The 144179-nt window shown below is 42.4% G+C and overlaps 1 protein-coding gene across 3 annotated transcripts; it reads left to right on the top strand.

Annotated features, from left to right (window-relative positions):
• The first annotated feature begins 4775 nt into the window (after nt 1–4775).
• Nucleotides 4776–72668, top strand: LOC115167409 (cadherin-11). Of its 3 annotated transcripts, none has more exons than XM_029721813.1 (13): nt 4776–5009; nt 5114–5271; nt 49549–50070; nt 52315–52609; nt 53307–53426; nt 59090–59257; nt 63153–63340; nt 66307–66560; nt 66966–67102; nt 67710–67831; nt 68011–68128; nt 70347–70598; nt 70999–72668. In XM_029721813.1, the coding sequence occupies exons 3-13, from the start codon at nt 49831–49833 to the stop codon at nt 71493–71495; spliced, it is 2391 nt and encodes a 796-aa protein (XP_029577673.1). In that variant the 5' UTR covers nt 4776–5009; nt 5114–5271; nt 49549–49830; the 3' UTR covers nt 71496–72668. The 3 variants fall into 3 exon arrangements, with proteins under 3 accessions (XP_029577673.1, XP_029577674.1, XP_029577672.1); XM_029721814.1 differs by having other exon boundaries at nt 4776–4889; XM_029721812.1 differs by having other exon boundaries at nt 4776–5271.
• Nucleotides 72669–144179: the final 71511 nt, after the last annotated feature.

Consider the following 144179-nt stretch of genomic DNA (forward strand, 5'->3'; position numbering starts at 1 on the left):
ATACTAATCTGAGTCTTTGCTTCATATGCCAGGTAAATATACGCATGCAGAAAATATATTTGTTCCTATGAAAGCCCATTCCTGCCACCAATGGGGGCTCAGAGCTATTCCTGATTTGGTAGGCTAACCTAACCAGGTAAAACTCTGGATCCTAGTTGTAGGGTATGACATAGTAATAAAAGAGCTGTAAAACTGTTTTATGTGGGCTATGATGGCTACTGTTCCGGATTTTCTGGAAACCAGATTTGCCGTGGCAAAAAAGACAGAGATTTCTTGATCAGTGATGAATGGCTTTGTCTGCTGTAGCCTACAATCTTCATGTTGTACACAAAGGACATGATCGACATATTCCACCTACTGCGTTCCATTCCTCAGTAGGTCATTAAGCGTAAGCTTGATTTCATGTACTTTTTTCAGGAGGCGAGTAAGGCTACATGCATCTTTTTAGATGTTGTAAACAAAAGAGTTACACTAAAGTGTACAAAACGTTAGGAACACCTGCTCTTTCCATGATATAGACTGACCAGGTGAATCCAGGTGAAATGTATGATCCCTTATTGATGTCACTTGCTAAATCCACTTCAATCAGTGTAGATGAAGGGGAGGAGTCAGGTTAAAGAAGGATTTTTCAGCCTTGAGATAATTGAGACATGGATTGTGTACGTGTGTCATTCAGAGGGTGAATGGGCAAGACAAGACATATTTTAGTGCCTTTGAACGGGTATGGCAGTAGGTGACAGGCGCACCGGTTTGAGTGTGTCAAGGACTGCAAAGCTGCTTGGTTTTTCATGCTCAACCGTTTCCCGTGTGTATCAAGAATGGTTCACCACCCAAAGGACATCCAGCCAACTTCACACAACTGTGGGAAGCATTGGAGTCAACTTTGGCCAGCATCCCTGTGGAATTCCTTCAATACATTGTAGAGTCCATGCCCCAACGAATTGAGGCTGTTCTGAGGGCAAAAGGGGGGTGCAACTCAATATTACCAAGGTGTTCCTAATGTTTTGTACACTCAGTATACATGCAGCTATCTAGGCAGCATTTAATACACAAGCAAGACACAGACACACAGTCTAATTAGTGATTCAATGTTATTTTTTCCATCATCATTGCAAACATTGGCTAAGCAGGAGGCAGACAGGCAGTCAACGTAATAGTGTTCTTTTTCAGCAACTCTGGCTAGCAGATATATGGAAATATGAGGCAGAGATAGGCTACATCATCATGGTTCAGAAGAGGGGGAGTAAAGAGGAAAACGTAACTGGAGGGGCAGTGTGAACAGCATCTACGTAGAAAACATGTGTGTGCCACAGGAAAGAAAGACAGAGGATAAGTTCATAAGAGTTACCAGTCTCAGAAATTGCAGCCCAAATAAATGCTTCACAGAGTTCAAGTAACAGACACATCTCAACATCAACTGTTCAGAGGAGACTGCATGAATCAGGCCTTGCTGCATTTACATGACCCTTTACTCAACACTTTGTTGAAGCACCTTTGGCAATGATTACAGCCTCTTGGATATGATGCTTACAAGCTTGGCTCTCCTGTATTTGGGGAGTTTCTCCCATTCTTCTCTGCAGATCCTCTCAAGCTCTGTCAGGTTGGATGGGGAGCGTTGCTGCACAGCTATTTTCAGGTCTCTCCAGAGATGTTAAATCGGGTTCAAGTCAGGGCTCTGGCTGGGTCACTCAAGGACATTCAGCGACATGTCCCAATACCACTCCTGCTTTGTCTTGGCTGTGTGCTTAGGATTGTTGTCCTGTTGGAAGGTGAACATTCGTCCCACTGTGAGGTTCTGAGCACTCTAGAGCAGGTTTTCATCAAGGATCTCTCACTTTGCTCCTTTCATCTTTCCCTCGATCCTGACAAGTCTCCCAGTCCCTGTCGCTTAAAAACATCCCCACAGCATGATGCTGCCACCACCATGCTTCACCGTAGGTATGGTGCCACGTTTTGTCCAGACATGATGCTTGGCATTCAGGCCAAAGAGTTCAATCTTGGTTTCATCAGATGAGAGAATCTTGTTTCTCATGGTCTGAGAGTCCTTTAGGTGCCTTTTAGCAAACTCCAAGCGGGCTGTCATGTGCCTTTTACTGAGGACTGGCTTCCATCTGGCCACTCTACTATAAAGGCCTGATTGTTGGATAGCTGCAGAGATGGTTGTCCATCTGGAAGGTTCTCCCATCCCCACAGACTATTTCTGGAGCTCATGCAACTTGCATGGTCTTGCACCCACTGTGAAATTTGGTGGAGGATCGGTGAAGATCTGGGGGTGCTTCAGCAAGACTGGAATAGGGCAGATTCGTCTTTGTGAAGGACGCATGAATCAAGCCACGTACAAGGTTGTCCTGGAAGAAAACTTGCTTCCTTCTGCTCTGACAATGTTCCCCAACTCTGAGGATTGTTTTTTCCAGCAGGACAATGCTGGGGCAGATCTAGCAGGGCATACATATGACAAACTGACTTGTTGGAAATGTGGCATCCTGTGACGGTGCCACGTTGGAAGTCACTGAGTATTAATATGTATTTTTTTTTCAGGGGGTGCTGCACAACCCACACCACCTCTACATACCGTGGCTATACCAGTAGCTATTTGCAACAGCAATACTATTAAAGTCATTTTAACCACTTTCAGTCATAGGCCTATTGTGGTTGGAGATATGCATAGCTTCATTCACCTTGTTTCGGTGTTTGTTTGATTTCCCCTTCATGTTAGTAGGCCTAGTCCTAGCTAATTAGCCTAGACCTTGGCCAACTTTCAGACAAGCATTCGGTTTTTGAAACATAGTCAGCACTTAGTTTACATGGTTCGCTAACGATTATACATTTTCCAGTAATTAAAAGTAATATATTACTCACTTTAGTAAAGTTTATTGTTACAATGTTTCCCGCGCGTCCGACGTTGACTTCCTGGTCCTAGGCGGAGGGGACGTTCCGGATTGGGTGCCCAATGCCCATTCATGCCCAGTTTGGAGGTACCAATGCCACAGGGGTTCAATTTCTCCCTGTTTGTTATTCTGAGAATATGAATGTATGAGCTCTTCATTATTTCTGCTTTGAGGTATGCACAATTTGTTCTATGCTGACTCATCTAGGAATGTCATGCCATGGTTATGGGTGTAATAGGCCTACGATGATGTACATCGTGTCACTATTTCAAAATGGTCTTTTTTTTTTTTTAATCTCATCTTGAACTCTGCATTGTTGGAAAAGGACCCAGCATTCCACTGTTAGTTTACACCTGTTTTTATCTCATCTTGAACTCTGCATTGTTGGAAAAGGACCCAGCATTCCACTGTTAGTTTACACCTGTTTTTATCTCATCTTGAACTCTGCATTGTTGGAAAAGGACCCAGCATTCCACTGTTAGTTTACACCTGTTTTTATCTCATCTTGAACTCTGCATTGTTGGAAAAGGACCCAGCATTCCACTGTTAGTTTACACCTGTTTTTATCTCATCTTGAACTCTGCATTGTTGGAAAAGGACCCAGCATTCCACTGTTAGTTTACACCTGTTTTTATCTCATCTTGAACTCTGCATTGTTGGAAAAGGACCCAGCATTCCACTGTTAGTTTACACCTGTTTTTATCTCATCTTGAACTCTGCATTGTTGGAAAAGGACCCAGCATTCCAATGTTAGTTTACACCTGTTTTAATCTCATCTTGAACTCTGCATTGTTGGAAAAGGACCCAGCATTCCACTGTTAGTTTACACCTGTTTTAATCTCATCTTGAACTCTGCATTGTTGGAAAAGGACCCAGCATTCCACTGTTAGTTTACACCTGTTTTTATCTCATCTTGAACTCTGCATTGTTGGAAAAGGACCCAGCGTTCCACTGTTAGTTTACACCTGTTTTTATCTCATCTTGAACTCTGCATTGTTGGAAAAGGACCCAGCATTCCACTGTTAGTTTACACCTGTTTTAATCTCATCTTGAACTCTGCATTGTTGGAAAAGGACCCAGCATTCCACTGTTAGTTTACACCTGTTGTCTACGAAGCATGTGACAAATACAATTTGATTTGATTTGATTTTAGAGCGATAACGTCCCCTCTCTGGAGAAGTGAGTTGGTATGACCAAATCCAGGTACAAGGGTTGCCAACTGATAGCCTATTTATGACAGTCTGTTTCAGGCCGTAGGTGTAGAGTTAGGAGGTGGACTGCTAAATGTTTTTTATATTTCCTGGATGCATTTGTGTATATTCTATTCGACTGCTAAACACCGATCACCTGGCTTTAAATACAATCTGAAAGACTTGTCCAGCACCTACATGCCACCCCCCTTGGCCGTGAGACACCATGTTAGCGTACTTTACCACAGCTCTCAATGTTGCTATGCAGTTACAAAGCTAATACTAAAATGGTATGCAATTACAGGTTTATTACCTAATAGCAATGTAATATTATGTGTTACCATAAGCTACAGCTATAGGTTTATGTTTTTCATTAAAAAAAAAAGTATTTCCCTACAGCCTAATTAAACAGTCAACCATTGCAACATAGGCCTACAGTAGGCTGTTAAGGTCAGTAGGGGTAATAATGAAGGGAAGCTAACCTGTAATTGGAAGCAAAACTGTTTTGTCATGAAATTGGATACATTGTAACTATATCACTTTACTCATGGGAAGTTTTTATTTTCATGTGATGTACATTTATTTTGAAGATGATTTTTGTCTACATCTCCCTTGAGTGCTCTCGGTTCCCAGTGAGGGCTTTACTTCCACCCGCCTGTTTTGATTGGACGAAGATTTCTTAACCTAGTGTAACCATTCGCGCTGTTCTCTTGCACTGTCTGGGTCTGGGAACGTGCGACAGATGAGAAACTGCTTCCATCTGGTATCGCAGGGAAAGGGAAAAGGGGGTGATTCTACTTAGGCGCCCTCGGTAAGACATCCTGTTTGCATTGCTACTAAGATCTGCGAGCTTCGTTTCGTTTCACTAGAAAGCTGGAGAGGACGTGCGCTCCTAAACGGCTGCACCGGATTGATCGTTGGGGATGCTACGGTTTTAATCCTTAACTCATTCTCATTTTCTCATGATACTATACTCGCCCTAGGCGTCTAGTTCCACTGTCTTCTCAACCGGTCCACGGTATTTCTCTTATCCAGCGGAACGCACAGGAGGAGAGGCGCTTGGACCAGGAGTGATAACGCAAGGACGGGTCGAGTTGGATGTTCATAGCCATAAAGAAGTGGTCATAGTCTGGAGCTGCTAATGGGACAAGCAGTGGATTGACACCGTTGAGTCTGGTTTTACTCCAAGCAAGGTAAGGGATTTAGCCCATAGTTGTTGTCCTATCAATTTATTTTAGTACAGTTGTGTTGCGCAATTTCTGGAGTCATTTGAACTGGAAAATGTGATAGTCCTGCGATTGGACCGAAATTGCTTTTCCAAATGATAAAACCTACCCCTCAGAAGCGACATGTTTGATACATTTAATACGCAATCTGAGTGGACTGTGTCCATTGTATGTCCAGCACTTTAAATGTAGTAAATTAGGGCTATAGGCGACTTATTTTGGGGGGTATTTTGATTCTCATCAGGACCGTAAACATAGCCTATATCGAATTATCTCACGTCGTTCACTTTTTCATATATCCTCCGTTTCTAATCGGAAGCCTGGCGGTCCAAATTACACCTTGAGTATTCACGGCTTGTTTGACACACCGGTTGGCAATAGTACATATTTGAGCCCATCAATTCATTTTCAGGTTTTAGTGACGAATAGTCTACACGGGAACTTTCTCTGCAAGTGTAGGCTATACGGGGATACATTTCCTTGAAAGAGTTTGTAGTTAAATAGCTAACTGAACTGAATGGGATGGATAGCCAAATAATATATATATTGTATTCATTGTAATGCGGACGATATTCCACTTTCTCTCCGTCCTGCATTCATATTACGGTTTTTGTTTTTCGTAATTTATTATATTATCTTAAAGTCAGTTTAATTTCTTCAATTGTGTATGTTTTGTATGTATTGCCATTTGATAGCTGTCGTTTGAATCTTTTTGTTTAGCCTACTTCTGAGTCACAGTTTTATAGTGATAACAGGTTGGTGTATAATTTACAACTGAATACAAACTGAATGGGACAAAACATATTTGTCCCCTTGTTGCGTCTCTAACCAAGGCGATATAGCCTGGTGCACATTTTTGTTGCATTGATCATGGACATCTTATTAGGCTAAACTACTCAGCAATTCATGTGAAATGTGAATTTCAGAATTCACAGGCATTCTAACATGTTTTCAATAGGTTTTATTCATAGGGAGAAGGAAGCCTAAAGAAAACGGCGTGCGTAGTTGGTCCATTGCATTGACTGTATGTATTCACATAACCCTCAGTATTCAGGTCCACAGCTCATGATTGCTGCTTGCAAGAAGAAAATAATCTCCCCTCCACCCGCTACCCCTCTAAACCCCCACCGCACTGTTGCTCAGCGAAATGTCTGCTCTGCTTCCCTTCATGTGCTCTTGTGGGAACCATTCATATAATAATTTAACGTTCTCCTTATTGAACATGCTTTTACTGATATTATTGGCCTGTGTTACGCCCTAACACGATATTGAAAAGAAATAATGCACATCAAAGCGTTTATCATTTAATTGATTGTATTTAATGGTGATTTTACCCCTCAAAAATCATTCCCGCTTCTTAATTTGATGAAACAATCATTCGTGAATTAAAAATGAAAGTGTAATAATGCTTGATGGTGAAATCTTTTGAGCAGCATAACCAGAAGTGAATGACACATCAGAGAAGGCTTAGCTCCAGTCACAGCTCAGAGGCATTGGTGTGTGACATGACTGCTGAAATAAGTTGAGATATACATATATCAAAGAATTGCATAGATTGTTTCATAGCTTATTCCATAGCCTATTTCAAATTCACTCAAACGTTTTAAAATCAGTTTTGAACAACAACAAAAAACAACAAACATTTCAGAATCATAGTTAGCTTACCTGTTAACTGAAAGATCAGTTTAGTTTCTGACTGACCAGACTTAAATAGTTGAATGACAAAACTGAATAGACCTCTATAACTACAGTTACAGGCAACAGTCTTACAACCCCCCAGAGGAAGAAAATACATGTATTCAAGGAATCAATAGAGGGTGCTGTTGTTCTGTGGACAGCTGGCCCAGTTTGCTTACCTCGGCACTAGTCTCTGAGGGACACTCAAAAAGATGGAACGCCACCTCCAGTGTTGCCCATGGTCCCAGGGGACGGAGAATTCAATCTAACAGAGGCTCTGGCTAATGCTGTGGCACTTTGTCAGGATTAACATCTTTCTAGTCAGTGGCTTCTGTTACCTTCGGTGTCACGTTACCACCTTGGACTTCTGGGGAGGGGAGAAAAATGAGGCACCGGTTTCCTGCTCTGCTCCACGCTGTGCTATTCCAATTCCACATTACTGTGAGTCGATAGAGGAAGAGACTCCATCATTTTCAACAAATAAAGGCATTTGTTATTTTGACTGCCAGCCAGAGCTTTTCAAGGAGTTATTTTTCTACTAAAAGGAAAGACACAAAAGTGTGCCTTTTTAAAATGTAGACTAAATGCACATCCGTCAGCTAAATAGAAATAAACAGCTCGCAGTTTGCTGATTTTGAGCTGAAAAAATATCTGAATATTCTCATTGGCAGTAAAGCAAGAAGTCCTTGTTTGGCCATGTGTCCTTTAGTATGGATTCTAATCATAAGGGAGTCTACAAATGACTTGACATAACAATATTACAACTTTTAAACACACAGTACCTGGATAATTATTAGTGGATGCCACCTAGACCTTGGTCCCCCTGGGGGTGCATGGCAGCCTAATTAAGACATCAAGTTATCTGAACATGTGACACTTCTTCTTAACCCTGCTTACATGTTACTGTTCGATAGTATGCTAATATGGGACATCTGTGTCTCTCCATCAGCAGCTAGTAGGGTGACAGATTGGATTGAATCATTATCCTCATGTTGTGGGACAAATGCTTGGGTACCCTAGATTAGGGTACCCCACCATTTCACAATCCAAGACAGTAGATATTCCGTGTCTACTGTTTGGTTACCACTAGGCTCCTTTTCATTCCCTGTGCGTTTCTGTTGTTTACGTGTCATTCAGGTCATGTGACAGACATTAAGGTCAGGCGAGGTGGCTTTTAGGCAGTCCCATGATATTCCCACGCCGTCTATCTCACAAGCAATGGGACATGAAAGGAAGGTATTACGGCGCTGCTGGTTGAACATTAGCCGTGGCCTTTTTTTTAGATGGATATTTACGGTGACTTTGAGGATGAATGAAGATAGTAACAGTCAGGAAGTAGAATAACCAGCAAGTCACATTTAATGAAGCATTCTGGACAAAAATAATATTGAATAGTGGTGTTTATATCTATTTTCATTCACTAATTACTGCAGAGAGTGGGTGGACAATTTAGAGATTTAATGAATAGTTACAGAATTATGCAGTACTAATATTGCTTGACACTGGTAAAAGTAGGACCATGGCTCAGTTTATTCAAAGCTGTCCTTATTGTTGCACTCCACTTATTGCTGGGTAAATCACTATGTGGGTGCACAGAACACTGTCACTTACCCTCAAGCATCATTGATAATGATTTCATGTTCAAGCAATAGAAACAACGAGTTATTTCTACTTATGTACATACTTGTTGTGTTGCTGAATAAGACAATCATAACACATGTAGGAATGTCCAAGTAAAATACATGCTTATTCTTCAGTCTGAAAACAACAACTTTATCCAAGAAAAACAGGAACACTTGGTCTGGTAGACTTGACCCTGAGTGTGTTAAGATACTACAAGACCAGAACACCATGTTCCTTCCATGCCACCTTTAGTGTACAACGTTGTAATCTGAAAGGACTCTTCGTGAAGGCCATATGAAGTATTTATTTTCTCTCTTCACCCGTAAGTGCAAGGCTATGTGTGAGTCAATGTCTATTTCAAGGGTGTCAACATGGAGGCCATATAATCCCCTTCTCCTTGGGGTACCTTTTCATGACAGTAATTTACGTAGAAATATGTGTTGCTTTCTAACATTATATTTGAATGTAATACTTCTGATTAACATACTGTAGGGGTTCTAATACTCTCTAGAGCTTGTGTATAGAAGGGCAGTTTTGAGAAGGGAATATGTCAGAACCTTATTGCTGGTGATCAACTCTGAAGCTGTGCACAAGCTGTGTGTATGATACTGCATGAGCATCAGCATCTATGTGAGTGCGGATATGTAGACACATGCTCAAACTGTGTCCATATGCGTGTCAAAAGCACAAGCTTAACATACTGAAGGCCAACATGCCAAATGCTGCATGAAGCTTAACTGATTATGGGGTTGATTTAGGTAGGGCCTCATTTACAGTGTTGCAGTCTGAATTATCCACTCATTAAAACAGACCTCTCAGGAACATTCTAATGCCTTTATTAACCTTCCTTCAACTGTTTCCTGGAGGGGATATGTTGGCTGAACTGGATTTGAGGTCTGGCAGCAGCATGCATAGTCTTTCTCTGATGTCAAATTCACACTTTGATCAAATGACGCATTATCCCATTGCTTTTCTGTAAGCTTGATGCTTGTCGTGATGTTCTAACAAATTTCCCCTCGTAACTTTTGCGTGTACACATTTTTGGATCACATGCACTTGGGAAAAGGGGGTTGAAGTCACACAAAGTTAAACAATTCCGTAACTTTTGAGAATGGCAAGTTTTGTACTGTACATTTGCTCTGAGTACATTTTGTGAACTGAAAACTACCTCTGAGGAAGCACAGTTCCCGCTCAGCCCAGTCAAAACTGTTCGCTGCTCTGGCACCCCTATGGTGGAACAAGCTCCCTCACGACGCCAGGACAGTGGAGTCAATCACCACCTTCCGGAGACACCTAAAACCCCACCTCTTTAAGGAATACCTAGGATAGGATAAAGTAATCCTTCTAACCCCCCCCCCCCCTTAAAAGATATAGATGTACTATTGTAAAGTGGTTGTTCTACTGGATATCATAAGGTGAATGCACCAATTTGTAAGTCACTCTGGATAAGAGCGTCTGCTAAATGACTTAAATGTAAATGTAAATGAAAGCTTTTTGTCATGAGAGAGTTTGGCTGAATTTCACCCTGACTTTCAAAAAACTAAAAACAGACTTTCCGATTACATTTACATTCTAGTCATTTAGAAGACTCTTTTATCCAGAGAGACTTACAGTTAGCGCATTCATCTTAAGATAGCTAGGTGAGGATATGATAGATATAGTATAGATATAGACATACAGTATTGAAGACAGTATCTATCTATAACATCCTATCGGTTGGCAGGCTAAGGCTACTAACGTATAACTCCATTGCAATCAGCTTTTGCTCCACAACATATCAGCATTCTTTTAACATTCTTTGAAGCTGCAGCCATCTTCCCTCTTTCATTTGAATGTGCATTTCTGACAGGCTCTTTGTTGCACAAGAATGAGCGTGCTCATGGAGGTACTGTAATGGGATATACAGTGCTTTTGGAAAGTATTCAGACCCCTTGACTTTTTATACATTTTGTTACGTTACAGCCTTATTCTAAAATTGATTAAATCGTTTTTTCCCTCTCATGAATCTACACACAATACCCCATAATGACAAAGCAAAAACAGGTTTTAAAAAAGAAAAATAAATATTCAGACCCTTTACTCAGCACTTTGTTGAAGCACCTTTGGCAGCGATTACAGCCTCGAGTCTTCTTGGGTATGACACTACAAGCTTGGCACACCTGTATTTGGGGAGTTTCTCCCATTCTTCTCTGCAGATCCTCTCAAGCTCTATCAGGTTGGATGGGGAGCGTCGCTGCACAGCTGTTTTCAGGTCTATCCAGAGATGTTCGATCAGATTCAAGTCTGTGCTCTGGCTGGGCCACTCAAGGACATTCAGAGACTTGTCCCGAAGCCACTCCTGCATTGTCTTGGCTATGTGCTTGGCATTCAATCCAAAGAATTCAATCTTGGTTTCATCAGACCAGAGAATCTTGTTTATCATGGTCTGAGAGTCCTTTAGGTGCCATTTAGCAAACTCCAATCAGGCTGTCATTTGCCTTTTACTGAGGAGTGGCTTCCGTCTGGCCACTCTACCATAAAGGCCTGATTGGTGTAGTGCTGCAGAGATTGGTGTAGTGTAGTACTGCAGAGTCCTCCCATCTCCACAGAGGACCTCTGGAGCTCTATCAGGGTGACCATCGGGTTCTTGGTCACCTCCCTGACCAAGGCCCTTCTCCCCCGATTACTCAGTTTTGGAGGGCGGCCAGCTCTAGGAAGAGTATTGGTGGTTCCAAACTTCTTCTATTTAAGAATGATGGAGGCCACTGTGTTCCTGGGGACCTTCAATGTTTTGTACTTTTCCCCAGATCTGTGCCTCAACCCAATCCTGTCTCAGAGCTCTACGGACAATTCCTTCAACCTCATGGCTTGGTATTTGCTCTTACGTGCACTGTCAATTGTGGGACCTTATATAGACAGGTGCCTTTCCAAATCTTGTCCAATCAATTGAATTTACAATAGGTGGACTCCAATCAAGTTGTAGAAACATATCAAGGATGATCAATGGAAACAGGATGCACCTGAGCTCAATTTCGAGTTTCATAGCAGGGTCTGAATACTTATGTAAATAAGGTAATTCTGTATTCTAATTGTTTATGTGCAGAAAAATCTAAAAACCTGTTTTCGCTTTGTCGTGATGGGGTATTGTGTGCAGATTGATTAGGAAAACATTTAATTTAATACATTTTAGAGAGAGGGAGTCTGAATACTTTCCGAATGCACTGTATGTACATCTGTACCACAGCTGAAGTCCCTACAGCTATTTTTTGTCTTTCAAGAAACAGACAATAGACATTGACAATATTCTCTGATATAAACTCAGCAAAAAAAGAATCGTCCTCTCACTGTCAACTGTGTTAATTTTCAGCACACTTAACATGTGTAAATATTTGTATGAACATAACAAGATTCAACAACTGAGACATAAACTGAACATGTTCCACAGACATGTGACTAACAGAAATAAAATAATGTGTCCCTGAATAAAGGGGGGGGGGGGGGTCAAAAGTAACAGTCAGTATCTGTTGTGGCCACCAGCTGCATTAAGTACTCCAGTGCATCTCCTCCACATGGACTGCACCAGATTTGCCAGTTCTTGCTGTGAGATGTTACCCCACTCTTCCACCAAGGCACCTGCAAGTTCCCAGACATTTCTGGGGGGGAATGGCTCCTTCCCTCACGCACCGATCCAACAGGTCCCTGACGTGCTCAATCGGATTGAGATTTGGTCTCTTCGTTGGCCATGGCAGAACACTGACATTCTTGTCTTGCAGGAAATCACGCACAGAACGAGCAGTATGGCTGGTGGCATTGTCATGCTGGAGGGTTTTGTCAGGATGAGCCTGCAGGAAGGGTACCACATGAATGAGGATGATGTCTTCCCTGTAATACACAGCGTTGAGATTGCCTGCAATGACAACAAGCTCAGTCCGATGATGCTGTGACACACCGCCCAAGACCATGACGGACCCTCCGCCTCCAAATCAATCCAGCTCCAGAGTACAGGCCTCGGTGTAATGCTCATTCCTTCGACGATAAATGCGAATATGACCATCACCTCTGGTGAGACAAAACCGCGACTCGTCAGTGAAGAGCACTTTTTCCCAGTCCTGTCTGGTCCAGCGACGGTGGGTTTGTGCCCATAACCGACGTTGTTGCTGGTGATGTCTGGTGAGGACCTGCCTTACAACAGGCCTACAAGCCCTCACTCCAGCCTCTCTCAGCCTATTGTGGACAGGCTGAGCACTGATGTAGGGATTGTGCGTTCCTGGTGTAACTCGGGCAGTTGTTGTTGCCATCCTGTACCTGTCTCGCAGGTGTGATGTTCGGATGTACCGATCCTGTGCAGGTGTTGTTAGACGTGGTCTGCCACTGCGAGGACGATCAGCTGTCCGTCCTGTCTCCCTGTAGCGCTGTCTTAGGCTTCTCACAGTACGGACATTGCAATTTATTGCCCTGGCCACATCTGCAGTCCTCATGCCTCCTTGTAGCATGCCTAAGGCACATTCACGCAGATGAGCAGGGACCCTGGGCATCTTTCTTTTGGTGTTTTTCAGAGTCAGTAGAAAGGCCTCTTTAGTGTCCTAAGTTTTCATAACTGTGACCTTAATTGCCTACCATCTGTCAGCTGTTAGTGTCTTAACGACTATTCTACAGGTGCATGTTCATTCATTGTTTGTGGTTCATTGAACAAGCATGGGAAACAGTGACCCTTTACAATGAAGATTTGTAAAGATATTTGGATTTTTTCGAATTATCTTTGAAAGACAGGGTCCTGAAAAAGTGACGTTTCTTTTTTTGCTGAGTTTATTATGCTTGCATTCCACCGCTAACCCTTGAATAAAAGTTCAAATATATGAATGTATGCAATAAGTCCTGTATTTTCTGTGCAAACTTGATTCCTAAATTCATTTTTTCATGGCATAATCGAAAGAAACTGCTTTGATAAGAGCTATGGCCAAGCTGACCTTTAAAAATAAAACACAGTCCATAAGGGATTTGGCTTCAATATACTGTATGTATGGTAATGTGGCTGAGTTCTCTCCCAGGCCTTAGGAGACCTTCTTAGCCCTACTTTCCTGAGAACAGAGGTGCATATATTTTCCATTTCAAATACGAAAAAAGTTTATATGGTGTTTGTTGGATATTGTCTTTGTTTCTTTTTCACTGACAACTGACAGTCACTGCATGGTGCTTTTCTTCACTGTTGCTCCAAGGCGTTAGCAGATGTGTCATGATTATTTCTGATAGGACTTTGCACTTGACATCTAATGCCATTGTACTGTAGGTTAAATAAGCAAGAGCACTGAGGGGAGCAATGGAAGGGGCACATAAATGAGCTTGCTGAACAATACTGCTTTTGACCTTTGTAATAAGATACTATTACACAGAGGATTATGGTCTTGGTTTACTATGGAAATGCTGACAGCTAAACATATACAGAAAAACACTGTTGCGTTGACCTAAGACCGAAGTATAAATGTAGACCCCTGGTTGAAAACAATAATCTTAAGCTTATCGGAGGTGCACCTTGTAATCAACCTCAACACTTACTTTCCTTTTTAGCCTTCTAAGGGGTGGAGGAGGAATCGATTAGCAATGACAGGCTCCATTACACCCACTCTACATCTGCAATAACCCTAATTGTTGGTTGCCCCCACACCAACCCAGTCAACAACAGAAAGCACCTAAACAAAAAGAGCACAAGGGAAAGTGTTTCTGTTTAAAGGAACCACTAAGACAGAACACACAGGCACTAAATGTGCAGCCCATCCTCCTCCTTGCTCTAATGCTAAGATAACATCTTTTTGATTTATAAATCACCTGTAGTCTGCAATCAGAGTGCTAAGTGCACCGGGTTCATTCATTATTTGCTGGCATATGGTGCGCATTTGCATAATCAGCTAATGCTTACTCTAGCTCTCTTCCTTTTATCCTTTGCTGTGCCTATTGGCAGTGTGAGATTCAGGGCAATTCAACTTCCCAGAGATGTGCACTCTTCGTTAAATAGTCTAATTATACGTCTTAGAGGATTCTGAAAGAAAGAGTGAAAGCGAACTGAGAATCACAACCTGCTTGCTGTTCAAATTTTTGTTGATGTGTAGCTATTTGAAAGTTGTGTCTGTAGATGTGAAAAGAGCCCGTGTTTTAATCACGGATGCATATTCCATCTTTGAATGTGTATCAGTTGCTTCAGCAGCCTGTGAAATTAGCTGAATTTAGCAAAGTAACAGAGAATGGCAGGTGGAAATAACAGTGTTTCACAGTGTCTGGTTCTTTTGCATCCGTTTGTATGTAATTTGGAATGAGATGCAAAGAGCAAACTACTTGCTGGCTTATATTTGGAAAAGTCCTCCCATACTATCTGAAGACACTTTGAAAAGGGTCTTATTTCCACCCACTTTTTGGGCTACTCCATGGGAGGTAGCTAGGATTGATAATGTGTTTTTCTAGGGAAAGCAGGGTTTTGATAGTAACATTGGAAACGCAATACAACATATGAAATTGATTGGAAGCTTGATAGATCATGACTGTAAGAGGCAACACATATTTCAATAGGCCTTTTCATTTTCACTGTCCTTATTTTCTGCATTGTGTCAGTTTATTAGGTACACCCATCATACTGGGTCGGACCCCCCTTTGCCTCCAGAACAGGCATTCTACAAGGTGTCGGGAAACGTTCCGTAGGGATGTTGGTCCATGCTGACGTGATGGCATCCCACAGTTGCAGCAAATTGGATGGCGGTACATTCATGCTGTTAACAGCCCCTTCTATCTCATCTTAAAGATGCTCTACTGGGTTGAGGTCTGGGTCCTGCGCTGGCCACTCAAGTAAACTGAACTCACTGTCATGTTCCAGGCTATGTTTTTCCACTCCTCAATTGTCCAGTGTTGGTGATCGCGTGCCCACTGGAGCCGCTTCTTCTTGTTTTAAAGCTGATAGGAGTGGAACCCGGTGTGGTCGTCTGCTGCAATTTTCCATCCGTGATAAGGTCCTACGAATTGTGCGTTCCGAGATGCCCTTCTGCACACCACTGTTGTACTGCGCTGTTATTTGTCTGTTTGTAGCCCGCTTGCACGATTCTTTCCATTCTTCTTCGACCTCTCTCATCAACGAGCTGTTTTCGCCCACAGGACTGCCGCTTATTGGATAATTTTTGTTTGTCGCACCATTCTCTGCGATCCATTTTTGTGAACGGGATGATGTGTCTAATAAACTCTCCGGTGAGTGTATATTGTGGATGTGCTGCTTGTAATAAAGTGAAGGCCAAGAGCTGTGTCCGGCTTCTTCCCCACTCAGATTAGGACTGTAAATGTCACACTGTCTGTAATAAAGGATTGTGAAACTTATCCCATTCTATCTCAGGCTGCCTGGCCCTCCTTAGTGTTGTCCACCTGCTACCTCACTACCTCTACCTCTCCGAAAACTTCAGTCAGAATTATAGGGATTTCTTTATAACTGTTACTTTAAAACTTTTCTTCTCAGAATAATTTTAAGTATTGAGATTATATTGTAGGTAATTGAAAGCAGTTTGTCAATCTTTCCATGGCCTTTGTTTCTTGGGAGTTTTACAGCAGGACAGAAATTGTTACTACATGGGTTAAGTGGCTGATGTGGGTGGCCCAGAGGTAGGTAGCCATTAAAGGGATACTTTGGGATTTTGGTCCTCTACTTCCCCAGAGTCAGATGAACACCCGGATAGCATTTTTATGTCTCTGCATCCAGTACGGAGGAAGTTAGAGGTAGTTTCGCGAGTCATTGCTAACTAGCATTAGCACAATGACTGGAAGTGTATAGTCTCTACTAGCATGCTTGGAGTTACCGTAGACTTCCAGTCATTGCGCTAACACTTGTTAGCAACTTCCTTCAAATTGCACGCAGAAACACAAAATGGTATCCATGAGTTCATCTTACTCTGGGGAAGTACAGTACCAGTCAAAAATTTGGACACACCTACTCATTCAAGGATTTTTCTTTATTTTTACTATTTTCTACATTGTAGAAAAGTAGTGAAGTCATCAAAACTATGAAATAACACATATGGAATCATGTAGTAACCAAAAAAGTGTTTAACAATTCTAATTATATTTTAGATTGTTGATTCTTCAAAGAAGCCACCCTTTGCCTTCGTGACTGCTTTGCACACTCTTGGAATTCTCTCAACCAGCTTCACCTGGAATGCTTTTCCAACAGTCTTGAAGGAGTTCCCACATATGCTGAGCACTTGTTGGCTGCTTTTCCTGCTTTTTCTTCAGTCTTAATCTCAGGCCTCCCTTCCTCTCTGAGCTCAGCCGCAACTCTATCAGCCTGTTCTGTCTGAGCTGAGGCTTCTTCACTTGGTATTATCCCTCATCAGTCTGTTAGCACCCTGTCAGTCAGCCAGGCTCTCCTCTCAGCACCTTTCACAAAGAAATACTGGATTTAATGTGTCTGTGTGATGTAGGCCTGTCTTCCTTGGGGAATCCAAGATCACTTTGAGATAGGCCAAACACAAGCTACACCAGACCAGGTGTCATCTTATCAGTCACAGCTGGAGGACAGTAAGACAAAACAGAGCCCTAAGGCCTCCATGCTATAACTGGGATATATGTGGTCATAAAAGCTTTGGTAATGTATACTAACACTGTCCTATCTTTAGACAATTCCATGGAGAGTGAGTAATCAGGGTTTGCTCCCAGTTGTCTCAATCCTTTGGAAATCAGCTCTACAAGTTGAAATCAGCTCTACAAGTTGGCTCTAACCAGAGGCCAATTAAGAATTGTCTGGAGAATGTAATATAGTTTTATTGATATAAAAAACGCTGAAGTAAACCTTGGACTGGCTGCATATGATCTTTGATTTCCAAGAGTGAGCATATATTTCAGAGGAGAGGGAGTTGGTGAGACAAAGGTTTTTGAATTCATTGGAAAGTTAGCACACGTGTAAGGGGAAGTGCAGTCAGCACATACTGTAGAAGCTGTTAGGGCATCATACGCCTTAACATACTGGGGGGAAACAAGGAGACCAGATGCTGCACTCATAGTCTGTTGACTCATTGAAAACCTTTATGTGGTCTTTGGCATTCACAGCTTTGTTCCAGCGATCTTCCGAGCTTCAGAATTACCATGGAAGGAAATCTGTCTCATATGAATTATGAAACTAAAATACCCCCCGCGGATAATCATCAGTAGTTTGTTTACTTCTTGTGGAAGAGGGATGCAGGCTATGTACTGTGGTATAATGTGGACTTTGCTTCCATCCTGGATGCATTAAAATTGTATAGGTATGCAAATGATTTTCTCCCGTTTCTCATTTTAGATTTTATTTGTCATTATAATAAGAAATGGAGTGTCATTGATTACATTTGTTTATTTCATTTTGCACATCTACAGTTCGAATTCCCTCCAGGGGAAATCGTATGGGAATCAATAGGTTAGGGGGAGAGGCTGTATTCATGTGAATCCCATTGCGATGGAACATCTGGTGGCCCACTCAAATGGTTTCTCTGCTTTTGACGTGCAGATTCTAACCACATAAAACCAGTCAAACACAGTGACACACAAATGCTAGAGAAAAAAACCTTACCACCACATGTTTTCAAACTGATGCATGGCACTTTTTAATCAACTTGTTGTTTTGCACTCAGTCATGTGGTCATGAAGGCGGTTGTATTTCTTTTTTAACCATTAAGATCAGTGCATCTGTGAATAATTGATTTAGTTCTGCTTATAGTATCTTTGCTAATGGGGAATTATTTGGTCACAAAGGCATACATTTGTAAATGAGGCTGATAAACTTTTGGTGCAGAAAAAGTGTTTTGTCTGACACAGGAATTCTCTTGTCCACTGTTTAGGTTGTCAAGTGTTCAGGGAAGGCAGGATGTGTACCAGGGCCACAATGGCCCTTTCATACAGGCGTCTCAGATGCTGGGATATTCAGTCCTGCGTCTTTTCAAAGTGCCCTAATCTCTTTATCAGCTCGCGACAATGGATTGAGCACCCCCTCTTTCTTCTCCTGAGCCAGACCCCTTTATTCAGGACACTGGAAAGGGGAATAGTCAATACTGACCACACTCTTCCCCTGGACAGCAGCAGACTCAGCACTGTCAGAAAGAGTTTGAAGTATGTTGTCACTTTCCATTTGACTCCATGGGTAATATGGCAGACAATGCTAAAACCAAAATAGGGAAAAAAGAGAGAAAAGAAAGAAAAAAGTTGGCATCTATTATGTGTTGTTCGCTTGGGTTGTTTCAAACTGTCAGGGTAGCTTTGCATCAGTGCACCCATTCACCACTCTGGAATTGGCACCTATTAGACCCCACCAGCTCCTCCACTGTGTCTGCAGGGAAGCCATTTTGATTTCTGTCCCAGAGCTGTTTGTCAGCCTCCAATGAGATGGCTTTTCCTTGACTGGAAGCCCCTCTGGGTCATTTCTCATTCTGTGTGTTTGGAAAGTGCATTAAAGTATTTTAGGCCCCACTGATTGGTATGAGGCCAAGTTTCAGCTAATTTCCTACCTCTGTTAACTCCCTCATATCTAGGGATTTCTTTATAACTGTTACTTTAAAACTTTTCTTCTGAGAATAATTTAAAGTCTTGAGATTATATTGTAGGCAATTGAAAGCAGTTTGGCAATCTTTCCAAGGCCTTTGTTTCTTGGGATGAGTTTTACAGCAGGGCAGAAATTATTACTACATGGGTTAAGTGGCTGACATTGTGGGTGGCCCAGGGGTAGCTTCCCATTAAAGGGATACTTTGGGATTTTGGCCGTCTACTTCCCCAGAGTCAGATGAACTCCTGGATACCAGTTTTATGTCTCTGCATCCAGTATGAAGGAAGTTAGAGGTAGTTTCATGTGCCAATGCTAACAATCATTAGCACAATGACTGAACATCTATGGTCTCTGCTATCATGCTAGCAGTTACCATAGACTTCCAGTCATTGCGCTAACACTAGTTAGCAACTTCCTTCAAACTTCACGCAGAAACATAAAACATAAGCAAAGTTTGGACACACCTACTCATTCATTTTCTTTATTTGTACTATTTTCTACATTGTAGAATAATAGTGAAGACATCAGAACTATGAAATAACACATAGTAACCAACAAATATCTTTAACCAATCAAAATATATAGCCACCCTTTGCCGTTGATGATAGCTTTGCACACTCTTGGCATTCTCTCAACCAGCTTCACCGGGAATGCTTCCAACAGTCTTGAATGAGTCCCCACATATGCTGAGCACTTGTCATCTTCTTTTCCTTCACTCTGCGGTCCAACTCTTCCCAAACCATCCCAATTGGGTTGAGGTCTGGTGATTGTGGAGGCCAGGTCATCTGATGCAGCACTCCATCACTCTCGTTCTTGGTCAAATAGCCCTTACACAGCCTGTGTGTGTTGGGTCATTATCCTGTTGAAAAACAAATGATAGTCCCACTAAGCGCAAACCAGATGGGATGGCATATTGCTGCAGAATGCTGTGGTAGCCATGCTGGTTAATTTTGCCTGAATTCTAAATAAATCACTGACAGTGTCACCAGCAAAGCACCCCCACACCATCACACGTCCTCCTCCATGCTTCACGGTGGGAACCACACATGCAGAGATCATCCGTTCACCTACTCAGCGTCTCACAAAGACACGGCTGTTGGAACCAAAAATCTAAAATTTGGACTCATCAGACTAAGGACATATTTCCACCGGCCTAATGTCCATTGCTCATGTTTCTTCGCGCAAACATGTCTCTTCTTCTTATTGGTGTCCTTTAGTAGTGGTTTCTTTGTAGCAATTTGACCATGAAGGCCTGATTCACTCAGTCTCCTCTGAAAAGGTGATGTTGAGATGTGTCAGTTACTTGAACTCTGTGAAGCATTCTTTTGGGCTGCAATTTCTGAGGCTGGTAACTCTAATGAACTTATCCTCTGCAGCAGAGGTAACTCTGGTTCTTCCTTTCTTGTGGCGGTCCTCATGAGAGCCAGTTTCATCATAGTGCTTGATGGTTTTTGAAATTTTGCGTATTGACTGACCGTGTTTTAAAGTAATGATGGACTGTCATTTCTCTTTGCTTATTTGAGCTGTTCTTGCAATAATATGGACTTGGTATTTTACCAAATAGGGCTGTCTTCTGTATACCACCCCTACCTTGTCACAACACAACTGATTGGCTCAAACACATTAAGAAGGAAATAAATTCCACAAATGAACTTTTAACAAGGCACACCTGTTAGTGTGCAAAGTTAGTTAGTGTGTTATTTCATAGTTTTGATGTCTTCACTATTATTCTACAATGTAGAAAATAGTAAAAATAAAGAAAAACCCTGGAATGAGTACGTGTGTCCAAACTTTTGACCGGTACTGTAGATAAAGGGCTTCATTGCCAAAACCCTGAAATATCCCTTTAAGGAAATCAGTTTTTTCCCTTTATAATTGAGGCAGTTGAGCATGAGCAGCACAACCAGTGAAGGACCAGGAATGTCATGGCCTGCTCAATGGAAACGGCTGTGGGCTGAAAGATGCCTGTCACTCCCGCAAGGACATTGGGGCTGTAAACTCCAGGAGGGCTGTCATTAACATGACACTCAGATGGGTGTAGTAAACGAGGACCTGATCGTAATGGAGGGCAGGAGTGGGAGATGGGAAGGCATGTCTCCTGCTGTGCCTTCTACCAGAACACCAGGCCCCTTACCATACCATAACCCTGTCACCCCCGACACTCCCACCAATACACACAAGAGAGTAAACAAGCCCCAGCTTCTATTTTCTGTCATGTAAAATGGTAGTCTTTTCATCTGCTGCCCAAAAGGCTCGTTCCCGTTAGTACTTAGCCCTCCCTTCCCAGCAATCAAACCATTCACCTTTTATTTATTTGACACTGGGAGGAAACCTACTTTACTTTTGAAGGCCAGATGCATTATTGCAGGCCTGGCAGCTGCTTCCATTTGAACTACTCTCCTTAGTTACAGCAGAGCTCTGGTTTATTCAATGGCTTCCTAGGTGATGACTATACGATACACTGTAAACTTAAGAATCTAAAATCTAAAATATATTTGGATTTGTTTAATACTTTTTTGGTTACTACATGATTCCATATGTGTTATTTCATAGTTTTTATGTCTTCACTATTATTCTACACTGTAGAAAATAGTAAAACCCAAGAAAAACCCTTGAATGAGTAGGTGTGTCCAAACTTTTGACTGGTTCTGTATGTTTTAAATAGGATAGATTGGCTATATGGGCTATGGTATCTAATGTGATAGTCTGCCCATAACCAGTCTGAGTAGGCCTATAACTCCATTCCTATTCTATTCATAGTTTAGAGAAATTAATTGAATAGGAAACAAGCTATTATCAGGCTGATTAATACTATCCATGTCTGTTGAAGTTGGAAAAATCCACCCGCACTTGGTCCCGCCCGCCCCACCTGCTCAGCCAGTCAGGAGCTGCTACTGCGTTGTGGCTGTGGCATACTGCATACTTTTTACTAAAAACAGTACGTGCTAAAAGGTATGCGACAATGAGTATATAGTATGCAGTTTAAGTATGTAGCACGCTAGTATGGATATTCAGACACAGCCAGTGTCTGCTGTTGTTTCGTGAGAGGTGCAGCAGCCTTGGTCTCAGCACATCCACCTGAATAAAGCATTTCAAAAACAATTTGCCAACGTGGCTTTGAAGAAGGGGGCGCTTGCATGCCTCACAGTTAGATTTGTGTTTGGCGGAAACGCTGACGTTTCTTGTACCCTCGTCCTTGGTGCCTTGATCTGCTCCCATCTCCTGCTCAGGGCTCGGCAGGTTGCCATCGAAATAACTAAAGGGCGGAGTCAGACACTACTCGATAAAAAATGTAAAGGCTCACCTGTTAGGCCCATAAATATGGCAGGTGTATAGTAGCTCATACTGATGGCTGTATATTTTTAAATCCTTGAAAAATGTGGGTGTAAATGATCAGGGGTTATGCTGAGGTGGGCATACAGATTGACTTCCTTTTCCCATTCACAAGCCACTAAACAGTACAGCACTTGGACTACCACTTGCACTTAATATGAGCAATTACATGCCTGACTAGAATGTGAGATCTTAGTTTTGGGGATTTAGTTGAGTCTCCTGGGTGTTTGTATGGGTTGATAAGTGGCCCTGTGATACTGTGTGTGGCTACATTAGGGACTGAAGCTGGAGCTGCACTTGGCAGTAAAGACAGGCAGATGTGGCCATTTATCACCAGCCTTCGGTCTGCAAGCAAAGCAGCACCTGGGGGCCTCTGCAGGAGGGAGAAAGACTGAGGTAAAGGAAGAAAGAGAGATGGAGGAAGAGGGAGAGAGATAGACACCGAGGGTCAGACAGGAATGTGCATGTCTGCCGAAGCCATTAGAAAGTGAAACTGCTCGGCCTCGACTGAGATTTCTGAATGGATTTGCACAGATATGACATTGATACTAAACTGACCTCATTTTTTTCTCCTGCACCTTTCAATTCTGTCTGGCAGGCTATTAACAGGCATTTTCAAAAGAGCCAATGTAAAAATGCATCTACTTCATCTTACTCTAACTTAGCTGATACACAAGCATACATGCATCCAGTGAGACTTGCAGGGTTCAGTTGGTATCTGGGTTTTGCGAGCCCCTGCTTTGATAATGTGTCAAATAAAGTTGACCAGTGTCGCTCAAGGCCCATTTTCCCCAAGTGTCAGTGTTCAGAATGCAGCAAACATAGCCGGTCAATCTTATTCTGAAATGGCTTTTCAATTACAAAGTGGAGCTGCAAGGGAAAGGAACTTGACAAAACCTATGACATAAACCATTTATAGTGCAGCTCCATCATAGCGCCCAATGTCAAATCAGCCTGGATAGTTAATTTAGAAGAAAAAAAATGAATAATAATCTCACATGGTTTCAGGGAAACAATAACAGATTATGACTGGCCAGTGGCAGTTCTAGGGTCTAGGGTTTGACTTGAAAAAACTAAGATTGAGAAGAAAACAATTATTCAATGGAAAGTTTAGTCACTGTGGGAGTGGGGTTGAGACAGGGACTTTCCAGTATTGCTATGCAGACAGGGCATAATGTGTGTGTGTGTGTGCGTGTGGGCATGCGTGCGTGTGTGTGCATGTGGACCTGTGTTTAACTATTCTTGTGGGGACTTCTGGTAAACAAACAAAAATGATTTAGGGTTAGGTTTAGGGTTAAGGTTAAGGTTAGGGTTATGGTTACGGTAAGAGTACAGGTTAGGGTTAGTTTTAGGGAAATAGGATTTTCAATGGGACTGAATTGCATCCACACAAGGTTAGCTGTACAAGACTGTGTGTGTGTGTGTGTGTGTGTGTGTGTGTGTGTGTGTGTGTGTGTGTGTGTGTGTGTGTGTGTGTGTGTGTGTGTGTGTGTGTGTGTGTGTGTGTGTGTGTGTGTGTGAGAGAGAGAGAGAGAGAGAGTGTGTCAGAGACTGTGTGAGTCTTAGGTCTAAGATAACTGCATAATTGATTGTCTTGACCCTTATTTTAAGGTCAGACTTTTCATTGATTCTAAGTGGTTACCAAGTGGAATTACAATGAAACAAATTGAGTGTTTTTTTTCTCTAATTAATTATTGTTAGATTAAACATGGTGAGAGCGGCTTTGTGCTGTCTGGGTGCTCTCTGTGCCCATAGAGATCCTATACTTCCATTCACATTTTTGTTCACACATGCCTAAGCATATAGGACATTCATTCAGACGTTGGAAATTATGCCTTCCTTACGCACACCTTTCCTAAGCACTTCTCAGTAGTTGGTATTCAGACTTACCTTATGATGGTGCCTAACGGGCTTTGCAGGTATGGATCCCTTGCACGTGCTGAATAATTGTAATTCAACCGCTGAAAACCCTCCCTCTTGCTGGCCAACAGATTTTCTCGTGGAGTTTTCATTCAGTATGGTTTTCAGTACATTTATCTTAAGCCTTCCCTTTAAAGAATTGTGTACACTTTAGTTTGAATATATCGAGAGAATGGTTTCAGAATATTAGGGATCAATGAAAGAAAGCCATCTAAATATATGTATTTATGTCTCCGTTTCAGCACCTATTGCTGTATTTTAAAATACTCTGAACTTGTAGATTATTTAGGGTTAGGAAAGTATTTATGGATCATAAAAAGCAGGTTTGGAGAGCCTTTACGCGCGAAAGAAAGACAACGGTGGATGATTCATTCTGAATATTTCGTTACTTAACCCATTGTGATGCTGGAAGATTAGTGTACATAACATTATAATAGGGAGGAAAGTCTACAATAGTAGGGTATACCCTCGTCTATTGTCTGCAGTGACCATGGAACTGTGTACTGACACAGCCAAGTATTGCCCCATGAGTTGGGTTCAAACGGTTACGCTTGGTCTGCTATTTGCTCCATAACGATTTAATTAGCCTACTTGTCTTTTTTATATTAACAACTGTTACTAATGATCCTCCGCAACAACCACATGGCTGTGACATTGTTTACAGAGGAAGCAAATGAAGGTAAACAAAACAATGTAGTTAACTGGCATGATAATGTAGGCTATACCAACAGAAGGGAACCAACAGTAAATTGGAAGTTGAATATGTGGTGTTATTAGGCCCACTGACGGTTGGTACGGATAGTGGCTAATATTTTACATGATAGAAATAGGAAACAACGAAAGTCAGGGTAGCCTATAATTAAGACATTCGAGAGTGCCCATTCCTGCAAGTTAAAAGGTGAATAGCACGCTATTCTCATGCTTAAATTCATGGTCAGCATTTTTATACATGACCCTAATCGTGATCGGATGTTAATTGCTTAATTAACTTAGGAACCACACCTGTGAGGATTTCATTTGTATCCCTCATTTGCTCAAGTGCTTCCATTATTTACTAGGTAAATAATTAAGTTCAAGTGTTAATGAGGGTCTACACAGCTGGCATATATTTTGTACTAGTAATAATACAAACTTGTCCCCTTGCTGAAGCAATTATGACGTTTTCCAAATAGATAATGAATTGTGTTTACTTCAGAAGTTATCCAATTTAACTTATCCTATTTTGTTGCAAGAAAAAGTTAATATGCAACCATTAACCATCAGAAGCTGGAGAACAGGGCACGTTGAATGGAAATTATTGAATGATGCATTATTTAAATAGTGAGGAGTCGAGCTGGCTGGCTCAAACCATTTTCATTATGGTATGAATTATTTCACATTGTAGTCTGTGCAATAATCAAGGGCCATGGTGAAAGAGTGAGAGATAGAGAGTGAGAAGGTACAGTAAAGGAAGAGAGAGGGGACAGAGAGTGAGGGAGGTCGAGTCTGAAAGCGAGGAGCTTATTTCACACTGGATCTAGCTCACCGGAACTAATCAGCCATGATGGAGTTGTAGGCAGAATGCACAGAAACCCTCATAACATTGAAAATGACAGATTTAGTCATTAGTGGCAGAGTGGAGCGTATAGCGGGAAACCTACATCCCCTGGTCCCCTCAGTGAGTGGGCGTGTGTGGGGGAGGAGACTAGCCAGCATTGATGAATGAGCCCCAACTGGGTCCGATTTATACAGCGTACAGGCTGGCACAGAGGGAGAGAGGGAGAGGGAGAGGTAGAGGGAGGGAGGGAGGGGTGGTTGGAGGAAAGAGTCCTTTAGCATCTTTGCCACTGCTGCAGCCAAGTTCATCTGCACCAATGACTCTTAACACCTGTAAATAAGCCCATGCCAAAGCCTTATTTATCAAATGATTCAAAGTTATCGATTTCTTCCACCCATGTAACAGGGTTTGCGGGGAGTTTGCAGTGTGTGGGCAAATTGTGAAAGTCCAATCGGAGGGAATGAATTAGTGGCATAGAGAGCGAGCCAAGCTATGTTTAGTATTCACCAAAGTAGGCCGGAGCCTCTTTTAATTTGGCAAGCGACAGCGGGTGTATGTCAGCGCCCCCCGCCTCACCTCTGGCCAGTGTGCTGTGAAGAAATGGCTGTTTAAATGAAGAAGGCGACCCTAATGGAAGAGTATTTTTTTTTTCCGGAGCTGCTCCCACTCTGACTCATGTCACTTGATATTCATTGGAGGCTGTCTCAGCGCGGCTAGCTCAGGGCTTACTCTTATCAAGATAACCATTCGGTGGCCCAGCTCTTTTGACTACTCCAGGAAATAAAAAAGAGATACTATAGGTTACTTACCAATGACAACAAAAAAAGCAAAGAAGAGAAATTGCACTTACTTATCATTAGAAGAAGAAGATTATTGTCTTATCCTTTAGGACTGGTGGTTCCGGCCTGGCATTAGATACAGGCTCGTTACAAGTGGAGTGAATGGTGGAAATATTAATGCAAATCATGCTCACCATTTATATTGACTATTGAAATGGTGTAAGGCAAAGTTCAGGAATTTAGAGTATGGCAGATTACCCAAGGGCTTATCTCATTAAATGCAGTTGCTTTATCTTAAATAGGGCGAGTTCTTCAAACATCCACCACTACACTAATTATCTATTATGTATTGCATGGCTATTCAATTCTATGCTATTTTTATACAAATGAATCTCCTCCACAGAGAGAACTGCAATATCATAAACAAACAAATACCAATGTCTAAATAGCACTTTATCATTTTCACAGCATGTACTCTACTCCTATGCAGTTTGAAGATGTATGGAGATAGATTGATGCAATCTAATATCTACCGTTTCAAATCCTATTAGTCAGCACTGGTGAGAGCCAAAATCATTTGCTTTTGGTTGTGAAATAAAATAGTATGGTTTATAAACTGAAAGACGGACTTAAATTATTTGATGTTAATTTTTTTCTCCTGGGTGAAACATAGATTTTGAATCTGACACCCATGCTGCTGAGGCTAAATGTATGTTAAAAGCATATTGAATTTCCCTCAATTGCAGGTTTTCTACACAGGTAATACGATGCAGTGGCAGCATCTCCTTCAGAATGAATCACCAGTCAAGGAGGCAAAGTGGAGGGATTTAATTTGGGCACAAGTAGGGTGAGGGTCAACAGAGGAGGTCAGCGACCTCTATCTGGATAAATAAAGGACGGTCGTTTGGTGGCAAAAGCTCATAATCTGACAAATACATATTCATCATCTTATCCATAAACATCATCCACAAGAGGTGAGCACTGCTCTGAATATCAACATACAGGGGAAAAGATTCCGGCTCTGGGATTGAGCGTTTTTTTTCTCCTAACTGTCCAGGCCTACTTTATGTCCCCTCCTCCCTACTCCCACTCCCACCTCTCTCGACTCTAAATGTATTACCTGTGCAATTTCACTCTGGCTCTCCTGCTGTCATTACACACACAGACTCACTCACCTTGGCTAGGTAATCTTCTCTCCAACCATGGAAAAATGCTGAGTATTGTTGATAAAGAAGGGGGAAGGTCAAATAAATGGCCCCGAAACTCATTACGAGGGTGTGCTCCTATTGTATAATTCATACAAAATGCAAAAAGAAAAACTGCCGGGGTGTTTTCATCTCCCTTTCTCTCCGTCTCACATATTTATTGTTTTTAAAGGACTGGAAAGAAAATATAGCTGCTGAAAAGGAGTGACAGGAAAGTTGACTTGAATAATGTAATTTGTCGTTATCAACAGCTCAATGGGTGTGTCAAATAGGGGCCACACAAAGGGTAGTCTGTTATCAAAGCCTAGTGGCTCTGAAAGGAAGAGTGGGTGAATGATGCTTGTCAAAGCTGATGTTCTGATAGGCTTTTCTCTCCAATGACCTTATTTTTGTTCCCTTGCTAGGATGGCATTGATGTATTCTGTTGGGGACTGATATTAAGCCGATCCACTCTGAATACTGGATTTCATCCAAGCTGTTTTGAGCCACCATATTGCTTCGTCCAGCGGTGCAATGCGTATTATAAAATGTAAACTGTTGTTTATTTTGATTCTGTATTGGACAAACCCCTCTGGCCCTCCTCTACTCGATAGTCCTGTCAGATGGCTAGAAAAATTTGGGTTGTTGTTCTTGGTTCACTAAATCAATGTGTCATGGATAATGCTAGTCTCTTCTGTGGAGATTTACTCTGATTCCGTTCAATTACCTTTTGCACTTGCTGTGTATGGTGGCACATGTTGTTTGTGGTTACTTATTCATTCAGTTTGTTCTCCCACGTTTCATTTGAAGTGGGGGAAATCAAGCCTATACAGAGCTGTCAGTGATGGCACCATGCACACATCTCCAGGGGATTGCAGCAGGTTTGTAGTGCTGGGTTTCTTTAAGGTGGTTATTGTTATGTTACTTTGCATTTATATTGACTTTGGCAATCTGTTATTTTTCTCTATATATTTTATGTCTAAATTTACATTTTGCTTGCAGAACACATCGTGTGGGCAGGTATTCTTGTAAAGCATGTGTCAAACTCATTCCACATTAGGCTGAGTGTCTGCGGGTTTTCGCGTCTCCCTTGTACTTGATGAATTAAGGTCACTAATTAGTAAGGAACTCCCCTCACCTGGTTGTCTAGGTCTTAATTGAAAATAAAAATCAAAAACCAGCAGACACTCGGCCCTCCATGCAAGGAGTTTGACAGCCCTGTTGTAATGCAGTAAGCTGCGAAATATCTGCTTATGTTATGTTCAGCAAGCCATCCTTAGGCTTTTCTATGAGCTTCTCTTACAATGGCTTTAACCAAAGGAACTGTGGAAAATGTGAGAAGTTGAAGGACATTTCAGAATAGCCTATGATTTATATGTGAGTAAACCAGGAATGTGTCCAGAGGTGCTCAGTGGTGATGCATGTATGTGTGTGTGTGTGTGTGTGTGTGTGTGTGTGTGTGTGTGTGTGTGTGTGTGTGTGTGTGTGTGTGTGTGTGTGTGTGTGTGTGTGTGTGTGACTAGAATGACTAACATCTAATGTAGAGGAAGTGGGAAACGGTTATCTGGGGTAAATACTGGCCCTAGTGCGCCAGGAGGAAGATGTGTCCTTCGTACATCTCTGGCTGGCATCATTTGACAGTCATCTTAACCAGACTTGCAGAATACATGAACTTAGTCTTTCTGCACGGACATTTTTTTTGGTGTGGTTGTGGCCCTGTTCAGCTATGTTGGTCATGTGTGTGTGTAATTGACTTCGAAACATTGGCATCGTTGCCACCTGTCAATTCCACACAGCTGTGGCCTGCAAAATCCTCCCGAAAGCTGGTATAATTCTGTTCTGCCTGAACGCCCTCTCATTGATTCTGCTCATGCAGCCATGCATCACAGGTAAGAGCAGAGTAGAGTATAGGTTGGGTCCAATAGCACTGCTCCTGCTCTCGCAGTATCAGAAGTCAAGGTTCTGTTGAGGTTGAATACCAAGGCCTGAAAGGAAGCTGCTGTTACAAGACATAATTCTAGGGACATAGCTCTCAATTTCATTTGTGTGCCCTCTCCTATGTCCGAGCAGTCACCCATAACACATCTGACCAAAAACAAACCTTATTTCAACAATATCTTGTTCCTTCTTATAATAATTGCTCTGTCAGACTGCTGTTTTCTGGTAATCCCTATCTCACAGTAGAGGATTTGTAGGATCACAGACCAGGGTGAGTTGACCTCAGGAGGCCTCAGTGGCACAAACAAATAGAGACATACACCTACTTTCACTGTTGTGTGAATGTTTTTCTAAAGGAGCCTATACCGCACCATCCATGACCATCTGTCGTGGCTTTGTGTTGTCAGAGTGAATCAGATACCAGAGATCCACTAGCAATAATATTGTTATGTTGAAGATGATCAGCACGATGATGTGCTGTATGCAGATACAGTGCCTTCAGAAAGTATTCACACCCCTTGACTTTTTCCACATTTTGTTGTGTTACAGCCTTAATTAAAAATGTATTACATTTAGACGTTATGTCATTGGCGTACACATAATACCCCATAATGTAAAAGAGGAATTATGTTTTTTGAAATTTGCACAAATGAATTAAAAAGGAAAAGCTAGTCAATATGTATTCAATCCTTTTCTTATGGCAAGCCTGAATATGTTCAGGAGTAGAAATGTGCTTAACAAGTCACAATACGTTTCATGGTGTCATGACTTCCGCCAAAGTCGGTCCCTCTCCTTGTTCGGGCGGCATTCGGTGGTCAACGTCACCGGCCTTCTAGCCATCGCCGATCCACTTTTCATGTTCCATTTGTTTTGTCTTTGTCTTACACACCTGGTTTCAATCCCCCAATTACCTGTTCATTATTTAATCCACTGTTGCCCCATGTTTGTTTGTGAGTGATTATTTCTATGTAGGAAGGTCCGTTATTGTGGGCTCTGTTTTTGTATTGCATTTATTATATGTTGAGTAAAATAATAATAAGTATTTTATTTACTCATATCTGCTGTCCTGCACCTGACTCCTATACACCAGCTACACACAGACTTCCTTACACATGGACTCACTTTGTTTGCAATAATAGTGTTTAACATGATTTCTCGAATGACTATCTCATCTCTGTACCCCACACATCAGTCGAGCAGTGAATTTAAAACAGATTCAATCACAAAAACCAGGAAGGTATTCCAAAGCATCGCGAAGAAGGGCACCTATTGGAAGATGTGTAAAAAAAAAACAGACATTGAATATCCCTTTGGCATGGTGAGTTTATGAATTACACTTTGGATGGTGTATCAATACACCCAGTCACTGCAACGATACAAGCGTCCTTGTTTCCAGAGAGGAAGGGGGCCAATGGTGACTTTAAAACAATTACAGAGTTTAATGGATGTGATAGGAGAAAGCTGAGGATGAATCAACAACAATGTATTGACTCAGGGGTGTGAATAGTTATGTAAATAAGATACTGTATTTCTGTATTTCATTTTCAATAGATTTGCCCCCAAAAATGTTAACCTGTTTTCACGTTGTCGTTATGGGGTATTGTGTGTAGAAGGGTAAAAAAATAAATAATATTTAATACATTTTGAATTCAGGCTGTAACACAAACAATTGTGAAATAAGTCAAGGGGTATGAAGACACTGTATATAATTTAATATGGAGAAAAAAGAGGTGGACGGTCACTACAAATGTGGTCCAGTATACTGCATCTTAATCAAGAGTGAAAACCACATTATGGAAATGGTACCAGTGCTTGTATGCAGACCATTGTCATTGCAGGGTCTCAAAGAATGACTGAGATGTGAAGGATCACTTTTCAATTTGTATGAAAGTTCCTCAGATGGAGGTGCTTATCTGATAGAATTGTACTGCATTTCAACGTGGAAGCTCTTTTGTGGTCTCTTAGATGAGAGTGAATATCTATGGACAAAACTATGGTGCACCTTAGAGATTTGTGTCTGATTGATGTTGTCTGTAAGGCTGATGATGTTGTCATCAAGGGGGAAATTAAACTCTTCATGGATTTGATAGTTCTGTGTGTCATCGTGTGGAAATAATCTGACTTTGCAGCGTTTAAAAGACAGAGCAAGAAATTATGATTGCTGTAGGGTGAAGTCAGTGTTGTGTAACTGTTCCTTGGGAAGAAAAATAGAGATATACTCCAATCCCTTCCAAATGTCCTTGCAGCTTGATGCAATTTATTTCATTGGTACAGTATTTACAAAAAGTATTCCTCCCTCACTGCTGTCTTTTACGTAAGTAGTATATGCCAGTTTTACAACATTACAGTGAAAAAAGTCAAGTATGTGAGCGAGAGAGGTTTTATATGGCTAATAAAATGAATTGTAAGAATGTATAAACAACACTTTCTGGTATTCAACCTGATAATGTAATGTAGACTGCTGGAGTGTGCAGTTACTGTACACTCAATCACGGGAATACTTTTATTAAACAGCTTCATTTTGTATAGTTTAGAGAGAACAGTCGATGATAACTCATTATGGAGAATCAAACCCTAGAGGATTTTCATATGTGGGCAATTCAATGGTAACAGAATGACGCTGAGACTGCTTTTTCACCTTACAAGTATGGCACACAAAACCCATTGATTGCAAAGTTAAACAAAGTATAGAGCTCTATGCACAATAACTATTTTTTTGAATTTCCATAGAACATTTGACAAAAATACGTTTACTCGAACAGTGCAGATGTTAAATTTGGCAATGGAATGACGGTATAATCTTCCTCAGTTTTGTATGTGACTGTATTTTCCCCTGAACTCGGTTATATAGCTACTCTGAATTAAGATTCAAAGATGTCTGCAGAAATAATGGGGTGTCAGCTGTGATAAGGCACCTTGAGTTTGACAAAAAATCTATTTTGGTTATCGAACTACAGTAAGTGAAGTCGATTAACACCCGGTAACAGAATGATGGTAAGATAATTTCATCATGAGTCCCTGATCTGTACTATACAGAAATGCATAATTGTGAATGCCATTATCTTTATGGTGATGCATCCTGAAAGGTACACACAGGTAGAACATTTTCCTTTGCATGTTGGGGTATTGTTATTCTGAGCTCCACCCCCAGACAGTTTTCACACTCTTGCTTTGATAGAAATAGAAAGAAATCAGTTATGAGCTGAACACAACAGTATGCCACTGGAAGGGAGGACAGTTGCAGGTGACCCAACAGTGGTTTGTGACTACTATGAATTCCCATTGTAGTCAATTCAGTTGCAGTCAATCTGTTACAGGTTTTTTGGTCAATCTTTCACAGATTTGGTAACTGAATGACACTTAATAAATCACAGACTGGGACATTTTCAGCTTCCAGAAATTGTGTACAGATCCTTGCGACATGGGGCTGTGCATTATCATGCTGAAACGTGAGGTGATGGCGGCAGATGAATGGCACGGCAATGGGCCTCATGACCTCGTCACGGTATCTCTGTGCATTGAAATTGCCATCGATAAAATGCAATTGTGTTTGTTGTCCATACCAGAACCCTACCGGCACCAACGTTGACATCAGCAAACTGCTCGCCCACACAATGCCATACACGTGGTCTGCTGTTGTGAGGCTGGTTGGACATACTGCCAAATTCTCTAAAATGACGTTTATGCTAGAGAAATGAACATTCAATTCTCTGGAAACAGCTCTGGGGGACATTCCTGCAGTCAGCATGCCAATTGCACGCTCCCTCAGAACTTGAGTCATCTGTGGCATTGTGTTGTGTGACAATACTGCACATTTTAGAGTGGCCTTTTATTGTCCCCAGCTCAAGGTGCACCTGTGCAATGATCATGCTGTTTAATCAGCTTCTTGATATTTCACACCTCTCAGGTGGATGGATTATCTTGGAAAAGGAGAAATGCTCACTAACAGCGATGTAAACAAATTTGTGCAGAACATTTGAGAGAAATAAGCTTTTTGTGAATATGGAACATTTCTGGGATCTTTTATTTTAGCTCATGAAACATGGGACCAACACTTCTTGCGTTTATATTTTTGTTCATTGTATATATGCCTTAATAAAAATAAATAAATAGACTCTTAGCTTTCATTTGACACCAAATTGTATGGGCTCCTATGAACTTCACATGTTAGTGCTCATGGGGCTTTTTACATGGAAATGCCCATGTCTATAAGAGAGTGAGTTCACTTGTACAAAAAGGCAATTGATTTGACCTTATTAAAATATACAGCTTTGTGGATTCGCTGCAGTACTGTAAGATGTTTGAGGGTACATTTATTAATTTTCCAGATTTTTAATGGACATCATGACCATTTCATTGGGTTGGTTGACTGATGCAATGTGATTTTCTTGTCAAATGGAATTCATGCTACATCGATAAATAGAAAGCATGGCCGCCACAGAATAAACATGGTTTGATTATAACTGACTTGAATTATGTAGAAACTGTGCTTCATAACATCCCTTGGTGTTTTGAAATCAAAAAGCGTATAAATTGTCTGTGACACCCACTACTCAGATAGCTGTATAGAATTATTGAAAGTCACTTTTTCCACACCGAATAGAATCGGAGGAGACATGTTGTTGCCGCCCACCCCCTCTGTGAGCAACACTAATTTGAGAAACACATGTATTATATATATTTTAAATAATGTATGATTTAGAAATATTTATCTAAATGAGATGTAGTTATTAGGATTGTGTCCCTGGGTGACCTTATGTCAGAGAGTACCAGAGTCTCTAATCTTAGAAAAGTCCTGCAATGTGAGAAAAAGACAGACAGCATGGCAGCTGTTTTAACTACAAGGCAATGGAGTAGGATGTCAATATCTCCAGCAGAAGGCCTCCCCTCTTAGCTCTACCCCCTGACCCCTGGTCCTAAAGCCAGATCCATCAGAGATATAGGGACTTTTATTTCAGCCTTAACTCCTTCGAATATGCAGATTATTTCTATTCTTCGCAGACACATTTAGGGTGGAGCGTCAGCTCTGTGCACATCCCGCACAGGGACAAAAGCACTTAGCGTCAGGGTTTTCAGCTGCAGATTACTGGTTCAGCCACGCTACACAATTACTTGTTGTCTTGTTGCCATGGTAGAAGACTGATTTTCTTTTAGTGTTTAGTTTGTCACTATAAATAGATAAACAGCCTCCCTCTGTCTGAATACCTGGTTCTGACTGGTGTTGCTAAATCCATCTCCTTGTTGGGGGGGATTTGCTGGGATCTTTCCTGTGCCACTGCTGTGTTTTATACCCACTAACACTATTAATTGTTACCAGGAGGTTTGAACAAATGTAGGGTAGAAAACTGACAAATCAGTACAAATGGTACAGTTAAAGTAGCAGCCAGATATTTATTTCACTGTGCAAATGAATTGAATTAGCTAAACATTGAGTGACCTGATGTAACCAGTTTTCCTTATTTATTTTTTCTTGAAGTGCTACAATTCATTACAAGTTTCCGTATTTCTTGGGACTTAGGGCATTGCAATACTTGCAACAATCCATCATCTAAATCCAAACCTGACAGCAAGGTCAAACGGTGAAATTATGCCTCGATACTCTGATCGACTGGGCATCAAGTTCACCTGGAAAAATTAGAATTCTGTCTGGGTGCCCAAATCAAACCCAAATGTTTGCCAGGCTCCAGTGACACAGATCAAAGCAATATTGATGCTGTCCCAGTGCGAAGGGAAAAAAGAAGTTGAACTCACTTCCTGTGGGATTACCATGGTTCATAAATCCCAAAGGAATCAAACTCAGAGATACAGAAAACAAATGTAAGCCCTTGAGGATTAACAATCTAATTTCTCTGCTTGCAAGAATGAAAAGAGGATTTCCATTCCTCCTTTGATATCTGTCATATTAATAATGTATTAATTTCTGCAATTTATGGGATAAAGTATAGCCCTGTGCATCAGAGCCTAGACAGCTCCGGTCAAAGCGAGCCAGGGCTACATTTCTTTTTTGTCTCCTTTGTGCGTTACCTGAAATGGCGGATTGTGTGTAGAGGGTAAATTCCCCTTCAGGCATGTTTTTCCCCCTCCTTCCTTTCCCTGCAGAAAAGAATATCACTTTATATAAAGGGAAAAGGATAAAGCCATGGCCAAGATACAGATACAGTAATGCTGCATTAAATGTCGGATTAAACCCAGAGAATACCTAGCCTAGGGCTCTGGGGCTCCGGGAGACAGACCTGATGATAACGCTATATCGCCTTCCGCCTCACAACACTGCCAAAGGTCACTGCTGTCACAGGCTGCAGAGAACTGGGATTTTATTAACCATGGCCGACTTCTTTAGAGACAGGGGTTAAGGGTGCATACAGATCATTGTCATTGTTGTGTTATCAATGTGTCCATTCATGCTTTGTAGCACGCTGTACTGTGTAAAATACAGTATATTCACTTTTCCTCCCTGTGCCGTATTCAAAAGTAGAGCATGTGTGTTGATTTAGGCCCAGCACATTGTGCTGATCCTGAAATGATGAGAGGCCCTCATCCATTATTGGTCTATGTGTTATAGTTTAAATACCCCCTTTTCATACCTCTGCTCTGAATTGACACAATTATCTTTTGAGGACCTTGATGGAGTTGAACATCTCTGTCAATATCTCATTTTAAATGAGCAGATTTCCTGCCAGTGCTCAATCTTCACAGGATCTTTAGAGACAGGTCACAACACACCATCGTTCATTTTCTCTCCAATTAGTCCCCACAATCATGTGCTATGAGAGGAGAGGGTGATGGGTAATTTCCTCAATGGTGACTCCCACAGGCTTGAGTTGGATATAATTGACTTTAGAATGTGACTCATTAACCTGCGTCTGTGGAATAGATGATATATGGGATTTTTATTCACAAATAGATATATCAGTCCCAGACGTAAAGGATATTGCTAATTAATGGTGGCTGGACTGAACCGCCAAGACCCGGTAAGATTGATAACACGTGGGATCACATTTCCTGTCTTCTATCTTCCTTCCCTTGTTTATTTCCCCTGTTGGCCACTCTGTTGTGTCTAAGAGTTATTATCCTCTTGCTTTGCTCATTTTTAATCACTTTCACTGAATCAGAAGAAGGGATTAAGCCTATCAACTGTTGTTCTCATACTAATGTTTCTTAAGGCGGATATGGTCCGTTTAGTCAGCAGTGTACGTTTGTAGTAGGACTTGAACAGTCCCATCTCTGTTTGGACAGAAAAAAATCGATACAGTAACATATCACAATATTATTTTTTGTACGATATGATATCAATATTTGACTCCAAGTATCGATTTGTAAAAAACATACATTACATTTTTTTGCTACTTTAGGTCGAGTTAGCTAATGCTAGTCGGCTGTACAAGCGCCAAAACTCTTGTCTCTCTGCAGCAGATACAGTGAGCAATATGTTTGGAACATTAAATCGCAATGAAATCGCTGTATTGAATCGCAATACATATAGAATTGTGAGAATCGCAATAAATATCGTATCGGCACCTGATAATATCATATTGTGAGGTCCCTGGTAATTCCCAGCCCTAATTTGTATGGGTTATTAAATGGTATAACCTCCGGTAAATAGCCTACATTTTTCATTACAATAATGACATAAAGAATTTCATCCATGCAATGGTCGCATGTACTTTTAAATGACCACCCGGTACAACCAGAAGAGGACTGGCCACCTCTCGGAGCCTGGCTCCTCTCTAGGTTTCTTCCTAGGTTCTTGCCTTCTATGGAGTTTTTCCGAGACACTTTGCTTCGGCATCTGCATTGCTTGCTCTTTGTGGTTTTAGGCGGGGTATCTGTAAAGCCCTTTCCCACTGGGCACAGACGTCAGTTCAACGTCTAGTTTTCCGTGGCCGACGTGAGTAAGACATTTTAGCGTGTTAACCCTCGCAAGTCTGTCGGCCCAGATGGCATCCCTAGCTGCGTCCTCAGAGCATGCGCAGACCAGCTGGCTGGAGTGTTTATGGACATATTCAATCTCTCCCTCACCCAGTCCACTCTCCCCACATGCCTCAAGATGTCCAGCAAAGATAACTGAACTAAATGACTATCGCCCCATAGCACTCACTTCTGTCATCATGAAGTGCTTTGAGAGACTAGTCAAGGATCATATCACCTCTACCTTACCTAACACCCTAGACCCACTTCAATTTGCTTACTGCCCCAACAGGTCCACAGACAATGCAATCGCCATCGTACTGCACACTGCCCTATCCCATCTGGACAAGAGGAATACATATGTAAGAATGCTGTTCATTGACCATAGCTCAGCATTCAACACCATAGTACCCTCCAAGCTCATCATTAAGCTCGAGGTCCTGGGTCTGAACCCCGCCCTGTGCAACTGGGTCCTGGACTTCTTGACGGGCCGCCCCCAGGTGGTGAAGGTAGGAAACAACGGCTCCACTTCGCTTATCCTCAACACTGGAGCCCCAACAAGGTTGCGTGCTCAGCCCCCTCTTGTACTCCCTGTTCACCTATGACTGCATGGCCATGCACGTCTCCAACTCAATCATCAAGTTTGCAGATGACACAACAGTAGTAGGCCTGATTACCAACAATGACGAGACAGCCTACAGGAAGGAGGTAAAGGCCCTGGGAGTGGTGTGCCAGGAAAATAACCTCTCACCTAACTAGCTGATCGTGGACTTCAGGAAACAGCAGAGGGAGCATCCCTCTATCCACATCAACGGGACCGCAGTGGAGAAGTTGGAAAGCTTCAAGTTCCTCGGTGTACACATCACTGACAAACTGAAATGGTCCACCCACACAGAGAGTGTGGTGAAGAAGGCGCAACAGCGCCTCTTCAACCTCAAGAGGCTGAAGAAATTTGGCTTGGCATCTAAAACCCTCACAAACTTTTACAGCAACCTTCTCGGGCTGTATCACCGCCTGCTACGGCAACTGCTCCGCCCGCAACCGCAGGTCTCGCCAGAGCCTGGTGAGGTCTGCCCAACTCATCACCGGGGGCAAACTACCTGCCCTCCAGGACACCTACAGCACCCGATGTCACAGGAAAGCCCCCAAAAAATCATCAAGGACAACAACCACCTGAGCCACTGCCTGTTCACCCCGCTATCATCCAGAAGGTGAGGTCAGTACAGGTGCATCAAAGCTGGGACCGAGAGACTGAAAAACAGCTTCTATCTCAAGGCCATCAGACTGTTAAACAGCCATCCCTAATACATTAGAGGCTGCTGTCCTATATACATAGACTTGAAATCACTGGCCACTTTAATAATGGAACACTAGTCACTTTAATAATGTTTACATATTTTGCATTACTCATCTCATATGTATATACTGTATTCTATCCAATTCTACTGTCTATGCCGCTCTGACATTGCTCGTCCAAATATTTATATATTCTTAATTCCATTTCTTACTTTAGATGTGTGTGTTTTGTTTTGTGTGTATTGTTGTGCAATTGTTAGATATTACTTGTTAGATATTACTGCACTGTTGGAGCTAGAAACACAAGCATTTCGCTACACAATAACATCTGCAAAACACGTGACATGTGACACATAAATTCGATTTTTTGATTTACATTTGGTTGAGTTGTCAACTAACGTGAATTCAATGTGAAAACACCATGTCATTGGATTTAGGAAAAATATGGGTGAGAAAAAGACTAAATGCCCTTATGTTCATGACTTTTTTCAAATCCAATCAGTTTTCCACATTGATTCAACGTCATCACATAAATTTGTTTTGGTTGAAATGACGTGGAAACAACGTTGATTCAACCAGTTTGTGTCCGTGGGTTGTGACAACTGCTGATGTAAAAAGCCAACAAGGTCAGTGTATTTTATGGGTCAACTGAAATCTGATCCGGAAACTAGTGGTATGCATTCAATTTCCAATCTCTTTCTGTGAATTGACATTGTTGTCTTCATCATCGATAAGGGGAGCTTTGAAGCACTGAAGTGGTCCCTGACATTCTGTGTGCTTTCCCTTTGATTTCTCTTTGCTCATCTTGTTCACTTTGCTCTCTCTCTCTCTCTCTCTCTCTCTCTCTCTCTCTCTCTCTCTCTCTCTTCCCTTCACTCTCATCACCTTGACGTCTTCTTTGTTTGTTTAACAACCATGGAGACTGTTTCAGGTCTGCTGCTCTTGTCCATGAAAGAAATCAGTTCAGTGGCTATGAAATTGTGAGTTTAGTAATGTTTTTTTTTTTTTTTTTGCTGCTGCAAAGGCAGATTACCAGCCAGTGGTAGCTAGATGGTTTGTGAGATTCTTTATGGATTCTACTGATACAATATATTGATACATAACCCACAGTGTAGACTATCTTATATATCATTATTCAACCTGGCAGATTCATTACCACTGACGAATTACTTACTTTTAGCAATGGCTAAAATGACTTATTATGCTGGCTATGACATTAAAACTATACTTTTGATATCATGTATGGTCAGTCCTTGCATCCATAGCTCTGTCAATACATTTGAGTGGTTACATTTTTCAAGCCCCAGCCCTCAGCTTTTACCCGTAAAAAAAGTGGTGGGGAGATGCTTTGTTATTGTTTCAAATGCGGATTACCTCTTTAATGGGAGATTAGCTTTTCTATCATTATAGAAAATCCAAGTAGGAAAGCTTTCAATCAATTTGTTCAGCAAGGGAAAACATAGCACAGAAGATAATATATATATTTTTCATTCAAATTAGTTAAGTTCAAGTATGACAGTTATGAAAAGTAAAGTCTGGTCATACAGCCTGTCTGGTGAAAAGGTGCTCTCCCCCCAAAAATATTTAGGTATTTATTTCCTTCTGTGCATACACTTTGTGTATGAGGCTTTTCTCCAAACATTTTTGGTTTCCATTTTCCTTCTGGGCATTTCAACACAGAATGAACTAACAAAAACCCCAGACACTCTATTACAGTTTCTCACTTTGCTCCGTTCTTCTCATGTGTCATCCCCCAGCTATAATGGTTGGGATCTGGGGCTTTGTGTCCTGTCCCATATCCTTAAGAATCTGAAGTATTTTATTTTCCCTTTGCCTCAAATCAATTCCAGACACCGCAGTTTCCTGCTCCCTAGATCAGGCTGGCTGGCTGGACTGGGCCATCTGAAACTCCAGCTACTCCTTAATTTCCAGGAATAGGAGAAGGCTGGGGAGTTTGGGGCTTTGGAAACCGACAGTTCCACTGTTCCACAGTTTGAGTGTAGCTGTAAAAAGACATTATGCTAGCAATTCCTCTTTTTGTGACTAAAATACTAGCATCTCGTTGCTAGACAAAAGGGAAAAGACTGGATTTTTTATAAACCTCACACATTTTAATTATGGTTAAATTGTCTTGTGGGTGATTGAATAGCGGAAGAGATGCAGATGTCTTCAATAATTTTTTTTCTTATTTTTTCTATATATCCGGTCATTAACATTCTTGGATACACAGCAATGAGGCATACCAATTAGACTTGCATAATAACCGAATACATAATTATTATGTTATGGATGTGACACAAAAAGAGAAACCCTGGTTCTTACTAATTGGAGGCACCACCATAGCATGCGTTGCCTTCTGACGTCTGCTGGTTGTCAGTAGTGGAAACCCTTTGTAAAGGTTTTGAGTACATGCCATTTGGTTTCACATTCAGTGGAGAGATTTCAGATTGGTGCTTGCATTTGCAGTCTATTTTGCTATTTCCGATTCAAATTTCTTGTTTCTTTTATGTTTCTTTAATTGTATTCTCAGCTGTTTAGAAAGTATATTTTTGAGCTGAATAGTTATTCAGCATTTTCTTAATGATACAACTCTTTGGGTAATGGTATTGTTGAGCAATTGCAACATCAATTCAGTTTTGCTGACTGTAGTAAATGTTCATTAACTTCTGTGTGCACCCTACCATTTTCGTCATTTACAAAGATAGTCTTTCCTCTGCTTTATTCATTTCAAGTTGAAGATACATTTACTAAATTACAGAGGTTAGGGATACTGGCATGAATAAGTTATCTTTCAGAATTCCTAGATAGGCCTATTATTAATGCTGTTTGTGTTCATATACATAATACAGCGCAATCATGTCTTCTGAGACTAGGATTACTAGTCTATGAACAAACTGATGTGGGTACTTGTAGTTAATAATTACTCCTTAACTTTATGTAGTGGCTTAAGAGAGATCAGATACCCCCTACTCCACCAGATACACACACACACGCATGAACACACATAGTCAGAAGCTGATGTGAAGTGGAACAATCGTGTTTGTCTCGCTAAACCTTATCCTTCCCTTTGTGGTTTGTCTGTGACTGCCCTTTGTTCAGGCTGTGTATGCACTGTACTGTTTCAGCTGTAGCTTCTTGTCCTTCTCTTACTCTCCATCTTGTTTTCCTTCCAGTTTGTTGTAGTCATGAGTGACAGGTGCATCCTACCTTCACACTGCTCTATCAAACCCCTTCCCACCCACACTCCTGTAGCCAGGTATACAGAAGAAGCACTGTGGTTGACTTGTGCAGGGCTTCTAACCTTCAGATATTTCAAGGTAACTTAACCTGAGTGCTGAGCCTTGTTTGCCACAGGAAAATGATACTCAGTCATAAACCTTTCAACTTCAAGGGCATGCACTGCCTTCCTGAGCACACCAGAGAGGAAAGAAGCCTAGGGCTGATCTGAAATATCATCACTTTGAGTGCAGCTCCTCTGTGATACATACCTCCTCCACCATTTCCATCTCCATCCCACAGCCAGCCGTCTCGGTAACGAGACTCCCACCATCGCTTCAAGCTCAGCTGCATCCTTCTGCATCCTCTCCCTCACTCTTTTTTTGGTTGCTTTCCCTTACTCTCAGAGTGCAAATTACTGGCTGCTATCCATGGAATCAGTCGTTTTCCACGGCTCTTGACATCCCTCTGAGCAACGGCATCGGCAGCAACATGAACAGCAGCATGCAAAGGCTGTAGCAACAGTAACAGTATCTTCTGTACGTGCACTCTTCCTTCACCTGTAGCCGTGACGCAACATTGTGGATGATGGCTTTAGCATATTATTCTGACTCTGTCAGCTCAGAGGGGGAAAAAAGCGGGTGCATCACTCACCTGTTAGAATACTAATGACCTCTTTGGCTCTGAAGTGCATAAAGCCAGACTGGGGTATTTTGTTTGTGAAACACCTACACTGATTAGTCTGTGTAATTGAATGGCAATTAAGAGTCAGGATATGTCCTGGGAGCACAATCGTTTCTTTTCTCTATTTTGTTGCTTTAAAAAGCCACAGGATGCAGCCCACAGTAACCAGACACCAAAGACCACTTCTCCTCCTTGCAGTGCGGCTTCAAAGCCTCTTTCCATGCAGTCGTATTGAGTAGAAAATCGTTTTTTGTTGTTGTTGTTTATCCTCTTATGTCTTCTTTTAAAGAGTTAAGTCTGTCAAGGCCATGCATGCTATGATATCTTTGTAGATATACTAGCAAGTCTTTGTTATGAGGCATTGATTTACAGAAGCCATATCGTATACAAAAGGTAAAAACAGGACAGTATTTTCAAAGTTGATAAGCTTGTCAGCGGGGTATATGTGACACAAGTGGTCACTTAGGGCCCCCGGCCGCTAGGGACTCAGTCGGTGTCTCAACTTACTGTTGCGACTTAGAATAGTAGAATACAAAAGGTGCAATTTCGCAAATTTGGTTGCGCTTCACCAGTTTTTCTCTTGTTTTGTCAGTCACTGACAGTCACTAAATTTGAACGTCAGCTAACATTTTTTAGCTTGGTAAGTTAGTCTAGCCAGCTAACTAAACTTGTAGTTATCATGTCCGAATTGAGACTGGGCATGCAGGGCAGGTGCCCAGGGGTCCTGACTGCCAGGGGACCCCCATTGATTTTGTTAGTCACTCTCACTCAGCTATCATTAACATGGCATGCGTTTTGGCAAAAATGTTCTCTACACTCCATGGCAAAATGGGTAGAATTGTGTGAAATGTGTAATAAGATTGCAAAATGTTTGCTCCACCATGGCAAAATGTGTAGAATTGCAGAAAGCTTGCTTTAAAACAGCAACATGTGCTCTACTCTCCATAGCAAAATGTGTAGAATTCCAGGAAATTCACTTTAAAAGAAAAAAAAATGTCTCTCTCTAAAATGAATAGGAGAATAGCAGAGAACCTCCTGATCTCAGAGTCCTCTATGGTAATAGTGTTGGAGCAATTACCTGTCAGAGTGAGAAGCAGCATGGTGAAGCTCTGAGGACTTCACAAGACTACAGTCCTGATCACTTGACCCTGATCTGCTTATTTCAACACTGTAAGAATAGGTGGTGACGGTGGTGTATTTCTCAATTTTTTTATCCAAACAAAGATTCAGAGAAAGCCCGATTCCTAGGAATAGAACCACCACTCAGGCGGATACAGGGGTCATGCTCCAAAATACAGCATTGTTAAAGGGAAACACTCAGCACCTATGGTGTAATATACAGACTGCAGTGCACCTTGTTTTTCCATGAAAGTGGCGTATTACAGAGCATGTGGTTGGCTTAGAGGGGTGGTTGATTTTCATTATGATATGGTCTGTCTAACAATCTGCTGTGATCATATGGCCACTTTGTGTTGAGTGCAAGCATGTTTTTATCCGTATAACCCATACAGTACCGTGCTTGTATCTTTAAAGGATGCATAGCCTACTGTTTAGAGGTGCAACCTTATTCACTGTATTTAACATTTCTTGGAACTTGAATGAAAATACATTTAGCTGTATATTTAATGGTCTTTGTTTTTGTTGTAATGTTCATTCTTTTATTCCATATAGATTAGGTAATTATACTGAGAAAACATTCAATATCGCGTTCGAGCAGTGCAAAGGTATGTCATTCTTCACACATGCCATTCTTAGAGCAGAAATACCTCCACTCTTTTACATCCCCTCAAGCTGCACAGTAAACCAAGCACTAAACCCTCCTCCACTGCTCCAGTAAGTGCTTCAAAGCTGGTCACGAAAAGGGAAGGCCAGGATGCAGGCAGCACATGGAGAATTAATTCCAAAGCTGCTGCATCCCTCTCAGCAACCCCATTTGTAACGCTAGACTGTAGTCTCTACCTCTCTCTTTCTCCCTCGCTGTCTCTCTCTTCTATCTCTACACCCTCTCTCTGTGTATTTCTCTCTTTCCCTCTATCCCTCACTCTCTCTTTTTTCTCTTTCTTTCTTTCTTTCTTTCTTTCTTTCTTTCTTTCTTTCTTTCTTTCTACCATGTTGTTGTCATGTTGTGTTGTTGTCGTAGGTCTCTCTTTATGTAGTGTATCTCTTGTCATGATGTGTGTTTTGTCCTATATTTGTATTTTTAATCCCAGCCCCTGTCCCCGCAGGAGGCCTTTCGCCATTTGGTATGCTGTCATTGTAAATAAGAATGTGTTTTTAACTGACTGGCCTAGTAAAGGTTAGCATAGGCAATTCATTGTATAATGGCAACACCCAATAAATAAACTGTTTGCCCACACCATTCACACAATCAGTACATGTGCACACTCAATAGACGTACTTTGTGCACACACAATAGTATGACAATACAGTCATAAACACTTGTGAGAATAGACGGTGGAGCCTCCAGGGTTCTGGAAGACAGGGGCATATATCAAATCTGCACAGACATGAATCACCTTTATTGCTTTAAACCAATTCCATCTAGACCTATGTGTGACTGGACTTACAGAATTAAACTGGCACTAGAGAATAAGAGAGAAAGAGAGAGAGAGAAAGAGTGAGGGAGTGGGACAGGGAGAGGGATAGAGAGAAAAAAGCCCCCTTGTTCAATTCCTAAAAGCTTCTCTTTTCTTGTACAATTTTAATGGTAGGTAAGCTGAACCCCTCTGCACAGGGAGGTTCAGGTTTGAGCATACAATTCCGTACTCTGTCTGCTGTTAAAATGCATTTGTTTTGCTTGCGATTAAAAACGTATAGCTCCAATAACCATTGGGGAGCGATTGCGCTTCCTACTTAAAAAAAGAAGAACTACAAGAACTATAAACCAGCTATAAAAACCAAACCCCAACCCCCACATGCACCTTCAGAGGCTGAAGAAATGCTTTACTTATTGAGGACATCATTTGACAGGCCCCCTTTCTACTGTGTGAAAATCATGAGACATTTGATTCTTATTATAACCCTAATGAAGCCCTGCATTGAACCAGTAAAATATTTTTTTGTATGCACTGCTTAATGATATTTCCTTTGAGGACTATGCTTGCTGGTTAGAGTTCAATTATGTAAGATCCCCACTGAGCTTTTTGGGGTTTCCCTCAATCAAATGATGTGGGATCTTATGCCTTTTAGAGTCTATTGATGTGTTGGGGCTCAATATTAAACATCAGCATGGAACAAACTCAATTATTCCACTTTCCCCTTTGTTCCATTTAAAATAGTCCTATTGGCAGTGCACTAAGACATGTGCTGTTACAGCACCTCAATGAGATACTGAAGACACTTGCTTAATGTCAAAAAGACTGCGCTGAAGAGAGGGAGGATTTTTCTGACCAGTGCCTCTCTCCTGATCTTCTCTTTTCATGGGTGTGATAGTGTGAAGTTACTGGCTACTTTTAGAATAGCGGAGACTTGGAGAAAGACTAGAGGGATTGTTTTAATTGTCCCTCACTGTCAGGTCACTCCATTTCTCCTCAGACATCCCCTCTCCACCAATGTCCATGGCTGGGCTTGAACAGTAGAAATAGAGCCGGAGTCACACACTACAATTAAGGCCAAGGATATTTGTAGCTGGCAATTTAGTTTCTTCTGGAGGACAAGCTATTTTTTCCCCTTTATCCCATAACAATTGTCTCTAAGTCTCAGTAATAATTTTGCACTTACAAGCAGCTGTGGCATTTTCTTACCCCTCATTAAGTTATTTATTCAAGAGGAACATGATACACTTCTTTTAGCGTTTTTCTTCATGAATCTTGTTCTGGAGGCAGCTCTGCAGAGTTGTCACTAGCTGGCACAGCCACAAAGTCATACAATCTGATTTTGAACCTAACCTTAACCCTAACCTTAACCACACTGTTAACCTTAACCTTAAATTAAGACCAAAAAGCACATTTTTGTTTTCATACATTTTTACAATATAGCCAATTTTCACTTTGCAGCTGGTCAATCTTGCGGCAGTCGCTCAGTCCTGCCTCCAGGGCAAGACTCATGACAGTAAACCTGCATATATTACAGTCTGCAGCTATGGCCTATCCGCCCTTTTACAATATTTACAAGACGCTATAGCGTGTTGATATACACGTATAAAACGTATAAAAACATTAAGAATGTTTAGACTGACATAGACTGACCAGGTGAATCCAGTTGAAATATTTGATCCCTTATTGACATCACCTGTTAAATCCACTTCAATCAGTGTAGATGAAGGGGAGGAGAGAGGTTAAAGAAGGATTTTTAAGCCTTGAAACAAGTGAGACATGTATTGTGTATGTGTACCATTCAGAGGGTGAATGGGCAAGACAAAAGTTAGGTTTGTGTCAAGAACTGGAAGGCTGCTGGGTTTTTCACGCTCAACAGTTCTAATTTGTATCAAGAATGGTCCATCATCCAGAGGACTTCCAGCTAACTTGACACAATTGTGGGAAGCGCTGAAGTCAACATGGGCTTTCGACAACTTGCAGAGTCTGACGAATTGAGGCTGTTCTGAGGGGGGGGCAAGTCAATATTAGGAAGGTGTTCCTGATGTTTGGTATGTTCAGTGTATTTTTCCATATTCACAAATGCTACCTCACCATTCCATAGTGGTGCTGCATTGAAATATTTAGCTGTCTAGCCATCCACTGGAATACTTAATACATGACTCACAGTTACTATATTACTGTAACAGATGAGAGATTTTGCATCACTGGTGAATCACTTACCATCAATTAGTGACTTTGGACCAGACTACTTATTCAGCACATCTGTCTTAGCCAAGACGGAAGCATATAGAGATTGATCTGGAGGTGAATCATGTATTAGAACCCTCTTGATTCGTCTTGGAGTGGGGATGCATTTTAAATCAAATGTAGGCAAAGTTATAGGACTGCAATGTTTTTACATTTCAGTCATTTAGCAGACGCTCTTATCCAGAGCGACTTACAGGAGCAATTATGGTTAAGTGCCTCGCTCAAAGGCACATCAGCAGATTATTCACCTAGTCGGCTCTGGGATTTGAACCAGTAGCCTTTTGGCCACTGGCCCAATGCTAGGCTACCTGCTGCCCCTATGTACCACATGGATATTGTTGCAACATGTTGTGGGTGGAAGCTCACTCTTTCAAGTACCTCTTTAGAGGACATACCAAGAGAAATACTTCAAAAATACATTAAAAATATGGAGTGGGTTTCATTTCACCCAAGGTAGACCTACGAAAGGTGTGTGAGTCAAGCTTAAATCCTGTGGAATGTAATGGAATATCCAGCGTTGATTAGATCCTAGTCACGTAATTTCATCATCAAACAAGTAGGAGACTTGTGTCTCAGACTTCTGAGTCGGCTGTTTGAATCTCAACTCATTTCCTTTGATTTGACACAGATTGAAAATAACTGCTTCTGCATAGGAATTTCCGACATGATAGCATAGAGCTGCATTAGCTGTCCATTTTTTTTTAATGTACCTCTGCAGAGTAGGCCTATAGGAGCCATCTGGATTTACTGGAAAGGAATGAATGCCTGTGATTCCCGAAGCATTTAAATGGGAAACACTCCCCTTGAGATGATGGGGCTTCGGAGGCAATAAAACCACTCTTACACACACAGTTTGCTGACATTTTGGTGGCCAGTCAATAATGAAAGAAAGCATAAAAATGTATTATTTTTCCAGAGTAGCTGCCAATTTACAGCTGAGACACTGGAAAGCATGAAGCGTTATCAGGCGTTCATTATGGGGGCTGACAGTGGAGAGGTCCAGCTGAGTTAGGGTGCCCATTTCCCTACTTCACTGGTGGATGCGCTTTATTTGGACTTTATTTATGAGCTCTGTCACACAAGCTGGAGATTTGTTCTATTTTTTCCTCTTGTCTCCCTCCCTCTCTTCCCTGCTGGACTGTGTGTTTAACTGGTTCCAGTGAGAGGCAGCTTTAAGCAGTGTGTTAAAGCATTATTGTTGTGGTTGGGCTCCCAGCTAGCGTCGTTGCTGAAGTGCTGAGGCTGAAGGTTCTTAGTGGCTCACTGAATGGGAAAATCCCCCGCAGGGCCATTTGTTCCTCTGTCCATCCATGAGCAGCCAAGTAGGAAGTGATGAAAGCCAATCATGGGACTGACAACAACACCTCATCTGGTTAATTGTCGGATGTGTAACATAACCTATTGGCATGTGATAAAGCCTGCTTTTGGTTGCAGTTATGACTGAGGAAACTATTAGACTATTCTCTTTTTAGCTCCATTGTCGCTTTGTTGACCATCAGTGCATGGTCAGGGAATGAAAATTAAGTGATGCATTTTATCCAAATAAGAATTTTCATAGAAACAATTTCACTTTTGCTCTACTCACCTAATGTAATACTACAAGGGACAAAACATAGGCAACGTTTCAATTTGAGAACACCAGTGGCTTGATGTCTAATTAAATAAGAGCAAATGAGTTTACAACCTCTATCACTTAATTAGAGCAAGATACAGAGGCACAAAATGAATTAATATGTCGAGATTTAGAGAGGAGTCAATTAAAACTTTGGTTGGAGTGTGGGCTGACGATAACTACTCTTGTACAGAACTGTTTTGTCCCCTGTGACTGACTCTGTGTATTTTCGTTTCATTTCAGGGCCTACGTTGGGAGGAGAAGAAGGAGGAAGAGAGAGAAGAAGAAGAAGGGGGTTGTGATGAGTAACTGCATAAAGCAAAACCAAAGGATCCGGTGAGGTTTAGGGTCCAAGTCCCCAGGCTAGTGAGTGAGTGGAGTGAAGCCACCGTCCAGGAAGGACCTCAGAGGAAGGTTTTCCCAGGATTATCTCTGGGTTGTGCCTCTCAGGGGACACAGGCACACGTGCAGGAAGGCCCAGAGGAAGTTCGGAGTAGCGTTGATCAGCAGGCAGCAGGCAGCAGGATGTGGGAGGGACTAGGACTGCAGGTGTTCCTGATGTGCCTGGGCGCTGTGCTGTGCAGCGCTGTGGCCGCCTCGGCACCCCTGGAGCACAGCCACCGCCACCGCCTCTCCCTACACAGGCACCGGGAGAGGACAGGCAAAGAGGGACAGGTCCTACACCGCTCCAAGAGAGGCTGGGTCTGGAACCAGTTCTTTGTCATTGAGGAGTACACAGGGCCAGACCCAGTGTTAGTGGGCAGGGTAAGGTCACTGTTTTAAATTCTTAATCATCACCTTCACATCTCTCTTTTCTCTCCCATTCTTTCCCCCTCTCTATCTGTTGACTGCTGAATTAAAGTCACAAGGGGTTTTCATTACCAGCGGAGACCTTGCAATATCCTCAATTTGTTACACAAAAGCAATCAGTGGCCCACTTGATTAAAGGTTATAAATTGGATTTCATTTTTAATATCAAAGCATCCCCCAAAGACACTGACATCTGGGAAACAGGCGATTTATGGGTCCACAGAAATGATGATTACAAATGGGGACCTAAATTTGCCTCTAATTCCAGCAGTGACAGAGATGGTACCTTGTTATTATTGGATTGGAATATCAATCATGACATCAATCAACAACAAAAAGAAAATGCATGCAGAACAGGCTTCTATGAAGAATATTTCAAGGAATATAATGAAAATTGGTATATATTGCAAAATTAAAATATCATTCATATATGCGTTTGTGGGAATATACACTGCTCAAAAAAATAAAGGGAACACTAAAATAACAAATCCTAGATCTGTATGAATGAAATAATCTTATTAAATACTTTTTTCTTTACATAGTTGAATGTGCTGACAACAAAATCACACAAAAAGAATCAATGGAAATCCAATTTATCAACCCAAAGAGGTCTGGATTTGGAGTCGCACTAAAAATTAAAGTGGAAAACCACACTACAGGCTGATCCAACTTTGATGTAATGTCCTTAAAACAAGTCAAAATGAGGCTCAGTAGTGTGTGTGGCCTCCATGTGCTTGTATGACCTCCCTACAATGCCTGGGCATGCTCCTGATGAGGTGACGGATGGTCTCCTGAGGGATCTCCTCCCAGACCTGGACTAAAGTACCCGCCAACTCCTGGACAGTCTGTGGTGCAACTTGGCGTTGGTGGATGGAGAGAGACATGATATCCCAGATGTGCTCAATTGGATTCAGGTTTGGGGAACGGGTGGGCCAGTCCATAGCATCAATGCCTTCCTCTTGCAGGAACTGCTGACACACTCCAGCCACATGAGGTCTAGCACTATCTTGCATTAGGAGGAACCCAGGGCCAACCGCACCAGCATATGGTCTCACAAGGGGTCTGAGGATCTCATCTCGGTACCTAATGGCAGTCAGGCTACCTCTGGCGAGCACATGGAGGGCTGTGCGGCCCCCCAAAGAAATGCCACCCCACACCATGACTGACCCACCGCCAAACCGGTCATGCTGGAGGATGTTGCAGGCAGCAGAACATTCTCCACGGTGTCTCCAGACTCTGTCACGTCTGTCACATGTGCTCAGTGTGAACCTGCTTTCATCTGTGAAGAGCACAGGGCGCCCGTGGCGAATTTGCCAATCTTGGTGTTCTATGGCAAATGCCAAACGTCCTGCACAGTGTTGGGCTGTAAGCACAACTCCCACCTGTGGATGTTGGGCCCTCATACCACCCTCATGGAGTCTGTTTCTGACTGTTTGAGCAGACACATGCACATTTGTGGCCTGCTGGAGGTCATTTTGCAGGGCTCTGGCAGTGCTCCTCCTGCTCCTCCTTGCACAAAGGCGGAGGTAGCGGTCCTGCTGCTGGGTTGTTGCCCTCCTACGGCCTCCTCCACGTCTCCTGATGTACTGGCCTGTCTCCTGGTAGCGCCTCCATGCTCTGGACACTACGCTGACAGACACAGCAAACCTTCTTGCCACAGCTCACATTGATGTGCCATCCTGGATGAGCTGCACTACCTGAGCCACTTGTGTGGGTTGTAGACTCCGTCTCATGCTACCACTAGAGTGAAAGCACCGCCAGCATTCAAAAGTGACCAAAACATCAGCCAGGAAGCATAGGAACTGAGAAGTGGTCTGTGGTCACCACACTTAAACAACACCACTTGTGTTGTTTAAGTGTTCCCTTTATTTTTTTGAGCAGTATAGTTCTACGTGTTTTGAATTGCAGAAATGAACCACCCAACTAAGTGACCTGATAAGGTGACAGACCACTAATTGTAATGTTGCTGTGTTGCACCTAATGTTTATCATCAGAGTAAATATAGATTGATTCTCTGTGTTGAAACATATTGGTTTCAAGGCAGTTTTGCATAATTACATTTACATGATTGCCTGGGCTGAACGTGCTTCTCATTATCCATGTTCTTCCTAGTGATCACACTACATGTTGGAATGTAGTATTTTTAAATGGTTTAAAAAAAAAATAAATCAAAATGTTCTGCTGTCCATTTGTTTCCAGCTCCACTCAGACGTTGACGCTGGAGATGGCAATTGCAAGTACATTCTCTCAGGGGAGGGTGCAGGCACCATTTTTGTCATTGATGATAAGACAGGCAACATCCATGCCACCAAGACACTGGACAGGGAAGAGCAGGCCCAGTACACCCTCACAGCCCAGGCTGTGGACAGGGCCACCAACAAGCCCCTGGAGCCTCCGTCTGAGTTCATAGTCAAGGTCCAGGACATCAATGACAACCCACCTGAGTTCCTACATGGACCATACTACGCCAGGGTGCCTGAAATGTCCAACGTCGGTGAGTCTGGCTGGGGAATGGACCGTGAAGGATTCCCTACCCTCTGTCTAATTCTCCCTTCCTCAGACTGTTTGCCAGTGAACAGCTTGTTTCCCATGCATTATTCAAAATTACTGAAATCTGACCGGGGGAGGCAAAGTTGGAAGTGTTCCTGTTGTTGTTGCGGCTTTGCAATTTCCCTCTTCCTTGTGAGTGTTTTGTGTGTGTGTGTGTGTGGGGGGGGGGGGGGGTCACACCTTGTAATACAACATCCTTTATGCTGGCCTGTCACAGAGTAACAATCTGTTACCCTGTGATTCCACCCGCTGACAACACAAATGGTGCTTCTGGGGCTCAGACTCAGCAGTCTAAACCAGTCCAGCTTCAAATATGTTCAGAAACCATTGTGATGGCAAATTCATTTCAAATACTGGTGAAACGGCTAGGCTTTGTGTGAATCCCAAAACCATGAACACTTAAGGACATTATAACCATAGGAGGGATGCTGACTGCACCACCATTCCGGTTAAGAATAAGTGATTTCTAGAATGGCAAAAACGTCCAGCATCAGGCACTATATAGCAGGAATTTCATTTGAGAAACATAGGATTGGCTCAAGCTAAATGCCATAATAATTTACGAATTGCAGGTCTACTATTATGTTGGGTAAATAAATGGCGTTGAAAATAATAACACCTGCTGTTCTTTTGTCCTCCAGGTACCTCAGTGATGCAGGTAACGGCCACAGATGCTGATGATCCCACCTACGGGAATAGTGCCAGACTGGTGTACAGCATTCTCCAGGGCCAGCCCTACTTCTCAGTGGAACCACAAACAGGTACCCAACCTCTCTGTCCCGCCTTGTTTCATATTCATCCAGATAGCATAACATTATATACAGTTGAAGTCGGAAGTTTACATACGCTTAGGTTGGAGTCATTAAAACTCGTTTTTCAACAACTCCACAAATGTCTTGTTAACAAACTATAGTTTTGGCAAGTCGGTTAGGACATCTACTTTGTGCATGACGGAAGTAATTTTTCCAACAATTGTTTACAGACAGATTATTTCACTTATAATTCACTGTATCACAATTCCAGTGGGTCAGAAGTTTACATACACTAAGTTGACTGTGCCGTTAAACAGCTTGGAAAGTTCCAGAAAATTATGTCATGGCTTTAGAAGCTTCTGTTAGGCTAATTGACATCATTTGAGTCAATTGGAGGTGTACCTGTGGATGTATTTCAAGGCCTACCTTCAAACTCAGTGCCTCTGCTTGACATCATGGGAAAATCAAAAGGAAATCAGCCAAAACCTCTGAAAAAAATTCTAGACCTCCACAAGTCTGGTTCATCCTTGGGAGCAATTTCCAAATGCCTGAAGGTACCACGTTCATCTGCACAAACAATAGTACGCAAGTATAAACACCATGGGACCACACAGCCGTTATACCGCTCAGGAAGGAGACGTGTTCTGTCTCCTAGAGATTAACGTACTTTGGTGCGAAAAGTGCAAATCAATCCCAGAACAACAGCAAAGGACCTTGTGAAGATGCTGGAGGAAACAGGTAGAAAAGTATCTATATCCACAGTAAAACGAGTCTATCGAAATAACCTGAAAGGCCACTCAGCAAGGAAGAAAACACTGCTCCAAAGCCCCCATAAAAAAGCCAGACTACGGTTTGCAACTGCACATGGGGACAAAGATCGTACTTTTTGGAGAAATGTCCTCTGGTCTGATGAAACAAAAATAGAACAGTTTGGCAATAATGACCATCATTATGTTTGGAGGAAAAAGGGGGAGGCTTGCAAGCCGAAGATCAGCATCCCAACCTTGAAGCATGGGGGTGGCAGTATCATGTTGTGGGGGTGCTTTGCTGCAGGATGGACTGGTGCACTTCACAAAATAGATGGCATCATGAGGATGGAAAATGATGTGGATATATTGAAGAAACATCTCAAGACATCAGTCAGGAAGTTAAAGCTTGGTCGCAAATGTGTCTTCCAAATGGACAATGACCCCCAGCATACTTCCAAAGTTGTGGCAAAATGGCTTAAGGACAACAAAGTCAAGGTATTGGAGTGGCCATCACAAAGCCCTGACCTCAGTCTTGTAGAAGATTTGTGGGCAGAACTGAAAAAGCGTGTGCGAGCAAGGAGCCTTACAAACATGACTCCGTTACACCAGCTCTGTCAGGAGGAATGGGCCAAAATTCACCCAACTTATTGTGGGAAGCTTGTGGAAGGCTACCTGAAACGTTTGACCCAAGTTAAACAATTTCAAGGCAATGCTACCAAATACTAATTGAGTGTATGTAAATTTCTGACCCACTGGGAATGTGATGAAAGAAATAAAAGCTGAAATAAATAATTCTCTCTGCTATTATTCCGACATTTCACATTCTTAAAATAAAGTGGTGATTCTAACTGACCTAAGACAGGGAATTTTTACTAGGATTAAATGTCAGGAACATAAAAACTGAGTTTAAATGTATTTGGCTAAGGTGTATGTAAACTTCCAACTTCATCTGTATATATATACGTATATATATACGTATATATATACGTATATATATATATATATATATATATATAGATAGATAGACACTGTACAGTTGTGGCCAAAAGTTTTGAGAATGACACAAATATTAATTTCCACAAAGTTTGCTGCTTCAGTGTCTTTTGATCTTTTTTTCAGATGTTACTATGGAATACTGAATTATAATTACAAGCATTTCATAAGTGTCAAAGGCTTTTATTGACAATTACATGAAGTTGATGCAAAGAGTCAATAATTGCAGTGTGGACCCTTCTTTTTCAAGACCTCTGCAATCCGCCCTGGCATGCTGTCAATTTACTTCTGAGCCACATCCTGACTGATGGCAGCCCATTCTTGCTTAATCAATGCTTGGAGTTTGTCAGAATTTGTGGGTTTTTGTTTGTCCACCTGCCTCTTGAGGATTGACCACAAGTTCTCAATGGAATTAAGGTCTGGGGAGTTTCCTGGCCATGGACCCAAAATATCGATGTTTTGTTCCCGGAGCCACTTAGTTATCACTTTTGCCTTATGGCAAGGTCCTCCATCATGCTGGAAAAGGCATTGTTCGTCACCAAACTGTTCCTGGATAGTTGGGAGAAGTTGCTCTCGGAGGATGTGTTGGTACCATTCTTTATTCATGGCTGTGTTCTTAGGCAAAATTGTGAGTGAGCCCACTCTGTCACGTCCTGACCATAGTAAGTTGTTATTTTCTTTGGTAGAGTAGGTCAGAGCGTGACAGGGGGTGTTTGTCCGTTTTTGTATTTCTATTTTTAGTTTCTTGTGTTGTATTTCTAGGTTAGTTTTTGTTTGACATGACCTCCAATTAGAGAAAGCCGGTTGTCGTTGTCTCTAATTGGAGGCCATATTTAAGTTGATGTTTGTCCCACTGGTGTTTTGTTGGTGATTCATTTTGTGAGTAGTGTATGCCTGTTCTGCGTCACGGCTTTCTTGTTTTTGTATTTCAAGTGTATTGTTTGTTGCATTAGTTTCACGATTTAATAAAAGATGTGGAACTACGTTCACGCTGCGTATTGGTCCGATCCTTCTGAAAGCCCTGACAGAATCACCCACCAACAAAGGACCAAGCAGCGTGGAATGGAGCAGCAGGAGTCTTGGATGTGGGAAGAAATCCTGGATGGGAAAGGACCCTGGAGGCAGGCTGGGGAGTATCGCCATCCGAAGGAGGAGATCGAGGCAGCAAGAGCGGAGCGGCGATGCTATGAGGCGCTATATCCACCAAGAGGCAAGGACGAGAGGCAGCACCAAAAATGTTTTTTTGGGGGTCACACGGGCAGATTGGCTAAGGCGATTTTAAGACCTGAGCCAACTCCCCGTGCTTACCGTGGGGAGCAAGTGACCGAGCAAACACCATGTTATGCGGTGATGCGCACTGTGTCGCCAGTGCGCACTCACAGCCCGGTGCGCTCGGTGCAAGCTCCTCACCGTTGCCGTGCTAGAGTTGGCCATCAGCCAGGTAAAAGTGCGCCAGTTCAGCGTATCTGGTCTCCAGTGTGTCTCTTCGGTCCAGGTTATCCTGCGCCTGCTCTTAGCACGGTACCCCCCTTTCACCAGCACAGCCCAGTTCGTCCTGTGCCGGCGCTCCGCCCTTGCTTGGCTCAAATCACAATTCAGCCAGGACGGGGTGTGCCAGCTCTAAGCTCCAGACCTCCGGTGCGCCTCCGGAGCCCAGTACGTCCTGTGCCTCCTCCTCGCACTCGCCCTGAGGTGCGTGTTACTAGTCTGGCGCCTCCTATGCCAGCTCCACGCATCAGGCCACCAGTGCGCCTGCCCAGTCCGGGGTGTCCTGTTCCTGCTCCCCGCACTTGCCCTGAGGTGCGTGTTACTAGTCTGGCACCTCCTATGCCAGTCCCACGCATCAGGCCACCAGCAACGCTCCTCAGCCCGGAGCCTCCAGCGACACTCCTCAGCCCGGAGCCTCCAGCGACGCTCTTCAGCCCGGAGCCTCTAGCGGCGCTCCTCATCCCGGAGCCTTCAGCGGCGGTCTGGTTCCTCCAGACATACAGAAGCGGGCGGATCAGCGGGCGGTGGGGGTACTACGCCCGGAACCAGAGCCGCCGCCATAGACGTAGTCACCCACCCTACCCTCCCTTTGTGTTGTGTTTTTTTTGGGGGGGGGTTGTTGTTTAGTTTTTTGTAGGTTTTTTTTAGGTGCGGTCGGAGTCCGCACCTTTGGGGGGGGGGTACTGTCACGTCCTGACCATAGTAAGTTTGACTTGGCTGAGAAGCAACCCCACACATGAATGGTCTCAGGATGCTTTACTGTTGGCATGACACAGGACTGATGGTAGCGCTCACCTTGTCTTCTCCGGAAACACTTTTTTCCGGATGCCCCAAACAATCGGAAAGGGGATTCATCAGAGAAAATGACTTTACCCCAGTCCTCAGCAGTCGAATCCCTGTACCTTTTGCAGAATATCAGTCTGTCCCTGATGTTTTTCCTGGAGAGAAGTGGCTTCTTTGCTGCCCTTCTTGACACCAGGCCATCCTCCAAAAGTATTCGCCTCACTGTGCGTGCAGATGCACTCACACCTGCCTGCTGCCATTCCTGAGCAAGCTCTGTACTGGTGGTGCCCCGATCCCACAGCTGAATCAACTTCAGGAGACGGTCCTGGCGCTTGCTGGACTTTCTTGGGCGCTTTGAAGCCTTCTTCACAACAATTGAACCGCTCTCCTTGAAGTTCTTGATGATCCAATAAATGGTTTATTTGGGTGCAGTTTTACTGGCAGCAATATCCTTGCCTGTGAAGCCCTTTTTGTGCAAAACAATGATGACGGCACATGTTTCCGTGCAGTTAACCATGGTTGACAGAGGAAGAACAATGATTCCAAGCAATGATTCCTTTTGAAGCTTCCAGTCTGTTATTCGAACTCAATCAGCATGACAGAGTGATCTCCAGCCTTGTCCTCGTCAACACTCACACCTGTGTTAACGAGAGAATCACTGACATGATGTCAGCTGGTCCTTTTGTGGCAGGGCTGAAATGCAGTGGAAAAGTTTTTTTGGGATTCAGTTCATTTGCATGGGAAAGAGGGACTTTGCAATTAATTGCAGTTCATCTGATCACTCTTCATAACATTCTGGAGTATATGCAAATTGCCATCATACAAACTGAGGCAGCAGACTTTGTGAAAATTAATATTTGTGTCATTCTCAAAACTTTTGGCCACGACTGTATGTCTCATGTCAAAACTGTCATGTATTTAAATGTATCTTATGGTAATCTGTCAATTCTCAGATTTTGTAACCGTGCCAAGTAAGGGGCGTTGAGGATTAGCCCTGTCGTGCTTTGGGATTTCTCCAAGGCAAAGTCTGAGTGTACCTGTCCTTTGCCAAACAGAATTAACTCACGGCTAGATTAGGCAAGCAATATCCTGGTTGAACTCTAAATATCCTGGGATCCAAAGTACCCCCAGCCAAACAGGAAGATCTCAGAGTGAGAGAGAGATCGGAGAGAGAAAATCCTGCTAATAAACCAAAGCTGGATATTTCACTGGATCCTGTCCAATGCTCACATTTCTAATTTGTTTTTGGCTTATCTGTGTTTCATGCACAGGCTCATCTAAATATCACCAGAGAACAACCATCCCCATCATATTCTCCTGTGATGTGAGAAGCGCCAGTTTCCTCACAGAAAAATAAATAAATAAACAACTGGCTTAAAAAACAGTTCCTCACTGTTGTTCTGAGCATTGATCTGCAGTTTCCAATGAAACAAGTCACTTATTTTTCCCTTTTACATATCACACTAATTACCCCAATATTAGAAAAGGAGCCTGATGAATGAGATAGCGATGGCACTTGTCACAATGTGATCTCACGTTTCAGTGATGACCCATCATGCCCTGCTCCTCCCAGTAGGCCTTGCAGAGTAGTAGGCTGCTAAAAGGTCACAGGCAGGTCCCTCTTGAATTAAAGCCATTTTCCTCCTCTCCTGTCCCCAGGGATAATCCGGACAGCTCTGCCCAACATGGACAGGGAAGCGCGGCAGGAATATGACGTCGTCATACAAGCCAAGGACATGGGGGGACACATGGGGGGACTGTCAGGGACAACAGAAGTGAAAATCACCCTGACGGACGTCAACGACAACCCACCGAAGTTCCCTCAGAGTAAGTGAAGAGTCCTGTCTCTCTTTCTTTCACTTTTTCAGTGGTTTTTTTATTTTCTGTTTTCTTAAGCTGACTGAGACCCTGAGATGGTCTCTCTTCCCGTCGTCACTGTCCCTCTCTGCTGAGGTACGAGCAGCATCATCCAAGAGGGACAGGTCTGCTTTTAGCCAGTCTAGCGCTCTCCCAGCTCCTCAAGCCTCAGCTGACATATTAGCATTGACACTTGAAAATATGGATCGCTGCTGGCCCCAGAGGCCATGCAACACTCGTTTTTTTACAGGGTATAGATGTTAAAGGGGAAATATTAAAACTTAATTATTAAACGGTTTCATTGCGCTCATAGGAGATGTGATGACAGCAAGTATCTTAAGCGCGATAAAGAGTTGTGAAATATTAACAGTGTTAGTGTCAGTATTTCTGTTCAACAGAGAGGGGTAATGGAGGGGAATTCTTGTAGCTCTAAACCGTGAGCTAAACACAGATTAATGTCTCATATTGTAGAAATGGCCTACATCAATTTCCCCCTACTTCTTGAGAGTAGAGACTAAAGATTTGTCCCAGAGAGACCCCACTCTTTCCCCTACTATCAGCACTGCGGCTCGGATGTAGCCCTGCTAACAGTGGCTCTTGGATGGAAAATTAGCTACATATTTGGGGTAAACTAGTCCTAGGTGCGGTGAGAAACTTCTAGAACTGAGTCATTGGGCTGACTCAACCACGTGTAATAATGTCAACTATTTCCCAGATGATGAAAACTGGAACATTGTTCAATAAGTAATGACATACTTTTTGAGATGACATACACATCAGTATTGCCATATTGTTCAGCCTATGATATTATGTTAATATTTATTTCCAGGTCAGAGCCATTTTAGACTGGGAGGATTCAGTAACGTTCTCATGAAAATATCCCTATGTAGTCTGATTGAAGTAGCAGCCCTTTATATCATCAGGCCATTTTTAAAAGGCTCCTTCCCATGCCAGAGTTATTTTTAAATGCAGCTGAAGCGTTTGGCTCTGAACACTTCAATAGGTGGAGCAGATAGGGCGGAGAGGGCATATGGCCCTACTGCTCTGGCTCGGCCACAGGCAGGTGTATGCACCCCTGTAGACACACATGCAAATACAAACAAAACACTGACTGCTCATTGGCTGCTCACTGACTGCTCATTGCTGGCCAGCTGACCTCCACAGTTATCTCTTGTGCTCCATTTTATCTCTCTCTCTCTCTCGCTCTCCCTCTCTCTCTCTCTCTCTCTCTCTCGTTAATTAAGTGTAAATGCAGAACAGTTATAGACACACTGTTTTTCGAAGATGGACCACGACATGTACTTACGATGTAAGACTTCTCTTAAAAACACTGTAGAATGCACAGTAAAATACCACAAATGTGTTTTACAGCATTAAAAGTGAATGGTAACACCAGCTAACTCCAACTGTAAATCGCCATATTGGTATTGTTGTATCATCGTTTGGAAAGTTTAAGAATTCCTGAATTTACAGAGACCATGACCTCAGCGTGCATTAATGAGCATACTTTTCTGGTGTCAAACCATATATGAAAACATAATACCCATTTTGAAAGCTGAGAAACAGCCCTTTCAAATGATATGACATGTGATAGGACCACATCAATGAAATGGTAATCAGTCAAGAAAAAACACCTGTGAAAATGTATATCTTATATGCTTTTTTCCCCAAACAACTGCCATTGAAGATAGAAAAAAACGTTGAGCATATTTAGTCGTTCTTATATTTTGTAAAGATTGATTATCTGAAATCAGAATACTAATATATTGTAGGGATATTGTAAAGTAAGAATTTGTTCTTAACCTGTTGAGGACAAACGTTCCGCTAGCGGAATCCCGTTCCGCCTGCGGAACCCCTAGCCAACAGCCAATGGCATCGCACGGCGCGAAATACAAAACCAACTAAAATACCACAATTCAATTTTCTCAAACAATCAACTATTTTACAACATTTTAAAGATGAGACTCTCGTTAATCTAACCACATTGTCCGATTTCAAAAAGGTTTTACAGCGAAAGCAAAACATTAGATTATGTCAGGAGAGTACCCAGCCAAAAATAGTCACACAGCCATTTTCAAAGCAAGCATATATGTCACAAAAACCCAAACCACAGCTAAATGCAGAACTAACCTTTGATGATCTTCATCAGATGACACTCCTAGGACATTATGTTATACAATACATGCATGTTTTCTTCAATCAAGTTCATATTTATATCAAAAAACTGCTTTTTACATTAGCATGTGATGTTCAAAACTAGCATACCCACCGAAAACTTCCGGTGAATTTACTAAATTACTCATGATAAACGTTGACAAAATACATAACAATTATTTTAAGAATTATAGATACAGAACTCCTTTATGCAATCGCTATGTCCGATTTTAAAATAGCTTTTCGGCGAAAGCACATTTTGCAATATTCTGAGTACATAGCTCGGCCATCAAGGCTAGCTATTCAGACCCGCCAACGTCGGGCAGCCTAAACTCAGAATTACTATAAGAAAAATTGGATTACCTTTGCTGTTCTTCGTCAGAATGCACTCCCAGGACTTCTACTTCAACAACAAATGTTGTTTTGGTTCCAAATAATCCATAGTTATATCCAAATACCTCTGTTTTGTTCGTGCGTTCAGGTCACTATCCGAAGGGTAACGCGCGAGCGCATTTCATGACAAAAAATGTCAAAATATTCCATTACTGTACTTAGAAGCATGTCAAACGCTGTTTCAAATCAATTTTTATGCAATTTTTCTCGTAAAATAGCAATAAAATTCCAACCGGGCAACGTTGTATTCATTCAAAGAGAGAAAGAAAAACATGGCGAGTTCTCGTGACCGCGCATCTCCAGTCTCACTGTCCCCAGGCTGACCACTTACAAACTCTGCTCCTATACTTTTCCCAGAGACAGCAGACACCCCATTCCACTTTTTGGCGGCTTTAGAGAGCCAATGGAAGCCTTAGAAAGTGTCATGTTACAGCACAGATGCTGTAATTTCGATAGAGATGTAACAGAAGGACAACAAATTGTCAGACAGGGCTCTTCCTGCATGGAATCTTCTTAGGTTTTGGCCTGCCATATGAGTTCTGTTATACTCACAGACACCATTCAAACAGTTTTAGAAACTTTAGAGTGTTTTCTATCCAAATCTACTAATTATATGTATATTCTAGTTTCTGGGCAGGAGTAGTAACCAGATTAACCTGTTTAGGATAAGGGGCAGTATTTTCACGGCCGGATAAAAAATGTAACCGATTTAATCTGGTTATTACTCCTGCCCAGAAACTAGAATATGCATATAATTATTTGGTTGCCTTGTTCAGGGGCATAACAACAGATTTGTACTTTGTCAGTTCAGCGATTTGAACATGCAACCTTGCAGTTACTAGTCCAACTCTCTAACCACTAGGCTACGCTACTGCCCTGGTTAAATAAAACATGTCTATTGTCATCAAAATTTTACTGGAATTATAAAATGTTACAAGAAAAAGGCATATAATAACAATAATTGTCTTTTACAACTTCAATTTCTTCTAACATACATTCCCCATACATTAGCCTAATACAGGAAGAGATGGGGATTGACCAGTGACAATCTGAGCTACTTGGTGAAGACTAGGAGCATCTTTACTAGTACCTAGCTATGTACTGTATAGTCGGTGCATGTATCTAACTATATACAGCTGCACCCACGGTGACAAGGATAGGCAGGGTCTCATTTAAAACAAGATTACATGAATGCAGTGCAAAGTTGGGTGAATGCTATTCTGTACCTCGAGTAAGTCCAAGCAGGCATCAGGCATCGACTACAAGTGTGAATTATATATTTTTTATTTGTAACAGTTTCTATTGTTTCTCCCCACAGGTGTATACGCCATGTCCGTTTCAGAGGACAAGGTTTCAGGTGAGGAGGTAGGCCGTCTGAAGGCTAAAGATCCAGATCTGGGGGAGAATGGACTTGTGTCATATCGTTTCATCGAGGGCGATGGGATGACTGTGTTTGAGATCACCACCGACACTGACACCCGTGAGGGTGTTATCAAACTGAGAAAGGTGAGAAGGGAGTGAAGGGGATTTACTATTCCATAAAAATGATGGAGGAATGAAAGGAATGTGTGAGACAGTGTATAGAGTCATCTGCATTGAATCACCTTTTTTGTTACTGCCCTTTCACTAACATTCTGAGGACTAAAATGATAGCCTCAATACTTGACATTACTTGATACACCTGTGTGTGTCTGTGCGTGTTTGAATATGCAAAGGTGGCTATATGCAATTTCTGTGTGGTAGAGAGAGAAAGAGAGGGAAAAATAGAAAGAGAGTGTGTGCCTGTGTGTGAGACTGAAGCACACACTGAGCAGTGGAGAGAGAGAGAGAGGAGTGATTTTTCACCGTTCCACTCTGTGATTGCAATGACACCGCCTCAGTTTCTTATTACGAGCATTGACTTTCATGGCTGGTTCTCTGGGAGAGGAATCTCATCTATGCAGTCTGACTGTGGGTCGGCTGCTAGCGTGGCGCTGCAGCTCTGCTGTGCTCCAGTGCTGGGATTATGCCGACATTTACCAACCTGGGGAGGTCAGCCTTGCACTGCACTGTGCCGCGCCTGGGCTGCCTCTGGGTGATCACTGGCACCATTGCGCCTGGAGCTGCCTGCCTGCCATGGTTAGGCTTAGCCGGGCCTCCAGAGTAGAGAGAGAGATGCGCTGCTTCCCTCCCTAGTCCCTACGCAGCAGGAGCAGCAGCCTAGACAGAACATTGCCACCTGGTGGTGCTTTATTATTTAAAATCCCTCGACTGTCTTTCACAGCACAGGCTCCCTCATACTCAGAGATCAGCAGCAATCTCACTCACACTCCTCTCTTCTCCTCTCCAAAAAGAACACAACTGAGAGAGGGAGGCCTTTGCATGCGTGTCTGAGAAGTAATCATATTTTCTCAAGGGTTTACGCAAGCTGGGTAATTTTGTCAGTTCAGTGGAGTGTGAGTACCAGTGTGTAGTCTATGTGCTGAAAAATGGCACTGTTCTATTAATCATGCCTGAGTATTATACCAGGTAAGCCACGACAGCGGCCATTGAAATGCGGAAAACGGCCATGTAAACAACTTCCTCTCTGGCCGGATGAACCCAAGTGGGATCAGACATCGCTGCTCAGTGCAGATCCCTTTCATTTCCATAACAGAGAGGGGCACCAATCATAATAAGTCTTATGAACACCGGATAATATAAATTGTAGCTGGGGAAAGTGGAAGAATTGAATCAGGGGAAATAATGGCTTGACGCTGAGTAGAGAGGGTGGTGGTGGGTGGGCTGTAATTCTTAACAGTGTTTGACTATCACAAATACCAGGACCCAGGTCCCAAACGAGAACATTCTGCCTGCTGATCAGGCTGGGTGTGGTGTGTGTGGAGCTGGGTGGTGGGGGTGGGGGGGGGGGAGAGACGACGACAATACAGCGTGCCGACAACAATCAGTTTGATGCAGCCCTGCTCTTCTCAATAACATGATGCCTCCACTATACACCTCTCGGGAAATCATCACCTTTTGCTCTTCAAAGCATGTTGAAAATTAAAGTCGAAATTACTGTCGGAATTGCCAGAGTTTTAATCAAGTATTCTGTTTCAACTTTGGGCTACCAGTCGCAGGCTGAATGCTAAGAGGAAGTCTGGCATTATTGTGAATATTATCTACCGCTGATTAGTTTCAGCCAGCAAATTATTAAGTGCCAAAATAAAAGAACCGAGTGAGTGAGAAAGAGAGAGAGGGGGGAGAGATTGAGAGGACGGAGGAAGGGAGACAGAAAGAAAAGGAGGGAGAAAGAGAGAGAGGGAGACAGAGAGATAGAGGGGGAGGAAAAGAGTGAGACGGAGAGGACCACAGCTTCAGGAGACAACGTCAGTGAGGAACATTCACCGACCTGTTAAAGGAAATAACTGGGTCATGGCTGTTCCCACCGTTGGCAGCTTCATTAAAGACATGCAATAAATACTGAAGGATGAACAAAAAAACTGAGATAGGAAAACGACTTCAAATCAATCACCATACAGGCAGAGAGAGATAAAGTGTGTGTGTGTGTGTGTGTGTGTGTGTGTGTGTGTGTGTGTGTGTGTGTGTGTGTGTGTGTGTGTGTGTGTGTGTGTGTGTGTGTGTGTGTGTGTGTGTGTGTGTGTGTGTGTGTGTGTGTGTGTGTGTGTGTGTGTGTGTGTGTGTGTGTGTGTGTGTGTGTGTGTGCATCCTGGTATGCTGCCCCCTCAACTCCGGTCGGTACTTTAAAGTCTCACTTGGTAATTTGTGGGAGTGATGGCTGCCGGGTGAGACAGGGTAATAAGAAAACAGGTGGATGTGTGAAAGCAGTAGGAGGCAGGGTGTAGAGGGATGAGGGTTGTTCACACTAAATGGCCATTAACTATATTTGAGCATAATTGATTTGGGAGTGTCTTTCCAATTTCTTGCAATTAAATGAACTGGTGGTGATTGAGGCTATGACTGAGATACGCCATTCAACTGAAGGGCCATCTTACGTATAAGGACTGAGCAAATAATGTCTTTGTGTTGTCTCGTGCTGACGTTGACCACAACCACTGTCTTATTTTACAACAACACCCTCTAGCTAGCATCTCAACTTCATTCTGACAGTTGATTTGACACTCATAGAAAAAAGGCATCCAAATAGGTTCTTCGGCTGTCCCCATAGAAGAACCCTTTTTGTTTCCAGTTAGAACCCTTTTTGGTTCCAGGTAGAATCCTTTTGCAGTAGAAAGGGTTCTACATGGAACCCAAAATTGTTCTACTTGCAACCAAAAAGGATTCTTCAAAGGGTTCTTCTATTGGGACAACTGAAGAACCCTCTAAGGTTCTAGATAGCAGTGTACAGCTACAGTAAATCATTTTTATGATGCAGTAATTGTATTATAGAAAAAACTACTTTGAGACAACCTTCTCCTTATTGGTCCATGATTTAAAATGATCATATAGTTTAAACGTATTATTATTAAATCCACGCTGCTCCCTCTTTCCAGCCTGTGGACTTTGAGACTAAGAGGGCATACACCCTGAGAGTAGAGGCATCCAACACACACTTGGACCCCCGTTTCATCGCCTGGGGCCCCTACAAAGACACAGCCACGGTTAAGGTTATGGTGGAGGACGCAGACGAGCCGCCTGCTTTCATGGCAACTAGCTACAGCTTCGAGGTGGAGGAGAATGCCCCTGATGGGACCGTGGTGGGCCGTGTACATGCTAAAGACACAGACGTGGCCAACAACCCTGTGAGGTAGGCTACTTGGAACACTCTCTCTCACTCTCTCTGTTACTCATTTGTGTTTGTTTTTAGCGGCGCTGTCTGATTATCAACCCCACCCAGTCTCATAGTGTTATAATACATCCTTTCTGTTTTAAATTGACAATTTTATGTTGACGCGTAGATGATTTCAGTTTCAAAGGCCTCATCTCGTCAACATAAAATACTGCAGGGCCCTAGTCAATCAGTAAACAAAATAAATATCCAATATTATTTCCTGCTCTGCGGGAACAAATATTTAAATTAATATGCCGTTTTTTTGTTCAAACTATAAACATTGTTCCATCGAAGACATTAATCCAAACAATGCAAAACATGCATTCCTACAGCACAGTAATAATTGAATATGTGTTTACTTATCACTACTGTTCACTGCAGGTACATGATTCCCCGCTACACGGACGTGGAACAGTTCTTCAGTGTCGGCCCAGAGGATGGCATCATCAAGACCACCAGACCGCTGGACCGGGAGACACTACCCTGGCACAACATCTCTGTCAGCGCCACTGAGATTGGTACGCCACCCTCCACCATCCACCTCGGGTTTCAAATTAGAGAGTAGCTGTGAATACCAGAGATGCCATACCTCCCAATCCAGGAAATGTTGTGTCCCCCCCCCCCAGCTCTTATGTCGTCCTAGAGCCGCCACCCCTCAAGATGTTTTTAGAGAAGATTACCACAAAGTGCCTTTCAAAAAGTGAAATGAGTAGCTAGAGACTACTACAAAACATCCACATCCCCCAAATCAGAAATAAACATCTTTAAGTTGCTGTTCTCTGCCTGTGTGATTCTACTCCACATTATTATGTCTGGTTTTGAAGTATATCTGTCTCAAATATTTCCATCTCTCCTATCAGGGATAATTTGATGCATCAAAAATGTATGTCTGGAACTTCAGTTCTGTTGTATTATGCACAACACTCGTCTGACAGCATCATTTCCAAGCATTCAACAACCTACATAATTTCTTATACAATAAACAGGGTCATACTGTGCTGTCTTCTCATTGTGTTTGCAGTGAATTTCAGAGGGAGCTGGTTTTGTTTTTCTAGCAAGCCAAATCCCATGAATGCGCACTGAATCACTAACTTGTTTGTTATTCATTTTTGTGATTCCGCACAGGGGGACATCACCAAGATACAAAAGTACGTGTCAACATCAAAGTCAAAGATGTGAATGACAACGCCCCTGAGTTTGCCACACAGAACGAAATCCTTGTGTGTGAAAATGTCTCCCCTGGCAAAGTAAGTCTAATCATTTACAATGTATATTGTACTTTTTCCCAAGTCACATTTAGAAAAGACAGATCTTTATGCATACTAGTAACCATCATGTGCAAAAATATATTTCTATTATATTGAATATGTTCAGTGTTTTGGTGGACTCTGTCTGTACTAACTCCTGTGGGTGTTGTTCAACTCAGCTCATAGAGACAGTCAGTGCAGTGGACAAGGATGAGATGGTCCACCGACAGTACTTCCACTTCAGCATCGCCCCAGAGGCTGTCAACAACCAGAACTTCTCCCTGAAAGACAACAGAGGTGGGTGGCTCAAGCATTCTATTTCCAGTGAGAAGAGCGACTTCTGTTTGGACACTTTTACTGTCTTTATAGTGGCTAGTCGGCAGTCCAGTACTCCAGTCAGTGAGATAGAAAACCACTGGGTATTTTTCCTTCTTTACATCAATTCAAGTTTCTCTACATCCAGATGGGAAGTGATTCAGCAGATCTTTGTACACTGAAGTTTGATTTGAAGCTAGATCCCATAGAGCTCCCCACTTATTAATTACCACTGGTGTCTCTCTGGCGTCCTAGCCTCTACATCGGTGAACTGCTGCATCTAGGAGACTGAGCCTGTTGGATCAGTTTGCAGAGTTTGCGATTGCATTAGCTATCCCTACATCACACTCTGTCTGATCAGCCAGAGGAGTGGAGGTGTGTGTGTGTGTGTGTGTGTGTGTGTGTGTGTGTGTGTGTGTGTGTGTGTGTGTGTGTGTGTGTGTGTGAGAGTGAGAACCTCTCCTTCTGCCTGCCGTATTTGGGGGGCTGGTTGGCTGGTGACTCATCCCAGCTGTCCTTAAACTCAAAGCCCCTTCCAGTCTGCCAGTCACAGTGATGGAGTGGCTGGTTAGGCGAGCTGATCAGAGAGAGTACCTGTTACATTCCATTTCAACAGATGAGGCACAGTGGTATTTATCCCCAGAGGATGCCATCTCTCATCAGAGGAGAATTACTCATCATGGGGATAGCGTTCATCAGCCTTGTTTATAAACTCCTGGATTAAAGATAATGAGAAGCAAAAGTTAATCACAGAGTTTTGACTCCATAAAAATACTTGATTAGACTTGCTTATATCCATAGAGATTGCTCAGGACCATGTGACAAAGCTATTGTAATGACTATGATGGAGACATTCAACAGCTGCTGCGGGTAGTTCAGTCAGCATTGCCATCTTTGAACAGGCAATTACATGACACTTCTCTTAATGACATGCATCCATCAATATTTTCTTCTACAAACTTAAGCCAACTTAAGCTCTTTTTTCATCCTCTGCCATTGCTTTAATACTCGTCCCGACCGTGCCGTAATCACAAGCTACTTCCAAGCATCTCTCCTTCTGTGATGGAGGAGAATGAATGAGGGGGAATGAATGTGTTAATTGCAGTTTAATGGGATTTTTTTTTTATCCCCAGATAAAGTCATATCAGACTGTTCCAAGCAGTGCTGCAGTGACTATACTGCAGCCAGCATGGCAAGGGATGGCTCTCTACCCGTTTGATCTGCTTTAATGAGAGTCAAAATGAGTGCTTTTCAGCAGTGTTTTCAAAAATCCAACAATATGAGCAGAACAGATTACAGCCCCTCCGATTAGTTGGGTTTAAAGCATCCAAAGCATCCTTTGAAATGGACAGCTTTCAAATCTAAATGTATCAATGTATTTTCTCGTGATTTTCAGAGTTTGCAGTGTCTGTCTGAGACAGCAGGGGCTATTTCGTTTTTTCTTGCGCTATCATAACTGCAGATGTAAAAACATTTGCTCGTATAATTTTATGAAGAAAATGTTCCTCAAAAGTTGCTTCTTATGAAGTGCTTCTTTCAGCCATACTACCTTGTAGGATATTTAAGTTCTAATGGCTTTAGACTGTGTTCTACCTCAACCCTTAAAAGATACTCTACCAAGGCAATGATAACCTTTCTTAGTATGATGTAGACCTATAATGAATAGCGCAGGATTCATAGAGCCCGTTCACCCTTCCATTCTGTATGCACAATAGCCTTGTCATGAGAAACCTTTTCTGAAAAGGGTATAGTGGGCTGAGGACACCGCTGTGAGGGAGGGAGGGAAAATGACTAAGCCACAAGCACTTAAACGAACTCGCTCCATCTCTGTTCTGAAAGCGACCTTGCACTGAGTTAGGAGAGTGCACTTGGCATCCTTCCACCCTCACCCAGCCCCAAATAAAACCAATACAGCTACCTCCACGCAAGCTTTGATTACACTTCCAAAAGCTAATAAATGTTCACAATATTACAATAATGTAATATCTGGAAATTCACAGCTCATTGCTTTTCCCCCGCGGCTACACGTCTGCCTTCTGCCTTCTGAACTCGTTGGATGAGTAAAACGCTTCGGTTATAACTATGATCGTGTTAAGCAGTCTGTACACTACCAGAAATACCCCCCCCCCAGCAGAGATATTTAAAGGACCCTCTTTTCTCTGTACTTATTCTACTTCGGCTCCTCTCTTGTTCCCCACAGACAGCACAGCCAGCATATATGTGACCCGGAGGGGCTTCAGCCGGATGACCCAGGATGTCTACTTCCTTCCCATTGAGATCAACGACAACGGCATCCCTCCCATGAGCAGCACCAACACGCTGACCATACGAGTGTGCAGCTGTGACAGTAAGGACACCATCCTGTCCTGTAACGTGGAGCCTTACATCCTGCCTGCAGGCCTCAGCACCGGAGCTCTCATCGCCATACTAGCCTGTATCGTCATTCTCCTGGGTGAGCATCAGCACTAAAGAAAACATCAACTTGCATTCAATCTGTTGTTGATCTAATATTTAACTCATGTTTGATCTTTTTTCCCATCCTGAGTGGTGCTTATCCTTAATGTTTTCAGAATAGTTTAAAGTATTTATGGAACAGATGCTTGACAGAATATTAATAGTGTGCGTTTTGATTATTTACACAGGCTCAATTAATTATTTATCTTGCAATTAACACTGTTTAAAAAACGTCAGACAGATTCATACCACCTGTAATACTGTATATTTTTGCACAACTAATCCAAATGATCTGTCAAAGCCTGGCTAATTAGGCAATGTTAAATGCGAAAGGTATTTTAAGAGCTGTAAGAGCTAGAGCTTGTATGATTGGCTGACTGATATGTTTCTCATGGCAGCGATCGTGGTGCTGTTCGTGGCCCTGCGTCGTCAGAAGAAGGAGCCGCTCATTGTCTTTGAGGAGGAAGACATCCGTGAGAACATCATCACCTATGACGATGAAGGCGGTGGAGAGGAGGACACAGAGGCCTTCGACATTGCTACGCTACAGAACCCTGACGGTGCCAACGGCTTCCTACCCCGTAAGGACATCAAGCCTGAGCTCCAGTACCCAATGAGGCCTGGCGGGCGCCCCGTGGCCAACAGTGTGGATGTGGATGATTTCATCAAGACCCGCATTAACGACGCGGACAACGACCCCACGGCCCCTCCCTATGACTCCATCCAGATCTATGGCTATGAGGGCCGGGGCTCCATCGCAGGATCCCTCAGCTCCTTGGAGTCGGTGACTACAGATTCAGACCTAGACTACGACTACCTCCAAAGCTGGGGCCCGCGCTTCAAGAAGCTGGCCGACCTTTACGGCACCAAAGACTCTGCCGATGACAACTCTTAACGTTCACCCATTTCCCTGACCACCTCCTTGCACCCTTTCTCCAACCTTCCACTGACTTTGTGTGGTGCTTGAAGTTTACTATAAGTATACCACAAGCATTTTTATTTATAGTAAACTTTGTTATTTGTACGTGTAAAGTATACTTGCAGTATACTAGATACCTGTTGGGGATGTTTGGTAAGGAAGGACAGAGGGTATTGAGGAGGTGGAGACAAAAGAGCGAGAGAGAGAGAGAGAAATATAAAACACATTAAAAACATTTAATAAAAACACCTCTGTGGGATGTACTGGTGTGTATGGAAAATTAAGACATGCTTAATGTTTGTGGTGAGAGATCAAATAACACTCGGTATTTCAATTTTTTATTCATTTTGTAGGTTACTACGGTTTGGGGTTGGAATGTGGGTCACAGAGAGACATGTAATTGTTGATACTGTGAATGAGCTCACAAAGAGGAGAATAAAAAATTGTTGCCTTATATCAATGAAAAAATGATGAGAAAACAACAAAAGCAAACTGAGACTGGTCGCTCGTGTAGCACCTCCATCTTCCTGAGGAAGATGAATTCAACAAAAACAGAGACAGTCTTTTTTCACAAATCCAGTGAAAATTCCCCCCTTTCAGCCCAATTTCACCAATGATAAATCACAAGGAAAGACCTGTGAGCTCAAAAATCGCCTTAAGTAATGGACACTCTTGCATCACAGTGCATTTTTTGCAACTTGAAAAATATATCCTAAAGCAAGCTAAAGTACATATAACGTATGTACAGTACAATGTGCAAATATGTCTCTTGAGGATCAAACGTGCGCCTATTGGTTCTTGTAAATCTCATTTTTTATTATAATGTTATTATGATTATTATGATTTTTTTTTTGTTCTCTTCATTTTTTAAATATTTTTTTGGGGCGTATGTTTTTCTCCCTTGTTGAGAAAATAGCAATCTGTCCTGTCGTAGTGAATGACGCCTAATTTCTATGTCGAATTTATGGTACCTATTTGTACAATTTTAAAAGTTCTTATTTTAGTACACATGCAGATATCAGTATTTCAACATGTAAGAAAAATGTTACAGCATCACACTTATATTTTATGAACATTGTACTGTTGCTTTATTATGTGCTTCTATCTAAGAAGCGAAAAACTTTGAAATAAATGCTTTTTATAAAACGATTGATGGTGTTAATAAATCTGTAAGAGCAAAAGAGCAATCTGTTCTTTCCCTAGAGGTGATCTATGTTATGATATTGAACGGTGTCTACTGGATGATACTGGGAGGACTTAGAGTAATAAAGGAGTTCAATATACAGTCGCAAATGGTGCCACAGAACAACCAGTGACACCATGAATATGCACACACACGCACACACACTACACACACACTGCCCACACACACACACTGCACATTCATGTATGGAGCTTTTCACTAGTATGGACCCAGGATGTCAGTGTTCCCATTGACCATTTCCTGAGATTAACGTATCTCTCCCAGGGATGCTCCAAGCGAATTTATTCAACCTCTCCAAGGGATGCTTCCCAGCTAAAGGTCAATGTGCACTTTAACACTGGAAAAGCCAGGCCTGGAAGGACTCCACTTTGAGCCATTTTGACAGCAACATTCTAACTGTCTAATATGTACATTTCACATACAGTGCCTTCCGAAAGTATTCACACCTCTTGACTTTTCCAAATGTTGTTGTGTTACAGTCTAAATTTAAAATGGATTACATTTAGATTATTTGTCACTGGCCTACATGATACACCATAACGTCAAAGTGGAATGAAGTTTTTTTTATGTTTAGAAATGAATTACAAATGAAAAGCTGAAATGTCTTGAGTCAATAAGTATCAACCCCTTTGTTATGGCAAGCCTAAATAAGTTTAGGGGTAAAACATGTCTTAACAAATCACATGAGTTGCATGGACTCTGTGTACAGTACAATAGTGCTTAAAATGATTTTTTTTAATGACTGATGTACCTCATCACTGTACCCCACACATATAATTATATGAAAGCTCCCTCAGTCGAGCAGTGAATTTCTAACACAGATTCAACCACAAAGACCAATGTGGACAACGCCTCGCAAAGAAGGGCATCTATCTATATTTCATGTCCTGAATACAAAGTGTTACGTTTGGGGCAAATCCAAGACAACACATCACTGACTACCACTCTTCAGATTTTCAAGCATGGTGGTGACTGCATTATGTCATGGGTATGCTTGTCAATGGCAAGGATGAGGGAGTTTTTTTATGATAAAAATAAATGGAATAGAGCTAAGCACAGGCAAAATCCTAGAGGAAAACCTAGTTCAGTCTTCTTTCCAACAGACACTGGGAGACAAATGTATCTTTCATTAGGACAATAACCTAAAACCAAATATACACTGGAATTGCATACCAAGACAACATTGAATGTTTCTGAGTGCCTATGTCACAGGGGTCGTAGAATGGAGACCAAGACGCAGCGTGGATAGGGCTCATTTTCAATCTTTTAATGAAGACACTTAACAAAATAACATTTACATTTACATTTAAGTAATTTAGCAGACGCTCTTATCCAGAGCGACTTACAAATTGGTGCATTCACCTTATGATATCCAGTGGAACAACCACTTTACAATAGTACATCTATATCTTTTTTTGGGGGGGGGGGGGGGGTTAGAAGGATTACTTCATCCTATCCCAGGTATTCCTTAAAGAGGTGGGGTTTCAGGTGTCTCCGGAAGGTAGTGATTGACTCCGCTGTCCTGGCATCGTGAGGGAGCTTGTTCCACCATTGGGGTGCCAGAGCAGCAAACAGTTTTGACTGGGCTGAGCGGGAACTGTGCTTCCACGTGGGTCGTGCACGCTGGGACCACCAGGTTAGAGTGGCAGCGTGCACGACCTACACAGTCTCGTTAGGTACTTAGACTAGAACAGAAAACAACTACCCACAACCCCAAAGGAAAAACAGGCTGCCTAAGTATGGCTTCCAATCAGAGACAACGAAAGACACATGCCTCTGATTGGAAACCATACCCGGACAAACGTGAAAACCAGCACATAGAAATAGACAACTAGAACAAACCCACATAGAAACAGAAAACCCAAAATACATACAAAACAAACCCGCCTCCCACACCCTGACCATACTACTATGCAAATGACCTCTTTCACTGGTCAGGACGTGACAGCCTAGTTACCGTTTTTACTTAAATTGTCTGGAAAATCTATTGCAAGACTTGAAAATGGCTGTCTAGCAACGATCAACAATCAACTTGACAGAGCTTGAATAATTTTTATAAATAATAATTTGCAAATATTGTACAATACAGGTGTGCAAAAATCTTACCCAAAAAGACTTACCCAGAAAGAGTTAGATCTCTAATCACTGCCAAAGGTGTTTCTATCATGTATTAACTCGGGGGTTGAATAATTATTAAAGCAAAATATATTAGTGTTATATGTTTTATCATTGTTTTATAAGAGTAAAATTTTTCTTACACTTTGAAATTACAGAGTATTTTGCGTAGATTGTTGACAAAAAAGGACAATTGAATACATCTTTATCCCACTTTGTAACACACCAAATGTGGAAAAAGTCAAGGGGTGTGAATACTTTCTGAAAGCACTGTAGAACAATGTCCTGGTGTAGAGAAGAGTAGGCAGGAGGCAGTTGTAGATTTACAACTACTGAATTTATTTAAGCACCATAGATTAAAGCGGGACGAAACCCAAATGCTGTTGTGCTCAAAATATATCTTCATAAACAAAAAGGCACAGGGCGAACCCAAAGTAGAAAATATAAAGTACTCAGGGAATAGTAGGAAAGATTTCTCTCAGAAAAACAAGTAACATTTACAATGACCGACAAAGACAAATGGCAGAGTGAGTATAAATACAGTGACAGAGTGGGGATTGGAACCAGATGTGTGTAATGATGACGAGACAAGTCCGGGGTTGATGAGTGAAGGGCGTTTGCCAGCACTAGGTTCGGAAGCAGTTAGAAGAACGCCTGAGCCGAACAGGAGGGGAAGCGAAAGCTAAGGCTGGTGTGACAAACACAAATAATCCTTTGGTTGTGTTTATGAAGGTCTTGGGTAACATTAGAATACACTTTTTTTTCTTCAAAGAACACAAAAGTATTTTCATTAGTTTATATTACCATGTGTGGAGCGCAAGGAGCAGCAGTTATTCTTGGAAATCTATTTTGCTTTGATTAGTGCTTTTTGAGGTCGGTTCGGTTTCGGTTCGATAATTAAAAAAATATTCTGGCTTGTGATTTCGGTTCCGATAATTATTTTTGAACATTAAAATCATTATGAAATAATGACATTAAAATGATTTTAAAGCTTTTTATTGAAAATTCCAAAGCCAAAAATAGTGAACATTCCAATGCCAAAACATTTAAAATATCCATTGTCTATGAAATAAACATTTTCAGTGGTGTTTTACTTTTTTATTTTATTACTTAATACTTTTCATTTCTTTAGTCATCCTATTTAGCTAGGCTAGCCAAGCTTAAGCATGCAGTAGATTTGTCCGAAAAAATAATTTGACTAGTTCTTCAAAGTAGATAAGACATACTTTCACTATCCCTCTTGTAGTTGTGTACATTCCTCTCATGTCGTCTATACGGTCTCTGTGTATCTAACCTAATGTATCAGGTGTAAAAGTCTGTCCATCTCTGTCTGAGTTTTTCTTTATTTTAATAATTTTCTACATTGTAGAATAATAGTGAAGACATCAAAACTATGGGAACACATATGGAATCGTATAGTAACCAAACAAAGTGTTAAATAAATCAAAATACAGTGTGGAGAACAAGTATTTGATACACTGCCGATTTTGCAGGTTTTTCTACTTACAAAGCATGTAGAGGTCTGTAATTTTTATCATAGGTACACTTCAACTGTGAGAGACGGAATCTAAAACAAAAATCCAGAAAATCACATTGTATGATTTTTAAGTAATTAATTTGACATAAGTATAATGCATTTGAGCCAATCAGTTGTTATGACAAGGTAGGGGTGGGATACAGAAGATAGCCCTATTTGGTAAAAGACCAAGTCCATATTATGTCAAGAACAGCTCAAATAAGCAAAGAGAAATGAGTCAATCATTAATTTAAGACATGAAAGTCAGTCAATACGGAACATTTCAAGAACTTTCTTCAAGTGCAGTCACAAAAACCATCAGGCGTTCTTATGAAACTGGCTCTCATGAGGACCGCCACAGGAAAGGAAGACCCAGAGTTACCTCTGCTGCAGAGGATAACTTCATTAGAGTTACCAGCCTCAGAAATTGCAGCCCCAAAAAATGCTTCATAGAGTTTGAGTAAAAGACACATCTCAACATCAATTTCTCAGAGGAGACTGCGTGAATCAGGTCGAATTTCTGCAAAGAAACCACCAAAGGACACCATAAGAGGAAGAGACTTGCTTGGGCCAAGAAACACAAGCTATGGACATTAAACTGGTGGAAATCTGTCCTTTGGTCGGATGAGTCCAAATGTGAGATTTTTGGTTCCAACCGCCTTGTCTTAGTGAGACGCAGAGTAGGTGAACGGATGATCTTCGCATCTGTTGTTCCCCCATGAAGCACGGAGGAGGAGGTGTGATGTTGTGGGTGTGCTTTGCTGGTGATACTGTCAGTGATGTATTTAGAATTCAAGGCACACTTAACCAGCATGGCTTCATAGCATTTTGCAGCAATACGCCATCCCATCTGGTTTGTGCTTAGTGGGACTATCATTTGTTTTTCAACAGGACAATGACCCAAAACACCTCCGGGCTGTGTAAGGGCTGCATCAGATGATCTGGCCTCCACAATCACCCAACCTCAACCCAATTGAGATGGTTTGGGATGAGTTGGACTGCAGAGTGAAGGAAAAGCAGCCAACAAGTGTTCAGCATATGTGGGAACTCCTTCAAGACTGTTGGAAAAGCATTCCTCATGAAGCTGGTTGAGAGAATGCCAAGAGTGGGCAAAGCTATCATCAAGGCAAAGGGTGGCTACTTTGAAGAATATAAAATGTATTTTGATTTGTTTCACAGTTTTTTGGTTACTACATGATTCCATATGTGTTATTGCATAGTTTTGTTGTCTTCACTATTACTCTACAATGTAGAAAATAGTAAAAATAAAGAAAAACCCTTGAATGTGTCCAAACTTTTGACTGGTACTGTATGTGTGTTAAATAGACTTATTCAGGAAAGGACAGAGGGGGCATGACTATAAAAATGGCAGATATTTCTATTTTAAATGCATTGGCAGGCAAAATGACTGCCTCTGCGTATTTAATGTTAAAAAACTATGGTGAAGAGAGAGGGAATAAAATGTAACTTCCCTCCACCTGAATGAGGCTTACGACCAATTTCCCCTGGGAGGTACCTGGAGGTAAACAGAAGGATACTCAACCTCCTTCCCTTACTTGAGTCTCAAACTCCTACCCCTCCCCTACCTGAGTCTGGAGGGAGCCTGGGAATCAGCCTCTGGTGGAGGGGCAACACACTGAGAAACATTCAGTTAATCTCACATGGACCATGCTAAAGTGAGTGAGAAAAGCACTGTGTGAGCCTTTTGACCTCTGAATTACTGTAGTTATACACTCTAACGTGTGCACTTCAATATCATGGTTGTTTGGGATAAATAGATATATTTCCCCAGTGCTCTCATTGTCATTGGGCTATGCGTTACAATCTTAAAGCTACAATATGTAACTTTTTGGGCAACCTGACCAAATCCACATAGAAATGAGAGTTATAGATCTGTCATGCTTGTTGACGCCAGGTCTAAGAAGCTGTAAACCAGTTCTATGTGCACTATTTCTATGCTTCCCGTTCTAAAATGTTGTTTTTGCGTGTTGTATTTTCGGTTTTGTATACCAGCTTCAAACAGCTTAAAATACTATATTTTTGGTTATGGAAAATATATTTCACAGCGGTTTAGATGGTACAATGATTCTCTACACAATGACTGCTTGTTTTGTCACATAAACTGAAATTAGGCAAACTATTGGCATAACAATTTCTGCATATTGTACCTTTAAGTGTGCAAGATTACCTTTGACCCATTTTCTTTTAAGAGCAAAAACAAGGCCAGCATTTCAAGCTGTATCCAAAATGAAGACAGCAGCAGAGTAAATTTAATCAGGGTGATATTGCTTTCGTCATGTTTGCTTTAAGCCTTAACCACAGTCATCTTGTCAGAGCGGATGATAACATGAGAGTAATCTGAAATGTACAAGCGGCATGAGGCAGCATCCCTGGTTTACTGATCGGCAATATCTTCAATGAAATTACAATTTGTGTAATTCTGACCCTCGGATGAATGGCAATCACTTTCTTGTGTTTATTATCCCTATAATGCGTTAGCCTTACACGAAAGAGACTGATTAACCCTTGTTTTTAAAATGCAGATGCCAGTGTATCCTCAGTGTTTCAGGATGTCAACCCTGTTTAAATCCGAAGAGTAACATCCCATATCTGTTCAAGCAGCAATGCTGTTGGACCTGAGAAATAACATGTTTAGAAGAAAGACTACAGGTCAGCATGCGGTACCAAGATTACATTACATTACAGGTAGATACAGCTACTGTTAAGCATAATATGTATATGTCTGGATAAATATCCATATCACCATGCGGCCCGTAAACTTCATGTGATGTATGAGAGAGAGGTGTATGGATCAGGTGTCAGAGTGTATGGATGTGGCAGGGCAGAGTAGGCAGCTGGTCTTACTCACAGGTCTGTGGGTGGCCCTGCCAACGGTCTGCCCCCTCTCCCATCTCTCTAGGCTGAGGAGAGTCCCTAGCTGAACTCTCTTTCCATTAACCAAGCCACTGAGGTGATTATCCTGCACACCCAAGCCCCTGGAGGGCCTCTCTAATTCCTCTGTCAGGGATTGGGCTGCTGCTTTGACCTCCCTCTCTCCTCCACGCGCCAGAGAGGGAGGAGATGATGCACTCCAGCAGGCTGCAGGGTTTTCTCTTATCTCTGGGATCCACAAAAAAGTGTCAGATTCTTCCTCTGGAACCATGAATCAATAGTTCCTTTCTGACACTGGTGCTGTAGACATTAAGTGTTGGTCCCAAACACCTCCCGAGGCTGGAGGAATAGGAGGGAAAGGGAGTTTGGAAAGTATCCAATTATCTAGTTATCTAGTTTTGTGGCTACACTTGTTTTGTGGGGTGTGCGTGCGTGCCTCTGTGTGTGTGAATTCTCAATTGAAAGCAGTGGAGGTGAATGTGAAAACACCTCTCTTTGTCAAGTACAGTATGTAGTTATATGTTTAGGACATCTAAATGTGTGTCAAGAACCACTGAGTTTGGGGAATTAGAGACAACTTCTAACTCTGTACTGCAGGGGTCAGGGGACAGCGCTCTGTGCAGTCCCACAATTTACCTTTTATATCTGGTCAGATGTGGGAGATTGTAGACAAGAGGGCGAGGGACTCCTTGTTTTATCATTACAGACTAGGAATGCAACCTGTTTGTCTCATCTTTACAGTTGTCCCTGGCTGCAGATCAGAGTAATAAATTATGCACAACCAACATGACAGCAACATGAAATCTGACCAAGGCAAAGGACTCAGTCTGTGTGTAATTGCTCACAGATAATTATGCATTATACCGTAGCTGAGTAACCTCAGACTTGGAACATAACACTGACTGTCAGCTGATTGTTTTATTGTCTCTCTTTATTCATTTCTTCTCTGTGTTGATTTGGTGTTCCATGCCATTATATGGTGCCATGATCATGTGTTTTTTGTGTGAAACAGGAGTGCTTGAGTAAATCCCTCTGTACTTTCAGCTTCAATTGTTTTCAACCTTATACCTTGCAGTTAGAGGGGAGGGGGGGCATGGCCGCCAACTAGTGCAGCAAATTACTTTAACTTTAAGCAACCACAATAGACTATAGAATGGAAGCTTGCAAATATTTGATAAAAGTGTATAAATATGACATTTCATGTTAGCTATACCCCCCCCCCAAATTAGGCCATGTTAGGCCATGTAGCAACATTTTAAATTGCCAGCTTGCTTGTTAGCTAGGTTATGTAGCTAACTAGCTAGCTGCCAACGCTGAAAATGGACAAACTAAGTACATTTGCATATACATATAGTACTTTTAATTTTAAAAATGTTGTCTTTATTAAGGTCTGCTGGGGCAGATATTATGGTTAAAACAATGTTTTCTGAATGACATAGGCCATGAGTTCTGTATTACTATCCAAGTCTGTACCCAAACAATTCGAGCTTCTACTTCTAAAAATTCACCTTTCCAGAAACAAGTCTCTCACTGTTGCCGCTTGCTATAGACCTCCCTCTGCCTCCAGATGTGCCCTCGATACCATATGTGAATTGATTGCCCCCATCTATCTTCTGAGCTCGTGCTACTAGGTGACCTAAACTGGGACATGCTTAACACCCCGGCCATCCTACAATCTAAGCTTGATGCCCTCAATCTCACACAAATTATCAATGAACCTACCAGGTACAACCCCAAATCCGTAAACACAGGCACCCTCATAGATGTCATCCTAACTAACTCGCCCTCCAATTACACCTCTGCTGTTTTCAATCAAGATCTCAGCGATCACTGCCTCATTGCCTGCATCCGTAATGGGTCTGCGACCAAACGACCACCCCTCATCACTGTCAAACGCTCCTTAAAACACTTCTGCGAGCAGACCTTTCTAATCGACCTGGCCGGGGTATACTGGAATGACATTGACCTCATCCCATCAGTAGATGATGCCTGGCTATTCTTTAGAAGTGCCTTCTTCACCATCTTAAATAAGCATGCCCCACTCCAAAAATGTAGAACTAGGAATATATATTGTCCTTGGTTCACTCCAGTCCTGTCTGCCCTTGACCAGCACAAAAACATCCTGTGGCGTTCTGCATTAGCATCGAATAGCCCCTGTGATATGCAACTTTTCAGGGAAGTTAGGAACAAATATACACAGGCAGTTAGAAAAGCTAAGACTAGCTTTTTCAAACAGAAATTTGCATCCTGTAGTACTAACTCCAAAAAGTTCTGGGACACTGTAAAGTCCATGGAGAATAAGAGCACGTCCTCCCAGCTGCCCACTGCTCTGAGGCTAGGAAACACTGTTACCACCGATAAATCCACTATAATTGAGAATTTCTTTAAGCATTTCTCTACGGCTGGCCATGCTTTCCACCTGGCTACCCCTATTCCAGTCAACAGCCCGGCACCCTCCACAGCAACCCGCCAATGCCCCCACCATTTCTCCTTCACCCAAATCCAGATAGCTGATGTTCTGAAAGAGCTGCAAATCTGGACCCATACAAATCTGCTGGGCTAGACAATCTGGGCCCTCTCTTTCTAAAATGATCTGCCGAAATTGTTGCAACCCCTATTACTAGCCTGTTCAACCTCTCTTTCGTATCGTCTGAGATTCCCAAAGATTCGAAAGCTGCCATGGTCATCCCCCTCTTCAAAGGGGGTGACACTCTAGACCCAAACTGCTACAGACCTATATCTATCCTACCCTGTCTTTCTAAGGTCTTCGAAAGCCAAGTTAACAAACAGATTACCGACCATTTTGAATCCCACCTTACCTTCTCCGCTATGCAATTTGGTTTCAGAGCTGGTCATGGGTGCACCTCAGCCACGCTCAAGGTCCTAAATGACATCATAACCGCCATCGATAAGAGACATTACTGTGCAGCCGTATTCATCGACCTTGCCAAGGCATTCGACTCTGTCAATCACCACATTCTTATTGGCAGACTCGACAGCCTTGGTTTCTCAAATGATTGCCTTGCCTGGTTTACCAACTACTTCTCTGATAGAGTTCAGTGTGTCAAATCGGATGGCCTGCGTCCGGACCTCTGGCAGTCTCTATGGGTGTGCCACAGGGTTCAATTCTCGGGCTGACTCTCTTCTCTGTATACATCAATGATGTTGCTCTTGCTGCTGGTGATTCTCTGATCCACCTCTACGCAGATGACACCATTCTGTATACTTCTGGCCCCTCTTTGGACACTGTGTTAACTAACCTCCAGACGAGCTTCAATGCCATACAACTCTCCTTCCGTGGCCTCCAACTGCTCTTAAACGCAAGTATAACTAAATGCATGCTATTCAATTGATCACTGTCCGCACCTGCTCGCCCGTCCAGCATCACTACTCTGGACGGCTCTGATTTAGAATACGTGGACAACTACAAATACCTGGGTGTCTGGTTAGACTGTAAACTCTCCTTCGAGACTCACATTAAGCATCTCGAATCCAAAATTAAATCGAGAAACGTCTTCCTATATCGCAACAAAGCATCTTTCACTCAGGCTGGCAAACATACCAACGTAAAACGGACCATCCGACCGATCCTCGACTTCGGTGATGTCATCTATAAAATAGCCTCCAACACTCTACTCAACAAACTGGATGTAGTCTATCACAGTGCCATCCGTTTTGTCACCAAAGCCCCATACACTACCCACCATTGCGACCTGTGCGCTCTCGTTGGTTGGCCCTCGCTTCATACTCGTCGCCAAACCCACTGGCTACAGGTTATCTACAAGTCTCCGCTAGGTAAAGCCCCGCCTTATCTCAGCTCACTGGTCACCATAGCAGCACCCACTCGTAGCACATGCTCCAGCAGGTATATCTCACTGGTCACCCCCAAAGCCAATTCCTCCTTTGGTCATCTTTCCTTCCAGTTCTCTGCTGCCAATGACTGGAACGACCTGCAAAAATCTCTTAAACTGGAGACTCATATCTCCCTCACTAGCTTTAAGCACCAGCTGTCAGAGCAGCTCACAGATCACTGCACCTGTACATAGCCCATCTGTAAACAGCCCATCTATCTACCTACCTCATCCCCATACTGTATTTATTTATTTATCTTGCTCCTTTGCACCCCAGTATCTCTACTTGCACATTCATCTTCTGCACATCTACCATTCCAGTGTTTAATTGCTCTATTGTAATTACTCCGCCACCATGGCATATTTATTGCCTTAACTCCCTTATCTTACCTCATTTGCACTCACTGTATATAGACTTTTTGTTTTCTTTTGTTCTACTGTAATATTGACTGTATGTTTTGTTTATTCCATGTGTAACTCTGTGTTGTTGTATGTGTCGAAGTTTTTATGCTTTATCTTGGCCAGGTCGCAGTTGCAAATGAGAACTTGTTCTCAACTAGCCTACCTGGTTAAATAAAAAAAATTCAATAAAAAAAATGACATAGGGAGATTCTTAATTGGATTTGCTCGACTCCTCGTGTCCTCTCCTCCTTATGAAAAAGGTCAAAGGTAATTGAGGAGAGGAGGCAAAGTAGAGGAAATGTGGAAACCAATGCTCTTGTATGAAATGAGTCTCTCCTTCTACACGTCAGGCACATTTACAAAATATATCTGTAAAGTGGTTCAAAAGAAATGTAGCTGGTTGTGCCAGAGATTTTATAGATAAAATGTAAGTAGAATATTGTTTTTAAACATGTGCATGGTTTTCTCTCTATCATACATATGGTGATAATTTATCGTTTGCTGGGTCATGTAGGAGACCACGATGTAGGAGTCGAGGAGAGGAATTCATTAATTCTCCTAACCTGATATGTTAAGTATCCTAACCTGATACATTCACTTTCCTAACCTTCTGCTTTAGTTCTCCTAACATGCCACCTCTACCCATACTCCATCTAGCCAAAACCGGAGAGGACAGACTTTTCCCAATTGAGAATCTCCCGACAGACCAACACCATGGACAATCGGCAAAGTAAGTTCAAATATAATTTTATTCCACATTTGTTTCAGACAAGGGACGTTTAGGTTAAGGTGTGTTGCTACAGTATGCTTTACAGTCAATGGAAAGCATCGCCACAGCGGGTCTAAGGCCTCATATGTTTGCCATTGTCGCGTCGGGGATAACAGTTGTTGACAACTGTAGCATTTAACTAAGCCTAACCCTATCCCTTTTCTTAACCTTAACCTCATTCTCCTAATCTGCTACTTTAATTATCCTAATCTGCTGCGATAATTCTCCTAACCTCTGGCATTAATTACCCTAACTTGCGGCGTTAGTTCTCCCAACCTGCTACATAAAGTCACTTCTGTCCGTAGCTGGGTTATGCTTAGCTAAAATGTTCCAGCTGTCTACAAACCATCAGTATCACCAAACCGGTTGTAAGAAGGTTAATTGCTTATTTTTATTTTGACCAGAAATTGCATCCTCCAACAAAAATTGTTAAGTAATGTCCCTTCTTATGCCACTTGTTAAACAATTGTCACGTCTTGATACGTCAATGAACTCAATTAATATATTTTTGCAAATAATTATCTAATTACCACAAATTAAGCTTCTATTGACTTTAAAGATTGACTTTAAAGTATGTCCACGGCCAACACTTTTCTGGTATACAACAGTTGAAGTGCAGGTGTCGGTCTTCACCTCAAAATGTAGAACTTTGTTGTGTACTGTAAAAGCTACTGCATGAAAATGTGGGAGGAAAAATAAATAAATAAAAGCTGGACATGCCTGGTGATTTATTGGACGTCAGAGGAAACTAGCAATAGTTTAGCTTCCATAATTCACACCAGGATCCTAACAAAGCTTCAGGGTCATATTGCTTTTCTGGTCCATGTCCCTCACCCAAATAGGAAATGGGAATACATATTTTGCTTCAACAGTTTGTCTCCTTTTCCAAATTCATACCATACACCTGGGACTCCTGAAAGAGCAGGTAGTGTTCATGCAGGCATTGCTGCCTTAATCCTACTCACTTTAAAAAAATAAAATACAAACTATTCTAATTACATTTCAGTCATTTAGCAGACACTCTCTTCCAGAGTGACTTACGGGACCAATTAGGCTTAAGTGCCTTGCTCAAGGGCACATCAATACATTTTTCACATAGTCAGCTCAGGGATTTCAACCAGCAACCTTTAGGTTACTGGCCCAATGCTCTTAACCACTAGGCTACCTGCCATCCTAATCTAATCAAATATTCAGAATATTCAGAATAATTCAGAATCAATCATGTGTGTTAACTTTTGTGCTATTGAAGTTACCTGCCTAGCTTAGCATTTAAGGTAAAAATGAGATCAAAATATGCATTGCATGTGTTTATTGATTACCTCCACTTGTTTCCATCACAGTTATTGATTACTGCCCTGTGGGCCTTTAGAATACAGGGATATTGGTATTACTAAAAAAATAATACTTGAGTTGGCATCAGAAAGTTGTAGAAGTAGCTCTGGATATTGTTATTTTGTTGTGTAATGTGTTGGAGAGTTTGTGTCTGACATATATAAGTACTTTCTTCTCAGTTCCATGTGAGCATGCACATTCGGAACTAGCAGGTAAAGCTACTATATGTGGCAGCAACTGGCAAGGGAGCATGTAAGTAGGCCAGCCTAATACCTAGTATGTAAGATTAGTAAAAAAAAAGATTTAAAAAAAAAGCTTCAGAATTATTTTAGTACCTACACAGGAGAGCCTGTAGGAAAACAATTAGGATTCTTTTGCCACTTTGATTAACATTTTACTTTATTTTTTTTTGTCTCTCAGGCTTAACTCACTAGAGGTATAGCTAATTAAAACATATATCTTTTCAACTCTTAATAAGTAGGTTCACTGTGCATGCTGATGTAGTGGAGCTTGTTCCATATATCTGATTTGACTAGATTTGGCTGCATTAGCTAATAAGGTACTGTTGTAAGTTTATGATACAGGTATACACAGTAAGATGTTTTGGCTTTAACTCTAGAGTTTCATTAGATACTGCATCTCATTAAAAAAGAAATATGATAACTTTGTGATTATGTAATTCCTCACAGTAGACCCCACATACTTTACCTTTTTGCTTAACAGTGCCTTACAGTAGACTCTACCTGGCAGTGGAAAAGTAATGCCATTACAGCAATAGAAAAAACATACTTTAACGTAATAGAGAATTACGTTTGTAAGTCTGCTCTGAAACGTGAGGTAATTTAAATTGTACCATGGCATTGTTGAATATACTTGTTTCTGATTAGCTTGAAGGGCATTCTGGAGCGTGCATTATTTCCCTAAAACGAGCTGCTTTTGAAAGAAAAAGTTAAATTGAAAACATGATCAGCACTGTTGAATTCGATTTCCATAATGGCAAGCTAGGTCTGATGGATTGGTTAGCTAAATTAGCAAGTCTGTTTGTTTGGTTACCATGGCAACTACTGTAGCTATCTAGTAAACTTGCTAGCTAGCTACTTCAGTGGACATAATTATGGCTATGGTATAAAAGGGATAATCAACTCGGGACTATATATATATGCGTTCTCTGGAAAATAATGCAGTGCGTGGAACACACCTTCCATATTGTTCATTATTTTCCATAGAACGCATATATATAGTCCCGAGTTGATTATCCCTTTTATACCATAGCCATAATTTAACAAATTTGCCACTAGAAATGTGTTCATTAGCCTGTAAAAATGTGTTCAACATCCACTGAAGTAGCTAGCTAGCAAGTTTACTAGATAGCTACAGTAGTTGCCATGGTAACCAAACAAACAGACTTGCTAATTTAGCTAACCAATCCATCAGACCTAGCTTGCCATTATGGAAATCGAATTCAACAGTGCTGATAATGTTTTCAATTTAACTTTTTCTTTCAAAAGCAGCTCATTATAGGGAAATAATGCCCGCTCCAGAATGGGGGGGGGGTCTAATCCTGAATGCTGATTGGTTAAACCGCATTCCTTCCAGCCGGTGTCTATTCCACAAGTTACCGCCGGCTAAATCTATGACCTTAAAATGCCTATTTACTCTGTTCCATCTGACTGCGCAATCTACTGTCTCTTCAGCCCAGCCAGTCAACTTGTAAACTTGATCTACACTATAAAAAGCATCTGGACATTATCTCATATTTCTTTTAGACTAACATTTCGTTTTGTATAAACCTTGCTGTCTGTCTCTGACATTTGCAACAATGTTCCAATATTCACATTTGATCTCCTGCTGTTCCATAGTAATGAACGTGTCGGGAGTTGTGACGAGACACACAGGCAGCTTTTCTCAGCCAGTTGAAATCATGAATCAGCTGGCATCATTTTTATGGATATATACAAAAAAAGGTAAATTGAGAAAAGGTACAACTAAACAAAGTGCAGCTAGTTTGCAGTCTCTTCAGCTTCGGTTTGAAATGATTGTGTTACTATACTGCAACTTTGTTGTTGGCTAGCTCTTCTGAACAACAGTATCCTGACGAGTGAGCACATTTTCTATGAGAGGCAAAATCGCACCGCATTAGCTCATTGTTATGGATGTATCCAAATAAATGTCACTAGAAAACAGCTTAAACAAATGCAAATGCAGCTACTTTATTCTGGCTGAAATGTTTGACATGCTTGTAAATTAGCCGTAGTTGGCTAGCTAGCCAGCAAGGGAAAGAATGTTGCCAGCCAGTATGGCAATGGAACATTTATAAAGAACGACCATAGATACACAACAAAAAGACTGAACGACTGAGTCGCGTGTCTGGCAACAGAACTGAAAGAACGAACGACCAGCCGGCTTGGGTAGCAACCATAGATTTGTGTCGGGACTATATCTTGTGGAAGGATGAAATAGTATGAATACATTAATTAAATACCATTTTTATGACATATGGAAATCATTATTTGAATTTGTTGGTAACCCGTTGTATTAAAGTGATACTGCCCTTATTTTAAACCAGTAGATATCATCATTTGCATACTACTGCTGTGAACTTGTGTCTCTAAAGTGGAGGCCAATAGTCCCAATTGTAACCTCATTTCTATATGGCTGTTTAAAATTACCACACATAATTAGGTTAATTAAAACAAGAGTTCTATTATTTCCTTCAACTTTAAGATAGATACAGCATTCTGCTTTTCAATTATATCAAAGGCACAACCTTTGTGGTTCAAGGACAGCCAATATGATACATTATCTGTACCTGTCTATGTGTGTGAAACTAAAATAACCCAACCTTAGCTTTGGCTGTGGATGTCTGACACCTGTATCTCTATCCTGTCCTGTTACAGTGCTGTCTTATCTTCATGAACAATGCGGTCCTTTTTCAAATATATCAAAATGATATCCTTACCCCTCTCATGCTCACACTCTATCGTTGGTGCATGATCATCCAGGTAGGCAACAAACTAAACGTTTGGACAAAGCCATCATGGTGGTCATCTTTGACTCTTACACGTTTCTAGAAAACAATTGACTAGAACTGTTTGTGAGAGACCACTACAGCCTACAGGTTACCATGAGGATGTGTTAACAATGGGAGAGACGGGAAATCAGACCCCACTGTCAAAGCGCTACTGTTTAATCAAGTGCTCAAGCACACGACGCAGTCAGGAAGTGTTCTTATCCACAATGACATCTAATCACACCCTGAGGTAGTGATGGTGGAGTACAGGCAGCTGGAGCAGTGCTCTCGACTCAGTAGGCAGGATCGGATCGCTCACTGTCATCCAATAAAAATGGTCTGAAATCCTCTCCTAATCCATTAAAGATGTAGTGGTGCATCACGTAGTAGTTAAAGCGTAAGACTAATCACGTCAAGTAAAACGTAATCACGTCTGTTAAAGGGACTCTCTCCAATCCTTGTAGAGTAGGTAGCCTATTGTCAACTCAAATGGTTGCTTGGGACTGTTGGGAATCAGTGCTCAAAAGTGGGTTGTTGCAGATCAAGACAAATATATGCAAATCATAAACAAAAGTGTTTTACTTTTTTTTATTGAATATCCAAAACATACAATATACTTGCAATGAAGCCGCTCAACAACTACACCACACCAGTCATCCAACAGACTCCCATTCAGAGCGACACACAGAAGCATCCAGGGTCAATGCCCTGCTCAAGGGCACGTTGACAGATCTCCCTCCAAGATCCCTCCCACAGTTCCCAAATAGCTGTCCCTCAACCATTCGAGACCCCTCCCACAGTCCCCCCAAGAAGAGAAAAAATAAATAAAAAATAGAAAATACAATTAATTCCATTCCCCACCTTCAAGAACCCCCCCCCCATGCACCAACAACTGAGAAAATGAACCAAAAGAGAAAAAAGAAAATGACAGAAAACAAGAATGCAAAAAAACAAAAACAAAAAACAAAAAAACAAGACATCAAGGACAACTAAAATCATAACAGCAATGCCAATTGTATATTTTTGCGTGCATGTCTGGCAGTATTACATGTATGTGTGTTCTAGTATGCGTTTATTTGAATGAGAGTGTATGTATATGCATGTGTACAAACAGTTGCATGGCATCAGCCTCAGGCAAACTGGCATTAGTTGTTAAAACACTGCCCCTCAGTGTCATTCAAACATACTTTTTATTACGTTTTATTTTACTTTATTTTTTACTTTTATCTTTGATCATCATTCTATCTCCCGCACATAAACTCCACTCCCACTTGTCTCCAATTCCACATTCAGGCGCTTTGTTGCCTTTTCTATTTCTTAACCAGACCCTTAGCTTTCTGTATGTAGCCTATGCACTCTGCAGAATGTGGCATGACAACAGAGTACCAGTAAAGTGGTTGAAGAGGAAGTATGAGTGTTGGGGGTCCCAGGCTGCACCTTTCAGTCCCACAGCAGAAAACTGTAGCCTTTTCTAATTCCACTACAGTGCATGAGTAGGTTTTCTATCAAGAAGGAACAAGAATCATATCTGGAAAATTCCCTTCCATTTGAAAAATCAATTGAGGGTTTGATTCTGAAACAAATCAATTCATACCATTATTTTTCTGAGGATAAATATTGTTGCTATGTGTAGGAGTATACAATAGCTGTTAATTAAAATAAATCACTTTTATGAGATGTTTTCTGTAATCAGGACGAGACGGAATGATTTACAGAGTGTATTGTATAATGTAGATGAATTACTTCGCTTTATGAAATTGTAGTTTGTATAACCTGATGCCGATATGGAGCAACATATCTAGCATAGACGATCCAGGTGGGAATTATGATCCAGAATAGGAGCCCATGCCCTGGTCAAAGCTATCCCACATGTGATACAATAGCTCATTGTGGGGTATCGTGGTGAAGTAAGCCACCATCTGTATGGACTGCAGTAAGGAACCCTCTCCCATTGGCACCAGGTTGTCACAGCTCTGGCTAGGGTGCAACTCATCAGAGGCCTGGCACTCAGTTTGGGTACAGATGAAGGCTCCTCTACAGATGTGGGCCCAATCAATAACTGGATTATTACATCATCCACGTAACTGTGACCTGAATATAAATTAACACAACTACTTCAACCATTGCTCTTATAAATATAACTAAACACCTCACCAACACTAGATATACACTTACATATACTGTACTGTAACAAATCATGACTTATTTATCTATACTGACAAAACACCAGACACACATATGCATATCAGGATTGGTCATGTTCACAACTGTGCTGTGTGCTCCTTGATGACTGATGTTGCTATGCAATGCCAGCTAGACCATGTTGATCAAGGAAATCCACAGGCATGAAAAGACATGTTAGTGATCTCAACCATTCAGTTCCTCAGCGAATATCCTTGTTAGCATATGTGAATTTTGCTCAATTTCTGGTTAATCAGATTTATTCCCTCTCTAAAGCTGAGATAAGAGACTAGAACTTATCATTTGGTATTTGCCAGTGGCCATCTTGGTAATACAGCTTGAAACCTGGAGCAGCTGTGTATCTAGAGGCCTAGAGGAGGCAATATATATTATCTCTAGGATTTGGAGATCCAGGAACCCTGTATATCAGGTTTCCTCTTCATCATTTATTTTGTTCACATCTATTTAATCATGCTAAGCCCACCCTTGTAGATAACAACAAAGATAAAGGTAGAAGAGGGACTTATGTGGGGAAGGACTTCAGAGTGGGGCCACACAACAGTGATTCATTGTGGAGAGTCAAAGCTCCCTTTCACTGAAAGAAAATCCTCTATCTTCACTACAGGCAGTTAGAGGTAATCACCAGGGTTTTCACTCTCCTCATGGTGACTTACATCTGCATTCAGGTTCCACCCCTCTACCATAATGCAATATCTCAGACAAATGGATTGAAGTCATTTATTATATGGTCATGCTCCACAAGTTTAATTAGAACGTTACAATCAACTCGGTCTCGTCAAAGAATTATGATGTGTTATTCAAACTAATGAGATAGTTTACCATCTACTCAAACATAATATGCGAATATTGTTTTTGGTGCAGTCGAATAGAAGCCTTTTACCATGTCAAGTTTGTGTAGTTTTCAGAATTATTGCCGATATTCAGTCGTGTAATGTTGTTGTCTTGCCCTGAAGAAAAAGGTGGAACATTGTAGCCATTTGCCATCCTCTGGAACATCTGTGATTACTGGGTCATCACCTTAATTAACATGAAAAATAAAGTTGAGAATGTAAACATTATATTTTCGAGGACGGGTGAATTAATGGATGTTGAAATCAAAAACCAAACAATTGAAAGCAAAATGTATAGAATTGTAAACAAAAATAAGACATCAAAAGCAAAACCCCAAAACTTGTAAGCCTATAATTTTAAAGTGAGAGCAAAATTCTATGACAAATGAAAAAAATATATATATTTGAAAACGAATGCAAAAATCGTTTGGGGTTAAACTTTCCCAGCAATCAATCCTATTGAATACATTTTGCCTACGCTCTTGCCTGCATGTACTACCTTTTGGTTACGCTACTTGTATCTTTGCTTTTGATGTCTGTTTCTTTGCTTTCACTGCCAGTCTTCTCGATTGTGAGTTTTGGCAGAGTTTAGAGGGAGGTGTAGACAATGAGTCTCCATTGGCCCGCTAGTTTTGGAGTGACAGTTCATCTTAACCCAATCAATGAACATGACAGACTTTTTTCAATTGCCTACTTAAGTAGATGGTCTGATGTCACCACTACGCGCCAAATCTTCCCCCCTGTGCCCGCATGTTCTGAACATGTCGGACCAGTTACCAACACCTGCGCTGAACGTTGTGCAACAGGTAATTCATATGGTTACCTAAGTAGTTAGAAGGGTCAGAGCCAGTGACACATTAAATCATTGATTGGGTTAAGATGAACCGTCACTCCAAAACTAGTAGACCAATGGAGGCTCATTGTCTACGCCTCCCTTTAAACCCCGCCCTTCACGGAAAAATTACACATCGAAAACAAAGATATGAGTAGCGTAACCAAAAGGTAGTACATGCAGGAATGAGCATAGGCAAAATGTATTCAATAGGATTGGTTGCTGGGAAAGTTTAACCAAAAACGATTTTTGCATACGTTTTCAAATATATATTTTTTTTATCATAGAGTTTTGCTCTCGCTTTAAAATTATTTGCTTACAAGTTTTGGGGTTTTGCTTTTGATGTCTTATTTTTGTTTACAATTCTATACATTTAGCTTTCAATTGTTTGGTTTTTGATTTCAACATCCATTATTTCACCCATCCTCGAAAATATAATGTTTACATCCTCAACTTTATTTTTCATGTTCACAATTAATTTTATTTTGAATTCAATACATATGGCGTGAAATTGACCCTATACTTTTTTATGTTAGATGAACTCGTCTGTGACTGACGCGGTATCAGTTTGATAGGCAAAAGCAGAGCGGAAGCGTCCGTACTATTTGCATTTAATTCAAATGCAATCCCAAAATGATAAATATATAGAATGGACCATATACAAGAAAAAAATTGCTATTAAGTTTTTAACCTCTTGAGTTTATAATTGTAGATTGAACAGTAAGAGGAGTTCAGAGGTATTCTAACATAAACAAGGCTGGGTCAACCACTTTGTCAGATAAAAGCACTTGAGGGGTTGAAAACATCAAAATCCTCCTTTGAATACCAGTGAGGATTAATGGACAGAGTGCATTCACAAAGTCCTTGCTGCACCATGGAATGCAAGGACACGGTGTTCCCTAAGTGAATGGGTTGTGCTTGAACAATTCACTTTGTTGTTTTTCTCCACCCACGACAAGCATTTGCAACTAAACACATTCACCTTCAATTGAAAAAGGGCCATAGTTTGCATTCAACACATGACTTCTCCTTACTCAACAAATCTCTTACTACTTCCTCTAGCTTGCTGTTCATAGTTGATTCTCTTCCCATTTTGTGCTAATATTTGTGCCTTGCCAATTATTGGTGCCCAAATAGATTTCTGAGCACCCTATTTCATACATGGTTTAATAACAATGATTAATGTCCAGGGTAGATAATCAATCTCTTCCAAATTTCATCAGTTTCTATGTAGTAAAAAAATGCATTAAAGGTTAATGCTGCCCTTATCTGGTTTAATTCATTACACGGCTGACTCAAGGTAATTTACTGAACAACAAAACAGGGCATGGAGCCAATTTTGTCGCAAATTAAACAGTTTACGAACTGTGCTTTAATGTCCATAACACGATGCTTCACTCATATTTTGCTATTCAAAGTCACTCTGACAAGCATTCTTCATAAATTATGGTTTTCTTGCCATGCATTTATGCTGATTACAGATCCAGTTAGAATGTGAAATGCTACAGATTTTGGTGCATTTTGGAGAAAAATACATTACGAGGACGTGACAGTGTCCAACTCTAATATGATAACCTCAGGAATAACATTTTGTCCTCAACCAGCCCCAACTAAACTGTCCCTTGGAGAATTGTGATACATTTTCTATCAATATCCCAATGTACTAGTGTAGCCATCGTGGTAATCCACTATATGCAAAGCCCTAGTGATTATTCTGCCACAGTCCTTCCATTATTATTCTTGTCTAGTCTGCACTGAAATTAAGCTGCTGTCTCTACAATGAGCTTAGGTGGAATTACATTTGCAAACAAAAACGAGATACTGTATTAGAAATTATTTACTATGGGCAGCCATAAAAAAAACGTTTTATTTGAAAATTCTGTGCTTAGATGTTCTCACAAAAGAATGCATTGGGGTTCTAATCAAAATTTGGTGACGTGTAGGTCACATTCCACATTCATAGCTAGGGTGACTATTCTCTTGGAGAGCTACTGGGTGTTCACACTTTTGTTGGAACCATACCCCAATTCGCCTTATGGTACTAATCAGCTGAATCAGGACAACAATCCCTAATTTACAGTATCAGAAAACAGATTTAATTTCTGTCCTTTTAATACTCTTTCACCATTGCAGAATTCAATTGAAACTATGGAGATGATCTTTGACTTTGGGACTAGCAAAGGAACAATGAAGTTTGCTGGTGATTAGCGCTAGCAATGCATTTAAAACCATTAGTTGAACTAAATCCAGCTATCATAAATAGCATGCAGAATAAAGACAGCATACAGCATAATTGATTTCAGGCTACCTAATCTGACCCAGGTCCTAATGACTTAAACAAAGCTGTTGTATGACATGATGAAATTAGTATTTTTTTGTAAAAAGCAATTTTCAACACTGAGCAGTTCCATACTTTCCATTGTCCGACAGGCTTTCCTCACCTCTGACATGTCAAAGAAAAAGTTGTTATCCCTTTCTCCAGGGGGGCCAGGGTTCAGCCATCTTACAGTGTGAGACAGCAATGGAGATTCTACACATTTGTTGAAATTGAAAAGCAGCTGTGCTATTGCTGTGCTATTGCTATGCTATTGCTGTGCTATTGCTGTGTGTGCTATTGTGTTTCCAATCTGGGTGTATAATCTAGCAGCGTCTGGTGATCAAACCACCTCAATGGAACTTTGAAGGGACTTGGTACGTAGGCATTGACCGATCCAAAATCTTTTGAAGCAAAAAGAAAAGGTTTAGCTTTACAATGCCAGTTTCAAACAAAGTGCCCACCAGCCCATTGAGCTAATCTGTGTTTATTGATGTGACAGGGGGAGTATTGTGACACACCCTTATTTCACCACCACCCATCTTCTGAATATGAACAGCGTTTCCCATTAGAGGGGTCTGCGACCTAATTTATTCACTAATGCTGCTAGATGTCCTTTTCTTCTCAGGGTTAAAATGATTTGTACACAGAGGCATTGGCTAGCAAGGTTCTTTCATCCCCCATTGTATTGGAACTCAGCCATCTATTCCTAATTAGTTGGGTCTTTGTATATCCCTTTGAAATGCTAGTCAGATGGCAAATCCCTACATAATAAGAAATTGTAGACAAAAAAGGAGAGATTTAGGAATAAGACCAGGTTTATGATGGTTTTCACGCTCAAATAATCTGCAATGTTTCGGAGAGATCGTGATGGAGTAAATGCTTGGGCAGCTGGGGGACTCCGTTGTGCCATTGTTGAACATCGTTTTTGTATCCTGGACAAACGTTTCTTCAAATGACTAACTTTAATTATAAACTACACCCAAGTCCATCTGTGAAATGGTTTCCAATCTGATTAGACTAAGGAACTATCGTTGGTGGTAAAGCATCATGGTTCCATTTTCCTCATCTAAATGCAGAGATCTCTGCAAAATGTAACTCATAAATGTGCTACTACTGTATGCTATTTTAGTCCTGCATATTACTGATTCATAAACCATCTTTAAACCACTGATTAGGCTAAACAGTTTGTAAAACATAGAAAAATATTTGTACCCTTTACAAACCCTTTAATAGGTAAACCCTTTTGCTGATGAGCCTTTATTTGCTTATTTTCAGGTCATATAGTGTGGATTATTTTGATAAATTAAGCATCAAACATATACATGTTTAAAGGGAAAAGGGATAATTGACACATTTTTCTGGTGAAAGCTTTAAAACTTCCTCAAATCATAGTCTCTGTTGTAGCATTAAGATGGAGTGATGACTTTGTGAAAAAATTGTCAGATTTATGGACACTTGCAAACTGAAGAAGGGGACCTCAATCACAGTGAAAAGGTGTTGAGAGCCAGACGGAGAGTAAGAATGTTTCTGGATGACATTCACCAAGAGTATAAGTGGATGATGGCCCACCTCGTCTATTGAGTTATGAACCTTTAGACAGCAAAGACAAAAAAAGAAGAAATGTAAGAACATGTTTTATTGTCCAGCTTTTGCTTTAAGTACACAGGACATACTGATACAGATGGATATTGTAGTTGAACATCCCCTTCAAAAATAGAACATTTTAAGAGTTTCCAATACAAGCTCGTGTTTATTTTGCTGTTGACCTTCTGGTGTATTTGGAAGAGAGGTCGTCACTGAAGAGCTGAGAATAGTGGATCTAAAGAGCACTTATTCATATCTGCTACATTTTGCATTCAGTTCAAGAGTGGTTTAGAAGCAATTTTTCATGGCAGTCAAATCTGAATAATAACTGTCCCTGGTGAAAACATATAATTACCACAACCTTGTGGACCAACAAAAGGGTAAACTACTTATCCTAAACCTTTCAATGGAACATTATATGACTTTGAAACTTCCTCAGTTCAATACAATTGAATTATTTGAAATGATTTAATGAGAGTGAGATATTAGACTTGTTCAAGATATTGGCTTTGTACTTCGGACATCAAGCTCTAAAGTGGGGGAAAGAGAATTTGAAAATGGAAATATTAAATAGAACATTTCACCACAGCTCATACTAATACTGAAGCCATTTTATGGAATCTTCTTGACTGTATAATGACTTGGGTGTTTTTAAATGGAATAGCTCATCCCCTTCATTGTCAGTGTGAAGAGGTTATTTTAACTGTTTAGCAGATCCTAGAATGTCATGTGATATGTGTTGCTCCGCAGCCATTATTTACAGTAAGGTTGCTGTCTGAGACGTGTTTGATTTAAAAAACAGCACTGTAGAGGATAATGGAGAAGTGAGATTCATTTAACTTCAAAGCCCCCACATAATAATTTATGTGTGTTTGATGCAAATATATGCCTTTGATTTTAGTAATTACTGCATCCAAGACAGCAAAGGGAGAAAAAAACACAATTGATCTTCAAATTAAGAAAGTGGCTTTTAAGATTCATAAATGTCTAGAAAGGTTCTGTTCTATTGTCATAGCTGTGACACATGAGCATACCATTCTGCACTGCAATTATTATATTTCTTTATCTCATCTGATAGCTTCAAAAAGGCTAAACAAGTTAGAACAAGTTAGACAAATCTATATACCAGCCCCCACTCATTCAGACTGTCACGTCCTGACCAGCAGAGGGAGTAATTGTATTACTTTTGGTCAGGGCGTGGCAGAGAGTTTGTGTTGTGTATGTATTTCTATGTTCTGTCTAGTTTAGTTTTTCTATGTTTAGGATTGGGTGTTGGACTCTCAATTGGAGGCAGGTGTTTCTAGTTGTCTCTGATTGAGAGTCCTATATAGAGGTGTGTGTTTGGTTTGGTTATTTTGTGGGTAGTTGTTTTTGCATTGCGCTGTATGTAAGTGCCTAGTCTGTAAAACTGTCGGTCTGTCGTTCTCTTTTGTTTATTGTTTTTCCGTGTTCACGTTTAGTTAATAAATTATCACGATAAACACGCAACCCGCTGCGCCTTGGTCTTCTCTCCAGTACGACAGCCGTGACAGAACTACCCACCATACCAGGACCAAGCAGCGGAGGATATCTGGCGAGGACCGAGGAACACGGCTGGTAAAGGAGCCCGAGAGGCAGCCCCAATAATTTTTTTTGGGGGGGGCACAAGGGCAGTTTGGCGGGGCAAGGATGGAGCCCCAGGCCAGCTCCCCGTACCCTTTTTAGGCAGAAACAAACTGGACAGGTCCCGTGCTTTGGGGTGATGGGTACGGTGGCGAGGCCAAGCATTTTCAGGCCAGTACGCGCAGTACCAGCGCCCCGCATGTGCCAGGGGAAAGTGGGCATCCAGCCAGTAGGGGTGATGCCAGTCCTGCGCTCAAGACCGCCAGTGTGCCTCTACAGTCCAGTGTTTCCTGCTACACGCACGAGCCTTGAGGTGCGTCAGCCCAGTCTGACTCGGCCTGTTCCCGCTCCCCGCACTAGCCCTAAGGTGCGTGTGCCCAGACTGGCACATCCTGTACCAGCCCAGCCTCGCCAGTCTGGTGCCGCCAGAGCCGCCCGCCAGTCAGGAGCTGCCAGAGCCGCCCGCCAGTCAGGAGCCGCCAGAGCCGCCCGCCAGTCAGGAGCCGCCAGAGCCGCCCGCCAGTCAGGAGCCGCCAGAGCCGCCCGCCAGTCAGGAGCCGTCAGAGCCGCCCGCCAGTCAGGAGCCGTCAGAGCCGCCCGCCAGTCAGGAGCCGCCAGTCAGGAGCCGCCAGGAGCCGTCAGAGCCGCCCGCCAGTCAGGAGCCGTCAGAGCCGCCCACCAGTCAGGAGCCGTCAGAGCCGCCCGCCAGTCAGGAGCCGCCAGTCAGGAGCCGCCAAAGCCGCCCGCTAGTCAGGAGCCGCCAGAGCCGCCCGCTAGTCAGGAGCCGCCAGAGCCGCCCGCTAGTCAGGAGCCGCCAGAGCCGCCCGCCAGTCAGGAGCCGCCAGAGCTGCCCGCCAGTCAGGAGCCGCCAGAGCCGCCCGCCAGTCAGGAGCCGCCAGAGCCGCCCGCCAGTCAGGAGCTGCCAGAGCCGCCCGCCAGTCAGGAGCTGCCAGAGCCGCCCGCCTGTCAGGAGCTGTCAGAGCGGCCCGTCTGCCCGGAGCTGCCAGAGCGGCCCGTCTGCCCTGAGCTGCCAGAGCGGCCCGTCTGCCCGGAGCTGCCAGAGCGGCCCGTCTGCCCGGAGCTGCCAGAGCGGCCTGCCGCGCCGTATCTGCCAGAGCGGCCCGCCAGCCGGGCGCAGCCATCGCCGCCCGCCAGCCGGGCGCAGCCAGAGACACCTGCCAGCCGGTCGCGGCAAGAATCGCCCGCCAGTCGGGCGAGGTCAGGGGCGCCACTTAAGTGGACTACATCAGGGATGGAGCGGAGTCCACGTCCCGCACCTGAGCCGCCTCCCATATAGGTGGGTTGGGGAGGGGGGGGGGTGTAGCACTGTGCTGTCGTTGATGGCAGCCACCCTCCCTTCCCTCCCTTTTTGTTTAGGCAATTTTTCTGTTTATTTTGGGGTTTTCTGTGTTTTTCTTTTGAGGTGCATTCAGGGTCTGCACCTTTAGGGGGGGGGGGGGGTACTGTCACGTCCTGACCAGCAGAGGGAGTAATTGTATTAGTTTTGGTCAGGGCGTGGCAGAGAGTTTGTGTTGTGTATGTATTTCTATGTTCTGTCTAGTTTAGTTTTTCTATGTTTAGGATTGGGTGTTGGACTCTCAATTGGAGACAGGTGTTTCTAGTTGCCTCTAATTGAGAGTCCTATATAGAGGTGTGTGTTTGGTTTGGTTATTTTGTGGGTAGTTGCTTTTGCATTGCGCTGTATGTAAGTGCCTAGCCTGTAAAACTGTCGGTCTGTCGTTCTCTTTTGTTTATTGTTTTTCCGTATTCACGTTTAGTTAATAAATTATCATGATGGCAACCCGCTGCGCCTTGGTACGACAGCCGTGACACAGACTGACCACTGGGAAATTAATTCCTATCTAGTGAGGAATACTGGTTGATCGTATGGTAACACCCAGGTTACTACATACTAACTGAACATTGTGAAGTCCCCACGGATCAGATCACACCTGAATAAGGCATATCAGTGACGTGTGGCCTGTGCAGATCCCTTTTGCTGAATTGGAACATACCCTTACTCTGGAGTTCCAGTATGTTTTGGCCAGCATGTACAGGTAACTAACAAAATAAAGGAAACACCAACATAGGGTGTCTTAATAGGGCCACCAGAACAGCTTCAATGCGCCTTGCATAGATTCTACAAGTGTCTGGAACTCTTTTGGAGGGATGCAACACCATTCTTCCATGAGACATTCCATCATGTGGTGTTTTGTTGATGGTGGTGTAAAACGCTGTCTCAGACGCCGCTCCAGAATCTCCCATGCGTGTTCAATTGGGATGAGATCTGGTGACTGAGAGACACATGCACACATGCATGCGAACGCACACACACACACACACACACACACACACACAGAAACACTTTAAACCACCTATGCTCCTTTGAGACCCCTCAAAGTCACTGAGATCTCTTTTTCTAGCCATGGTAGCCATAATAATGGGAAACTTGGCATTTCTGTACATGACCCTAAGCATGATGGGATGTTAATTGCTAAATTAACTCAGGAACCACACCTGTGTGGAAACACCTGCTTTCAATATACTTTGTATCCCTCATTTACTCAAGTGTTTCCTTTATTTTGGCAGATATCTGTAGATAGTGTGCCAAAACAGCAGTTGTGTCAACTAAGATGCCACGGAGATCGGTTAAAGCTGTCCCTACTGCGGTAGCCTATATTTTGCAGTATATGTTGCAACCCTTGGTTTCCTCAGGCCTCAAATCCTTTGAATCATACTGAGCAATCTATGGGTTGCTAAAATTTTGCAGGTGTACTATGTAGAAAGTATGTGTTGCAGTCTGTGAGTACAACAAGACATACATTGATGAGTTAATCACTTTGCACTTCTATTTCCATCTTTCTCCATCCCAACCCTCTCATTCCTCAGTGAAACGCTAATAGCTGATTTTGTTGTTGATGATTCAAGACCACGTTGTAAATTGTGAATATAGGACTGCAGTCTTTTTTTTATTTTATTTTTTTACTGAGCTTTCTTTTTATTTTAGAGTGAAAGTTTGAAGTCCTTTAAGAACCTTTGAATGGAAACTTTTGAAAATGGACAGCCCTTCATGCCGATTACACCAAAAGACCACTGCCATTCATATGAGATTTATATTTCAGACATACGGTACATAAGGTAAAAGAAGAGATGGACTTGCAGAAGGCACAATGATTGAAATTCATAGAGCATTCAACATCCAACTATGTCTACAATTCCGTAGTTATTGCTTGGAGGAAAAGCACTTTAATGCTAGCTGTTACTCACACACCAAGGCACCTGTAACACTTTTCAGAGCTCAAGAGATTTGGCACATACTTAAATATTTCAAATAACTTTTCCTATAGCTACTTTTCCTCTTCAGGGTGAAACTGTATGCTCTTAGTGGTTAAAATACTAATTATGCCAGCAACAACAACCATAGTATATGGAAAAACATTGATATGCAACTGAAAAGTTGACCCAGTAACATACAGATAGATGTAGGATCTTAATTTGATAACTTTTTTGTTACTGAGAATGTTCCTGCCCAGCAGAAAATGCAAACTTGTGTATTCAAAGTTTAAAAAGGTGTCATAAGCGTTGTGATGATCGGACCAAACTGCAGCGGGGATGTGAATCATCTTCTTGATTTATTAAAGAAATGAACACTGAACAAAAGAATGACAAAAAACAGTCCTGTAAGGTACATAGACTATACATGGAACAACCACCCACAAACACAAGAGAAAATGAACCCACTTAAATATGGCCTCCAATTAGAAGCAACGACAACCAGCTGCTTCTAATTGGAGGTCGTTCCCAAAACTAACATAGAAATAGACAAACTAGAAAACCCACATAGAAATAGAAAACATAGAACATAAACCCCGAAACACACTAAACAAACACACCCCTGCCACATCCTGACCAAACTACAATAACAAATAACCCATTTTACTGGTCAGGACGTGACAAAAGGCTTCTAAAGTTTGTAATTTCCATTTAAAATGTCAGACTTGATTTGCCCTAACAAAAAGTATGTCCATTAATTACAATCCACATAATAATTCACATTTCCTGTTACTGCTAAATTATTTTCCTGCTGTAGAAAACTGGCTCAAATTAAGATCCTACATCTGTAGGCTACATGGCACTTTGAGATCTTAATGTAACACCATTGATGAATGATATACTTTTTCTCACGTCAGAAAATAAATTAAGGTGGAAATATTTCACTCTCGTATTACATGTTCGCAATTCAAATATGCATGAGAAAGATTATGGCTTTTTAGATTGCTCATTGACCCCCATTACCTTTGCACACCATTAATGCAATTCTGGCAGAAAAAGTAATGGATCTTGGGATCAATCAATCTTTTTGATCAATCCCAAGAAAGGGTCATTCTAGTGACATTTAACCATATAACGTATAACAAGGCAAAGCAAAAAGGCTCATGTTTCAAACACACTTGATGTTGATGATCCCCTTACTTTTAATTGCTACATTAAATGAATTGCTATATTATTATACCCACATTATATTATACACATGGATACATTTCTTTGAATTTGTGCATGTTGGATGTTTGGGTCTGTAAAAATGGCATACAACCTGGTAGATGTGGTCCTTCATCTTCTGAGCCCTCAAAGCCCATTTCAGTAAAGGCTGGGGCCTGACAACCCAGTGCTCTCCTGTAACCTTGGTTTCTCATCTCAACAGCACAGAGCCTCACAGCAATGCTGGTGATTTTTAATGACTCCTGATGCTTTTGAACACACATGCACTGTAGAGGGATACAGTAAGATCAAAAGGCCAGGATTGACCTGTTTTTCTTGTCCTCTCTTTGGTGTCAGATGAACATTTCAGTGGATAGCACATTGAGGTCAAAGAGCCTCTTCCGGCTCATTTACTGAGCTTTTGTGTGACATTGCGTTTAAGTGGGGGAGAAAACAACCTATACGCATATAATGACACAGACTGAGTCCTTTTAATTCCTGTACATTTATTATGCCAGGTGGACCACAATGTTAGTTGTTTGTGCAATGATGTTACAGTAACAAATGACATATATTATGTAATTATACGTACAAGCAATATGAATACACAATACTATCCATGCACAAAACTACAGTACATAGTCAATTAATGGCCTCCTCTGTCAGTCCCTGTCCAGAGGAATATTAAAAGGTAACTCCACCACTTTTAACTTTTGGGTTGTTGTTATGAAGAAATGAGTGATGTCCTACACAGTTTTAGTGTAATTTTATGATTTCATGTCTATTGACTGATGTGCAAAACTGGAAATTGCTTCTCTGTGAGGTTTTCAAGTAGGATCCCTGAGATGACTAATAAAATAAATTATGGACATTTTCACCTATCTATATATATATATATATATATATATATATATATATATATATATATAGTCATTTTATGATCATATTGGAACTCCCTGCTATACTGTATGTTGCTCTGGTTGTCTTCATCTAATAATATCTTTAAATATTTAAGTAAATAAAAAACCTATATAATGATATTTATAGTCAGCTAACGCCAATATTTTTGTTGTTCAAGGCTCAAACTCCCATGATTCCATTCAGCAAAACCATTCCCATGGAGCCAGGTTTCTGGTCTGGAAGCACGCTTTCGACTACAGTCTTCTTTCGGTACTGCAGCTTACCTGACAACTGGCCCAGAAAGACATCTCCCATAGACGGCTCCACAGAGAAGTCCGATTTAGAAATTCCTAATATGATTCATATAATCGTTGCTGAGGCTAATTTAAAAAATAAAATGTTATATTCATCCACTGTCTGCCATGATATTGAATAACGTGACGTCATCGCTGCTCGCGCTGCTCCTTGTGCACATTGAGTGCTAGTGTGCATGTAAAGTTGGGTCAAGTAAACCGCATGCAACCCGGATATAGACGGTCTATGAATCGGAGTACGTGAAGGTGATCAGATTACGTTGAAAACAGTGGTCGGACATCATGTGAATTACTTGTATCTTCATACTTTTATTAGTTCCAATAGGCCTACAGTGTTGTTGGATGGTTATTTGGACAGTCGCTAAGGCAGCATTTAGTTGTTTTTTTAAAACACTTTATTTCAGATGCAGCAGGGTTAGCTACTTAGCTAGCATTGCTAATGTTAGTACCAAAGATACAACAGGCTTCAATCATGAGAGACTAGGATTCCGCAGTGATTTGCCTGTAAATGTCATAATAAATGTGGTGTTCTATCATGCCTACATGTTGTTTGGACTGTTGTTTAAGACAGTCGTTAAGATACAATTCAGCTGTTATTGTTGCAATCACTATTATTTTGGATGTAGCAGTCGGGCTAGCTAGCATGCTAGCTAACCATTACCAGACAAAGTAACTTATGGTTAGAATTCGTTAACATCTAATTATTGTTTGCCGTAATGCAGTTGACTGGTGACAGTGACATGAACACACACATATTATATATATACATATACACAATTGAAGTCAGATGTGTCACGGTTGTCGTAAGGAGGAGCGGACCAAAGTGCAGCGTGTGTGTCGTTCCACATTTTATTTACACTGTGAAACTATGCAATACATAAATAAACTGAATGACAAAAACAACAAACCCTGACTCAAAGGATAATCTCCCACAAATCCAGGTGGGACAAACACCAACTTAAATATGACCTCCAATTAGAGACAACGATGACCAGCTGCCTCTAATTGGAGATCATCCCAAACACAGCCCAACATAGAAATACAAAACTAGAAAAACCCAACATAGAAATACAAAACTAGAACATAACAACATAGAAAAACTAAACTAGAAAACCCCCCTGTCACGCCCAGACCTACTCTACCATAGAAAATAACAGCTTACTATGGTCAGGATGTGACAGGATGTTTACATACACCTTAGCGATTTACATTTAAACTCAGCTTTTCACAATTCCTGACATTTAATCCTAGTAGAAATTCCCTGTCTTAGGTCAGTTAGGATCACCACTTTATTTTAAGAATGTCTGTCATAGGTGTTGTATAGATGAGACCAAGACGCAGCGGGTTGCGTGCTCAACATACTATTTATTAAATACGTGAACACGAAAAAAACAAGAAAATACAGAAACACGACAGGAACAGTTTTGCAGGCTAACAAAACGCAGTGCAAAAACAACTACCCACGAAAACCAAACAAACACACACCTACTTATAGGACTCCCAATCAGAGGCAACTAGAAACACGTGCCTCCAATTGAGAGTCCAGCACCCAACACTACACAGAAAAACAAGCCTAGAACCTATACCAAAACTAACACACCCCACTACACCACACACAAAACCCCATAATACAAAACAAATATACCTCTGCCACGTCCTGACCAAATATAATACAAATAATACCTAAATATTGGTCAGGACGTGACATTACCCCCCCCCCTAAAGGTGCATACACCGAATGCACCAACAAAAGAAAACCCAATACAAAAATAAACCCCCCCTAAACTAAAGGGAGGGAAGGGAGGGTGGCTGCCGTCAACGACGGGCACTGTGCTACACCCCCCCCTCCTCAACCCACCTATATTGGAGGTGGCTCCGGTTCTGACCTACTGCCCTCCAGACCGTAGACAGACTTGCTTGGCCTAGGACAGCTCCGGGCAGACGGGCCACTCTGGCAGCTCCGGGCAGACGGGCCACTCTGGCTGATCCGGGCAGACGGGCCACTCCGGCTGATCCGGGCAGACGGGCCACTCCGGCTGATCCGGGCAGACGGGCCATTCCGGCTGATCCGGGCAGACGGGCCACTCCGGCTGATCCGGGCAGACGGGCCTCTCTGGCAGCTCCGGGCAGACGGGCCGCTCTGGCTGATCCGGGCAGACGGGCCGCTCTGGCTGATCCGGGCAGACGGGCCGCTCTGGCTGACCCGGGCAGACGGGCCGCTCTGGCATCTCCGGGCAGACGGGCCGCTCTGGCATCTCCGGGCTGGCGGGCAGCTCTGGCGACTCCTGACTGGCGGGCAGCTCTGGCGACTCCTGACTGGCGGGCAGCTCTGGCGACTCCTGACTGGCGGGCAGCTCTGGCGACTCCTGACTGGCGGGCAGCTCTGGCGACTCCTGACTGGCGGGCAGCTCTGGCGACTCCTGACTGGCGGGCAGCTCTGGCGACTCCTGACTGGCGAGCGGCTCTGGCGGCATCAGACTGGCGAGGCTGGGCTGACGCACTAGATGCCTGATGCGTGGGGCTGGTACTGGACGTGCCAGCCTGGAGACACGCACCTCAAGTGTGGCGGGAAACACTGGACCGTAGAGGCGCACTGGCGGTCTCGAGCGCAGGGTTGGCATCACCCCTTCTGGCTGGATGCCCACTCTCCCCTGGCACATGCGGGGCGCTGGTACTTCGCATACCGGCCTGAAAATACCAGGCCTCACCATAGCACCTACCCCAAAGCACGGGACCTGTCCAGTCTGTTTCTGTCCAAAAAGGGTACGGGGAGCTGGCCTGGGTCTCCAATCTCGCCCCGCCAAACAGCCCTTGTGCCCCCCCCAAAAAAATGATTGGGGCTGCCTCTCGGGCTCCCTTACCCGCCATGTTCCCCAGTCCTCGCCAGAATTCCTCCGCTGCTTGGTCCTGGTATGGTGGGTAGTTCTGTCACAGGTGTCGTATAGATGAGACCAAGACGCAGCGGGTTGCGTGCTCAACATACTATTTATTAAATACGTGAACACGAAAAAAACAAGAAAATACAGAAACACGACAGGAACAGTTTTGCAGGCTAACAAAACGCAGTGCAAAAACAACTACCCACGAAAACCAAACAAACACACACCTACTTATAGGACTCCCAATCAGAGGCAACTAGAAACACGTGCCTCCAATTGAGAGTCCAGCACCCAACACTACACATAGAAAAACAAACCTAGAACTTTTACCAAAACTAACACACCCCACTACACCACACACAAAACCCCATAATACAAAACAAATATACCTCTACCACGTCCTGACCAAATATAATACAAATAATACCTAAATATTGGTCAGGATGTGACAATGTGAAATGTCTGAATAATAGTAGAGAAACTGATTTATTTCAGCATTTATTTCTTTTATCACATTCCCAGTGGGTCAGAAGTTTACATGCACTCAATTAGTATTTGGTAGCATTGCCTTTAAATTGTTTAACTTGGGTCAAACGATTCGGGTAGCCTTCCACAAGTTTCCCACAATAAGTTGGGTGAATTTTGGCCCATTCCTCCTGACAGAGCTGGTGTAACTGAATCCGGTTTGTTGGCCTCCTTGCTTGTACACACTTTTTCAGTTCTGGCCACAAATGTTCTATAGGATTGAGGTCAGGGCTTTGTGATGGCCACTCCAATACCTTAACTTTGTTGTCCTTTAAGCCATTTTGCCACAACTTTGGAAGTATGCTTGGGGTCATTGTCCATTTGGAAAACCCATTTGCGACCAACCTTTAACTTCCTGACTGACGTCTTGAGATGTTGCTTCAATATATCCACATAATTTCCATCCACATAATTTCCATCGACATGATGCCATCTATTTTGTGAAGTGCACCAGTCCCTCCTGCAGCAAAGCACTCCCACAACATGATGCTGCCACCCCGTGCTTCACGGTTGGGATGGTGTTCTTCGGCTTGCAAGCCTCCCCTTTTTTCCTCCAAACATAGTGATAGTCATTATGGCCAAACAGTTCTATTTTTGTTTAATCAGACCAGAGGACACTTCTCGAAAAAGTACGATCTTTGTCCCCATGTGCAGTTGCAAACAGTAGTCTGGCTTTTTTATGGCTGTTTTGGAGCAGTGGCTTCTTCCTTGCTGAGCGGCCTTTCAGGTTATTTCGATATAGGACTCATTTTACTGTGGATATAGATACCTTTGTACCTGTTTCCTCCAACATCTTCACAAGGTCCTTTGCTGTTTTTCTGGGATTGATTTGCACCAAAAAGGTTCATCTCTAGGAGACAGAACGCGTCTCCTTCCTGAGCGGTATGACGGCTGTGTGGTCCCATGGTGTTTATACTTGCGTACTATTGTTTGTACAGATGAACGTGGTACCTTCAGGCATTTGGAAATTGCTCCCAAGGATGAACCAGACTTGTGTCTATCATTTTTCTGAGGTTTTAGCTTATTTCTTTTGATTTTCCCATGATGTCAGGCAAAGAGGCACTGAGTTTGAAGGTAGGCTTTGAAATACAACCACAGGTACACCTCTAATTGACTCAAATTATGTCAATTAGCCTATTAGAAGCTTCTAAAGCCATGACACCATTTTCTGGAATTTTCCAAGCTGTTTAAAGGCACAGTCAAGTTAGTGTATGTAAACTTATGACCCACTGGAATTGTGATACAGTGAACTTTAAATGAAATAATTGTTGGAAAAATGTATTGTGTCATGCACAAAGTAGATGTCCTAACCGACTTGCCAAAAATAATTTGTTAACAAGAAATATGTGGAGTGGTTGAAAAACGAGTTTTAATGACTCCAACCTAAGTGTATGTAAACTTCCGACTTCAACTGTATGTATATATTGGGTCAAGTAAACCGCATGCATATATATATATATGAGTGTGTATATAGATATGTATATATATGTGTGTATATATATATGTCAATATAGACATATATATGTGTATATATGTGTATATATATACATATATATATAGTGAGGGAAAAAAGTATTTGATCCCCTGCTGATTTTGTACGTTTGCCCACTGACAAAGAAATGATGAGTCTGTAATTTTAATGGTAGGTTTATTTTGAACAGTGAGAGACAGAATAACAATAAAACAATCCAGAAAAACGCATGTCAAAAATGTTATAAATTGATTTGCATTTTAATGAGGGAAATAAGTATTTGACCCCTCTGCAAAAATTGACTTACTACTTGGTGGCAAAACCCTTGTTGGCAATCACAGAGGTCAGACGTTTCTTGTAGTTGGCCACCGTGTTTTCACACATCTCAGGAGGGATTTTGTCCCACTCCTCTTTGCAGATCTTCTCCAAATCATTAAGGTTTCGAGGCTGACGTTTGGCAACTCAAACCTTCAGCTCCCTCCACAGATTTTCTATGGGATTAAGGTCTGGAGACTGGCTAGGCCACTCCAGGACCTTAATGTGCTTCTTCTTGAGCCACTCCTTTGTTGCCTTGGCCGTGTGTTTTGGGTCATTGTCATGTTGGAATACCCATCCACAACCCATTTTCAATGCCCTGGCTGAGGGAAGGAGGTTCTCACCCAAGATTTGACGGTACATGGCCCCGTCCATCGTCCCTTTGATGCATTGAAGTTGTCCTGTCCCCTTAGCAGAAAAACACCCCCAAAGCATAATGTTTCCACCTCCATGTTTGATGGTGGGGATGGTGGTCTTTGGGGTCATAGGCAGCATTCCTCCTCCTCCAAACACGATGAGTTGAGTTGATGCCAAAAGAGCTCTATTTTGGTCTCATCTGACCACAACACTTTCACCCAGTTGTCCTCTGAATCATTCAGATGTTCATTGGCAAACTTCAGACGGGCATGTATATGTGCTTTATTGAGCAGGGGGACCTTGCGGGCGCTGTAGGATTTCAATCCTTCACGGCGTAGTGTGTAACAATTGTTTTCTTGGTGACTATGGTCCCAGCTGCCTTGAGATCATTGACATGATCATCCCGTGTAGTTCTGGGCTGATTCCTCACCGTTCTCATGATCATTGCAACTCCACGAGGTGAGAACTTGCATGGAGCCTCAGGCCGAGGGAGATTGACAGTTCTTTTGTGTTTGTTCCATTTGCGAATAATCGCACCAACTGTTGTCACCTTCTCACCAAGCTGCTTGCCGATGGTCTTGTAGCTCATTCCAACCTTGTGTAGGTCTACAATCTTGTCCCTGACATCCTTGAAGAGCTTTTTGGTCTTGGCCATGGTGGAGAGTTTGGAATCTGATTGATTGATTGATTGATTCTGTGGACAGGTGTCTTTAATACAGGTAACAAGCTGAGTGTCACGATCGTCAAAAGTAGTCGACCAAGGTGCAGCATGGTAAGTGTTCATCCTTGTATTTATTTTAAATCAGAACACTAAACACAAAATAAGAAACAAAGAAAATACGACCGTCACATTCTGTAGGCACACAAAGCAATACAAAAATAAGATCCCACAAACACAGGTGGAAAAAAGGCTGCCTAAGTATGGTTCCTAATCAGAGACAACACTAGACAGCTGCCTCTGGTTAGGAACCATACTCGGCCCAACACAAAGAAATACAAAACATAGAATGCCCACCCCACACCCTGACCTAACCACATTGAGAAAGGGAAGACATTCTCCTCCCTCATGTGGTACCCTTCCTGCAGGCTCATCCTGACATGACCCTCCAGCATGACAATGCCACCAGCCATACTGCTCATTCTGTGTGTGATTTCCTGCAAGACAGGAATGTCAGTGCTCTGCCATGGCCAGCGAAGAGCCCGGATCTCAATCCTCTGGGACCTGTTGGATCGGAGGGTGAGGGCTAGGGCCATTCCCCCAAGAAATGTCTGGGAACTTGCAGATGCCTTGGTGGAAGAGTGGGGTAACATCTCACAGCAAGAACTGGTAAATCTGGTGCAGCCCATGAGGAGGAGATGCACTGCAGTACTTAATGCAGTTGGTGGCCACACCAGCTACTGACTGTTACCTTTGTTCAGGGACACATTATTCCCTTTCTGTTAGTCACATGTCTGTGGAACTTGTTCAGTTCATGTCTCAGTTGTTGAATCTTGTTATGTTCATAGAAATATTTACACATGTTAAGTTTTCTGAAAATAAACGCAGTTGACAGTGAGAGGACATATATATATGTGTGTGTGATTGTAACTCAAAGGTAATGTGAAATAAACTAAAAACTTATCACATAAACTTTGTCTTTGCTTGCTAGCCAGTTAAGTTAACTGCAGGCTAACTAGGAGGAGCATTGCATCATGGGAGATGAAATGCATCCTGGGAATTGTAATACACTATAGACCTGTGGTCTCCAACTCTGTTCTTGGAAAGCTACCCTCCTGTAGGTTTTCACTCCAACCCTAGCTGTAACTAACCTGATTCAGCTTATCAACTAGCTAATTATTAAAATCAGGCGCGCTTGATTTGGGTTGGAGTGAAAACCTACTGGACGGTAGCTCCCCAGGAACAGGGTTGAGAGAGCCCTGTTGTAGACAACCTTAAAAAATGATAAAAACAAGGATTTGTGTAGTATGACTAACAAAAAGATAAAACATCAAAATGTGGTGGAATTGTCCTTTTAAGAATGACTCCTCAGCTCCAGGCCCTTTCCCTGGGATGGGTGCCCGCTTTATTAAACAGGCATTTTTAACAAGCACGAACTCTGGAGCTGTCTGGCTCTGATTACTCCCCAAACTGGCCAGGGACCTCGTTAGTGGAGCCCTCCCTATAATTGATAAATTTACACAGGAAAGCCGGAGAGCCCCGAGAACTCTGAACTTCATTAGCTTTTAGCTCCGAAGGGGATCTCCCCACTACTCTCCATTATGTTTTTCTACCAATAGAAGCATTGGCATTATACTCAACCCTCTATGAATGCAACAAACTGATTATTTTCAAGATGCTAATCATAATTTTACACTTGCGTGTGTATAGTGGTTGTGAAATTGGGTTTAACTAGGAGTTGAGATGGCCCAGTAATAGGCTGTATAGGATACATTTTAGAGAGGCAGAGACAGAGGTCCAATGGTACAGTTGCACCTTTCATTGGTATTCATTTTGGTAGTGTGTCCACACAACACCTGCCTTCTGGTTAGTCAGGGACACCCCAGTAATTCCTGTGGTGTAATTACTAGGACCCAATCCCTATAATGGATTTTTTACATGTGACATTTAGAACTAGAGTGCCAAGTGAATGGCAGCTAAATTTGCAAAAACTTAGTGGAGAAAATAAATGTATCAAAAGTCAAAGTGTCATTAACGGAGATTGTGAACATGAGCAGGCTTAAAAGAACATTTTATATGAATAAATACGGTATCAAGAAGCATGAATCCTTTTTGTAACACAAACGGGCAATTAGCTCCTCAAAAAGCAAATATCTGAGCTTGAGGAATAGCAGGGTAACACTCCAGTCAGAAAAGCACTTGTGTTATTACTCAAAGTTCTAAATCCTCTCACTGTATGGTTCAGAACTGTATGTGTTAAAGCAGGAAGTCAAAAACTGAAGTAAACATTACCGGATAATCTCTGACCATAAGAGGCTTTTCAAAAACACATGCTCATTTCAGGATAATCCTACTGCTGGTAGTTATTTTCCTGAAAAACAAAATGCCACTCAGGAGTTCTTTATCCTCTAACTCATTGACTCAAGTGGATAGTGAGTACTATATATGATTGTAAAAGCATCAATCCTTCTTACCAGCACTCTGCACTCTTATCCCCTTCTTACAAAACAATAAACCACATTTATTGATGAACATGTGGAACTCGTTGTCTGACAAATACAAATACTGCATCTCCTCTCCTCTGGCAGGTTTTTCTAAGGATATTTTCAGTAAGGCATGCAATGATCTAGTGACAAAGGGGGATGGCAGGGGTAAGGAAAACCCTAGGTAACATACTTGAGTTGTGTCCCGTTCAGTTTGACCAATGGTTTAAGTTAACATCCAGCGTCTCTCATAAAGGTGTCGATAATTTTGACTGTATGTTTCCCTTGATCATGATGAAAGGAAGGAACCCTATGAAGCTACAGATGAGCAGAGTGAAGCTACACCCCAGAGAATGTCAGCCCCAATCACCATCAAACATCAAGAACCCTCTCTTCCTCAACAACCATAATGATAAATTGTCCACTTGGGACTAACAGAAGTTATGTCAAGGGTAGAAGACTTATATGTCACACAATATTGGGTCAAATGGGGGGTGGGGATAGACACAATGGGCTCCATTTTAAATGGAATATGTACAGCCTGTGCTGTCATAAACTTGGGCCTGTGACCAGTGTCAGACCCCACTTTTGGCAAGATTGCTTGAGTTCAAAGGTTACCTTCTAAGGGATCAATCCACTAGGTTGGTCAGTCTGAACCATAACCACTCCAGTCATGTGTAATTAAGTTAAAGCAATGTGATGAGTCTCCTTGGGGGCTATGGGTATGACCCCATTATGGAGAAGTGAGAGCATGACCCTGAGTCTGCATGGTCTGGAGAGGAATTTAACCACCTGTCCCTGTCATGGTATAGATGGATTACTGATGCTTGAGGTAGGGCCTTCAACATTTACATTCAAAACACAATTTTGTCTGATCTCGAGATTTAGAGTTATGTTGATTAGTGATTAGATCAAAAAGCCAATCTAGGCATTACACAGAGACTAATGTACAGTAAGCAGTACACCCACAAACAAATCCACAACCAAACAACAGAGGGAATACAAGAAGGGATGAATCAGAATTGCGTATATCCCTGGCTTAATTTATATCCATATCATGTATTAACTGTTTGCGTCAGTATACTTGACTGCCTTGTACACTGAGGCAAATCCTTGTAGGTGAAATGAGTTCCAGAATATTGCACACCGCTAGTTGAGGCTGCTAAATTGATACTGCGTTCAGCCATATGGTGGAGAGAGAAACTCAGCTGCTGTCCCTATTACCAGAGAGGGTATAACAGTTATAGATATCACACTTTCCCTGGCAAAAAAAATCTGATTGGAATGGACTCAGTGCACCCATAAGGATTCATTCAAACATCTGCCATGAGCTGGAAAGAGATTTGTTTTTCTGGGAATTTGTATTTGTCTGTCATTTTCATGTGGCAATCAGATGATTAAATGTTTGAATGAAATATGAACATGTCTCTTTGAAATGATCAGAAAGCATGCGACACGCCCCCCCCCCTGCCATTGTGATCCCTGAGTAATAGGCAGAGATAATAGGGTCTCAATTATTCATATTCCCTTTATGTTCTTTAAAGAATTGTCAGAGAAGTGTTATATGTCTTAATCTAATTAGGTGAATCAGAGTGGGAGTAGGAAAACCAAATGAGATGAGAGAGATGAGACAAAAATAGGTTATGCCTTGGAGCATTGTAACTACTCCTCTGATTGTTTTGCAACTTCAGCCAATAGAAGTTGACATACAGTACATATATACATACATACATGAAAGAGTAGGTTTTAGAAGGAGTAGGCATATATGAAAGAGTGACTATTTAAAGTCTTTTTGTGAATTGGATTAATAATCTGTGAAAATAGTCTCTTATTTTGCACATTTGCATTTTTATCCCAATATTGATTTGGTGTCACTTCTCTTCAACAACCTTTCAGATACTGTCTTTGTCCTCTGAGGAATAAGGGTGTCAAGGTGGGCCTGAAACAGTGCTGGCAGATGGGAGTATGTGGTTCACAGATGGAGGTGAGTGAACACATTTTCACCATGCTAGGGGACTATAAGACATGTTGCCATGTGAGCCCTCTAGACATCAGCTTGGTTATTGCGTATTCCATTCACTCATAAATAATAAAGTCCTGTTGTCAACCGAAGTCTGTGAAAACACATGCCATGGCATCTCATACACACAGACATAATATACACATCTAGACAAGTGTATGAGTCTAGGTTATTTTATGCAGTTGAATGGGAAATGTCAGTATGTTTCATTATAGAAAATCATGATAGGAGAGACTGGTTGACACATGGGTTGGTTGTCACAGTGCATATAACGTGGGAAACCTTGGGAATTGTTTTGCATACTCTGCATTAGAGACCATCCATGTTGTCCTGTCAGTGACAAACTTTGGGACATTTTTCATTGTATCACGTTTGATAAAATGACTAAAATGTAAAAATGTATCGGGATACTTAGAGATGAGTCGTTCAAATAACATCATTCTAAGAGTCTGTTATTTGTTGCCTTAGACCATTCCTCCATATAGAATCTTTCTAGATCCTTGATATCCTTCATCTGTGCTTATGGACTGCCCTCTTCAATTCAAACCACAGGTTTTCAATGGGGTTCAAGTCCAGAGACTGAGATGGCCAATTAACCATTTCTTTCCTGAATTTGATGTGTGCTTGGGGTGATTGTCTTGCTGGAAGATCCATTTGTGCCAAGTTTCAGTCTCCTGGCAACCAGGATTTTGTCTAAAACAGAATCAAAATTGCCCATAACAAAGATGTAGGTTTGGTTTATTGGATCTCCATTAGCTTTTTTCCTGAAGAAGCAACTATTCTTTCTGGGGTCCACACAAAAAAAATGACAAGTAACACACTGATAGACAAGAAAAGTTACACGAATGTAAAATACAACGATATATAAACAATACAACTAAATAATAATGTGTGTGTAGATTGTGTTGGTGTTATAGTGTGTCTGCGTGTGCCATTTCTGTAATGGGGCGGTGAGTCGGAAACAGGTGAAACATTTTAATAAAACCAAAACACGACACTAACAAGGCAGTACGCCGATAAACAAGAACAATACCAACTGGTGAGTGAACATGGGAGAGTGACATAAATGGGAGGAAATTATGAAAGTAATGGAGTCAAGGTGTCAATCATAATAATTCACACGTGCGAGTAATGAGTGCAAGGTGTGTGTACTGATGAATCTCAGGACCGGTGGTTAGTATTCTGGTGACGTTGTACACCGGAGGGGAGGAGAAGGAGCCGACGTGTGGCCCCAGTCGCAGGACGACGCTGACTAGGGGGACGACCGAGGAGCGGGTCAGTGGGCGAAGGTGGAAATCACAGATGATGTTGGGGTCCAGAATGTCCTCCACCGGAACCCAACACCATTCCTCTGGGCCACACCCCTCCCAGTCCACCAGATACTGGAGCCGACCCCCACGACGTCGGGAGTCCAGTAGGGATCTGACAGCGTACGCCAGGCTCCCCTCGATGTCCGGGGGGGTGAAGGGGTGTCGTGGGGGACAGCATCAGCTAGGGGACCAGGAACCCCCGGCCTGAAAAGGAGACATGAAGAGGGTCTGCCCTTTCCTTCCGCCGATAGATGGCGTGCTGGAGTCTCACGTGCACATTGTTCCACACATCCATGCGCCGGAACCACTCATCTACCGCAGGAGCTGTGGTCTGGCCCGGAGTCCATGGCCGGCTGGAAACCCAAAACACACTGGCAGGGGGTCAACCCAGTGGAGGAGTGACGTAGAGAGTTCTGGGCGTACTCTGCCCAAGGAAGGAAATGTGCCCACTCACCCTGCCGGTCCTGACAGTGACTCATCAGGAACCTCCCCAAACCCTGATTTATCCTCTCCACCTGCCTGTTAGACTGAGGCCGATATTCGGATGGGAGGCTAACTGTGACCCTGAGCTTCTCCAAGAAGGCCCTCCATACTCGGGATGTGAATTGGGGGCCACGGTCTGAGACGATGTCCTCCGGAAGGCCATAATGCCGGATGACCTGAGTGCCTCAGCAAGAGTGCCTCAGCAACCTGGAGAGCAGTGGGAAGACCAGGAAGAGAGATTAAACAAAATGATTTGGAGAATCTATCAACTACCACCAGAATGGTGGTGAAACTATCAGAAGGGGGAAGATCAGTAACAGTCAAGGGATAGATGGGACCAAGGTCGCTGAGGCACGGGAAGCGGCAGGAGCATCCCTGCTGGAGTATTCCGGGGGGGACTTGGTTTGAGCACACGTGGAACAGGAGTTGACATACTGCGTAACATCCTGCACCAAGGTAGGCCACCAGTATTTCTCAGTATGGAATGGATGGTGCGAGAAATACCTGGATGTCCAGCGACGACAGCTGTGTGTGTCCAGGTCAGCAGCCGATCCCTTATCCCTGTGGGAACGTAAATGCGTGCGGGAGGACAATTCCAGGGTGCGGGCTCCCTCTCTAGAACCTGGCGGATGTCCACATCTACGTCCCAAACCACTGGACCTGGGACAGGGCATCGGCCTTGATGTTCTGAGAACCTGGTCGATAGGTCGGCGTGAAGTCAAACCTGGTGAAGAGGGCCCACCTGGCTTGGTGCGGATTCAATCTCCTTGCTATCTGTATGTACTCAAGTGTCCGATGGTTGGTGAGGATGACGAATGGTTCCTTGGCACCCTCCAGCCAGTGTCTCCACTCCTCTAATGCCAACTTCACGGCCAAGAGCTCCCGATAGCCGACATTCCTCTGCGGGGGACATTTTCTTGGAGAAGAAAGCACAAGTATCCAATTTTAGTTGGTCCCCCTGTTTTTTTGACACTGCTGCCCCCACACCCACCTCCGATGCATCTACCTCAACCACAAAAGGTAGTGGGATCTGGGTGTTTCAGCAAGGGGGCGGAGGTGAAACGCAACTTGAGGAGACGAAAGGCCTCGTCGGCTGCTGGAGACCAAACCAACCTACGAGGCCCACCTTTGAGGAGGGAGGTGACCGGAATCCACTAAAGCTGTAGACACAGGGCATGAAGGACAGTCAGCCAGAGTGATGGGTACTAAAAAGAATAACAGGAAGAGCAGTAGATGGACCAGGAGTGAGTATTCCAGGGGATGTAACATCATGTGATCGTCCCTCTACTCTGGTGGACCCAGATTCTGAAGTAAAGGACACTGTTGGCGCTTGTGCCCTCCAAGGCCACAGTACTGACAGAGCCCCATCTGTATCTGTGTGCATCGTTCCGCCCTGGGAAGGCGTGTGACCCCTATCTACATGGGTTCAGGCTATGAACCTGAACACTCGCTGAAGGAGGGAGAGAAGTGATGGAGATGCCGACGCTCCCGGAGGAGGTTATCCAGATGGATGGCCATCGCAATGAGTGCATCCAGGGTGAGGTTGTCAGCTCGGCAGGCCAGTTACATCTGGACCTCCTCGCGCAGACCTCTTCTAAATAACATGCAGAGCGCCGGCTCATTCCATCCACTGGAAGCTGCTACTGTCCAGAAGATAAGCGCATAGTCAGCAGCCGTCTGATTCCCCTGCTGGAGCTGAAGCAGATGCTCACCTCCCTCTCTGCCCGCCGCAGGATGATCAAAAATACATTTAAACAGAGCCATGAACCCCTCATAAGACTCAAGCTCCTCCACCTCTCTCCCAGACGGGCGTAGCCCATCCCAATGCCCGCCCAATCAGCAGAGAAATAACCGTGGCAACCTTAGACCTCTCGGTGGTGGGAGCTCCCATCTGATGTGCGAAATAGAGGGAGCACAAAAGGAGGAAGCCACGCTATTTGTAAGGTGTCCCGTCATTTCTCCGGGAGGGATAGACGGGCATCGCTGACCTAGCGGGTTGCTGAATGGGCTGGTGTGCTGACTCGTTGGGGAGACTGGCTCTAGAATATCGTTGGCTGTTGAGATGCAGACTGCGGAGAAGATCTTCCATGGCCGTCCCCAGTTGAGCCAGCTAATCATGGTGTTGAGGAAGGTCACCTTGGTTATTGATCATCTGGGAGATGTCCGGTTGTCCTGCTGCTTCCATATTTTGAGTTTGTATTCTATAATGATAGGGCGTTGAAGCAGGAGCAATGTTTCAATAAAATAACAAGATCACACCACTAACATAAGGCAGTACGCTGACAAATAAGAACAGTACCAACTTGTGAGTGAACATGGGAGAGTGACATATAAAGGGGAGGAAATTATGAAGGTAATGGAGTCCAGGTGTGAATCATAATGATTCACAGGTGTCTGTAATGATGAGTGCCAGGTGTGCGTAATGATGAATCCCAGGACTGGAGGTTTTTACTCTGGCGACGTTGTACCCCGGAGGGGAGGAGAAGGAGCAGGCGCGACAATTTCACAGTCCCTGAGAAGTTGTTTTGTCAATTTGTTTCAGGTAATTTTGCTGTTTGCTTGAGTAATTGGAGATGGAAGGGAGTTCCATGCGATCATGGCTCTGTATAATACTGTGCGTTGCCGTACATTGGTTATGCACTTGGGGACTGTGAAGAGACCCCTCGTGGCATGTCTTGTGGGGTATGTATGGGTGTCTGTGCTGTATGTTATATGATTATGCATACAATCTGGAATTTTATCACAGTGATATTTGTCATAACTACTATAGAAGAAAAGCAGTTCATCTCTCGTCAACCTTCAACCAGGAATGACTGGCATGCATGTTGTTGATGTTAGTTCTGTATGTGCAGTTAAGGGCAAGGCGTGCTGCTCTGTTTTGAGCCAGCTGCAGATTTACTGTCTTTCTTTGCTGCACTTGACTATATTACCGGACAGTAATCAAGATGGGATAAGACCAGAGTCTGAACAACTAGTACAGTAGATTTGTGTAAAAAACGCAGAACATCTTTTTATAACAGACCTACCCCTACCCATCTTCACAACAACTTTGTCAATATGACTTGGCTATGGTAATTGACCATTCAATGTTATACCTAGAAGTTTAGCTTCCTCAACTGGCTCAATGGTCACACCCTTTATGCGTAACTCCAATTGAGATTTATGTCTTAGAGAATGTTTTGAATCAATTACGATGCATTTAGTTTTAGATGTATTTAAGACAAGTTTATTATTAATCCCCCATTCTGATACTGACTGTAACCCCGTGTTTAGAATTTCAGTGACCTCACTTGCTTTGGGTGCTGATATGTAGGGTGGAATCATCCGTTTAGTTACAAAATGTCTCAATTTACAGTGTGTCAACCAATCAGCTGGCTGAGAGGCCTGACTTGTTTGTCACCTCTTCTGCATAATTTCTTTGAGCAAAACACTTTTTCAATTCATCATCAATCCAGGGGGCTGTAACAGTTCTCACAGTTAATTTCTTGACAGGTGCATGCTGATCAACAATTGGTATTAATAATTTTGCTAATCTGGATTCACTTCCTCATACACACCAGACCGACATAAATGTTTTACATCTTCAGCAAATTACTTTAGGCCTGACCTTTGGCACTTTGGCTTTTCATGTTATTGCCACAACATCCAATAGGAACTGATATTGCTTTGGAGCAAAGCTCTGCAGCCTTAGTGAAGATATGATCAATACAAGTGGATGTCACAAATCCATCACTATTGGTATGCACTTTAGTTGGTTGAATGATAACCTGGATCATATTACAGGCATTAGTCACATTTAGAAGCTTCCTCTTGAGAGGACAGCTAGTTGCTAATCAGTCAATGTTCAAGTCAAGCAGAAAATAAACCTCTCTGTTAAAGGGATACTTCGGTATTTTGGCAATAGATTACTACTTCCCCAGAGTCATGTGAACTCATGGATACCATTTTTATGTATCTACATCCAGTATGAAGGAAGTTAGTTTTGTGATCTATACTAGCTAGCGTTAGCGCAATGACTAGAAGTCTATGGTATCTACTAGCATGCTGGTAGTTGCCATAGACGTCATTGCGCTAACGCTAGTTAGCAATTGTGCTAACGCTAGTTAGCAACTTCCTTAAAACTGCAAGTTCATCAGACTTTGCCAGCATTCTCTGAATCTTTCTGCATAGACCTGTCTCGCTCTGGCTTTAATTGAATAATTTCTGATTGTTTCCGAGAGGGGGAGCAAAGCTCCCTTATCTGTTACATGAAAAAAAGTTAGTTCACGGAAAATGTTTTTTTTTATTTCCCAAACTTTTTATAGTCCCGTACCCCTTCAAACATTAAACCTCCAGCTGCGTACCCCCTCTAGCACCAAGGTCATAATAAGAAATAATTTTGCTCTTTATTTAAACATCTTACATATAAAACCTTATTTGTTCATCAAAAATTGTGAATAACTCACCACAGGTTAATGAGAAGGGTGTGCCTGAATGGATGCACATAACTCTGCAATCTTGTGTTGTATTGGAGAGAGTCTCAGTCTTAAATCATTTTCCACACAGTCTGTGCCTGTATTTCATTTTCATGCTAGTGAGGGCCGAGAATCCACTCTCACATAGGTATGCGGTTTCAAAGGGCATCAGTGTCTTAACAGCGTGATTTGCCAAGGCAAGAAACTGAGCGCAGCCCAATCCAGAAATCTGGCAGTGGCTTCTGATTAAATTCAATTTCACAGAACCGCTTGTTGCAATTTCAATAAGGCTCTCTTGTTCAGAAATCAGTAAGTGGACTGGAGGCAGGGCATGAAATGGATAACGAATCCAGTTGTTTGTGTCGTTCGGGAAAGTAATTGCGCACCCAGCTCATACCGGTGCTTCGCTATATCACATTTGACATTGTCCGTAGGCTTGAGTTCATTTGCACACAAAACATCATACAATGATGGAAAGACCTGCGTGTTGTCTTTGTTAATGCAGACAGAAAAGAGCTCCAATTTATCCTAATCCAGCAGAGGGAGCAGCCCCCTATCCACATCGACGGGACAGTAGTGGAGAAGGTGGAACGTTTTAAGTTCCTCGGCGTACACATCACGGACAAACTGAAATGGTCCACCCACACAGACATCGTGGTGAAGAAGGTGCAACAGCGCCTCTTCAACCTCAGGAGGCTGAAGAAATTTGGCTTGTCATCGAAAACATTCTAAAACCTTTACAGATGCACAATCGAGTGCATCCTGTCGGGCTGTATCACCGCCTGGTACGGCAACTGCTCCGCCCACAACCGTAAGGCTCTCCAGAGGGTGGTGAGGTCTGCACAACGCATCACCGGGGGCAAACTACCTGCCCTCCAGGACACCTACAGCACTCGATGTCACAGGAAGGCCAAAAAGATCATCAAGGACAACAACCACCCGAGCCACAACCTGTTCACCCCGCTATCATCCAGAAGGCGAGGTCAATACAGTTGCATCAAAGCTGGGACTGAGAGACCTGAAAAACAGCTTCTATCTCAAGGCCATCACACTGTTTAACAGCCATCACTAACATTGAGTGGCTGCTGCCAACATACTGACTCAAATCTCGAGCCACTTCAATAATTAAAAAAATCGATGTAATAAATGTATCACTAGTCACTTTAAACAATGCCACTTTATATAATGTTTACATACCCTACATTACTCATCTCATATGTATATACTGTACTCTATACCATCTACTGCATCTTGCCTATGCCGCACGGCCATTGCTCATTCATATATTTATATGTACATATTCTTATTAATTCCTTTACACTTGTGTGTCTATAACGTAGTTGTTGTGAAATTGTTAGATTACTTATTAGATATTACTGCACGGTCGGAACTAGAAGCACAAGTATTTTGCTACACTCGCATTAGCATCTGCTAACCATGTGTATGTGACCAATAAAATTTGATTTGATCCTAGATTCAGATCATTCAGGCGAGGAAAAAAACAGCACCCAGATAGGCCAGTCGTGTGAGAAACTCGTCATCATGCAAGCGGTTCAGTGAAAATTATGGTCAGGAAAGAAAAAAACCTTTAAGCTCGTCTCTCAATTAAGAAAAACGTGTCAATACTTTGCCCAGAAGCCAGGATATGCATATAATGGGTAGCATTGGATAGAAAACACTTTGAAGTTTGTAGAAATTTTAAAATAATGTATGAAACTAACACAATTGATATGGCAGGCAAAAATCCAAAGAAAAACCAACCAGATGTTTTCTTTTTAAGCTCTGAGGCTCTTATAATGGAAAGCTATGGGTTTTATGTAATTCCAGCTCCCAGATTGCAATTCCTATGGCTTCCACTAGATGTCAACAGTCTTTGTTCATTGTTTCAGGCATGTTTCTTCAAAAACAAGCAAGAATTTTGAGTTCTTGTACAAAGAGTCCCAGTTCAAAATCAGTCTGTCGGTGCGCAATGAAGAGGAGGTGCGCCTGCTAATTTTACATTTCTATTGAGCATACTACTTTCCGTATGAAATATTATAGTTTATTTACATTTTAGGATACCTGAGGATTAAATAGAAACGTAGTTTGACTTGTTTGAACAAAGTTTAGGGGTAGCTTTTTTGGAATCCTTTGTCTGCGAGTGGATTACTGAAATCGATGGCGCCAACTAAACAGACTTTTTTTGGGATATAAAGAAGGATTTTATCTAACAAAACGACCATTCATGTTGAAGCTGGGACCCTTGGGATTGCAGACAGAGGAAGAAGTAAGTGATTTATTTAATCGCTATTTGTGATTTTATGAAGCCTGTGCTGGTTGAACAATATGTTGATGTGGGGTGCCGTCCTCAAACAACCGCATGGTATGCTTTTGCCTATTGTACATTGGACAATGCAGTTAGATTAACAATAATTTAAGCTTTTAAACAATATAAGATACTTGTATGTTCATAAATGTATAATATTATGATTATTTATTTGAATTGCACACCCTCCAATTTCACCGGATGTTGTCGACAGGTGTCCCGCTAGTGGGACGCCTAGCCTTAAGAAGTATGTAAGCATTTCACTGTAAGGTCTACTACCTGTTGTATTCGGCGCATGTGACAAATACAATTTGATTTGATTTGAAATGTGGTGGTGGATCTTTGATGTCATAGGACTATTTTGCTTCCACTGGTCCTGGGGCCAGTTAAGGTCAACAGTATCATGAACTTTACCCAGTGCCAGGACATTTTAGCCTGGTTGCCTCTGCCAGGAGGCTGAAACTTGGCCGCAAGTGGATCTTCCAACAACACAATAAGCACATCAAAAGCCACAAAGAACGGTTTAATTGACCACAAAATCAATATTTTGCTATGACCATCTCAGTCTCTGGACTTGAACCCTATTGAAAACCTGTGGTTGAAGAGGGCAGTCCATAAGCTCAGAGAAAAGATATCAAGGATCTCTGGAAGTTTGACAATCATGTAACCAGTCTGTGAGCATCTTCTCTGTTCTTCAGATCCCTTTGAAGAGTGGATAGCAAGTTGGTCAGGATGGCAGTGTTTGCCGTGAGCAGTTCCTCAGCAATGTTGTCGGATTTAATATTTAAATTTTTTTGGTACCTTTTATGGCTGTCTTGATTTCTGAAGAGCTTGGCAAGAGCCTAGGTGAGTTTCTTGCGGCTTCTTTGTAAAAGGTGCTGTATTTCAAAAATGTCCAAACCTGTCGTAGAAGTTAGTCTTTGAGTTACTCCACTGTCTTGTTCTTGGCAGGTTTTGATGGTTGTAAGTGTTTTCAACCAGTACCTTCCGTAGCATGGGTGGAATTATTACCCCAAGAGGTTCTGTGTGGGAGACAGGGAGTGCAAGTTTTTACTCCAGCCAAGCAACAAGCCAAATTTTCCTGATAATCGAATCCTAATCTTCATTCATCTCTTCTCATTGGCCAATGTGTTGTGAAATGGTCTCAATGTATCCCATTTTGTAGTTTTAAGATAGTTGTTTGGTGTGCACACAGATTGCCTATTCATCAATGTTGGGAACAAATGTTTTTATTTTCTCAAGCTGTCTGAAATCTGCACTCATTGGAATTAACCAGTGTCAGCACAGGTATCTCCATCATTGTCCATTAGGGCCACATTGTGAAGAGAAGGGTATATCTTGGTCCCTTTAAGTCAGGCCTTCCCCTGATTGCCAGGCCTCTCATTCCAGCGGGGTGCAGAACCTTTCCTCCCTGATTAATGAAGTGGCAGCTCAAGTTTGTTTAATTGATAGCTTGTCCACTATTTCCTTCTCCTTTTCAAAAGTTCAATTATACTCATACAAAGCAATCCATCATTTAAATGAAGTTGACTGCAGAGGTAAATTAAATGTGCCAATTTAAATTAAGACTTCGCAATCTTTGGAAATAGGATCAGGCTGTTGCAAGGCGCAAGAACATGGTTGATTTGAAAACACTCTTTCCTATATTATATGACTGAAATCGTATAACATTAATGGTAACCATGGTATGTACTCACCTGTCCTTATAATTTGGTTTTAACAGTCTGACTGATTCGGTGACAATGTGTCAATGATGCACCCATTGCTAGCCCAAGCAAAAAATATTTGGGGTTGATTTTAAAATGCTCTTGCAGTCAATTTGATTCCACTAATTGGTATTCATAGCTATGTGAAAGGAGGAGGAGAGATACTGCTGGCAGGCAGGTAATGGAGTGAACCTTCTCATCTTTCTTGTGTCTCTACAACATGTTATAATTATCTGACAATCACAAGGGAAATAGCTCAAGCTACCTCCCCACCCAGAGAGTACATTTTGTGACAGCCTCAAATAAGAGACTGTCAGCTTCTCAGACTTGAGCGTTAACTTGATACTGTACATTTGTGGAATAATTGGATATAGTCAGGTCCATAATTATTGGCACCCATGATCAAGATGAGCAAAAAATACTTTAAAATAAAACAAATACTGAGCCATATTGTTTGCAAAAAATCTGAAAATATGACATTTTAGTTGTATAATTGCTCAGAGAAAGATATTTTGTTTAACAAGTAATGGCACTTCTGTTTTCAGTACTCCAGCTCCCTCCCCTTGCAAGGATAACAACACTGGTCAGATTACATGAAAATGGAGCTCTTTGGCCATGCACACCAGTGGTGGGTCTGGCGTCAAAAAACGGAAGCATATGCAGAAAAGTACTTCATAAAGGATCTATGGTAAAATATGGTGGTGGGTCTTATGTTATAGGGCTATTTTGCTTCCGCTGGTCAATTCAAGTTGTATTTGTCACATGCGCCGAGTTCAACGGTGAAATGCTTACTTAGAAGACCTTAACCAACAATGCAGTTTTAAGAATAATAGTTAGGTAAAAAATAGACAAGTTACAAATAATTAAAGAGTAGCAATAAAATAACATTAGTGAGGTGATATACAGTGGGTACCGGTACAGAGTCAATGTGCGGGGGCACAGGTTAGTCGAGGTAATATGTACATATAGATAGAGTTAAAGTGACTATGCATAGATAATAAGTAGGGAATAGCAGCAGTGTAAAAGAGGGGGTGGGGACAATGCAAATATTCTGGGTAGCCATTTGATTAACTGTTCAGGAGTCATATCGCTTGGGGGTAGAAGCTGTTAGAAGCCTTTTGGACCTAGACTTGACGCTCCGGTACCGCTTGCCGTGCGGTAGCAAAGAGAACGGTCTATGACTAGGGTGGTTGGAGTCATTGACAATTTTTAGGGCCTTCCTCTGACGCCGCCTGGTATAGAGGTCCTGGATGGCAGGAAGCTTGGCCCCAGTGATGTACTGGGCCGTATGCACTACCCTCTGTAGTGCCTTGTGGTCGGAGGCTGAGCAGTTGCCATACCAGGCAGTGACGCAACCGGTCAGGATACTCTCGAGGGTGCAGCTGTAGAACTTTTTGAGGATCTGAGGACCCAAGCCAAATCTTTTCAGTCTCCTGAGGGGGAATAGGTTTTGTCGTGCCCACTTCATGACTGTCTTGGTGTGTTTGGACCATGATAGTTTGTTGGTGATGTGGACACCAAGGAACTTGAAGTTCCTAACCTGCTCCTTACATCCCCGTCGATGAGAATGGGGGTGTGCTCGGTCCTCATTTCCTGTAGTCCACAATCATCTCCTTTGTCTTGATCACGTTTAGGGAGAGATTGTTATCCTGGCACCACATGGCCAGGTCTCTGACCTCCTCCTTAGGCTGTCTCATCGTTGTCGGTGATCAGGCCTACCACTGTTGTCGTCGGCAAACTTGAGGATGGTGTTGGAGTCGTGCCCAGCCATGCAGTCATGGGTGAGCAGGGAGTACAGCAGGGGACTGAGCACGCACCCCTGAGGGGCCCCTGTGTTGAGGATCAGCGTGGCAGATGTGTAGCTACCTACCCTTATCACCTAGGGGCGGCCCATCAGGAAGTCCAGGATCCAGTTGCAGAGGGAGGTGTTTAGTCCCTGGGTCATTTGATTAGTGATGAGCTTTGAGGGCACTATGGTGTTGAACGCTGAGCTGTAGTCAATGAATAGCATTCTCACATAGGTGTTCTTTTTGTCCAGGTGGGTAGGGCAGTGTGGAGTGCAATAGAGATTGCATCATCTGTGGATCTGTTGGGGTGTTATGCAAATTGGAGTGGGTCTAGGGTTTCTGGGAAAATGGTGTTGATGTGAGCCATGACCAGCCTTTCAAAGGGACAGGTTGAATATGTCAGTGAAGACACTCGCTAGTTGGTCAGCGCATGCTCGGAGTACACGTCCTGGTAATCCGTCTGGCCCTGCGGCCTTGTGAATGTTGACCTGTTTAAAGGTTTTACTCACATCGGCTACGGAGAGCGTGATCACACAGTCGTCCGGAAGTGCTGATGCTCTCATGCATGCTTCAGTGTCTTACCTTGACGCGAGCGTGGCTGTGCTTCCCTTTGTAGTCTGTAATAGTTTGCAAGCCCTGCCACATCCGACGAGCGTTCAAGCCAGTGTAGTACAATAATTGTTTTTGTCCTGTATTGATGCTTTGCCTGTTTGATGGTTCATCTGAAGGCATAGCGGGATTCTTATAAATGTCCAGGTTAAAGTCCCGCATCTGGTTGGGGTATGCACGTATGGTCACTGTGGGGACAACGTCATCGATGCACTTATTGATGAAGCCAGTGACTGGTGTACTCCTCAATGCCATTGGATGAATCCCGGAACATAATTCAGTGTGTGCCAATGAAACAGTCCTGTAGCTTAGCATCTGCATCATCTGACCACTTCTTTATTGACCGAGTAACTGGTGCTTCCTGCTTTAATTTTTGCTTGTTAGCAGGAATCAGGAGGATATAATTATGGTCAGACTTGCCAAATGGAGGGCGAGGGAGAGCTTTGTATGCTTCTGTGTGGAGTAAAGGTGGTCAAAGAATCTTCCTCTGGTTGGACATTTAACATGTTGGTAGAAATTATGTTAAATGGATTTAAGTTTCCCTGCATTAAAGTCACTGGCCACGAGGAGCGCTGCCTCTGGATGACCATTTTCCTGTTTGCTTATGGCCTTATACAGCTCATTGAGTGGGGACTTACTATCAGCATTACTTTGTGGTGGTAAATAGATGAAAACTTTTTGGGTAAATAGTGTGATCTACAGCGTATCGTGAGCTATTCTACCTCAGGCGCACAAATCCTCGATACTTCCATAATATTAGATTTTCTGCACCAGCTGTTGTTTACAAATATACACAGAGTGCACCCCTTGTCTTACCGGAGGCAGCTGTTCTATCTCGCCGAAGCAGTGTAAACCCCGCCAGCTGTATTTTATCCATGTCGTCGTTCAGCCACGACACGGTGAACCATAAGATATTACAGTTTTTAATGTCCCGTTTGTAGGATATTCGTGATCGTAGCTCGTCTATTTTGTTATCCAATGATTTTATATTGGCTAATAGGACTGATGGTATAGGCAGATTACCCACTCGCCGTCGGATCCTTACAAGGCAGCTCGACCTACGTCCCTGACATCTGTCTCTTTCTCATGCGAATGACGGGGATGTTGGCCTTGTCGGGTGTCTGAAGTAAATTCTTCGCGTCCAACTCGTTCAAGAAAAAATCTTCGTCCAGTACGAGGTGAGTTATCGCTGTCCTGATATCCATAAGCTCTTTTCGGTCACAAGAGGCAGTGGCAGAAACATTACCTACAAAATAACTTACAAATTACGTGAAAAAACACACACAATAGCACAATTGGTTAAAAGGCAGCCATCTCCTCCGGCGCCATTCAGTTACTGAGCCTTTGTTAAGGTCAATGGCATTGTGAACTTTACCAAGTAACGAGACATTTTAGCCAAAAACCAGGTTGCCTCATCTTCCAGCAAGACAACCACAAGCACACATCAAAAAATGGTTACAGTAATTGACGACAACTCTAAATTTTGCAATGGCCATCTCAGTATTCGGACTTGAACCCCATTGAAAACCAGTGGTTTAAATTGAAGGGAGCAATTCATAAGCGTAGACAAAGGATATCAAGGCTCTTGATATATTATGTATGGAGGAATGGTCTGAGATCCATCCCAATGTGTTCTCCAATCTCATAAAACATTTTAGAAAAAGGCTAAGGTTGTTATCCTCGCAAGGGTAGCAGTACTGAAAATGGGCGGCAATAATTTTGACCACTTTTTTTGTATTTTTATTTTGTATTGCTTGTTAAACAAAATCTTTCTCTGAGCAATTGTATTAGAATAAAATTAGACAATTTTGTATGTTTTCATTGCATGAAAAATAGCTTGGTATTTGTATTTTTCTTCTCAGCTTTATTAAGGGTGCCAATAATTATGGACCTGACTGTATGTATATTTGTGCACACAATAGTTTAGCAGAGTATAAAAGACATACTTACGGTTTTGATTCAAAGAAATAAACTTTAACTATGTTTATCCACCCACAGTGGTAGCCTAGCGATCAAGCGTTGGGCCAGTGACCAAAAGGTTGCTGGTTTGCATCCCTGAGACAGCAAAGTGGAAAAAAACTGCAGTTCTTCCCTTCAGCAAGGCAGAGAACAACAACTGCTCCTTGGGTGCCATGGACGTCCATTAAGGCAGCCACCCGAACCACTCTGATTCAGAGGTGTTGGGTTAAATGCGGAAGACACACACTTTGGTTGAATGTGTTCAGTTGTGGAAATGACTAGGTATTCCATTTCCCTGCAAATCAAGTTTAAGTTCTAAGTATTTAGTACAACTCAGAACTGAAGCCTGTCATTACATGTCAAACATGTTTTTATCCATAATATATAACAAATCAATTTGCAAGTATGATGATTGCTGTGCCTGAGGGGAAGTTTTGTCTTCCTCAAATTATTCTGTCAGACTACACCTCTTGAGCATTATGTGCATATTGAATTAGTTCCGATTAAACAAAGGCAAGTATGGTTGACAAAGGTATATTGTATACTGTCTTTCATGTGCAAAGCATTGCAAACCAGTTTTTAATTAAAAAAAATGTTTTCAATAAAACAAGATACCTAGACAGACAAGGCACATGTGTATGTTACACTACCTAATATAAACTTTGAACCTGTTCAACCATTCAGGTTCTATCCCAGGTATAGACATATAATTGATGTGGACCTTATTAGGGTATGCAGATAATGAGACAATCAAAGAGGACACATCAATCAAATGTATTTGTAAAGCCCTTCCTACATCAGCTGATGTCACAAAGTGCTGTACAGAAACCCAGCCTAAAACCCCAAACAGCAAGCAATGCAGGTGTAGAAGCACGGTGGCTAGGAAAAACTCCCTAGAAAAGGCCAGAACCGAGGAAGAAACCTAGAGAGGAACCAGGCTATGAGGAACCAGGCTATGAGGGGAGATTACAACAGAACATGGCCAAGATGTTCAAATGTTCTTAGGTGACCAGCAGGGTCAAATAATAATAATTACAGTGGTTGGTGAGGGTGCAACAGGTCAGCACCTCGGAAGTAAATGTCAGTTGGCTTTTCATAGCCGATCATTCAGAGTATCTCTACCACTCCTGCTGTCTCTAGAGAGTTGAAAACAGCAGGTCTGGGACAGGTAGCACGTCCGGTGAACAGGTCAGGGTTCCATAGCCGCAGGCAGAACAGTTGAAACTGGAGCAGCAGCACGACCAGGTGGACTGGGGACCGCAAGGAGTCATCAGGCCAGGTAGTCCTGAGGCATGGTCCTAGGGCTCGGGTCATCCGAGAGAGAGATGGGAAGAAAGAGAGAGAGAGAGAATTAGAGAGAGCATACTTAAATGCACACAGGACACCGGATAAGACAGGAGAAATACTCCAGATATAACAGACGGACCCTAGCCCCCCGACACATAAACTACTGCAGCATAAATACTGGAGGCTGAGACAGGAGTGGTCAGGAGACACTGTGGCACCGTCTGACGATACCCCAGGACAGGGCCAAACAGGCAGGATATAACCACACCCACTTTGCCAAAGCACTGTCCCCACACAACTAGAGGGATAGCTTCAACCACCAACTTACCATCCTGAGACAAGGCCTAGTATAGCCCACAAAGATCTCCGCTACGGCACAACCCAAGGGGGCGCGCCAAACCGGACAGGAAGCTCACGTCAGTGACTCAACCTACTCAAGTCAAGCACCCCTCCTAGGGACGGCGTGGAAGAGCACCAGTAAGCCAGTGACTCAGCCCCTGTAATAGGGTTAGAGGCAGAGAATCCCAGTGGAGAGAGGGGAACCGGCCAGGCAGAGACAGTAAGGGTGGTTCGTTGCGCCAGTGCCTTTCCGTTCACCTTCACACTCCTGGGCCAGACTACAATCAATCATAGGACCTACTGAAGAGATGAGTCTTCAATAAAGACTTAAAGGTTGAGATCGAGTCTGCGTCTCTCACATGGATAGGCAGACCATTCCATAAAAATTGAGCCCCATAGTAGAAAGCCCTCCCTCCAGCTGTTTGCTTAGAAATTCTAGGGACAGTAAGGCGGCCTTCGTCTTGTGACTGTAGCGTACGTGTACGTATGTACGGCAGGACCAAATCGGAAAGATAGGTAGGAGAAAGCCCATGTAATGCTTTGTAGGTTAGCAGTAAAACCTTGAAATCAGCTCTTGCCTTAACAGGAAGCCAGAGGCTAGCACTGGAGTAATATGATCAAATTGTGGTTCTAGTCAAGATTCTAGCAGCCGTGTTTAGCACCAACTGAAGTTTATTTAGTGCTTTATCCGGGTAGCTGGAAAGTAGAGCATTGCAGTTGTCTAACCTAGAAGTGACAAAAGCATGGATACGTTTTTCTGCATCATTTTTGGGCAGAAAGTTTCAGATTTTTGCAATGTTACGTAGATGGAAAAAAGCTGTCCTTGAAACAGTATTGACATGTTTGTCAAAAGAGAGATCAGGGTCCAGAGTAACGCCGAGGTCCTTCACAGTTTTATTTGAGACGACTGTACAACCGTCAAGATTAATTGTCAGATTCAACAGAAGATCTTTGTTTCTTGGGACCTAGAACAAGCATCTCTGTTTTGTCCGAGTTTAAAAGTAGAACATTTGTCGCCATCCACTTCTTTATGTCTGAAACACAGGCTTCCAGGGAGGGCAATTTTGGGGCTTCACCATGTTTCATTGAAATGTACAGCTGTGTGTCATCTGCATAGCAGTGAAAGTTAACATTATGTTTCCAAATGACATAACCAAGAGGTAAAATATATAGTGAAAACAATAGTGGTCCTAAAACGGAGCCTTGAGGAACACCAACATTTACAGTTGATTTGTCAGAGGACAAACCATCCACAGAGGCAAACTGAAACCTTTCTGACAGACAAGATATAAACCAGGCCAGAACTTGTCCGTGTAGACCAATTTGAGTTTCCAATCTCTCCAAAAGAATTTGGAGAGATTTGATACAAAATGAGGGTTACAGTTCGCAAGCCCCTCAATATATAATTGGCTACTTATCCATATAACTGTAAATAATGACACAATTCTGTCTTTGGGACGCGGTTAGCAAAACCTACTCAGCTCAGCCAGCAGAATAGGGCCATCTGTTAAGTGTTATCAAGGAAGCCTATGCAAATGCTAACTGTTGCATAGCATGTATAACATACAATTAAGATTCACAATGAAAGATCTGTTCATATAAAATGCATTAAATAGGAAAAGGATCAGTTGATGCTAAATGGAAAAGCGATTAATCTAGACTTCTCCTCCCCTCTCAGACAGAAGTCTAGCAGGACACTTCAAATTAGTATTTGTATTAACATGCAAGGAACAATTTCACCCATTTTGCACCATCAGCACCTTGTATCATGACATGCCTTCTAAATTGCTCTAAAGCTGTATGTTTTCATAAGATAACTGACCATGAGTTTCTGGAAGTTGTACCTGGAATGTACAGTTGAAGTCGAAAGTTTACATACACCTTAGCCAAATACATTTAAACTCAGCTTTTCACAATTCCTGACATTTCATCCTAATAAAAATTCCCTGTCTTGGGTCAGTTACGATCACCACTTTATTTTAAGAATGTGAAATGTCAGAATAATAGTAGAGAATGATTTATTTATTTCAGCTTGTATTTCTTTCATCACATTCCCAGCGGGTTGGAAGTTTACATGCAATCAATTAGTATTTGGTAGCATTGTCTTTAAGTTGTTTAACTTGGGTCAAACATTTCGGATAGCCTTCCACAAGCTTCCCACAATAAGTTGTGTGAATTTTGGCCCATTCCTCCTGACAGAGCTGGTGTAACTGAGTCAGGTTTGTAGGCCTCCTTGCTTGCACATGCTTTTTTAGTTTTGCCCACTAATTTTCTATAAGACTGAGGTCAGGGCTTTGTGATGGCCACTCCAATACCTTGACTTTGTTGTCCTTAAGCCATTTTACCACAACTTTGGAAGTATGCTTGGGGTCATTGTCCATTTGCGACCAAGCTTTAACTTCCGGACTGATGTCTTGAGATGTTGCTTCAATATATCCACATAATTTCCACCCTCATGATGCCATCTATTTTGTGAAGTGCAGCAGTCCTGCAGCAAAGCACCCCCACAACATGATGCTGGCACCTCTGTGCTTCACGGCTGGGATGGTGTTCTTCGGCTCCCCCTTTCTCCTCCAAACATAATGATGGTCATTTTGGCCAAACAGTTCTATTTTTGTTTCATCAGACCAGAGGACATTTCTCCAAATAGTACGATCTTTGTCCCCATGTGCAGTTGCAAACCGTAGTCTGGCTTTTTTATGGCTGTTTTGGAACAGTGGCTTATTCCTTGCCAAGCTATCTTTCTGGTTATGACGATATAGGACTCGTTTTACTGTGGATATAGATACTTTTGTACCTGTTTCCTCCAGCATCCTCACAAGGTTCTTTGCTGTTGTTCTGGGATTGATTTGCACTTTTCACACCAAAGTACATTAATCTCTAGGAGACAGAACGCATCTCCTTTCTGAGCGGTATGACGGCTGCGTGGTCCCATGGTGTTTAAACTTGCGTACTATTGTTTGTACAGATGAACGTGGTACCTTCAGGCATTTGGAAATTACTCCCAAGGATGAACCAGAGTTGTGGAGGTCTACACATTTTTTTTCTGAGGTCTTGGCTGATTTCTCTTGATTTTCCCATGATGTCAAGCAAAGAGGCACTGAGTTTGAAGGTAGGCCTTGAAATACATCCACAGGTACACCTCCAATTGACTGAAATGATGTCAATTAGCTTATCAGAAGCTTCTAAAGCCATGAAATACTTTTCTGGAATTTTCCAAGCTGTTTAAAGGCATAGTCAACTTAGTGTATGTAAACTTCTGACCCACTGGAATTGTGATACAGTGAGTTATAAGTGAAATAATCTATCTGTAAACAATTGTTGGAAAAATTACTTGTGTCATGCACAAAGTAGATGTCCTAACCAACTTGCCAAAACTAAAGTTTGTTAACAAGAAATTTGTGGAGTGGTTGAAAAACAAGTTTTAATGACTCAAACCTAAATATATGTAACTTCCGACTTCAACTGTATCTCAGGGAACCAGTTAGATTAGACAATGAATGGAGACAATGCATTTGCAGAAAAGTGTATTTGCAATGAAGACAATCAAATGGCAAAATATGCTGCATGTTTAAATTCAACAATTTTTCTGCATATAGCAAATTGTCATGGGCGTTTCAACCAATCAGCGTAATTCATTAAACATCAAAGGGAGTGTGAAACAGGTAGCTGATGTTATAACAGCCCTAGATAACATGACCGATGTTGAGACACCATTACCCAGCTAATGAGCCCAGATACAGGCAGGTTTATGGGGAGAGGAGAACGACAGCACAGCTGAGATATACCCATTTCAGAGTAATCCTGTGTGGCTACGACTGGCAGCTGCCCTGGTGCTCGACATGTGGGTAGATGCAGAGTGGCAAGAGCAAGTGATTATGCAAATGAGCAGCCCCTCTTGCTGAAAGATTAAACAGGCCACTGATTGCTTTTAGAGAATCTTCAGACGCAGAGACGGCTGCTTTTTACTCCTGTCTGGCTGTAATCGTCCAACACCTCTCCTTTTTATTTCAGCGTCAACAGCGTGCACAACTTCTTTTCATCCGCTCCTTCTGCATCTTAATATAGCAGCCACAGTGTTCAGATTTTTCATCAGACATGCTTCAAATATGAGGGGTCACTGTTCTTGATCAAACAGGTTGATGTGCTTTTTTGGCAGTATGTCAAGCTCACCAAAAAAGACAGCATGAAGGAGCTCTGTAAAAGGTGTTGCATGCTATTGACCTCAGTAGATATCTTTTCAAGTGGGTAAAAGAACCAAAAGGATCTTTATGGCATTTTATTTTACTCTCCACAAAGAAACCATCAATCATTTTTTATATATTGTGTGAGGGACAGCAGTTTCCAGCAGATGTCGTAAGAGCGTGTTGATATTCCTTTCTGGCTAAATTTCATGCTTGAGTTAATGCTTGATATTCTACTTGTGCATGTTCTACTTTACTAAACACCTTTCTTTGTGGTAATTTATTTCTCAGGATAATCTAGAATGGGATTATATGCTTTTTTGTTCATTGTCGACTAGAATCCGAATTTCACTTTGGACCTGCCTGGGTTGATTGACTACAGTGGTTAAGTGGAAAAACCAAGTAAAGCTGTGTAACCTTCCTATTCAGTATCATATAACTACCTTCATAAGACGTTTTATGAAACCCAATTCTGGGTTGAAGAGGCAATCTATTTGGCATTGCCCATATACATAAATAGTGTCGTTGGATCTAACTCATGTTTAATACAGTAAGGTTTGACAAGACAAACTGCTAATAGGTATGGTGCTGTCAAGTGATAATGAAATACAAATACTATGAATGGCTCTGTGTACATATTCGACATATTATGCAGTGGTCTGGTGCCAAGTTCAGGGGCAAGCTAATGGCAGCTGTCAGACATGTGGCACACGTTAGATGACAATTTGTAAACCTTAATATATTGGATTTTTCAGTAACTACAATATATTATACGTATTATTATCGATCAATGTTGTATTCTGTCACGTCCTGACCAGTATAAGGGGTTATTTGTTATTGTAGTTTGGTCAGGACGTGGCAGGGGTGTGTTTGTTTAGAGTGTTTCGGGGTTTGTTGGGCTATGTTCTGTTTTAAGAGGGGTGTTTGTTTAGAGTGTTTCGGGGTTTGTTGGCTTATGTTCTTGTTAGTCTATTTCTATGTTAGTTCTAGTATGTCTATTTCTATGTGGTTCTTTGTTGGGTTGACCTTCAATTGGAAGCAGCTGCTCCTAGTGGCTTCTAATTGAAGGTCCTATTTAAGAGGGGTGTTTTTCCATGGGATTTTTGTGGGTAGTTGTTCCTTGTTTAGTGTTTGTTGCACCTGACAGGACTGTTTCGTTTTGTTCTTTTTTGTATATGTATTTAGTTGTTTCTCCTTCTTCAAAATAAAAAGAAGATGAGTATACATATTCCCGCTGCATTTTGGTCCAATCCTTACGACAACCGTGACATATTCATAGAAATGTAATTTTCATTCAAGCAACAGTTTTTGCTACATTATTTTATTACATTATTTGGTGGCATGCCAGGCCTACTTGAAATGGGGAAAACCATGGAAAGTATTTGAGTTTGTAAGAATTTGGAATGAAGATGTTCTTTGTCATGAATTCATGAAGCATTTCTATACATCCTCTGTTATTGCTGTATGTTATTTGGATACAGTGGCATGTAATTCTCATAAATGGCTGGGGGTTGTCTGGTATTCTTTCCCCTCCCTTTGTTATCTGTAAAAACAGTCAGAAAACTAGTCTTCCATATAAAATGTCACATTTATGGCATGAGCAGACTGGAGAGGATGAATATTGGCTTTTGTGCATTTCACCCAAGGACAGCCATGAACACAATGCCATGCACATATGTTTTCTCATGGGATCATGCAGAATTTCAGTGCTTACTGGAGTGTCACTTTATGATTAAACTTCATCAGGGTCTCAACATTGTTGGAATCCCAATTGCCCCAGACAAAATGCATTGTAATTATCAAGCCCCTGAACCTCTGTAATGAAATATAAATGGCGGAATCTATTGTGGAAGAGGTGAGCTGATTTTAATACATGTTAATTCCATAATGAATAAACATGTGTACTCGCAGTAGCTAAATCAGTACTTAATTTCTATCACAGTGTATTAGGTATTCATTAAGAGTTGTGGAATCGAACCATTGGTTATGAAATTAGCACCATTGGCCTGTCTATGTTATTTTGTTCAGAGTATGACCAGGAATAGGCTAAATATCTATAATCTGCCTGCCAAACTGAAAAATCAGCTGGTTATAGGGAACATTACATCAAAAGTTTTTTTTTTTAAGTGGTGTCATTGAAACATCTTTTGAATTAGTTTAGTTTTTATTATTATTAGTATGTATAGCAATGCACATGCAAAATAAAATGAACAGAGTTTGTCTTACACATTCCATCATGTCAGAGTCCTCCAACCATTCTTAGCCAGTACAGCTATAGCCACCCCCTCATAACTATCAATAGGTCTGCATGACAGACTGACAGTATAATTCTAGCCATGCTCTATTTCTATTCTATAATAAACTAGTAGATTGATTACACATAAGCATTCAGTAAATTCAAGCATTCATCCAAATGGACTGTCAAATCTACTGTAAACACAGTGTTACATTTTATTATACTGTTGATGTGACAATGAATTACAGTTAGCTAGGGAGATGTCAGTCTGGGTTTGCTCTGCAGTATTGATTTAAATGTGAGAACATATGGCTCGAAGATGATAATGCTATAATTAGGGGTTTTCAATTAACTCTGCAACTCTTCCAACTATTTACTTTTTTCACAACTGTCACCAGTTTGATGCCAAAACATTGACAACAAATACAGTACACATTGACATAGTAAATTAAATAAAAGTGTGTGTGTGTGTGTGTAATCCTCACATTCAACATGGTAATCACTAAGGTGATGGTTTATATTTAGGGTAATATTTTACAGCTTTGTCATTAAATGTTTTGTTTTATGTACTATATTTGACATGTGATAAGGCCACAGGGGTCCAGAGATTATTACAGACACCTATGATAATCTAAAGTACCCAAAAGGGACACTAGATGTCTTCTGATAGATTACATAAAATCCTTGAAAGATGCCACAATTCTGGTAGTTTACTGGTAAACTTAGAAAGTGTCCAGTAATATACCTTCCCTTTGCAACTATGCTAGCAGCCATATTTGCTGCTAAGAGGCAGGCAAACTGTTTGTTACATACATTCTGACGTGGATCAGAGCTACCTATGATATGCTTTATGGACATACAATGATTCAAAAACTCAATGAGAGACAACTGTCCATGGCTGGACTGATATTCTGCTGGTTGGCGGCGATTCAAACCCAGGTGTTTTTTGGTGTTCTGTATGTTTTCGTTTTTTACCCTTATACTGTCACACCCTGAACTGTTTCACCTGTCTTTGTGCTTGTCTCCACCCCTCTCCATGTGTTGCCCATCTTCCCCATTATCCCCAGTGTATGTATACCTGTGTTCTCTGTTTGTCTGTTGCCAGTGTGTTTTGTTCATCAAGCCTACCAGCGTTTTCCCCTTTGTTACTTTGACGCTGTCTGCATCTGGGTCTTCTCCTGAAACATTATAGTACGAACTGGCCCTGACTGACCCAGCAGACTCGGACCAGCTCCGCAACGCCATCTCCTACCAAGGAGTCACTATTGGAAGGCATGAGGAGTTGCTTCGTGGTCTTATGGAAGGGGTCCAGACCTTGGCCAAACACCATGACCGAGTGATGAACACATTGCTGGAGCAATTCCTGGGTTGTCTGTTAGGCAGCCGACCACGACGGTAACATCCCAGCCCCTCAGTAACCCGGCTGTTAGCAGCGTCGCCTCCCCGGACACCCTGATTTCCTGGTAACCCCACTTACCTCCACCGGAACACTTCGATGGAGAGTCGGGCATTTCTCACTGAGTGTTCCCTCATCATTGAGCTGCAGCCCTCCTCCTTCCCCTCGGACCGCTCTAAGATAGCGTTCCTCATCACGCTGATGTCCGGGAGGGCTCTCGCCTGGGCTACGGCAGTATGGGAACAACAGTCTGTCGTATGCTTCAGTCTGGAGGAGTTCATGACGGTGGTGAAGGTTTTTGATGTTCCATTGTCCGGGAGAGAAGCTGCTCGGAAGTTACTCCAACTTCGGCAAGACTCCCACAGTGTGGCAGACTATGCAGTGGATTTCCACATGTTGGCAGCTCAGAGTGCCTGGAACCCGTAAGCGCTGTTTGACATGTTCCTGCACGGTGTATCAGAGGAAGTAAAGGATGAGCTTGCATTCCGGGAACTACCGACGGATCTTAACTTGATCATCGCCTTGACCATTCGGATCGAAGGATGACTACGGGAGCGTTTGATTTCTCTCGCCCGCCCAAGGCTTCCAATTCGCCTCTGAGACATTCCGGAAGTCCCCGACGGCTCCGTTGCCAAGAGAATCAGAGGCTACCCGAGTTCCACCGAGAGTCTCCAAAGTCTACCAATTCACCTCTTCCTGAGCCGATGCAACTAGGCAGAGCTAGGCTGTCCCCAGCCGAATGGCAATACAGGCTTCACACAAAGAGTTTCCGGTATTGCGGGACTGCTGGTCATTTCGTGGCCACCTGTCCACTAAAAGACCAGGTTTACTGGTAGGTGGGAATACTGTGGTGGGCCATACTGAGAACTTTACCTCTTCCCTTACTCGCACCCCTTTTCATGCCATCTTACTGTGGGGGAACCAGTCGAAATCTCTTAGGATAATCATCGACTCTGGTGCTAATGAGAGCTTTATGGACGCTACCCTGGAGTCTGAGCTGGGCATCTCCACTCAGCCCCTCTCCATTTCCATGGACGTTATGTGCTGGACGGGCACTCCATAGGCTGGGTCACCCACAATAACACCCCCATCAACCTAAGTGTGTCAGGGAACCACAGCGAGACGATCCAATTCCTGCTTATTAAGTCTCATCAGGTTCCCGTGGTATTGGGATTCTCTTGGCTCCAGCAACCCAATCCCCTTATTTACTAGTCTGCTGGTACCATCATGGGCTGGAACACGTTCTGCCATGCTCATTGCCTGAAGTCAGAGCAGCCTGCCCCCCGGGACCTCTTCCTGGGGGCTTGGAAGTTGCCCCGGACCTCTTCGCCTTACAAACGCCCCTGCTGTGTTCCAGGCTCTGGTGAATGAAGTACTCCACAATATGTTGAACCGGTTCATTTATCTACCTCAACAAGATCCTTGTTTCCTCCCACTCCGCCCAAGAACACGTGCTCCACGTCCCACAGGTTCTCCAACTCCTCCTGTAGAACCAGCTTTTTGTGAAAGCAGAGAAGTGCGAATTCCATCGCTCCACCATCCCCTTCCTGGGTTACATCGTTGCTGCAGGGAGTGTACAGAGTGTCCTGTCCCAGCATTCTGCCCTGGACCTCAAGTTACATCCCTGCACTGCCTTCTCCCATCGCCTCAAAGCCAAGGAGAGGAACTACGATGTGGGGAATAATGAGCTTCTCGTGCTGAAGAAGTTTTGGAGGAGTGGAGGCACTGGCTGGAGGGGCCAGAACATCTGTTCGTTATGTGAACAGGCCACAAGATCCTGGAATATCTCCGCTCTGCCAATCGTCTCAATTCCAGGCAAGTTAGGTGGGCCCTGCCTTTCAACCGGTTCAACTTCTCCCTCTCATACCGACCTGGGATCCAAGAATGTCAAGCCGGATGAGCTGTCACGCCGCTATAGCCCCGCGGCTACACCCCCGGAACCCGAGACCATCCTTCCCACGTTATGCGTGGTGACGGCACTTGGCAGGGGAATAGGGAAGCAGGTTTTTGAGGTGCAGCGTTCCCAGACGAACTGTGTGTGGGGGGGGGGGGCAGATAACTGGATGTTTTTTCCTGATGCTGTCCGCTCCTCGGTCCTGGAGTGGGCCCACTCCTCCAGGCTTGCCTGTCACCCTCTCGTTGGACCCTGGCCTTTGTGCGACAATGCTTTTGGTGGCCTACCAAGGATCCTGACGTGTCCGCCTTCGTCACCGCCTGCACGATCTGTGCGCAGAACAAGACTTCCCTGCAAGCTCTGGCTGGTCTCCTTCAACCTCTGCCTGTTCCTCACTGTCCCTGGTCTCACATATCCCTGGATTTTGTCAACGGTCTCCCCCCGTCTGATGGCAACACCGCCATCCTGACAGTAGTGGAATGGTTTGCCAAAGCTGCCCACTTCATTCCTCTCCCAAAGCTACTCTCTGCCAAAGAGACATCCCAGCTCATGGTGCAGCATGTCTTCCGGATCCATGGACTCCCAGTGGACATGGTCAACAACCGGGGTCTTCAGTTCTCGTCCCGGTTCTGGAAGGAGTTCTGCACACTCACTGGGTCATCGGCCAGCCTGTCCTCTGGGTTCCACCCCCAGTTCAACAACCAGTCGAAACGTGCCAACCAAGACCTAGAGATGATTCTTCAGTGCCTGGTCTCCGCCAACCCCACCACCTGGAGCCAGCAACTAGTGTGAGTCAAATGTGCCCGCAACACCCTTCCCAGCTCTGCCATGGGTCTCTCACCCTTTGAGTGTTCCCTGGGTTATCAGCCCCCTCTCCTCCCAGAGGAAGAGGTCGGCATACCCTTGACCCAGATGTTTGTCCGCCGCTGTCGTCGTACCTGGAAGAGAGCCCGGTCGGCTCTTCTCAAGACCACCTCCAGGTATCGACGACAAGCGGTCCGCCAACTTCCCCTGGTTTATCGGCCTTTTCCCCATCTCCAAGATCATTAGCCCCTCTGCTGTTCATCTTCTGTTGCTCCATACCCTCCGTATACATTCCACTTTTCATGTGTCTTGAATCAAACCCACGTCTCACAGCCCTTCGTCTCCTATTTTCAGGACCACCCCTCTCCCCCATCTCATCGACGGCCAACCGGTGTACACGGTGAGTCGTCTCCTGAAGGTTCGACCTCGAGGCAGGGGATTCCAGTACCTGATTGACTGGGAGGGTTATGGATCGGTGGAGAGGTGCTGTATCCCCACTAGGGACATCCTGGACCCAGGCCTCAACACTGATTTCCAATGCTGGCACCCCAGTCAACCAGGTATGCGGCCAGGTAGGACGCCAGGTCCTTTTCCCACCCTGCACTGTGAATGTTTACACGGTGTGTTCAATAAAGACACAAAAACGTATAATTGTTTGTGTGTTATTAGTTTAAGCAAACTGTGTTTGTCTATTGTTGTGACCTAGATGAAGATCAGATCAAATTTCACGACCAATGTATGCATAAATCCAGGTATTTCCAAAGGGTTCACACACTTTTTCTTGCCACTGTACACTGCCTATAGAAAGTCTGCACCCTCCTTGGATTTCAACACATTTTATTACAAATTGGGATTCAAATGTATTTGTCTTTTTTTGTCAACGATCTACACAAAATACTCTGTAATGTCAAAGTAGAACAAGAATCATAATTTAAAAAACATCAGGAAACCCTAAAGCAGGTTTTTCTCTAGGATTCTGCCTCTGCTTAGCTTCATCCTGTTTCTTTTCATCCTTAGAAACTCCCCAGTCTTTGCTGATGTCAAGCATACCCATACCATGACGCAGCCACCAACATGTTTGAAAATAAGGAGGCAGTTACTCAGTGATGTGTTTGATTTGCCCCAAACACAAGGCCAAAACATGTATTCCTTTACTTTAGTGCATTGTTGCGCACACATGCATGTTTTGGAATATTTTAATTCTGTATATTTGTATTCTTTTCACTCTGTCATTTAGGTCATTATTGTGGAGTCACTACAATGTTGTTGATCCATCCTTAGTTTTCTCCCGTCACAGGCATTGAACTCTGTAGCTGTTTTAAAATCACCAGAGGCCACATGGTGACATCCCTAAGCAGTTTCCGTCCTGTCCTGCAGCTCAGTTCAGAAGGACGACTGCATCTTTGATGTGTCTGGGTGGTTTAGTACATCATCCACAGCATAATTACTAACTTGACCATGCTTAAAAAGACATTCAATGTCTGATTTGTTATTGTTACCCATATACCAATCACCTCCCTTCTTTATGAGGCTTTTGAAAATCTCCCTGGTCTTTGTAGTTGAATCAGTGCTTGACATTCAATACTTGTATGAGGGAACTTAAATATGTTGTATGTATGGGGAACAGAGGAAGGTGTGGTCATTCAAAATTCATGTCAACCCTTATTATTTCACACAGTCCATATAACATATGTGATTTGTTAAGCCACATTTCACTTCTGAACTAATTTAGGCTTGCTATAACAAAGTTAATACTTATGAAAGAACTATTTTATTTATTACATTTGTATTAATTAGTACAAATTTGTAGAATTTTCTTTTCATTTTGAAATGTGGATTTTTTTTTTGTAGATCAATGAAATAAAAATACATTTATTTCAATCCACTTTAACTCAACAAAATGCGAGAAAAAAAAGTTAAAGGTTGTGTACAGTTTCTAAAGGCACTGTAACCCCTAACCTTAACCACTCAGTAGCATGTCTAAACTAAACCTTACACTGACCAGATTAAGCCTACATTTCTCAATGTTTAAGTTTTTTTTTTATCAAGTTGGTCCATGGATAGAGGTGGTGTAGGAATAACGTTGTCACCATTGCATTCTGCTCTTAAAATGTTCTGGAATCTACAGTTTTCCCCCTTAATTTTTCACTGCACTTGCATGTTCTGTTGAAAGCATTTGTCATTGAAGGTTAGCCTTATGTAATATGATTCCCATACATTTGCTGAGCGCTAGCTTTATGGGAGCTGGTTGAGGCCTTCCGTACCGCAGGCCTCTGGGTAGCAATATACAGTACACACATTTTGATGGATTGGATGAAATATATAAGAAACACATTATTGTAGCAGCTCAGATCAGAATTGTTGATTGATTGTTCATGCCTGACTGACTCCGACTGATGTGGTAGGCTATAGACACGGTAGATGAGTCATGATTCATGGTAAACATTATTAAACAGAGCCAAGGCAGTCCCTTGTCCTTCAGTTTTTGTTTTAGTGTGCGTTTCATAGGAAAACCTTAACTTGGACACTTCAAAGTCATGCTATTTATAAGTAATATGTCTGTCATGGCACTCATTTTCATACCACAGAGAAAAAAATGATGATTGTCCAGTGCAGCAGACCATGCAACGTTTTGTAAGCCTAAAATACAGTTTCCAGATTTCTGTCCTCAAAAGTACTTCAACAGATGTCCTGTCAGACAAAATATTTAAGCAGCTTTCCAAGCTGAAAGCACAAGGCTTGACGCTCTGGGTGTAAATTCCTTTTGAAACATAAATATTCTCTATTTACACTCTGTCAATTAAATGCATTGGTTGATATCTGCTCCAGGGCCCAGGCTGTTCGACTTCTACATTGGAGAATGCAAATTCAAGAGCTCTCTTTTTGGTTGTCATTAGATATGCAATGTGTTCCATTGTGCAATTCCTAGATGTCATAGTGACACCTAGTGTTATGGCAGATAAATTACAGCCTCTCTCAAGGTCACCACAAATCAGTGATTTTGAACAGCAGCAGATTATCATAGTTTTAATGAGAGAGACAGCTAGC

The sequence above is a fragment of the Salmo trutta genome, chromosome 29, assembly GCF_901001165.1.
Source record: "Salmo trutta chromosome 29, fSalTru1.1, whole genome shotgun sequence".
In the NCBI taxonomy this organism is placed as follows: Eukaryota; Metazoa; Chordata; class Actinopteri; order Salmoniformes; family Salmonidae; genus Salmo; species Salmo trutta.

Bases quoted from the DNA above. Each gene is read 5' to 3' on its own strand.
- LOC115167409 (XM_029721812.1), top strand. From the start codon at position 49,831: ATGTGGGAGGGACTAGGACTGCAGGTGTTCCTGATGTGCCTGGGCGCT. The intron at 59,258-63,152 runs GTAAGTGAAGAG...TTCTCCCCACAG, and splicing joins CCCACCGAAGTTCCCTCAGA to GTGTATACGCCATGTCCGTT. The intron at 68,129-70,346 runs GTGGGTGGCTCA...TGTTCCCCACAG, and splicing joins CTCCCTGAAAGACAACAGAG to ACAGCACAGCCAGCATATAT.